The 133624-nt window shown below is 34.0% G+C and overlaps 10 protein-coding genes and 2 pseudogenes across 14 annotated transcripts; 7 read left to right on the top strand and 5 right to left on the bottom strand.

Annotated features, from left to right (window-relative positions):
* Positions 1-18990: 18990 nt before the first annotated feature.
* LOC145628717 (T-complex protein 1 subunit gamma-like) lies at positions 18991-27508 on the bottom strand. Its single transcript, XM_081681095.1, has 13 exons — positions 27324-27508; positions 26260-26321; positions 25699-25771; positions 25003-25070; positions 24672-24741; positions 24227-24295; positions 24062-24133; positions 23874-23947; positions 20673-21335; positions 20464-20589; positions 20185-20289; positions 20025-20099; positions 18991-19582 (listed from the first exon to the last, which is right to left on the bottom strand). The coding sequence occupies exons 1-13, from the start codon at positions 27346-27348 to the stop codon at positions 19394-19396; spliced, it is 1671 nt and encodes a 556-aa protein (XP_081537221.1). The 5' UTR covers positions 27349-27508; the 3' UTR covers positions 18991-19393.
* Positions 27509-31257: 3749 nt separating this feature from the next.
* LOC145627530 (cyclin-dependent kinase G-2 pseudogene) lies at positions 31258-34679 on the top strand (annotated as a pseudogene). Its single transcript, XR_014111402.1, has 3 exons — positions 31258-32470; positions 32652-34057; positions 34338-34679. The product of XR_014111402.1 is annotated as a cyclin-dependent kinase G-2 pseudogene (transcript).
* A 4913-nt stretch (positions 34680-39592) lies between these two features.
* Positions 39593-42518, top strand: LOC145628716 (putative eukaryotic translation initiation factor 5-2). 2 transcript variants are annotated; one of them, XM_081681093.1, is made up of 2 exons: positions 39593-39719; positions 40615-42518. In XM_081681093.1, the coding sequence occupies exon 2, from the start codon at positions 40911-40913 to the stop codon at positions 42234-42236; it is 1326 nt and encodes a 441-aa protein (XP_081537219.1). In that variant the 5' UTR covers positions 39593-39719; positions 40615-40910; the 3' UTR covers positions 42237-42518. The 2 variants fall into 2 exon arrangements, with proteins under 2 accessions (XP_081537219.1, XP_081537220.1); XM_081681094.1 differs by having other exon boundaries at positions 39607-39719; positions 40600-42518.
* A 1960-nt stretch (positions 42519-44478) lies between these two features.
* LOC145628715 (uncharacterized protein At5g08430-like) lies at positions 44479-53214 on the bottom strand. Of its 2 annotated transcripts, none has more exons than XM_081681091.1 (8): positions 53073-53214; positions 51573-52243; positions 51337-51449; positions 50828-50887; positions 50639-50689; positions 48016-48086; positions 47546-47778; positions 44479-45518 (listed from the first exon to the last, which is right to left on the bottom strand). In XM_081681091.1, the coding sequence occupies exons 2-8, from the start codon at positions 52228-52230 to the stop codon at positions 44713-44715; spliced, it is 1992 nt and encodes a 663-aa protein (XP_081537217.1). In that variant the 5' UTR covers positions 52231-52243; positions 53073-53214; the 3' UTR covers positions 44479-44712. The 2 variants fall into 2 exon arrangements, with proteins under 2 accessions (XP_081537217.1, XP_081537218.1); XM_081681092.1 differs by having other exon boundaries at positions 44479-45515.
* Positions 53215-56108: 2894 nt separating this feature from the next.
* Positions 56109-63578, top strand: LOC145626459 (uncharacterized). Its single transcript, XM_081678895.1, has 11 exons — positions 56109-56302; positions 57942-58106; positions 58193-58311; positions 59188-59262; positions 61470-61563; positions 61642-61701; positions 62123-62188; positions 62271-62369; positions 62747-62791; positions 62936-63038; positions 63132-63578. Exons 1-11 carry the CDS (start codon positions 56186-56188, stop codon positions 63221-63223), a joined length of 1035 nt encoding a protein of 344 aa, XP_081535021.1. The 5' UTR covers positions 56109-56185; the 3' UTR covers positions 63224-63578.
* Positions 63579-63783: 205 nt separating this feature from the next.
* Positions 63784-67020, bottom strand: LOC145628714 (uncharacterized). Its single transcript, XM_081681090.1, has 2 exons — positions 66837-67020; positions 63784-65513 (listed from the first exon to the last, which is right to left on the bottom strand). Exon 2 carries the CDS (start codon positions 65212-65214, stop codon positions 63994-63996), a length of 1221 nt encoding a protein of 406 aa, XP_081537216.1. The 5' UTR covers positions 65215-65513; positions 66837-67020; the 3' UTR covers positions 63784-63993.
* A 1858-nt stretch (positions 67021-68878) lies between these two features.
* LOC145626458 (uncharacterized) lies at positions 68879-72597 on the bottom strand. Of its 2 annotated transcripts, none has more exons than XM_081678893.1 (4): positions 72442-72597; positions 71011-71222; positions 70406-70505; positions 68879-69305 (listed from the first exon to the last, which is right to left on the bottom strand). In XM_081678893.1, the coding sequence occupies exons 2-4, from the start codon at positions 71188-71190 to the stop codon at positions 69049-69051; spliced, it is 537 nt and encodes a 178-aa protein (XP_081535019.1). In that variant the 5' UTR covers positions 71191-71222; positions 72442-72597; the 3' UTR covers positions 68879-69048. The 2 variants fall into 2 exon arrangements, with proteins under 2 accessions (XP_081535019.1, XP_081535020.1); XM_081678894.1 differs by having other exon boundaries at positions 72456-72594.
* A 6090-nt stretch (positions 72598-78687) lies between these two features.
* LOC145628713 (uncharacterized) lies at positions 78688-83335 on the top strand. Its single transcript, XM_081681089.1, has 4 exons — positions 78688-78977; positions 80671-80886; positions 81796-82015; positions 82920-83335. The coding sequence occupies exons 1-4, from the start codon at positions 78850-78852 to the stop codon at positions 83178-83180; spliced, it is 825 nt and encodes a 274-aa protein (XP_081537215.1). The 5' UTR covers positions 78688-78849; the 3' UTR covers positions 83181-83335.
* Positions 83336-84622: 1287 nt separating this feature from the next.
* On the top strand, positions 84623-86534 carry LOC145626457 (aspartic proteinase nepenthesin-1 pseudogene; annotated as a pseudogene).
* Positions 86535-94019: 7485 nt separating this feature from the next.
* LOC145627529 (uncharacterized) lies at positions 94020-95809 on the top strand. The gene is made up of 3 exons (XM_081679912.1): positions 94020-94548; positions 94649-94858; positions 95594-95809. The coding sequence occupies exons 1-3, from the start codon at positions 94351-94353 to the stop codon at positions 95807-95809; spliced, it is 624 nt and encodes a 207-aa protein (XP_081536038.1). The 5' UTR covers positions 94020-94350.
* A 1170-nt stretch (positions 95810-96979) lies between these two features.
* Positions 96980-100204, bottom strand: LOC145626456 (protein FAR1-RELATED SEQUENCE 5-like). Its single transcript, XM_081678892.1, has 4 exons — positions 99582-100204; positions 98963-99276; positions 97184-98492; positions 96980-97138 (listed from the first exon to the last, which is right to left on the bottom strand). Exons 1-4 carry the CDS (start codon positions 100170-100172, stop codon positions 96980-96982), a joined length of 2373 nt encoding a protein of 790 aa, XP_081535018.1. The 5' UTR covers positions 100173-100204.
* A 3478-nt stretch (positions 100205-103682) lies between these two features.
* Positions 103683-107491, top strand: LOC145626455 (fructose-bisphosphate aldolase 3, chloroplastic-like). Its single transcript, XM_081678890.1, has 6 exons — positions 103683-104022; positions 105016-105285; positions 105397-105506; positions 105604-105694; positions 106667-106936; positions 107088-107491. The coding sequence occupies exons 1-6, from the start codon at positions 103855-103857 to the stop codon at positions 107364-107366; spliced, it is 1188 nt and encodes a 395-aa protein (XP_081535016.1). The 5' UTR covers positions 103683-103854; the 3' UTR covers positions 107367-107491.
* Positions 107492-133624: the final 26133 nt, after the last annotated feature.

Genomic DNA, 133624 nt, shown 5'->3' with positions numbered 1-133624 from the left:
TTACTGATTTTTTTTTCTATTTTTTTCTTTTTCCTCTTAAAACATTACAATAATTCCACAAAATTAATTTTCTTCCTAATAAAACATATTCTCATTATCATGCATTGATGCTACATATTGGTTGGTGGGCGTCTATACTTTATTGTTGTTCTTCTACCTTATTAGCTTAATTATGATTTTTATTTTATTTTTTTTATTTTCAACGAATGAAGTATATTATAAATATGTACATATATTAATTTTTTGTATGATATTTGGACTTTTGGATGAATAAGTTTAATACTTTGATACTAATTTATTCTTTTAGTAAATTGATCGTTTCATATCCAAGATGGGGCAAGTCAAAAATATATTTAAAACTAGAAATTTAAAACCATGGATATATATATGAAAAAAAAAACTTAATATGCGTACAAAGAAAGCAATTTCACGTAGGGCAAAGCTAAGAATATACGTATTTGAGATAAAGATGGTCTAAACTTATTTATTCAACAAAAATTGTAGAAATTAGCTAATATTATTAATTTTTCAAAAAAAAAAAAATTAGAGCTTAAATTTTCAATGACTAAAAACAAATTAAGTGCTCGCATTATGTTAAAAATCAACTCAACCAAAAGGTTAACTTAATAGTTAAGACCTAGGAATATGTTTTATACTCTATCGTATCCTCTCATGCGAAAAACCCGTTGGGCTTAAAGTGTGGATGCACTTAATATTCTACTTAAAGGTGGAAGGTGGATGTATGAGATCGAACCCGTGAACTCTGTTGGCTCTGATACCATATTAAATGACCAACTTAACCAAAAGCTTAAGCTGATGGTTAAAACTCATGAATATGTTTTATACTCTATCTTATTGTAATATAATGTAAGTTGCATATTTAATTTAAAAGATTGAAGGGAAAATTGAAAATTTAATTTTAAAGATTAAGAGAAATTGAAAATTGATTACAATAATATGACAAGATTGAAGGGAAAATTGAAAATTTAATTTTAAAGATTAAGAGAAATTGAAAATTGAAAATTTAACTTTAAAGATTAAGAGAAATTGAAAATTGATTAATGGACTATAAAAATTAAAGAAAATAAATAAATAAAGTAGAATATTTACAAAAGGTATGTAATAAAGTAAAAGCTTTGGTTGGAAGTCTTGGAACAAGGTTTGGTCCCAAATGTTGATATCTGTAGCAAAGTTTAGCAATGTAATCATGTATACTATCGAAGCAGAAAAGTGAGGAAAAATTATTTTGCAATATACATACTCCATAGTAGTAACTAGGGTGGTTAATTGTTTAATTTTCCGGTTCATGTTCACCTTTCACTTAGGGTCTATTTTGATGAATTGAAATAAACCGAATTGAATTGTTTATGAGAGAAAAAAATTAACAACTGAATTGAACTGAACTGAAATTAAGCTAAAGAGAACAAGTCTTAGTTTAGAAAAATAATTTCAAACAATTTTTGATTAATTTGAATAAGATTATACGTTGGTAAACTTGTAAAGTAAAATGCCACATCTAGAAAAAAAAAATGTAGAAATAATTTAATTTCGTCCAAAGATAAAGTTATCCATAAAATTATGGAGTAAAAATTTGATATTGGAAAAGTACAAATTGAAATAGGTCTTACAAAATCATAAATGTGTTAAATTTAATGAAATAATCACTAAAAACAATGTAAGTATAATTTATAAATTTCAAAATGTTTGATCTTACTCGTGTATGTGGAGTGTTTGAATAATGTGAAAAAAGGTTTAGGCTTTTGGAAAAAGGGAAGGGGTGCATGCCGTGGAGACAGGAGAGCCCCTTGCAAATCGTTATCCATGTGTTCATCACCTTCATCTTCATGTGTTTCATTTTGGAAGATTGAATATTCTAATTATTTTTTTATAACTACCTAATTAACATAAAGTAGACTAAACTTACCGCCCTGAAAAAATAATAAGTATTGAACTTATTAGCCGGTGATCTTAGTTATTGCCGGAATTCATTACCTTATCTTATCTAAATTCATTAACTCTTATTCTATTAGAAATTACATCAATTATAAATTGAATTTGAGCATCCGACCGGCCGGTCCCTATTAAATAAGTAAATATAAGGTGAACAAAACACAACCTAAATACGAGTATAATAAAGTCTAAATAAAATAAAAAATTGCTTACTTGATCTTAGCCTCACACGTTACAGGTGATTTAGTTGTAACCTAACTTGAATGCAAATGGTATTAGATTCTTTATTTTTTTGACGTAAAATGATCGACATTATCTAGTTTGATTAAATTTTATACTCGTATACTTTTTCCAGCATGTAGATTACGTTAATTAATCTGATCTAAATAGAAGACCTGAAGTTTTGGCTGTACCATAAAATTTAAAAATAAAGAATGTAATAATTGCATTAATATTATAGTTTGTAGGAACTAAGCTGGCAGCCTATGTCTTATTTGTGGATGATATCTCACGAACATGAGTTCATGTGCCTTATTGTTTTGTGTTTGTTTCAAGAAACTGCCCTCACCATTTTGGCTGTCCCTTTCCTTTCGAGGTGTAAGTCAATGTATAAATTTACCCGAGTTTTAATTAATTATGTGGGTTTTAATAAGGTGCGTTTTATTCACTCGTGTTTCATTTATGTAAAAACTTAAAGATAATCAAATTTAATTGCACTTATCTAAATTTATTTGAATTTGAACTTGATATACTTGATTAACCGTCTGATCAACTCTTTTTCTCTACCTGAAATAATCCGCAACTATAAGAAATACTCCGTATAAGGTCCCGCTCACTTTGACTTTTTTTTGGTGAATTGAAATTATTTTTTTATTGATTTTCTTTTATATTATTTCTTTTTTAAAGTTACTGATTTTTATTGAACTGAAATTATTTCTACTGAATAGGATTTGTTTTTACTGAAGTGAAACTATTTTTACTGAATATTATTATTTTAAAGTGAAATGGACGGAGTCATCTATTTAATTTGCACATTAGACTGAAAAAAATATAAATTAAAAGCATTTATGGAGAAACTTTGGAAATTATGGAAGGAAAAAGATTGATAGGGTGGAGGGACACTCTATAGTACTCATAATAAGATAGATTGGGACGCAACCTTCAGCTTCACATGAGATGGTTATCATTAAACCAACTTTAATTTCATTTATGTTGACTAAATGATGTTTTTATTTTATACATTTTTTTGTTTTTTTGGAAGGGGATTACGTATAAGATGTCTATTTTTCAATTGGAAATATCAAATATGTCTCCAAAAATTAGGGTCATTTTTTGGACTCTAATGTAAAATAGCAATATGTCATACTAATAATTGCATCATCTAAGAATCTAGTTACTTAATTAAACCAATCTTTTAACGATAAGTGTATACTTATATCATTTCAAAGTATGTAGTAATAACTTCTCTTTTACACGCATCTTTTATACTACGTAGTACTCAATTGTGTGATTCTTCCTATTTAGTCGTCTATTTTCATGAAATAATCAAGCAACATTTCATTATTTTATTTGTTTATAGTATACGGTTGAAATCTATATACACACAAATAATAAACTGTTGTGACATAATCCCGCATTGAATATTAATATTAATTGAGATTTCGAAGAGCTTTAGTTATACTTCAAATGACGCGACAATAGATATTTGAAATATAATGAATACATACATACGATTGTATGTTAAAATGGAGAAACTATTATTATTACTATCTTGCTACAAATGATGATTATTGTTCTGCGAATAATTGCTGAGTTGCTTTAGGTAGGCCATTGGCCTTTCTTTCAAAAAGAACGTAGGCCACTAGATTCAAGCTAAGTTAGAGATATCCTTCACAAAATAAAAATAAAATTCTAAGTTAAAGATACGTATACATAGATGCAACACTAATTAACAAATACAAATAATTAAAACTATATGTTAATGGCAACAAAAGAGAGAAAATATGCGAAGAGAAAATATCAAGAAAAATGTGTTTCTATTTCTGAATAATTGGGAATATTACAGATGAGGCCTATTTATAACTCAACTACCAACTAACATGTAATAATACAAAATGGGAGCTGACTCAGCATTCCCAATAACTGAATTCTGTTACAACAGAAATAAAAATACTAATGCCTAGCTGTCATGTGGGTCCGTATAACCAACACCCCCCCGCAAGCTAGGAAGGGGTGAAACCATTCCAAGCTTGGAAAGTAGATAATTGAACTGGTGAGAAGGCAAGATCTTAATCAGTAAATCAGCCAACTGCTCTGTAGTAGGCAAATATGTGAGCTCCAACAAACCTTCAAGAACCTTGTCACGAGTGAAGTGACAGTCTATTTCTATATGTTTAGTCCTGGCATGTAGAACTGGATTCTTGGCCAAATGAAGAGCACTCTGGTTATCACAACTCAAGGTAACAAGTTTGAGACCTGAAACACCCAATTCCTCTAGTAAGCGAAGCATCCAAGAAACCTCTGAAGAGGCAGAGGCCATTGCTCTATATTCAGCTTCTGAGCTTGACTTTGAAACTATGCTTTGCTTTTTTACTCTTCCAGCTAATAGGAGATTTTCCTAACATCAGAATATAACCTGATACAGACCTTCTAGAATCCAAACAAGAACCCCAATCACTATCAGAATAGGCTTGAAGGGTAATGTGATCAGTTCCTTGTAACAATATCCCCTGCCCAGCTGTACCAGCAATATATCTGAGAGTGTGAACCAAGGCTTGAAAACGAGGATCTCTGGGGCCTGCATGTATTGACTTAGAACTTGAACAGTGTAGGATATGTCAGGCCTAGTATGGGATAAAAAATTCAACTTCCTTACCAAAGATCTATAGAGCTCAGGATCCCTAAACAAAGCACCATCTGTAGCAGTCAGTTTTAAATGCATTGGCAAAGGAGTTACAGCAGGCTTCAAATCAGGAAGTCCTGCAGACTGTAAGAGCTCTTTGGTGAACTTATGCTGACACAATGTGATACCATCAGATGTATAACCAACCTCCAAGCCAAGAAAATAGCTCAACCTGCCAATCCTTGATCCCAAACTTAAGATCCAAATGCTGCTTGAGAGAAAGGATACTAGCATTATCTGTGCCAGTTAGAATCATATCATCAACATACACTGCATCTAGAGTGATATGACCATGTCCTTTCTTTATGAAGAGGGAGTAATCATTTTTGCTCTGGTTGAAACCCTGAGAAAGAAGCTCTGTGGTCAATTTGGCAAACCATTGCCTTGAAGCTTGCTTCAAGCCATAAAGAGATTTTTTTAGTCTACAAACCAACTTTTCTGGATTGTGCAAGCCTGCTGGTGCTGTCATAAACACTTCCTCATCTAAATCACCATGTAGAAAAGCGTTGTTCACATCAAGTTGAGAGATATTCCAACCCATACAAGCTGCCAGAGCCAGGATACACCTTATGGTTTCCATTTTTACCACTGGAGAGAAAGTTTCTGAGTAATCTATCCCATATTTTTGTGAATACCCCTTTGCAACCAAACGAGCCTTGTACCTTTCTATTGAGCCATCAGCATTCCTCTTAATCTTATAAACCCACTTATAGCCTATAGGCTTTTTACCAGGTGGAAGTGGAACCAGTTCCCAAGTGTTATTTACCTTTAGAGCCTGCAGTTCTCTGTCCATGGCAGCAACCCAATGAGGGTTCTGAGAAGCTTCTTTGTAAGAAGTTGGCTCTTGAATATCAGAGGAGGAAGCAATAAAGGCTTTCTGTCTTGCAGGCAAATTACCATAGTGAACAAGATTGCACCAATGTTTGCTGACATTAGCAGACTTGTGAGCAATAGCTTTGGTATTTGGAAGAGTAAGATAAAAGTCTGAGAATTTCTTAGGAATTCTCACTGGTCTGTCTGACACTCTAGTAACAAGAGGAGTATGAGAACCAGAATCAGGAATATTGGAATGAGAAGAAACAGAAGTAGTTGGAGAAGGAGAAGAATGAGAAGAAGGATGAGGAGAAGATGGAGATGGAGATGAAGGAGGGGAAGAAGTATGATTGGAATGAGAAGGAATAATGTTTTCTGGTGTGAAAATGTCAGGAAAATCATTAAAAGAAATGTCATCCAGAGGAGTAGAAGAAGGAACAAATATTGAAAAAGAAGGTGATGAGTAAGAATGTGGATCAGAAGGTATGGAATGATGGAAAGGAAAGAATTTTTCATGGAAGATGACATCTCTGGTGACTGAGATTTTGTGTGTTTTCAAATTTAGAACTTTGTAACCTTTCTGATTTGGTGAATACCCAATAAAAACAGAAGGATCTGCCCTAGAACCAAATTTGCTTCTGTTTTGTTTCAATGTAGAAACAAAACATAAACAACCAAAAACCTTCAAGTCATCAATAACAGGAGGATGCCCAAATAACTTCTCATAAGGAGAAACAAAATCTAGAACCTTAAGGGGTGTTCTATTAATGATGTGAACTGCACACAAGACACACTCTCCCCAATAATGAACAGGAATATTGGATTGAAAATACAAACTCCTAGCCACCTCTAAAATGTGCTTATGCTTCCTCTCCACCACCCCATTTTGTTGGGGTGTATCTACACAACTCTTTTGTACAAGAATGCCTTTAAAGTTATAAAACTGTAACAAATCCCCCTCTGTTAGCTCTCTTGCATTATCACTCCTAACAGTCATGACAGAAGTTTTGAATTGTGTCTCAACATAAGCAACAAAGTTGTGTATAACACTAACAGCATCAGACTTAAACTTCAGTAAATGAATCCAAGTGGTTCTTGTAAAATCATCCACTATTGTAAGGAACATTTTACAACCTTTATGATTAGGAGTAGACAAAGGTCCCCATATGTCTAAATGCACAAGCTGAAAAGGAAACAAAGACTTAGAATGACTGACAGAAAATGGTAACCTAGGCTGCCTAGCAGCAGGACACACTTGACAAATATAATTGTCAAGTGATTTTACATCAACATTATTCCTAATAACCTTCAAATTATCTATAGGAGTATGTCCTAATCTTAAATGCCACAATTTGGCCTCATCCACCTTAGACAAAGCTGCAGTAGCAGTGCAGGACACAAATGTCACTTGCTTATTGACACTAAAAGAATTTGAACTTGAAGCTTCCTTGTGCTTTGCTACCTCTAAGCAATACAAACCATGTCTTAGATCACCAAGATGCAACTGTTGGGTCATGTGAAGTCCCTGAATGACACAAGAGTCATGAGAGAAGGACACAGAACAATTTAAGTCTTCACAAAGTTTATGAACTGATATCAGATTAAACTGAAAATCAGGAACATAAAGGACATTCTTCAAGACAATTTTATCAGATAATCAAACTTCTCCAACATGTGTAACTGTAACAGTACTCCCATCAGGGATAGTGATTGTGTTATCTAGATCATTCACCTATCTAAAAGTGTCAAAAACATCTAAGTTATGACAGATATGGTCAGTTGCACCACTGTCTATAACCCAAAATGCTGGAAGTAAAGACATGAGGCAGAATTTACCTGCAAAAAATGCATTGCCACCATCTCTGGAACATTCTCCTTTGTCTGAGTTATCTTGCATCTGTTGTTGCTTAGCAAGCATATTCATGATTTTGTTGCACTGTTCCATAGCCATCTGAGGAGTCATGACTTCAACATTAGAAGGAACATTCTGTTGAGACTGATCAAACTCAGTATCTCCTGTTTGAGCAAGATGAGCAGCCTTCTTGTTAGGGTTCTGATTGTTGTTATTATTGTTATTATTGCTCCAGACATTCCAACCAGGAGGATAGCCCTTCAGCTTAAAACATCTATCAATCCCATGGCCAGACATTTTACAATGATCACAAAACCATTGCCTCTTGGTACCAGTAATCATGGTGTTCTGAGGTCTGTTTATAGCATAATTTCCACTAGAATTCTGCCTGTATGACCTATCAAGAGGTCTATCATTATATTTTCTTCCAGCCACAAAAGCCATAGGCTCAAGAACAGCAGACCCTACACTCATTTCTTTATGCTTCTCCTCTTGCATGCACAGTCTATAAGCAATGCTTATAGTAGGTAATGGTTGCATCATCAGTATGTTTGTCCTAACCATAGCATACTTCTCATTTAACTTCATCAAGAACATCATAAGTCTCTGATCATGTTGAATATTAAGCATCTTCTTAGTAATTAGACATGTGCAATTAGCACAAGAGCAAATTGGTAAAGGTTCATTACTATCCATTTCATCCCACAGAGATTTGATTTTAGTGAAAAACACTGAGATAGACTCATTAGGACCTTGATGTAATTCAGATAACTGTTGAACTAAACTGTACTGTTGAGTAGCAGAAGTTTGACCAAAACGATCCTCAAGATCCTCCCAAAGATCTTTAGCAGTCTTGCAATACCAAACACTCTTAGCAATTCTCTTCTCCAAAGCAAACAACAGCCAACCAAGAACTAAATCATTACATCTACACCACGCCTTAAAATCTGGATCTGTAGGTAGAGGTTGACTAACACTTCCATCAATGAAACCAAGCTTATTTCTAGAGGACAGACTCAAAAGAATTGACCTCTTCCAATTTCCAAATCCATTACCATCAAATACATCAGAAACCAGAGATTTATTTGAAGCATCAGATGGATGAATATAAAAAACACTTCCAGGAACAGCAGTAGGATCAACATTAGGATGTGTGTTTTCAGACATGATTGATTCAAGAACTCAAGCAATCACAGGAACAAATCAACAATTCTCAGAAAAATGACCTCACCAAAAACGAGATCAATCAAAACCTCAAGAAGATCAATAAACTCTTCTTCAAACAAGAAATCCTCAACAAAATCCAAAAAATCCTCAAAAAATATCACTTGGAAAAATCAGCAAATCAAACAATCAAGGATCAATTCCAGAAATCAAGCACAAAACTCATCAATTCACAACAACAATCACAATCAGAACACAAAACGCAACTCAACAATCAACAATTTGCGACGAAAAATTAGCGAACAAAATCATACCCTCGAAGTCCATAAACTCAACCAGGATCCAGGAAACGAACCTCAGATTATCAACAAGAAGATCGAGAAGTTGCAGAGGAACAGCGCAAGAACATCAAACGCAAGAAAATCAACAAAAAATTGCGGAAAAACGAGCTGAAATCTGCTCTGATACCATGTTAATGGCAACAAAAGAGAGAAAATATGCGAAGAGAAAATATGAAGAAAAATGTGTTTCTATTTCTGAATAATTGGGAATATTACAGATGAGGCCTATTTATAACTCAACTACCAACTAACATGTAATAATACAAAATGGGAGCTGACTCAGCATTCCCAATAACTGAATTCTGTTACAACAGAAATAAAAATACTAATGCCTAGCTGTCATGTGGGTCCGTATAACCAACACTATATAATTACACCCGAATTAATTAGTGTTGATTGTGTAAAATTATAATCTCTTGTATTCTTCTTGATACTAGCTAGCTAATTGATACGTCAGTCAGTTGACCTTGTAAAACAAAATTGGGACAAATTAATTAAAGAAAAATGTTATGTATAATTTTTAGGGTTATGTATAAGATGCTAAAAGAGGAAAGTGTTAATGAAATATATTCATTAATTACACTAATTTGTGTGTGATTTTGTCATACATTTCTAAAGTAATACGGGGTATCACATAAAGAAAGATATTTAATATTTATTTAAAGCGCTAAGGGATACATATAACTTTATCCTTAAATAAAATGTGTATGGAAATGAAATAAGTTGTTTGATTAGCATGTAATAAATTGCTAAATAAATCATAACACTTCATATATAACTAACTCAACAACGGATGGAGAATTTACTAGCTTATGTTTTGATCATCATTATCCTAAATAACGCAAGTATAAAGTTAATATTTTGAAATAGTATATTGAGATGAATCTAAGAAGACATCTATCACATGAGTATATCTGTATATATATGTTTTTTGGTCTACTTAAGCGGAGTATGTATTCCATATGAGACGAACAAGAAAAGAGTGAGTATATATATTTATAGATACATGCCAAGTATTGGCACATGTGTGGTGCATTAACATTATTGATTATTCCACTAACAATAAGATCAGATATGCAAGATTCTTACGTTCCAAGATCCCTCCAAACATTATCAAGAGCAAATCGATATATACAGATCATTACAGAAGAAAATGCTTTAAGAACTAAACAAAATAAATTTGTACGAGTGTGTTAAAAAAATGGTGCAAGATAAACTAAATGTTTTTTTAAAATTGGAAAGATTATGTATATCTTTCTTCGTTAATTAAAGTATATATACACGTATACAAATTACTAAACGTTTAATATTGCCTTTTTTCTATATGTCGTGGCTCGTGGAACGTGGATACATCGTTCTGTTTTTTTTTTTTTTTTTCGATTTCTTGTGTACTTATTGATTGATAATAAACAGAAGTATTTATCTTTGATTATGCATTGTATAAACTATATCGAAAGTTAAAATTTTAAATATTGAGTCAGTTCTAGTTAGATATTATGGAGTATTTGATAACATTAGAGCTGTCAATTCGGTTAAACGGGTCAGGTTTGGGTCGGGTAAGAGTGGGTCAAGTCAACTCGGGTCGGGAAAATCAGATTAATTCCATAACCTATGCGGGTCGGGTTTGGGTTGGGTCATGCTTGAGTCGGGTCATACTTCTATCGGGTTTGGGTCGGGTTTAGGTCGGGTTAATAATAGGTCGGATTACATTCGGGTCGGGTGAATAATAGGTCGGGTTTGATTCGGGTTTTCACGGGTTATTAGGGTAATTCTCGGGTTCGAGTCGGGTTCGATTCAAGTCAAAAATTTGCGGGTTAGAATCAGGTCGGGTCATTCTCGGGTTCAAGTCGGGTTCGGTTCAAGTCAATAATTTGCGGGTTATAATCAGGTTGGGTCATTTTCAAGTCGAGTCATTCTCGGATTCAAGTCGGGTTATGTTCAAATCAATAATTTGCAGGTTACAATCAGGTCGGGTCATTTCCAAATCTAGTCATATTCGGATTCAACTAACTATAAATAGATAATTATCATTTTTATCAAGCTAATTATTTTCTTTGACTATAATATATATGTTAATATTCTAAGGAACTATAGTCTATAATTTAGGAAGATAATTATCTTTTTTTTACCATACAGCAAATATATATTATATTTAACTCTTTAAATTTGAGGATGATGCTCCTTTCTTTTGTTGGCCTGGACCAACTTGGTCTCCCTAGACAAAATGCTTTGATCAACAATAATAAGGTGGTCTAAATTGCATTTAAAGTGATTTGAAATCGAGTCAGGAACAATTTGGGTTGAATTTAAGTCGGGTCAATAACAAGTCATGTTAATTTCGAGTCGGGTTAGTAACAGATCGGGTTGAATTTTTGGGTTGGGTAAGTAATAGGTATGGTAAAATTCAGGTCAAGTCAATAACAAGTCGGGTTGAATTTGGGTCAGATCAGGTCAATAACAAGTCGGGTTGATTTCGGATCGGGTTTGTAACAGGTTAGGTTAAATTCGTGTCGGGTTAGGAACGGGTCGGGTTGAATTCAGGTCAGGTTAGTAACAAGTCGGGTTAAATTCTGATGGGTTAAAACGAGTTTGGGTCGAATTCGGTTCAAGTTGGGTTCGGTGCAAGTTAATTAAATTGACCGTTGTAAATCGGTAAATCAGTGCAAGTTGTAAACCGATAAATTGACCGTTTAAAAGAAAATTGAATGGTTCCACACACCCAATTGGACTCCCGGAGGGTATTAGGGACCACAGTATACATTTCGGCAAGTTTTATTTTCGGGCGAAAAAAGTCAAAAATTCCAAAATTAAAGGCTAATATCCACGCTTTTTGAGAAATTTTGGAGGTTTTAGGGCCCAGTGTCGAAAAGTTTTGAAATTCTATGGGACACATCTTGTGGTCATATAATGCCATTTGAACCATATATGATTATTATTTGATGTCATATATGTTTGTGGTAGGCTTGAATTAATGAAATCGGTGCAAGTTGTAAACCGGTAAATTAGTCGTTTAAAGGAAACTTAGATGGTTCCACCCACCCAATTGGACTCCCGGAGAGTATTAAGGACCATGGTAAACATTTTGACAATTTTTATTTTCTGGCCAAAAACAGTAAAAAATTTCCAAAATTGAAGGCTAATGTATGTCCACGCTTTTTCAGAAATTTTGGAGGTTTCAGGGGCCGATGTCGTAAAGTCTTGAGAAATTAGGGAATACAATTGGGGGTCATATAATGCCGTTTGGAACCATATATGATTATTATATGTTGTCATGGATGTTAGTGGTAGGCTTGAGTTAAAGAAATCGGTGCAAGTTGTAAACCGGTAAATTGGTCGTTTAAAGGCAAATTGGATGGTTCAACCCACAGAATTGGACTCCCGGAGGGTATTAGGGAACATGGTAAACATTTCGGCAATTATATTTATGGGCGAAAAAAAAGTCAAAAAATTAACAATTTGAAGGCTAATATCCACGCTTTTTGAGAAATTTTGGAGTTTTTGGGGTCTGGTGTCTAAAAGTCTCGAAATTCGAGGGAATACATCTTGGGGTCATATAATATCGTTTGGAACCTTATGTGATCATCATTTGTTGTCATAAATGTTTGTTGTAGGCTTGAGTTAATGAAATCGATGCAAGTTGTAAGCCGGTAAATTGGTCGTTTAAAGGCAAATAGGATGGTTCCACTCACCCAATTGGACCCCCGTAGGGTATTAGGGAACATGGTAAATATTTCGACAATTTTTATTTTCGGGCGAAAAAAAAAGTCAAAAAATTCCTAAATTGAAAGCTAATGTCCACGCTTTTTGAGAATTTTTTGAGGTTTCGGGGCCCGGTGTCGAAAAGAAATGAGATTTTATTAGATGTATCTCGAGATCATATAATGACGTTTGAAACCATAATTGACCATTATATGTTTTCATCAATGTTCGTGGTAGGCTTGAGTTAATGAAATAAGTGCAAGTTGTATACCGGTAAATTGGTCGTTTAAATGCAAATTGGATAGTTCCACCCACCTAATTGGACTACTGGAAGGTATTAGGAACCATGGTGAACATTTCGGTGATTTTTATTTATGAGCAAAAAAAGTCAAAAAAATTCCAAAATTGAATGCTAATATCCACGCTTTTTGAGAAATTTTTGAGGTTTCGGGGCCCGATGTCGAAAAGTCTTGAAATTATATGGGATACATCTTGTGGTCATATAATGCCATTTGGAACCATATATGATCATTATATGTTATCATAAATGTTTGTGGTTTGCTTGAATTAATAACATTGGTGTAAGTTGTAAATTGGTAAATTGGCCGTTTAAAGACAAATTGGATGGTTCCACCCAACTAATTGGACTCCCAGAGGGTATTAGGGACCCTGGTAAAAATTTCGGCAATTTTTATTTTCGGGCAAAAAAAGTCAAAAAATTCCAAAATTGAAGGCTAATATCCACATTTTTTGAGAAATTTTGGAGGTTTCACGGCCAGGTATCAAAAAGTTTTGAAAATTAAGGGGATATATCTCGGGGTCATATAATGCCGTTTGGAACCATATATGATCATTATTTGTTTTTATAAATGTTCGTTGTAGGCTTGAGTTAATAAAATCGGTGCAAGTTGTAAACTGGTTCATTGATCGTTTAAAGGCAAATTGGATGGTTTCACCCACCCAATTGGACTCCCGGAGGGTATTAGGGACCATGGTAAACATTTCGGCAATTTTTATTTCCAATAGAAAAAATGTAAAAAAAAAAATTCTAAATTCGAAATCCACGCTTTTTGAGAAATTTTAGATGTTTCGAGGCCTGGTGTCGAAAAGATTTGAGATTTTACGGGATACATCTCGGGGTCATATAATTCCCTTTGGAACCATATATATATGATCATTATAAGTTGTCATAAATGTTCGTAGTAGGTTTAAGTTAATTAAATCGGTGAAAGTTGTAAACTGGTAAATTGGCCGTTTAAAGGCAAGTAGGATGGTTCCACCCACTCAATTGGTCTCCCAGTGAGTATTAAGGACCATTGTAAACATTTCGGCAATTTTTATTTTCGGGAGAAAAAAAAGTAAAAAGATACCAAAATTAAAGGCTAATATCCATGCTTTTTTGAGAAATTTTGAAGGATTTGGGGCTGGTGTCCAAATGAAATGAGATTTTATGGGATACATCTCGGGATCATATAATGCCGTTTGAAACCATAAATGATCATTTTATGTTGTCATAAATGTTCGTGGTAGGTTTGAGTTAATGAAATCGTTGCAAGTTGTAAACCGGTAAATTGGTTGTTTAAAGGTAAATTGGATGGTTCCACCCACCCAATTGTACTCCCGGAGGATATTAGGGACCATGGTAAACATTTCGGCAATTTTTCTTTTGGGGTAAAAAAAGTCAAAAAATTCCAAAATTGAAATCCACGCTTTTTGAGAAATTTAGGATGTTTCAAGGCCTGGTGTCGAAAAGTTTTGTGATTTAGGGGGATACATCTCGGGGTCATATAATATCGTTTGGATCCATATATGATCATTATATGTTGTCATAAAAGTTCGTAGTAGGTTTGAGTTAATTTAATAGTGCAAGTTGTAAACCGGTAAATTGGCCATTTAAAGGCAAATAGGATGGTTCCACCCGCCCAATTGGACTCTCGGAGGATATTAGGGACCATGGTAAATGATTCAGCAATTTTTATTTCCGGGCGAAGAAAAGTAAAAAAAATTCCAAAATTGAAGGCTAATATCCACTTTTTTTAAGAAATTTTGGTGGTTTCGGGGCCGGGTGTCGAAAAGCCTTAAGATTTTAGGGGATACATCTCGGGGTCATATAATGTCATTTGGAACCATATATGATCATTATATGTGTCGTAAATGTTCGTGGTAGGCTTGAGTTAATGAAATCGGCGCAGGTTATAAACCGGTAAATTGGTTGTTTAAAGGCAAATTGGATGGTTCCACCCACCCAATTGGACTCCCAGAATGTATTAGAGACCATGTTAAATATTTCAGCAATTTTTATTTCCGGGCGAAAAAAAGTAAAAAAATTCAAAAAATTGAAGGCTATATCCACGCTTTTTTAGAATTTTTGTAGTTATCGGGGCCCGGTGTCGAAAAGTCTTGTAATTCTAGCTAGGCAATACAACTAGGGGTCATATAATGTCGTTTGGAACCATATGTGATCACTATTTGTTGTCATAAATGTTTGTGGTAGGCTTGAATTTATGAAATCGATGTAAGTTATAAACCGGTTTATTGGTCTTTTAAAGGAAAATTAAATGATCCCACCCACCCAATTGGACTCCCGGAGGCTATTTGGGTCCATGGTAAACATTTCTGCAATTTTCATATCTGGGCGAAAAAATGTCAAAAAATTCCAAAATTGAAGACTAATATCCACGTTTTTTGAGAAGTTTCAAATGTTTCGAGGCCTGGTGTCGAAAAGCATTGAGATTTTAGGGGATACATCTTGGGGTCATATAATGCCGTTTGGATCCATATATGATCGTTATATGTTGTCATAAATGTTCGTGGTAAGCTTGAGTTAATGAAATCGGTGCAAGTTATAAACCATATATGATCCATATATCGTTATAAAAGAAGGAAATTAGGAGCTAAACTGAACTGAACTTATTAGAGCTGAACTGAACTGAACTGAGAATAATCGTATGAGAGGGCCTGTTCACAATTACTTAATTTCAGTTCAGCTTCAATCAGTTCAGTTCAGTTCAGCTCCTAATTCCTTTTCTCACAAAATATGCAGTTGAGCTCTAATCAGTTTAGTTCAGTTCAGCAAATGTGAACAGACCCTTAATCTCCTATTAATTTTCATCCATTGTTTCTCTTATTCATTACGGTGTAAGAAAATAAGCCCATAAAATAGTGCCTTTTTAAAGTGCTTTTACATACATTGTTTTATTTTTCGAGTTCCTGTTTCCCATAATTTGAAATTTCCCCTTTTCAAAGGAAGCTAAGACAAATTGAGTTGTTTAGGTGACGTGATTTGCTCATATAAGCCAACATTTTTACAATTTGGTGAAACAATAACTTTGAAATTGTACACACTGATTAGCTAACTATAATTCTATGAGCACATTTGACAATTCCGCAAACTATAGCTAGGGTTGGCGTATCAAACTCATTCAAAACACTTTAAATGACCCAAATAAAGATTAGCTAAAAATTATACATTGAAATATTGGGATGTCCTTTTAAAGTAATGAATCCATTCCTAATTGTATACATATTCAAATCTAACCAATACTACCCTTTTATAGTTTTATATAGCCTATTTGAACACCTAAAGTCACAAACAATAATGTATCGAAATTTTAATGTGATAATTAATACGCGTATAAAATAGAAATTGTCTAGCTAAGAAGAACATTTATTTATTTCTAAAACGAGCATCATGTTTTTAATATGCATGTACTCATGGTATTTATATTTCTCTCAACATCAATGTACTCATCTAAGATTAGGAGTGATTTCAACAAATAATATTAAAAAAATAAACTAATTTATATGTTTGGTTTAAAATCTAATTCCGTTTTTTAATTTTTGAAAAGAACCTCTACCGGTATTAACGGTTCTATGTATAAAATTTCTAACGGTTAATGCCAAATCATAAAGTATAAGGGGTTAGTGTACAGGAAAACCACTCAAGAGTCAAGATTTAGCTAAATTTTAAAGTATACCGTAAAATTAATATGCATCATTTTCTCATTATGTATTTGTTGAAGAGTCCGCAAACATCGCATTGCAATTAGAGGTGTCAATTCGGATAACCAGATGGAGTTTAGGTCGGGTCTATTTGGGTCGGGTCTGTTCGGGTCGGATATGTTCGGATCAAAATTATCCTTTTAACTCGGATCGGGTCAAATTCGGGTCATGGTCTATCGAGTCCGAGTCGGATACGGGTTGGGTCAACTTCAGATCGATTCACTTTCGGTTCGGATATATTTGGATCGGGTTTAAAACGGGTTTAGCCGGGTAACTTCGGGTCGGATGAATTTGGGTTGGGTTGATTTCGGTTCGGATGATTTCAGTTCGGTCAATTTCGGTTCAATTCCTTTTTGTGTTTGGATGGATTTTGGTCGAGTTGACCAAATTCATATCCAAATAAGGTTATTTTTAAACTAGAGAAATTGTTTAGTTTTTACCTTATTATTGGGTCAATATGATTATTAGTTACGAAGCACGAAGTTTTAGTTTTCTCATTTGATCAAGTTATGTGTAATTTTTATCTTTGAGGAAAATTGAGATTGAATAATTATCGATGACTTATCATACCTATATAAGTGAGAAGTGAGACCGAGCTAGTGATATATTGACGAATAATAGTTACATATGGTGATATGTACAAAAAAGTATGTCATTTTTTTTAGGTTATTACAAGTTTACAACTTTTCATCAATTGTACAATCATATGAGGCTATGAGTTCTGTACTATTAGTTTAGTTTATTACTGATTCAATTTTTTAAAGATATTTGTTAGAGTTGTTAGAATTACTTTATTACTAATTCAATTTGTATATTAAAAACTTGACATTATACATATTGATAGTTAATTGTTACTATGTAAATTCTTTTTATTTAATCATAAATTATTGCATATGTATGTAGTGAGTATATAACTGTGCGATGTATAACGCCTATAATTCTACAATAATGCACAATTGTACTCCGCACTTTTAACCGATAACTTCAGTTTTATCAATATAACATATTTCCAACAAGTTTAAAGTAATATTAATTAGTATATTACGAATCATATGAGTTATCAAACTAAACATTTAATGATCTATAATATACAATAATTAAGTCTATAAGGGTGTGTTCTATTCATCTTATTTTCACTAACCTGACTTATCTTAACTTACCTGAACTTATATGAACTTACTAGACCTTATTAAAACTTATTATTTTAGTCTTAATTTGTACTTGGGTAACCTTATTAGAATTTATTAAATATGAAGTGAACTTATCTGAACTTATCACACCTGAAATCGCAAGTGAAAATAAGGTGAACAGAATAGACCCTAAGTTATGACAATATATATACAAAATATGTAGTATATGAAATGAAACTTTATCACGAGTTCAGTTGGCACGAAAGTAAAGCACAAATATACAATCTATGTTGATAGTTTTCTCATTTAATATGTACATGAAGTAAACTTAAGACTCCGGATTATTTCTTTGTAGTAAAAAAGTTAACTTATTAATAATTAGTAAATATATAGTATAAGAACTTGAATAAAAAGTAAATAATTAATTATGATCGGGTTAAATTCGGATCGGGTAAAAATCAAATCGAGTTAAAATCGGATCGGGTTAATATCAGTTCGGGTCAAAACAGATCAGATTAGATCAGTTATTTTTCGGGTCAATTTCGGATCGGGTTGAGCTCGGGTCGGGTCAAATCGGTTCGATTTGAGTTCAGGTCGGGTCAAATCGGATTCGGGTTGAGTTCAGGTCAGATCAAATCGGTGCCGGGTTAAGTTCAGATCGGGTTAAGTTCGAATTCGGGTTGAGTTTAGTTCGGTTACAGATCGGGTTTGGGTCTTGAATTTCTCGGATCAAATCAGAAGTACAAAATGGAATCACTTGGCTGTTATCTAAAGTGTAACGAAGTACAAAAATAGAGTTACTCAAATTACATGATATGGATCAATATTATTTCCATAAAAAATAAGATACGGTTGAGATTTGTTGCTTGATGACTTTTTGAATGGAATTCAAAGAGGTGGGGATATCATGCAATGATAGATACCTTTCAAGTTTCAATACATTTCCTTAGTTAATTGTTCTAATCGAAACGTATTCCTTTTAGTAAAGTTGCAAATTAATTGCAAGTTTGCAACAATGGAGACGCCTGGATTAAAGAAACTGTACAACGGTAAATAAAATTTCCAACCCGGATAAATAAGAAGTGAGGACATTAGTTATGGACTACAAACAGAAATCATCTCTTAAAAACATCTGACTAATTCAAAACCTTTGCCTCATAAGCTGCATATATGCAATATTGGGCATCCGTATGAGAAAGCTCTTGCAAATTTAATGAAAAGATTTGCAGAGAGACTGATTCTGAAAACAGTTCCGCTACAAAAAATACAGTAGTTAAAAGAAGATGGGCTACCTATCCATGGCTAAGTTACACAAAAAAAAAAAAAAAAAAAAAAAAAAAAAAAAAAAAAAAACTCAAAACAAAAATAAATGAAAAACCAAAAGACATACAAAGAGGGATCAGTTTACACCCACTAGGTTCGAAGAACCTTCCACCGAGCATCATATGAAATATTATCACTCTGGTTAGAAAGTCCATACTCAGGTGACATGATCCCAGGGGCAAAAGTGATATTAAAGTAGCGCTTCATCCTAAAATTATCACTCTGGAATCATTTGTTCATTGTCTGCATCATCAGCCTGCTCAACAGTTGGTTTAGACGGAGCTTGTGCTCCAGGAGCCTGCTGCTTCTTGATGCCACTAACAATATCATCTATCCTTAGAAGCATGCAGGCTGCTTCTATGGCGGTCTTGAAAGTCTGAGCCTTTACTGAGTATGAATCCCATATCTGACAAAATAAATACATTTGAAATAGCATGAATAAACTACTGTAAAAAAATTTCCTATTCAGCCGTAAGTTGAATAATGTCTGGTTCTAAAGCAAGCTTCTGACTAGGTGAAAAAAAAAAGACCAAGATATTCAGTTCTAATTTATTTTTTTTATTTTTTTTTTTTTACAGAAATAATAACTAAACCCAACTTCAGAGTTGACAATCATATTTTCCCGTGGCTTCAAAAAATAAAAAAAAAAATAAAAAACACATTTTCCTGCAACTGATAAATGGTAAAAAGAACCATTGACATGATTTTTAATATAAAATCAATGGCACAACAACAATTAACACAATCAATACCACAACAAAATAGCTCAATCATAAAATAAATAACAAGATAGTAAACACAGATAATAAAATACACAAAATGTTACACCACAACGTACACAAACATACCTTCTTTTCTTTCATATCTGCAATTTCGCCAGTGTTTCCATCTATGCCAATCCAAGCATTTTCACCATTTGCATGCTGCCCAATTAAAGATCAAATCAATCAACATTCACTAATATCTCTTATAATCCAGACAAATTTTTAAAAATTATTGAATCCTGACCTTTCCGCGCAAAGCAGTCATAGTCCTTATAACATTTACACCACAATTCTGGGCCAGTGTTCGGGGTATAGCCTCAAAGGCTAAAGCAGCTGCTTCATATGGCCACTGTTGCAATAAAAAAGAGAAAGAAAGATTACAACTATAGCAAAACTATGCCACCAGGTTAATGTCATAAATTTCTTTAACACATAGTAAGGAGGCTGTAGAATACAATTTTAGACTTTTATGTTTATTGTTCAAGTAAAAGAGGGAGGAGTAGAGTCGGGAAGAGAGGGTCACCTTTTCTATGCCTTCGATGGATGCACTCTTTTGCTTCAGGGCTGCTGATACAGTCAACTCTGTACCACCACCTCCAGGAACAAGTTTTGGGTTTTTTATGATATTTCTTGCCACACACATTGCATCCTGTAACAAGGGAATGTTTCAGTTATTATTATACCTTAATTAATGCAAACTTAAGCCTTTAAAAGAATAGTCTATTGCGTTACCTGGAGATTTCTTTCCACTTCGTTTAGCAGATCTTTGCTAGCACCTCTCAATAGCACAGTACAAGCTTTTGGATCTTTGCAGTCGACAATAAATGTAAAGAACTCATCACCAATTTTCTTGACCTCAAAAAGCCCAGCACCAGTACCTACATCCAACTCCTGCAATTCATCTGGCCTGTTAACAATGACAGCCCCACATGCCTTAGCAATTCTATTATTATCCGTCTTTCTCACTCTCCTAATTGCGGTAACACCAGCCTTGCTTAAGTAATGGCATGCCAAGTCACTTAGCCCTTTTTCAGTGATCACTACATCTGGTTTATGCAATAGTATCTGTCCACACAAATTCTGAATGTACTCTTCTTCCATTTTTAGCAAGACTTCCCAGTCTTCATCTTTCATTATCTCGGCATTTGTTTGATTTTCACCTTTCTTGTATTCAAGAGGACTATCAAGAAGAATGACACGTGGGTTGAGGATCTTCCGCCTCATTTTTCCAGGAGCAACCACATCCTTATTGAACATCACCCCTTTAAGCACCTGGGAATCTTCCAATTGACCTCCAGGCACTTTCTCAACTTTAATATACTTCTTAATGTCCACCTCTCGCAGACCTTGGCCAAGGTCCACACCAACTATTGTTGTGGCCTCAATTGCTAAATCCTACAACACATGTAAGGAACAGTTAAAATTATTAAAAGCCTAAAGTATCAAGAGGTTTGTCCTTATTCCTTCAAGGATAGAAACAAAAACATATGTAAAATTAAATAATGACAAGATCACGCCAAGCCATAACATCAATAAAGAAAAAACTTGTTATGATTGTGTAAGTTAAAGGGTGATTGGATGAGATCTCTATGAGAGTATGAATTCCTATGGATATGGTAGATCCAAACTTATCAAAAAAAAAAAAAGTGAAATTTCTTTAAATAAAAAATCCAGACAAAATAAACAAATTTTACTTTTATACTTGCAAAATTGTTTACCACCAGCTAATAATAGTTGTATAGTGTTAACTTCTTCACCGGTTCAACCAATCTCCAAAGTCCAAACATTCTTATAAATTACTACAAACTACTCTCTACGTTCCACAAATATTGCAACATTTGAACTTTTATTTACACTATTAACACTCCAAAATTTAGTTAGAATCCCTCCTATAATACCGATTTTTGCCAACTTTATGAACAATATTTTAAAAAGAAAATAATAAGATAAAAATAAAAGTTCATAGCCATGCTACATGATCTACATCTCCAATTTATAAAGTTATTGTTCTTCCAAAAAAAATAAAAAAAAATAAATAAATAAATTATAAGGTTATTGTTGCAAAAACTAGGTAAAGGCCCTGTTGGGTGACTAGCTAGCTGGTTTGACTATCTGGTTTAGTAATAATTAGATGATTGTGTAAAAGTGTTTAGTAAATAGCTATTAATTGTTAGCTGTTTTAGCGAATTTAATAGATAAAAAGCTAATTGTTCAATAAGATAATTTTAAAAAGCTCTTACAATGAGCTTTTTCTAAAAGAGCATTTTGAGCCCAAAAAGCTCTTTTGATAAGCTATTTACCAAACACCCAAATCAGCTTTTCTAATTGGTCAATCATCTAATTGGACAAAATAAGCTAAAACCTCTTTAAAAAGCTCTTAAACAAACAAGGCCAAATTCTCTAATTAAGCCAAAAGTTTATGAACCCTTGGGCTTCTAATACTAAAGATAAAGATTCAAGACCCTAGCTGGAATACTTACGAAAAGCAAGAAAGTATGTTTATGGGAAGTATCTATTATTTTAAACAATTAAGTCCTAAAATATGACCAACTATAGGGAATAAGAGATAGAAAGAAGACAAAGTCTTAGATTACTCGGACGAAGAGGAGACAATTACCAGACAAAGTCTTGGATTACTAGAAAGAAGAGGAAACAATTTCCAGACGAAGGCTCAGATTGCTAAGAAGAAGAGGAGACAACTTTCAGATAGCAAGGTAAAAGGGGGAAGCTTTGAGAGAGTAGCTTATACTTCCTCTTTGTTTGCAAATAGGTTAGATCATACAAATTTAAGTTTAGTCCTTAACTTACATAAGTTACATTTCAGTAGGGGTTCTCACAGAGTAAGCCAGCATATCTGAAATCAAATGTCCAGTAAGAGTGGAGATCAAGGAGATATAATGTGTGTCAACCCTCTCATCTAAGCACCCCAATTGTCATTAAAAGTAGCCAGGTACTATCATTAAATAGGAAGTATAAAATACTCCGGGTCCTCAACCATCCCATAATTAGAAAAAACTAATGCAACTGGATAAACAGCTTCTCTGCATACACACAAACTTTCCTAAATAAGGATTGTCCTCGCACCATCCCAAAACAAAGGATATCATCCAATGTTGGAGGCTAACTCCTCCAAGACAAACAGGTATACAATGAAATTACTAGAAAATACAGTGTACTAATATTCAATTCAAGGATGACAAAAGGAAGATATCTTACAGTAACAAAGAAAAACAGAACGAATACATAAATCAGATAATGAGCACAATTGCCAATAACAGCTATAAAAGCTACAAACACCCCCCCCCCTCTCTCTCCTTAAAAAAGGCATAATTGACCATCTATCAGTGTATCTCACGGCAGACTATTAGCACTCAGAGACAATATAATACTACCTCTGATCCCAAAAATTCTTCATGGTTATTATGTGCACACAAATAAATGTGATCGGTGAGAGAGTGCTGATGTGGTTAGTGAGAGTTAGAAAATGGTGTATAAAGTAGTAGAGAGAACATTAAATGGTGGGTGACAGCAAGAAAATGTTAGAAAAAGTATAAAAGAATCAGTGGAAAGATGTTTTCCAAAATTGGAATAAAGTAAAGTGTAAGCAACTTTTAGGAACTGCTAAACCGGAAGCAAATAAACTTTCAGGAATGAAGGTAGTATGATTGAAATGCAAAATTGGCCCCATTAAAACCTCTACACACAAGTACAAGAAGCTAGGTGTCTCATGTCCATGCACAGGCACAGGCACAGGCACAGGCACAGGCACAGGCACAGGCCCCCTAATGATAGTTGAGACATGAGTTACAAGGAAAGTTGTAATGTCGTGTGCAACAGCTAAGACAACCAGCTGTTTTTGCCTCAATCCAGGAAACAAAAGAAACGAACATTATAAAGAGAACAAAGGTATAAAACAAAAGGAAGATAACTCACCGCAATCAGATCACCAAACTGACTGGTGAACTTTGTGCCAATACAGCTTTTGACCAATCCCAACATAGTAGCACCTGCATCAATCCAAGCTTTTAGATAGCATAAAAGCACCATAACCAATTGAAAAGGTAAAAGAACATATAGATGATATGTAAAATGAGACAAAATCACGAGTTACAGGAACATACGATCCTTCACATCAATGGTCATTGCGACCTTGTCAATAACTGCAATTGCATCTTCCAGAGCTTTGGTGTAGGCTAAGAAACATCAAATTCAGAGTTAATTTTAATGCTCCACAACATAATCGTGCATCAGAAAATGCATATATGAGAGTACCAGCAAATTAATACCTCGGCAAATAACAGTAGGATGAAAATTCTTATCAATAAAATCTTCAGCTACATGAAGCATCTCTCCAGCTGTAACACAAATTTCAACCAAGAATTGAATTTTCAATGATTATAGGGAATGCATGGAATACCAGGGGAGGGGGCGGAGGCAAAAGTACATCCAAATTGTTTCCAAATCATCAAAAAAACATGGATCAATTCGAGCGAATCAGGTAGAGACAATTCAAAGTTTATAGGGAAGCACAGGGTAGTATGCAAGCTCAGATCTTTCAAGCTTCTACTTGCTATATAACAAGTACAATTAAAGTAATAATAAATATTCTTCAATCGCTGCTTATAATTCTTGGACCCACAAGCAGAAAATAAGAACCACTGCTTTCATTGGTTTGCCTATAGTACCCCAAACCCAAATTCAGCGATGAAGTGAGGAGTAATCTTTACTTACCAAGAACAATAACAGAAGTTGTTCCGTCTCCTACCTCTTCATCTTGCGTTCGGCTAAGTTCAATCATTGACTATTATTACAATGGAAAACACATATTAGTGGAGAGGAACTAATAAAGCGTCCTGAGAAAATTCATAAATTTCACAAGATGCCAGATTTTAGAATAAACCAAACTGACAAAGGAAACAAATGGTGGACTAAGGATATTCATCATATGGCTATCCCTAGACTCAACCAGCACACAATGAGAATCATGTGTGTCCTTTGGAATGTACGTAACAGTTTCTACTTTTATTTAATGGGGTGAAGAGATGAAAGACAGAGCACATGCCTTGGCAGCTGGGTGAGCAAGATCTAATTCACGTAAAATAGCATTCCCATCGTTTGTCACGACTATGCCTGCAATCACCAACATAGCATGAAGAGCAAATTAAATGCAAAGGCCAAAATGAGTCAATCAACTACACAGGTCATCGCCATCTGCACTTTGCAGAAGGAAAAAAAAAAAGGTGTTACCGACTCATGCAAGGACCTATAAACTACTATCTTTGGTCTGAAACCCTTTACCACCAACATGAAGGTGCAACAACAAAAGCATACCAAACAAATGATTCAACTTCTTTCCAACCTTTCTTCCAACATAATATAGGACAGATGACCTAATTGCTGATCTCTCTATAAAGATACAAGAAATGAATATGACCTAATTATATGAAGAATGCAGAGCCTTACACCAAGCAATACTCACCCTTCCCTTAATTCCCTCCTCCCCAAGAATAAAAAAAATATGTTTCTTTTGGTTAATGAATAAAAGATGTTTACTGAAACAAATTCTTAATATTTGAAGTAAATAACATTTCACAACCTTCAATCCCTGTCAAAATTATGCTTTCATCTTAAAGATACAAAGCTGGCAATGGTAATATACAGAAACAACATTTTGAAACAAATAACTATGACGGCAATCTAAATGATAAAAAAAAACATCAACTTTTCTACCCATACTAAAGCAGAAAAGATATATCACCTCCAGCAGCATCAAGGAGCATTTTTAACATTGAACGTGGACCCAATGTCGTTCGAATCACTTCAGCAACAGCCTGTCACAATAAACATATCACATGTTTTGAAAAGTCAGGAAACATACTTTTACAGTCAGAACATCAGATAATAATGACTGAAACCCTTCAAACAAAACCATCAAGAACCTTAAGAAGCAAAAAAGTGATCCTATGGAAACTTGATAGCACAAAGTTTGAACATTCGAAAGAAATTATTTTATACCTGACACAAGACTAAGAGGAGCTACACTATTGATTACTACAGAGATTACCCAAATTGGCCACATATATCACATAGGGTTTCTTATTATGAGTTCAAAGCTCGCATAAATTAACAGGGCATTTGGCATGTATTTCACTTTGACACACATAATCATAGGATTAATGAAGTGTGATAAAAATTCAAACAACTGAGGATATTTAAAAAGCTAGGGACAAGTACTAACATAGCAAGACAAAACGGAAATCCTTGTGGTGAAGGATCAAGGAAACAAAGCAATAACCATAAAAAAGAATCTGATTGTTACCTTTGCTGCTCGAATATTAGCATGATGGACCTTGGTACCACTTTCACGTTTTGTGGAATCCTCTGCAATTTAAGGGCAAATGAAAATAAATCAACAGAAGGAAAATAAAGAAGACTAAAACATAACGCTCAAACCTAACAATCAAGTCTCTTTATCCAATGTTCTTTAATATATCTATTGGGTAGTGGTTTTAGGTATTATCTGACTTGTTTATCTTCCTTTTTCAGAGTGATATGACCTGTTTTACTAATTACTACAGCTTTAGCTCTAGCATCGTCAAGACTAACAACACCATCCCTAGTAGCTAATATAGCAAGCAAACGTCTAAATGCACAGGCTTGAGTACTTCCATGCAATATTATCAGTCCAAAACAATCTTATCAACTACATTTAACCTTGGAAGAGCAATTATCAATGAAATCAAAAGCAATTTCAATACACACCATATTATGACAGTAGAATAGAGAAATCCATTGCCAAATTCAATTCCCAACAAAACCCGCATAACAAAAACCAAAATCCAAATTCACATTGCACCGTAAATTATAAACCACATACAAGATCTCGAAACAAATTTTAAAACTAAAAAATACCAAAACCTCCCATCTTTCATCAACTAACTCAAGCAAAATCACACCAATTAAACTCTTATAATCAATTATGAATTAATAAGTAGCATAGCCTTATTGTAAAAGTATATAAACCGCCTCCCTTCCCACGAACCATGAAATCAACCAAAATAAACTACTATACTACAAAATAACAACATTCACAGTAACAATCATATTCAATCCATTGAATGATTAAACAAACGAGATCAGATCTTGTAACAATCCAACAAAACCGCTTCTTTTACAAAATTACAAAAACCCTAAACAAAACCCTAATTCAAAACAAACTCAAATCTCACATTTTCAGCAACATTCACTGCAACAACGAACTAATTTAAACATAAAAAAAATCACAAAAACTAATAAAAATCTGGTCATGAAATTAGGTTTAACGGACATTGTAAAGTGAAAAACGAAGAAATCAATCGGAAGAGAGAGAAAGAGAATGCTTACTGAGAACGACAACTGGTGCGTGCATGATTTCTGATTAGAGAGAGAAAGCTTCAGAAATTTGGGAGGAGAAACAGAGGATTTGGTTTAAAGAGAGAGTGTGAAGAGTGTTGAGTTGTGTTCTTCAATGTTGTGTTGCCCTCCCTCTCTCTATATGAATTATGAAATGGAAAACCCTCGAAGTTTTTCGTTTAAACTTTTTACGAGTCTTTAGGTCATGTTGGATCTCCCATCACGGTCTTTAGCCACTTCATTCATTTAGGGTAAAATCGTAAATGTCTTTTGAATATCGCAACGTGTTCTTTGAATCTAAGAAAAATAGGGCAAAATCATAAATGTCTTTTGAATATCGCTACGTGTCCTTTGAATCTTAGAACTTTACCTTATAAAAGAAAAATAGGTTCAAACAAGATGAATCTAATAAGGGAATAAAAATAGGGAACTATCTTAGTCCATGCCTGATTTATACTATGAAATACGCATAGACCATAATGCAGCAATTGTTATTGTAAAACATTCTCATTTTGAATAAGTTAAAATGAAATAGTGAAATGGCAATGTTTGATACAGCCTTGATGCAGTTGTCCTTTAAACCTTGAGCACACTTCAAATAGACTGCCCGAGCTATGTAATGACAATCAACCTCACGTCCCTCTTTCCCATAGGTTACTTATACAATGTTGATGCTGTTAGTTCACCTCATAAAAACTGGATTATGTTTGTATTGGCAGCAGGTTCTTTTGTTTGTGTTTGCTGCTAATGTCTGATAGCTTTTGGTGTGCTTCTTGATCTTTCATTTCGGGTTCCTGACGACATAATTTTTATATTTTGCTGTTTTTTTAACACGGTTGTATGTTTTGGCTTGTAGCGCATTTCGATGCCCAAACATTTATGGGCGTGTGCAGCAGGGTGAGTTATACTCTTGTATGTTACCTAGTTGTTTGAAGATATGCATGTTATGTTAAAGCTTGCTTATTGCTGTGTGTGATTTTTTAATTTGCAGTTCTTCTTCTCCGGCTCCAGTTGCTCCGGTCATCTCGTCTGCTGTGTGAGTGTCTGTGTACCCTCTTGTTTTTTCTATTCCAGCTTCGAAGGCATTTTTATCATTGACTTGCATCATGTGAAATTCTGGTAAGTACTGAACTAGGGTTGGATTGGTGGAATTTTGTTATTGTGCAGGCCAAAACCGCCAAAATTAAATGCTAGGAAGGCTGATTTGAATTTCGTTGCAAGAACTAGTCTTTCTATGTGCAAGGACCCAAGACTTGGCATTAAAGTATAAAATCGGAAGAAGAATTTGAATGGGAGGCTTGTGAATACGGAATCCATTGTCAAGTAAAGAGATTGTTTGTTTTAGGTGAATATGCTGGTTTTTGGTTATGATCTTGCTTATAGGACAGCCGAGTTACGTGGATTGGGTTGGCAACTCTGTATGTGGATGCTGAGCTTTTTGTAAATGAATGTTGTATAGACTTGGTTTTTTGCTTGGCCTAAGTCATTTTGGGTACTGATTACTGAAGACGATTAAGTTTGCGCTCTTACTATTTTCTCTATTTGGGAAGCTTATCTTGGTCACTCACTCTAGGACTGGTAATTTTGGAGAATCACTGATGTATATTTACAACTTGTATGCTGTCAAAAATGAAAAATCTACTTCGTGCTCCTGTTGATTTACTTGTACATTTTATATACTTCATTCATGACATAATAATATTGTACTACATATATGCTTTTACAACACCTTCTTTTTAATGACCAGCCACCCTTGAATAATTTGTCCAAAAAAAAAAAAAAAAATATTTGAAACAGAATCACATTAGCTTTATACCTTTTTTTTTGCGAATACCAGGGGCAAGCCCCAAAAGACAAGAACAAAACAAACAAAGAAAAGCAAAAAGAAAGACAAAAGCAGGAAACCAACAAACTACCAACTACTAGACCTTAACACCATTCATCTAACACACGCCTAAGGTTCTCCAATAAAATGGCATGAAGATCATTTGGGATCGCCACGAACATCACCAACTTTTGACTAGGCGTCACCCCAAAATTAGCCAACTAATCGGCAACTTGGTTGACCTCTCTGAAGCTATGTCCAATCGTAATCTCCCAATCACGTCGAGTAATCAAGAGTTTACATTTGCGAATCAAGTGAATAAAAGGAGAGGTGGTTGGGATTAGATCACCAGCATCCAGAGAATGACTTCCGAATCAGTAGTAAGCTGCACTTTATGGTGCCCTCCATTATTCCACTTTATGGCAAGGCCACGAAGAACAGCAAGAATCTCGGCTTTGGTGCAAGAACATACATCACAATTCATAGCAAACACTTCATATAGCTCACCCAGATGGCCACGAATCAAAACCACCTCCACCAGCTAGCCCCGGGTTGCCTTTCGACACACCATCCGGGTTGAGACGAACCCAACCTTCCTTAGGGAGCTCACATCTAATTAGAGCTTCAGTCCTCTTTCTCTTTGCTAGAAGAGTTCCCATAATTTTGTTTTCATAAGCTCAACGAATGTCCCCAACTCGAGCCATTATGTAGCTCAGTTGGTCCATGGGAATATCAACCTCTCTTCGAAAGCTACGCTCATTTCTACACCGCCAAAGCCACCAACATGTAATTGCAAAAATACAAGGCCAATCATCACAGTCTACCCTGATCCTGCCCTTCAGATTTAACATAACCCAATATTGCATACTTGATGTAAGCCATTTATCATACCTTTTAAGTACTCCTTTTTTTTTTTTTTTTTTTTTTTTATTTTTTATATATATATTTTTATGAAAATTCAAATTCGCACAAAAACTCTCTAGACCTAAGCTCATTCCCTACTAAATTACATTGTTGAAGGGTATAATTCAAAAATTAATGATAATTTGTTACCATGTACTTTGGGTGGATCGAAGAAGAGCATGTTTCTCATACTATTTTCACATGCATATAATATTCAAGCAAAAGTTGATTAGGAGTTTGACAATCAATAACTCACCTTTTAGACTATAAAAAGGACTTTGACATAAAAATGCCGGATGGATGTCCCTTGAGACCCACTCCAAACTCACCCCTCATACTCACGATAATCTTACGGTCTATAGTCTTACTCCAAGGTCACTCAAGTTTAATTTAAAACACTAAAACCTTTTTTATTATTTTTTTTAATTTTTTATTTTATAAATTGAAATTAAATGAATAAGCACACCCTTAAATAGATAATACAAAGTACTCCTTCCACATTTTTATAAGTGCTTCATTAATACTTTTAGTACGGATCATTTTATCTACTTTGACCAATGGTTCTTATCTATACATAAAAAGAAAAAAAAAAAAAATCGGTTAGTATTTGTTGAAATCTTCTCAATACGTAGATTATTAATTTTCTTACTATAATTTATACTTATTGATAATTATAAATATTACTCCATATTGATCAAATTAACCCTGTTCACTTCCCCTTAAAAGATAATATTCAAGAAAAATAATTTCAGTTCAGTAAAAATAATTTCTATTTAAAAATCAATAACTTAAAAAAATCAGTAAAAATAATTTCATTGCAGTAAAAAATAAATAAAAATAAAAATAATTTTAATTCGCAAAAAAATAAGATGAAGTTAGAGGGGCCTAAGTTAAAATCAATTTGACTTGATCACCAAGGCATTCCCTTTAATTTCACCGACCCATGTTTTTTTGGGGGGCAAAAACATATAAATACGGCTTCTGCGTTCTCCTCAATCAATCTCTGCTGAACTCACGAACGCCTTCTGGTAAGAATTCCAGGAATTCCAAATATTGCAAATTTCTAAGGGTTTTATGCCTTATTTTTTCTGTATTATTTTCCAAATTTGTGACTTTTGTTGATCAATTTCATTGTATAAGCAAATTATTATCATACAATTCACAATTTCATAATTAAGAGTTTTTTTGCTTGTAATCATGTCGGCAAGAAAAGCTAGTAGTTTGAGGAAAGTTTCTAATTGTTGTCAAGGTTTTGGTTATGGGGGTAACATTAGTTCTCAGAATAATGGGGTTCATTATAAGTATGGCCGAAAAAGGGGTAGCTTTGAAACCGATTATAGTGAGGAAATTGATAATGGAGTTGTGCTTTCTTCGCTTCGAAAGAGGAGGAGGCTCGCTCCTCGAAGGCCGAAATTATGTAATGATCTTGATGAAGAGGGTATTATTATTAGTCGTGTACCGAAATTATCGAAGTCTCGGTGGGTGTTTGATCATGATTTTGATGAGTGTGGTTGGGTACAGAAGGGTGGAGTTGTTATTAAAGCGGAGGGAGTGAAGGGGAGGAGGTGGAGTCGTGCGAGCGGGGTGATTCAAAAGGAGGAGTTAACTGTTGAGTGTGTGATGAGAGTAAATGGTGATGATTGTATGAAATTTGATGTAAGTGATCATGTTAAGGAATGTGTTACATTGGATTTGGATGATTTCGATGAGGGTGGAGTGTCTAGGGGAGGGAGGGGGATTGTGCCTCGAGGTTGTAGAAGTGTGGTTGAGTATGAGAATCTTGGTAAGATTAATGAGGGAAGTTATGGGGTTGTGTATAAAGCAAGGGATAAGAAGAGTGGAGAGATAGTTGTTTTAAAGAAGATGAAGTTGGGGAAGGGAAATGAGGGATTTCCTGTTTGTTATTTGAGGGAGATTAAAATACACATGTTATTGAACCATCCATCCATTGTGAATGTTCGAGAAGTTGTGGTTGATGATGGCGTTGATGGGTTTGATAATGTTTATTTGGTGATGGACTATGTGGAACATGATCTTAGGGCATTGGTTAAGGCAAGGAGGCGGCCTTTTAGTCAGAGTGAAGTGAAGTGCTTGATGCTTCAACTTTTGGAGGGTGTTGAATATCTTCATGATAATTGGGTGTTTCATAGAGATTTAAAGACAGCAAATATCTTGTTTAATAATATGGGAGAGGTGAAAATTTGTGATTTTGGATTGTCATGCCAGTATGGTAGTCCATTGAAACCGTATACTTCTATGGTGGTAACGCTTTGGTACAGGGCTCCCGAGCTTCTGCTGGGAGCCAAAGAATACTCAACAGCTGTGGATATGTGGTCAGTGGGTTGCATAATGGCTGAACTACTGACTGGCAAACCATTATTTGAGGGAAAAACTGAGTTTGAGCAGATTGGTAAGATATTCAATTTGTTGGGCACACCTAATGACAATATTTGGGAAGGCTACTCAAAGTTGCCTGGGGTTAAGCTCAACTTTGTTCACCAACCATACAATCTATTGCATAAAAAGTTTCCCTGTGCATCTTTTATTGGCTCTCCAACATTGTCTAACTCAGGGCTTGACTTGTTGAGCAGGCTATTAACATATGACCCTGAGAAGAGGATAACAGCGAAAGAGGCTCTTAATCATTGCTGGTTTCAGGATGTTCCTCTTCCCAATTCCAAGGAGTTCATGCCTACTTTCCCACCGGTATTGTAGGCTTCTACACAAGTAGTAATCAGATTATGTCGGGCAGAGCTTCATCAAAGGGACTGCAGCAGTACTCTTATCTTATCTAATTTGCTGTTACATTTTTGTGGAACCTGTTGATGTATGTGATTAATTTTTGAGTTTGGATATAATATTTTTCCTCCTTGTAGGGTTATATGACTTTTGTGAAGCAATTCATGAAGTAAAGTTGAGTTGCATTGCTGAATTAATAACAAAGGTGTGACGTAACAATTCTTTTTTTGATCATATTTTTGTTTTCCTTCATTTTTTCATTGGCTTGTGATTTGGAGAAACTTTTGTATCTATTTTATTATGTCCATGTACATTATCATGAAGATTGTCATTTTACGGGTGATTATTTTCTTAAGCCATCTTGCTTATTTTTATTGTCTAGTGCACTTATTTTAACAAGGAGTTACTGCAATCAAATCAACTATACTGGAAACAATTTTCTTCATGCCTCAGTTGGTGGAGAAACATCTTTTTTAAGTTTTCAGGTTTTATTGTGGAGTTGGGGTATATTGTTTCTCTTCTACTTTTTTTGTGTATTGTGGTCCTGTCTTACAATCATAACTGGCTGTCCTTGTATCTGTTTGAAGTTTGATCATATCTCTGCTGCTGTATTGGAGCTTTACGAGACATTGAAAAACTATAGAATGAGTTAATACTCGGTACTTCATTTATGGTCGTTGGTGAGGGAGTATTTTATGTACTTCATCTCTTTCCTTTGCTTTTTAAGTACTTCATGTAGCTTTGGTGGTTGATAAATAAATATTTTGCATTTGTGAGAAGATTATACTTTTTCTGGGGTACAGATGTCCTAGCAACGGTGTGCCATTTTACATAGTGTATTGCAGTTGGCTTCATGCTCAATCTTACAGGTGGTCAAGGTTGAACTTTTATCTGATTTATTGGTTGTGAAACTTGATTTTTAGATGCAAGATGTTAGTATTGATGCTCAATATAAAAAAGAGCATAATTTAGATTGTTGTAACATGTCATATGTAATCTGTTACTAGTACATGATCATCTGAGCAGAGATAATGTCCTTAAGGATGTGATCTTTAACCACGCTTTAGACGTGTGTACGATGTATTAACTTTGGTATGATGATTTCTTCTTTTGAGTGGTAACTTCTGTTGTATCAGATGTTTAGGGGTCTGAAGTCACTGGCAGTTCTGAATGTGCAAGTAAGACTGAAGGAACTGTGTTAGAGTGAGCCTGAAAGACTGAGGAAACTGTTAGCATGAGCCGGAAAGACCGAAGAATTGTGAGTATTAAAAACATGCAGTATAATACTCTGTATTCACATTGCCTTAACCTTTAATAATGCAAGGATTTTACTAATTCTAAAGTACATGATTATTATTTTCGGATGTAGGTAGTATACTAGTATTTGTTTCTAGTTGCTAAATAAGTTCACATGTCCATGGTGACAGATGAATACAACATTGTTTGCTATCCTTGCCTGCTCCAATTTTCAAGTTTCAACTTGACCTAAATATTTTGGAATTCAACTTATTTTATCTCTGAGATCAACTATCTTGTAGGTGCTTAAGCATACGATGCTGGTCCGTTTTTGACACCACTCAATCGAATCATCTTCACCAAATTTATCTTTGCTGCGGCAACCTGATGATCAATTTCGTGTTAAATCAACAATGTTTTTTAATCAATTTCATGTGCCGGTGTAGTGTTATCGAGTGATCATGTGTTGTATGAATCTTCTATAAGAACATGGAAAGCATGATTTGATCTGAGATTTAGATTAATAATCATCCATTTATTTGTTTAGTGAAAATTGTCAGAAGATGTATCAACACAACAGCATGACAATTAGGGTACACTTGCATTTTGTTGAAATCTATCCATCTATATTATTACTCGTATAAAGCAATAACCTACATTATATTTTTTCCTCTTAAACTTTTAGTAGCCCGCATTCCTGCCTAAACTATTTCCTTTTTTATTCGTTTTATAGATAATTTAACAAACCAAATTAATTTAACGCATGTATAAAATGCCTTCATTTGTCGTAGTGATAATTGTTTACTACGGAGTAATGCTCTAAAAAATCTCAATCAAATGCAACATAAGGCAATGACTTAAAATTTCAAGAAAAAAATTGGAGATATCATACGTTATGTTATGTGGATTAAATAAGTACATCGAAAAGTGCTTAAAATTCTGAAAATTTTAGGCAAAAGGAAATTGGATTGATAGAAAACAAAGAACTGAAGAAATTTCAAAAGAAGAACATTAAATGAGTGTTCAATACATTTTACATTTTATTTTATGCAAGTGAGAATAATTTCAAGAATATTCCCAGGCCAAAGAAGAGTTGCTTAATCTTTATGCCTCTTTATGTGAGAGAGCAAGAATGTACAGGGGCAATGAAGGACAAATCTAAACCAACCAAATGTTAAGATGAGGCGTGATGGACCACTACCAGGTATGGACTCCTTTGGTATGTCCATACCTAGGGGCAAAAATGTACTTTCAAGTAAATATTTAGACAGTAATTATTTTGTTACTAGCTGTAAAAAAATACTCTATCTCCTCTTTTCCCTTCTTTCTCCTCTTTCCCCCTTTCTCTCCTCTTTCTCCACCGGAAACCTTTTTTTTAAAAAAAAAATTCTCACCTCTTTTCCTTTGTAATTCGAAGACCTCAAGGCTAGTTTGTATCTCGACCAGAATTTTCACCGGAAAATCAATTTGAAAACCTTTAAGTGAGAGGAGAGAGAAATCACCATCACCATCATCATCTTCGTCTTCATCAACAACAATGTCGGTGGGTTACTACATCGTCCTCACCACCACCGCTATCGAATATGTAATAATAATATCCAGAGCTACAATAACAGTATAAAATCATATGATAACAGTATATAAATCAACCATAGTAGTATAAAAATCAATAACAACAGCATAGTCAAACCTACAATAATCATATACCCAAAAAGTATACAAAACAATTCAACAATAACGGTATACAAATAAGAATTAATAGTATACAAAATAAAATAACAGTATACACGTTAATGATAACAAAGCACCGACAAACAATTAATGTCGTCATCTTCAACTCCTTCACATCCAAATTGTTTCGAACTTCGACAATACCAAACAAAGAACTCACCGTTTTTCATGGAGAAAGTCGTAAATTTGCACACCGGTGGTGAATTCATCGTCTCTCATGACCAAAAATAAGATGTTTAAAGAGCTTGAAAATCCTTCTCCGCCCTCCAATTATACTACCTTTTATCAACCACAAAATTTGCTGCTCCGGTCCGGCGCCGGTCATTTTTTCACAGGAAACAACAACAAAGAGGGGAAAGTAATTTCTCTCTCCTCCTTTTTCTTTTTTACCCACCCCTCGTTCTCATTTTACCCCCTATTTTATTTTGCCTTTTTTTAATTCATAAATATTATTTGTTTATTCAGGTATTGGACAGGGGGTCCATACCGGGTAACGGGCTATAGTTTATCTGTTAAGATTGATTTTCCTTTGTCACTTTGTACGCTTTTACTCATGTCAATGAGAGACATATCAATGAAACTTAATTTGTTGGTCTAGTCTTATTTCTTTGAATGCCCTTTAAAATCCTATTTGATAGATTTTTATTTTTTTTAACAATAAAGGAATAAACTTACCGGTATATTACATCTATCTAGATAACTGAAAGCACTTGGGAATCTAGGATAAATGGATACCTCATACATTCTCCAATAAGTGTATGCAACATGTAGATCAAAATTTCTTATCAAAAAAAAAAAAAAAAAAAAAACCCATGTAGAACAAAATTGATTAACATAGACATAAGTTTGTTACAAAAAAATATGCGGTTTTAAAAAATATGTTTAATCCTTATTAAAGTTGTTTTTACTTGATAAGCCTTTAGAATAATATAAATAACTCTTATGTTTTATACTTCTATTCTTGAAATATTCTCCTTTATCTCTAGTTTTCCACAATAAACTAGTTAGTATCATATTGTGTACAACGACACAATATAGAATTTCCCTGTTTACCAATGACATGTCAATTGATTCTCACAGAGGTTTCCACAATAAATCTAAACTTCATCACCACCTAGAAACTCATATGTTATAATACTGGTTCAATAGTCAAGGCCTATTCTCTTCAGCTTATTTTTCAGTTCAGTTTATTTTATCTCAATTCAATTCAGTTCAATTCCTAATTTCATTCTCTCATAAAACATTCAGTTCAGCTCAATTCAATAAATCAGAACAGGCCCACACTACCATCAATAATCCACATAAAATTTTTTAAGGGATGAAAAATATATCAATCAAGTTACATGAAATCCAAATTCAATCGTATTAGTTGGTAAAGAGAGCTATATTATTTTGCAAAAAAAAAAACGTTGATTAGTTGGGAGAAGAAATGACGATCAAGTCGACCCAAGCCGAGTTTATTTGAGTGATAGTCAAGTTATGTCTTGATGTGTCTATTTTATACAGTATTTTACCCCCGTCCCTCGGTCATAATTAATAGTGTTTTTGGCTCTTCAGAGCCACTTTTATTACTAATTGGTGTTTTCTAGTGTTTTCGTAGATTTGGTTGACTTTTGCAGGGATTTACACTTTTGAAGTATTTTCCCGAGATATTTTGGAGCAATCACGAGCATTGGAGAAGCACGACCAGATTTTATAGCCCAGGGCCGGTTATAGCCATCGAACCGGTGATTAAGGGCTTGGTATGTGTGATATCGGGGCATTTGGACCGAGTATTCAAGACCCAAAGAGGAAACCCAGATTGGCCCGAAGAATTGGAGCCCTATCGTAGTCCAAATAGTGGCCCAAGAGAGTCGCCCGGCCAAAAAGGTTGGCGCCCGGAGGCGCGCCCGGCCGGGCGGGAGAAGCAAAGGTCGGCGCCCGGAGGCGCGCCCGGCCGGGCGAGGGAAGCAAAGGCTGGCGCCCGAAGGCGCGCTCGATCGGGCGGTGCCTCGCCCGATCGGGCGCGTGTATTTATTAGTGGACGCTTAACGTCGTTTTAATTTGTTTTAGTTTAGGATTTTTGTACGGAGTATAAATACTCCTCCGTAATACGATTTTAGAATCATCTTCTTCTCTTTACTCTTTCTTTACTCTCTTAATTGTTCTCTTAGATTTCCTTTCTCTAAAACCTTTGTTCTTAATCCACTCTTAATTCCAGATTATTTTGGTAACGATTTCTCCTCCCTTAATCTTAGTTGTTTATTTTATTCCTTTCATCATGATTTATTTTATTGCTTTGATTAGTTTAGTTCTTAATATGTGCGAATAGTTTTATTTATAGGGTTATGGGGATCCATAAATAATATGAAAGTGTAATTTATTGTTGTTGATTATCAATGCTAGATTAATTTCCTATTGATTGATTCAATGCTTTGTGACTAGATTTGCGCAGATCCTTTATGCATGAGTTTAACAATATTGATTCGAGATTCGAAAGATGAGAATTGATGTTTAGGTCTAGTTTCAATAGGCAGATTAATTTATAAATGGTTAAGTCGAGATTCGAGAGATGAGATTTAATACCGGTAGATTAATTCTGTGATTGTAATACGTAGCGAAAGCCCTTTGCAATCTAGTTAATTGATGCATTGATGATTGACTATTATTGATTATTGGTATTGCATGATAATTTCTTATTAAATTGTTTTAATGTTTTACAATTGCGGCTTGTAAAAGTATAGCAATATTGAATTGATGAATCGAGCAGATGTTAATTTGATATTAAAGGCTATTTTCAATAAGAACTTAGATCTAGTAAATTGCGAGAGCCTGTTAGATCTATGTTGATTAATAAATTGCGAGAGCCTGTTAATCGTGTTATTTATGCAATGTCAATGATTGATTACTATGTTTTACCCTGGAGTATTATTTATTGGTGACCCTATACCCTAGATCCTTTTATATATTATTTTCTCCCTATTCTCAATCTTAGTAGTTTAGTTTCATATTTAAATATAAATATTGGTTACTTCATAATCTAGATTATAATAGTTAATTAGGAATAGAAAGACTTGTTTCCCTGTGGAGATCGACCCTACTCCCCTATCTGCTTTAGTTAGAGGACTTAGGTAATTACTTTTGATTAGGGGATACGACTTTACCTTGTTTTGTCTATACAGGATGATCGAAAAAACAAATTAAGCTGTGTAGTGGATTGCAAGACACACTAGAAGGAAAAAAGCATCAGGCACTAATTTTAGGAATGTTTAGTTCAAGGTTCGCATGGATTCACTTTTGGAGTAAGTGAAGTTGTTATATACATCCGAGTGTACCGTACACCCACGAGTATTTGTTCTCATTGTGATGATTGGTTTTCATTTTATCATCAAATGAAAAGCAAAAACTAATTTTAAGTTAGTTGGGTGTACAGTACACCCAGGTGTACATAACAAATTTTATTGGACTAAAAGCCCGCATTCTATAAGGTTTGATCTTAAGTTTTTCAAAAACAAGTTTAAGGCGGTTCCTTAGTTATGACATATTTGACTTAATTTTAGGGCAAATGTTCGAATTACAACCTACCCATCTCAAAAGTCGAGCTATAATATAAGCCCACTATAAACCCATCACCAATTTTCTAATTATTTATAACAATTTTAAAACAAGTGGATGGGATAAAACTTTACAAAACTCTACAAAGGTCTAGATAAAGCCAACTAGGGTTAGAATTCTAAAAATCACAATATTTTTCCTTTGTCTACTTCCTAAAATTAACAATAATAATCAGAATATTAGTAGGATTAAAATTGTGTGATTTGTGGATATAAATATGACCAAACATGTTGCCCTTCTAATGTACCGCCGCTACGTTACTGCCGACTCAATCTCTCTCTTCATTCTCTCTCTTCATTCTCTCTCTTCTCTCTTGCCTGCTCCTTTCTCTCTCTCCTCACCTTTTCCTCGATTACCAGGTATTCTTCATCCTCTCTCTCAATCATACAGTAATTTCTTCAATTATTATTGCAATTTATCTGCTTATTCAATGAATTTTATCTTAGATCTGTTTATATGTTTGATTTTCGTCGATTTCTTGCTTTTTATTATTGGTTTTGTTGTTTGATTTTCGATTAATTGATTCCGATGAAAGATTCTTTGACCTAAATTTGTTGACGCATTGATTTATGATGTTTTTGTTGGATTAATTGATGATTTTTTTGATGTATGTGTTCGTCGTGTTTGGATTTGTTGATAGGAGTATGAATTAGGGTTGACCTTTTTGTTATGTTTACGGAGGATTATTGTTTTTGTTATTGGTTGTGTTGATTAATTTATAACGTTAGATTTTTTGAGGTTTTCATGAAAATTGATGTTAGGTTATTTTTGGTGTTTTGAGCATCTATTGATTTTTTCTAAGATCTGCAATGAAATTTGGTTGCGGCTGAATGATTATTTCACCTTTTTAAGATTCTTTTTGCTAAGTTGATGTTGTTCCATAATAGGTGGTTGTCAATAGTTTTTTTAGCTTTACTTTTTACCCTAATGTGTTCGATAACAATATAAAAATGGAAACAAACTATTTGTTTGCTATTTTGAATGTTCCTTGTTGAATGATTTGCTGGTTTCGTGTGAACAAGTTGCCGAACCTACTGCGTTTGATTAGGGTTTATGAACAATTTTTATTGTTTAAGGAATTAATTTGTTATTTTTCTATGGCCAATATTGATTCTACTGTCAATGTGCCTTAACTCCTATCGTATTGTATTTGAGCCTGCAGGGTTTCATGTCTACTTGTCTACATGATGTTTTTGCTATGACTGAGTTCCTTTTTTGTTCATGACTTATTTATTTTAGTGTTCTTGGCTGTAGGATTGGCAATAGCCGTGCTGTAGCCGCAGTTCGTAAAAGTGGAGTTCGAAGCTTTTTTTATGTCTGAACGAGCCTCTCTCTTTTTGTCATCAATCGGCTTGCTTGGAGAATATTGCCCTACGTCTAGAAAAAAGGATAGTCATACCTCCGGAAAATTGAGTTGTATGCATATTGGGAATATTGACGGTTATTCTCTTAATCATCGGGGTTGCACTTATATGCAGCCTTCTTTCCTTCAGATATCAGCGCTTCCTCTCATTGCCTCCTAACAAACTCCAATTCCTTCACAAGGCAATATGGCACTTCAGAACATTGGTGCTGGAAACCGTGATGATGCCTTCTACAGGTATAAGATGCCTAGGATGGTCACAAAGATTGAAGGTCGTGGTAATGGCATCAAAACCAACATTGTCAACATGGTTGACATAGCGAAAGCCTTGGCTCGGCCTGCTGCCTACACAACGAAGTACTTTGGTTGTGAGCTTGGAGCTCAATCCAAATTTGACGAAAAGACAGGGGTTTCCCTTGTTAATGGAGCTCATGATACAGCAAAACTTGCTGGACTTCTGGAGAATTTTATCAAGAAATATGTTCAGTGCTATGGGTGTGGCAACCCTGAGACTGAGATTCTGATAACCAAGACTCAGATGTTGCAGCTTAAATGTGCTGCTTGTGGGTTTGTGTCTGATGTGGATATGAGAGACAAGCTCACTACCTTTATTCTTAAGAACCCTCCTGAAGTGAAGAAATCATCCAAGGACAAGAAGGCCTTGAGGAGGGCTGAGAAGGAACGCCTCAAGAATGGTGAAGCTGCCGATAAGGCAGCGAAGCAGAAGAAGTCCTCAAAAGAAGGTGCATCTAAATCAACCAAGAAGAAGACCCAGGGTTCTGATGAAGACCATTCTCCTACTGGAAGCCAGGCTGGTGATAATGAACCTTTCGTTGATGTTGATGATGAAGATGATGACGATGGGGACGATGTTCAATGGCTAACTGACACATCTATGGAGGCTGCTAAGAAGAGGATAACAGAGCAGCTTAGTGCTGTGACAGCTGACATGGTGATGCTCTCAACTGAAGAGAAATCTCCTCCTCGGAAGAAGTCCCCACCTCGCAAACCAGAACCTGAGGTTAAAGAACAAAACGGCACTCTCTCTGCTGACCCACAAGAGACTCTTGTCAGAGACTTGAAGGAATACCTGAAGCAAGGTCCAACTGCAAATCAGTTGAAAACTCACTTAACCTCGTGCTCAGGTACACCCCAAGAGGTTGTGGATGCTGTGTTTGAGGCTCTCTTTGACGGCTTGCAGAAGGGATTTGCTAAGGAGGTCAATAAGAAAAAGAACTACATTGTTGCTGCCCTAGCTTATGCTGAAGGTTCACAGCCAATCCTGTTGCATGCCATCGAGTCCTTCTGTGGAAAAGCTAGTCCTGATGCTGTCAAGGATGTAGCAGTGGCTCTGAAGTTTCTTTATGATGCCGATTTGCTGGAGGAAGAAACCATTGTCGAGTGGTACGAGAAGGGATCAACTGGCAACAACAAGAGCTCATCTATTTGGAAGTTTGTCAAACCTTTTGTGGAGTGGCTCCAGAGTGCTGAGTCCGAGTCGGAAGAAGAGTGATATCTAATATACAGTTTAACTCAATATCATACTAAGTACTCGTATTATGATGCAAGGTTTATTTCAGTTGCTAGTATTTTCTATATTCTGGAATAAGTGATTGGCTGGAAGCGAGTCCAGCAACCAGCTGGATCATCGTGGTGGTTGGTTTTTCATTTTTGTTTTTCGTGTGTCAAACTATGTCAATTGTAATGTCGTTATGGTATTATTTTTATGAACAATCTGTTGCATTATCTTTCTAATTATATAGTTAATGTCATATTGGTATTATTGTTATGAACACGATCTGTCACATAATCACTATAATTACATCTTTTAAAGTTGAGAAGTAATCTGTAATGTTGGCGGTATTCCTTGCTTGAGGCCGAATTAAGTTGGCCAATTATAATTCCAAGTACAATAATATGTTTTGTAGAATTTTCTTGTCAAATCTCCTTTTCGTGAGGGAAACCTCTTGTGATATTCCAACTGTATAGTTAAAGTCATAATGAAGATGTCATCCCTAAAATTCAAATGTTTTGAATTGAAGGGTCTTATTCAAAAGGGGTAAACAAGAATGATTAGTAGTAGCTTTTTATTTACGCGGCTAACAGGACTTCTGCTTGTTTGGCATAAAAGGGATTTTTGATTCAAATTCTTGAATTTGAAAAGCAAAATGAGCATGGATTACAAGGGGAAGCTTTATCCAGTTAGCCCCTCTACAACATTCCGTTTCTATAGTACTCACATTACTTGTAATAATACTCCCTCCGTTTTTCTGTTATGACCCTTTAATTTGATGATACTTTGTTTTTGTATGGGGGATTTGTGAAACGGGCTGACATCTTTAATAAATATGGATATGAACCCAATATAGCTGATAAATAAGCTGATATGTTTTATAAAGTAGACAAATTGGCTTGTCGGTATTCGGCACGTGGCAACAATAGCTTGACACTTGGCAGGAAAAACTTTGCATGCTTTGAAGCCACCTGTCTTGGAATTTATTATAAATAGTAGGTTAAACCTCATTAATGGTAAGCATTTATTACACATACACTCTCTCTCTCTCTCTCTCTTAATCTCTCTCTCTCTAATTTCTCTTTCTTAAACACCTTCAGACTTTGTCATCGGAGTGGTTATCCCCGGATCACCCCGAGGTTAGCTAATCCTTTCTCTTTGTGTGTAGGTTCTCTTCTGGCCGATAGGAGCTTAACGGGTTGCATACTCGGGCTTTGGACTTTTGAACCGGGTTGTTGGATCCTTGCAGGAACATTTTTTTTTCTTTAATTTTTTTTTCTTTCATTTTGTACAACTTAATACAAATGAGTATTTATTTGATACTCGTATTTTTTTGTTCTTCAAATTCAATTTCTTTCATTTTCTCCATACTTAATACAATGAGAATATTTATTACTCCGTACGAGCTTAGGATTACAAGCAGTGATGGAGTTGGGAACAAAGGGTATATGTCCCCCCAATTCCAAATAAAGCTGTAGTAGAATTTAGTAATGCTTAGTATATGAATTAGAAAAATTTGTCAATTGCATCTATTTAAAATATATATTTTGGCAGTTACTACCATTTTTTAAAAATTGCAAATTATAGCCCTAAAGTACTAATAACTTTTTTTTTTTTTTAAACGTAAATACTATTAACTTGTCAATTGCCACCGAATCTTATTTTTTTTCCTCGATTTGCATCCCAAAAAGTCCCGTTAAGATTTTAGGGGGGTTATTTTAGTCCCTAAGGTTTCAAATCGAATTCGGAATTAGCAAAAAAAAAAAAAAAAAAAAAAACCATTTGATAAGCTTTGATGTTTTAGAACAAAATGAAAGGTTAACATTTGACGTTCTAGAACAAAATTATACAATACAACCAAATAGCAAGTATAAATAACCTTTGTTTTAGGTTTGTAAGCTGATATATCAGCCTTGGGCTGAAATTTTATTAAAAGGAATATGATATACTTCCTTGTTAAATATTAATTGCAACAAAATGAATATTTTATGTCACACATATAATACCCATTTGTTGCAATTAATAGTTAATGGAGGAAGTATAACATATGATGAGCCTAAAATATCTGATAGTAGTACAAGGCATTGTTATTAAACTTTGTAACTATAAAACCTCAATTCACCAACTTATTTGGCTACAAAGTACCTCTTTCAAGTATCGCCCTTTTTCGATTCACCAGTTCATAGGAGGATTCACAAATTATGTAACACTGGAACAAGGTAAGCTGTGAGCCTGTGACCTGTGAGAGAAAAAAGAACCAACCATTTATTTCATATCAAGAGTTGATAGTCTGGTACTATGAGATGTAACATGAACTGAATAAGACACATCAGCCCAAAAATTGTTCATCTCAAAAAACTATAACTGAGGTTCGTTCATACAGAAAGGCCTAGACCTAAAAACTTGTGCAATCTTTACATAAAGTTACAGTTGGAAAAAATTGCTCTGGACAGCATTGTATGTACACAATCCTTAATCAATTTGGGAAAATATGCCGAAGAACAAGGGTCAATGGAACTGCTTGCTGAGGGCCCTGTCCATTTGCCCAAACTTTAAAATCAGGTCGGAAATAGTTTGCATCACTCCACCGCTTTAAGGATATTAAGGAGAATGGTCCCTGGACTCTTCCTAGAGGATCCAAGTAATGCCACAATGACTGCTCCGCATGAGGTTTTGGAATTTCGGTCCCAACACCAGGGTTTTCTTGAGGTCTTGGAATTTGGGTACCGATACCAGGATTTTCTTGTGGCCTTAGAATTCGGGCACCAACACCAGGATTTTCTTGTGGTCTAGGAATTCGGGCACCAACACCAGGATTTTCTTGTGGTCTTGGAATTCGGGTACCAACACCAGGATTTTCTTGTGTTCTTGGAATTCGGGCACCAACACCAGGATTTTCTCGTTGTCTTGGAATTTGGGTCCCAACACTAGGATTTTCTTGCTCTTCGTCACTATCACTCAAATCAATTACCACTGGTTGAATCGTTTTCAATTCTTTTGAGTTCAGGAGCTGTATATGGCCATTGCTTTCTTGCTTTGTCCCATTGGGGATGCCTAGGTGATTTAAGTTTGAGAACTCTATGTAACCATTGCCATTGCCATTGCCTTTGACATTAACTGCTTCTACTTTAGGAGCTTCTCTTTCCTTCGGTTCTAAGGATTGAGCAGATAAGTTTATTACTGATGCCAAAGAGCCAGTTCCAAGCTGGCCTCTTTCTTCAGGGCTATAAGTATGTGCATCACCATTGCTTCTTGTGCTGACTTCAGCTGCCACAGCCGCTGCTGCAAAAAGTTGTGGAACTTTGTTAACAACCATAAAGAAATAACTGGTAATAAAGGAAACATGCTACCTGTACTGATGATTGCTTCAAAAGCAATTAAGTAAAGTAGTTTTAATGAACAAGGAGTAACTAGGAAAGATTTCATCACTACATAACATGACATACAGGATTCAAATAATAAAGCAGGGACCCGGTATATTTAGCAAATGCTTCAACATTGGAATTTACAAGCATAACTCATAATAGATGGAAAACAAAAAAATGATAGAAAGCAAAGTGTTAATTATATACACTTGGACCTATTTCAGAACAATCTAGCTACGCAGTTAATGAGACGAGGGATACATAATAGAGTTGATTGGTGTACTGGATAATTTCATCAAGATCGTGTCTCAAGCTGAGTTGACTACCTCAAGGAAAATGTAGGTCTTGATATAGTTAAGTGTAATTGACAAATATGTTTTGAAATATTCAAAACAAATGAAAAAAATAAATTAAATTGGCAATTAATATATTGAATGAAACTTGGCCCTCCTAATAAAGGAGATTGGCTAGAATAAAGGGTCAATTTTCCATGTATTGCTAGGGCATGCTAGCCAATGATGGCTGCACTGAATATTATACATTATATTGGTCATCATGGTGTGCGTGAAGTTCAGCCATTGAGCTTGAGAGAGAAAAACTATAATGAAGAGGAGTAGAAAACACGAGCTAACCTAGTCAATTTTTTAACTTCATCAAACTGAAAGAAATAATTTGAAGCTCAATGGGAAATACTGTCATAAATCAGTTTAGTTGTTACTAAAAAGGGAGGAGGAAATAGCATAGACAATAGCGAGATAGGTGTAGCACTGAAGTACTCTGTATCTATTAACAATTATAAAAACGAAATGGAATAGGGAACATGTTCCAGTATAGAGTTAACACCAAGTATTTGAACAGTTGAAATGGCAAGCTTCAAAACCAAGGAATCACAAAGAAATTGCCTTGCCTTTACAGACTAGCTTCAACAAGTAATCCAGGGACTAAACTATAGCATAGAGTCAATTGATTTATAATGGTCCCACATAAAAGCACACCCAATCCTTTTTTTTTTTCTTCTCTAATACCAGTGCTTATAAATATGATGCAAGACATCACCATATGAATTACCAAGTAATGAACATATTAATCACCTTAATAATTATTTTCCTCGATCATACACCAAAAATATACAGAGTACTCTGTATTTGACATGCTGATTAAATTTGCAAAATTTACCCACGACAAGAATTGAGTGTGCTAAATTAAGAACATAACACCCTCTAGGCTCTAGCCCACCTAGAGTAGGCAACAACTCAAATTACAGTACCAGGATGCTGCTTTATGTGTTATTTCGTGACTATTCCAATTTTCTCCTGTCAGTCTTTAGTCTTATAATCTTTGAGTACATTGAATCAACTTCAAAACCGTAAGGGTAGTCTGACAGAATTTGATGCAAGAAATATATATATAACAATAATTAAACTACAATAATCAATGGCCACTATTTACCAAATGACCAAAACCCTCAAAGCACACTTGCCACTGCAATTAATGCACAGTAACAAACCCCAACAGTAAGAACAAAGATATACATGGAAAGATCATGTAAGAAGGTTTTAAAACTTCAATTTCTACACTTTAGATGATATCAAGCTATCAATTTTTCACCACTACCCAAAAAAAGTTAATACGAGATTCAACTAACAATTTAATTTCAGATATCCTTTTATTAATAGCCCCAAAAACCAGATTACGAATTCTTGGGGCTAGCAATAAGCAGGGTAGAAAATTTAAAACCCATGTAACCAAAATTCAAAATTGTATTGACTATTTATTACTAAAGCTTTAAAAGTTTCAGAATGATCATTGCAGAAGCCATACCAAGTTAATGAGTTATTAATGATCTCAAATGCACAGCAAGTGCAGGTAAGGGTGCTCCAAATGAGAGAACCCGAGACATACCCTATTCTGAACAGACACAAAAGTTAAAGTAAAAGTGCAGACCTGGACCATTCTGATTAATTAAGACTTCTGGCTTTGTCACATCTTTTTTAGTTGATGAGAAATTAAAAGGTTCCCAGTCCCAGTCAGCAGCTTTTGGCGAATCATCAGGAGCAGGTTCAGAAACTAATTCTGGTTTAACTTCTTCTGCCATCACCTTTGGAATCTCATTGAGCAGGCGTGATTGTTCATCAGGTGACTGAAGCAGCTTCCTTCTGTCCAAGTACTCTCTCACTGTAAAACTAGTAAAGGATAAGCAGGAGCATCATATAATTATTCAAATGTGAGCACATTAGACAACAGAGGAGCACATATTTGTTATGCCATGCACCGAATTTAATCCTGCTTGTGGAAAACCAATAGAAATGGTATCCCAAGACAAAGATTCAAAACCAATACATCAGGTCTAGCATCCTCGTTACTTTTAAATAATAACCAATAGTGAAAGTTAGCGAAATAGTAGTAAAGGATATCTGTGACGCCATCCCTTCTCATTTGCACGATCTATAAGATTCTTGAGAAGTACAAGTTCTTTTGCAAGCCACTGTGATCAAGAAAAGACTCAAATATATCATGTTAAATACTTTATTGCCAAATTTTTACATATCACAATAAGATTTAGAAAGAAATTAACCAACCACATTGTCCCTACTATTTAAATCTTAAAAAAAGGAAAGTAAAAAAAGAAACTTTATATTCCTAACAGGTTCACACTCGAGTACTCGACATGATAAGAAAAAGGCACCTCACAAACACTACAGAACCTTCTGAGACAATGATACAAAAACTTCAAGTTCTTACTCTCCATTTGACTACTATAGTATTCGTTCAGCATGTTAAGTATCAAACTCATGACAAGTCACCACATACTAACCTAAGGATATGGATGCTGAAACTGTGATTTTAGGGAGCAATTTAAAGTTATAAACAATACGTAGAATAGCTAGATAGGAATTTACAGTGCTTGACTTATCAAATATGAAGAAATCAACAAACAAAGCTTTGCAATATCATGGCAGATCCAAATTTTCCCAGAGCTCAAATTATAATGAGTTAGTAAAAAAAACTTCAGATCAAGGTGTGTGTGATTCAATCAAGTTAACAGCATAATAACTAGGAAAAGCACTTCAAGAGAGTAGATAGCAGCAACTAAGTAATGACTATGGTACATGAAGGAGCAAAAATTAATATAACTACATTTACCAAATTCTCTTATCTCTTTACATCAAATAGAATGTCATCACTTTTAAGTCGCAAGAATGTCATAAATTTGACTAGTAAGAATACACGTATCTAGAAAATAATGTCCCTATCTCCTACTTGGAGAATGTCATAAATCTAAAAAGTTGGAGTCTGAGAATACACTTAAAATTTCTCTCACGCCCTAAACTCATTTCCAATCCATTCAAATTATAATTATCATTCAAAAAAAGAGGAAAAAAAAAAAAAAAAAAAAAAAAAAAGGCATTTTCGGTGAATCTTCTTAAAATCCAAAGACAAATTGTTTGAAGTAACAAAACATAAAGGATTCTCAAATAAGAACATTGGCAAGAAAGATTATTGGTAAACTGGGTTCTCTTCAGGGCATAAAGCCTTACACATTCTTCTATAATATCCTGCTGAAACTATGCATTTTGGGCTCTCACAAAATAATTTAGAGGAACATATATATGAAATTTGTAACTATCCTGATGGTAGTACACATTTTGATAAATATTAATGTAAGAGAGTTTGGATGGGAGGAAACATTATCCAGGAAAGTTATTTTCCCATTTTTCAAAAAAAAATTCCCAAAGAGTGAAGAAAAAACTACCAAGTGCAGAAAACAATTACCTTTGTTGAGGAAGGGAAGCTTGACTTCCCTCTCTATACCTTACCCCCCTTTTTATCTCCACCCATCTCTCCTCTCCCTTCCATTTCCATTTTTCTCTAAATTTTCTTGTAAGGAACAAATCAAAAAAGAGCCAATTTTACAATTGTATATTGCTCTGAAAAAATGATTTCCGTAAAAACCTTTCCTATTGAAAATGTTTTCTGTCAAACCAAACAGAGTCTGCATCATTTAGTTTTAACTAGACCTCTCAAATGTGTCAGCAAGTTATGAAACTATCAAGCAGCTGTGTCATCAAACGATTGACTTAAATACGTGCAAGCTTTGAATGGAATAATATCAGATTAGGACTAACAGGTTAAAACAAGTTAAATAATAATATATAAAAAAAAAGAACGAAATAAAAAGAAAAAGGAATATTGAGAGCAGATAAGGGGGCCAAAAGAGAGAGAGAGAGAGAGAGAGGAGTAACTTAGTAATACCTTATATCTACTCTGAATATTACTGTATAATTAATAATCGGGAAAAAGACAAAATTCTAAAAATTCAGTACATACCAAAATTGGTGTTTGGAATTAGGTCTCATTATCATATCCCACACCAGTTTCTTTACATATATATTACTGTATAATTAATAATTCTCATTCATATTAGTCGTGAATAACTAACAAATAATTATCGCTCTAAGCACGTCTGGTGTTTTTTGGAAAACAGGAAGGTCGCCAATCATTCATATTAGTCATGAATATCTGCAGTTTTAACATGTTAAAACAAATTTTATCAAAAGGTTAAAGCTGAAAGTCTTAACAAGTACGAGCTAAAAAAAACTCCAGTAAACTTTAACCAGCGACAGGCAGTCTGTGCCTTTGATGCATTTCTCTCTCCTCTGTTTCTGGGACATGTCTTTCTTAATCAAGGAAAGTTTTCAAATTCAAAAGCACCACCAGATAAGTGATAGACTCCTTGCATGATTATGTCCCATCTTGGGATGAGATCAAAAGAAGTTAGAAGATATGAAAAATTAAAAATGGCATCAGACAAGTAAAATAACTAAGATTGAGAAGACATAAAGTAGCTTGCGAATATATGCACAATTACTTCTTGGAAAAAAAAAATGCAAACGGACCAACAGACAGCTTGCCAACAAAATTTTAAATTACATGATTACAAGCCTACATAGTCAACATAGACAATACATCCCAGCTAACAGTCAAGCAGCTAAGTTATAGATAATATCAAATGCAATGAGAGAACAGTATACATACATGTTTAGTTATGTCCTCGTGCAGAACAACTACTTTTTGTTCAAGTTCACCCTGTTCATGTTCAAAAAATCGTGAAAGTAAAGATGAATGAAAATCCTACTACAGCAAAGCCATGAAAAGTTGGAAACTTATAAGAAGACAATGGGAAATGAAATACAATCAAGAACAAACAAAATCTCAACAACTTACAATGGTAGGCTGCTTCAGTAAACCGTCTTTAACTCTACTACGCAATTCCTCAATTTCTTCCTACAGTACAGAAAGTATCAGCTGAGTAGACAATACAGGGGTTTTATATCAGCTTTGTTCCAGGTAGCGAACATCTAAAGCTGCCTGTATAAGAATTAATCTAAGACATGAGATCGTTACACAAAAGGAAACATGCAAGCAGTAACAAGATAGGTTAAGACAATTTCCAACATTACACTCAATAATTTAGAGAATTCTTTTGCAGTGACAATCAATGATACTTAGAGTTTCTTGTCACCTGATACTCACCTCACGTGTGCAGAATCAAGTAAATGCATTAATCCTTAACACCAGACTAGTGATTTGCACAGGGCAGGACAAGTAAAAGTGGAAAAAGTATTTCAAGTGCATAAACTTACAATATACAGCGTAAATTACCAACTGGCAAAAAATATATATATAAATGGATAAAAGTCCTAATCAGTTTATATACTGAAGAACAAATTTACCTCTGAAAAAATGTCATCTGAAAGTTCAGATATGCTTATGACATCTGTCATGCCTAAAATTTGCAGAAGCATAGAGGGCTTTGTTTCACCAGCTGGAGTATCTTCCTTGACACCTTTAAATTAATAAGTGAATCTTTCTAATATAGTAAAATTTAGGCAGGAGTTATAATAATCAGCAAAACAGAGGTGCAAATTGTATGAATCTTAATACTAAATGCATGTTCAAAGACCGATACCTGTGACAAGTTGAAGCTGATGAGAGTTTTTTTGGAAAATATCATGTGGGTCAGATTTTACCCGAACAAAACTCCCAACTACTTTAGTTTCAAATGTTTCTGGGTTGTTGAGCAGCTCTTGAACCAAACTCTTTCTCAGATACAAGAGCTTGATATTATCAGAATTGATAGCTGCTAAGCAGCTTTTCGAGACTTCTGGAGCCTTTTTCTTAGACTGAGTTGTCAAAATTTTCAGCTTTTTAGGGACAGAATAACCATTTTCATCAATTTCATCAGAGCTGCCAAGATTATCGTCATCTGAATCTTCTTGATTCTCGGCGAAGTGTGACTCCAATAAATCATGTATCTTATTCCGGAAGATGGTCTTCTTTTCAAAGAGAGGAAACAGCTTTTCATCACACACAACTCTCCTTTTATTTTCTGGGTGAACAAGCTTTTTATCATTAATATAAAGATTAATTATATTGGTGACATCATATTGGGAAAGCGCTTTGGCGCAATCCTTGCCCATTGATTCAAGAAATGCAATCAACTCCCTTGAACCCCAACCCACGTATTCCTTCTTCCTTTTTACCTTCTTTCTTGGTCTTGGAGTAGAAGCTTGCCCCTTACTTTCTTCAACCCAGAGAAATGACGTTGGTTCACAGTAGGCGTCCATTTCTCCCTAGCGTCTTTACAATTTAACAAATTGGTCCGTCAGAAAGCTTACTTATACGACAAACCATTAATTTGAATACAATTACAGGGACTTTAATGTTTCATACAGCTAACCAAACACCCCAAAAATTCTCCCACTGATATTCCTACTACATATAATCATAAACGAAATTAACAGTTAAATATAGCCTTTCAATGTGCCAAAAATTGAATACAAACAGTAAAATAACATTTAGTATAAATAAATCAAAATTTAACAACTACATAACACCAATAACACTAGTAAGAAAAACAGCCAAGTGTGAGAGGATGCGGAGAAGTACATGCTTAACACTCCGGCCTAGCAAGAACGAGCAACAAAGAAATTAAAATTAAAATTAAGACTTTCCAACCCGACCATTTAAGGAATTAGATAGACAGAACTCATTGAAGCTCTTGCATGGGTTCAGTCAGGCCCGACCCTGAGCCAATGGCGAAAAGGTCCAAGTTTATAGTTCCATGACTTCCATCCTAACATTAAAAGGTTCTGCAACACATTATCAACCAAATTCGATTCAATAATCAAATTTGGCTCAAAAAATCACATAATTTCATGGAAAAATGCTCCAATTTCACAGTTCAACCTAACATTAAACGCAAATTTGATTCAATTATCAAATTAGACACAAAAAATCACATGATATTCATCTCTAGCAACAAAATGATCTTCCATAACATTAGTAATTATAACCAAAAATTCAATAATCGAGTTTAGAATAACCACTATACTGAGAATTATGTCAACGGTAAACCCTAGATTGTGAAATTGATATTCGATAATTACGAAGAGAAACAACAAATTACCTCGAAAAATGCTTCAATGGAGGAAAGAAATGCCAGGAGTCGCTTCAATGGAGAACGTGGAGTGCGCGCTTCAATGGTAGACTGAGAGAGTGGGAGAGAGAAAGAGAGAGAGGGAAGATGTTTTCTGATTATTCCGTATAATTATGTTTATGTATTTTTCCGTTTCTAAATAATTGCAATACTTGTCCTATTCATCGGTTTTTGATTCTTTGAATTATTCCTCGGCATACATAATGCATGTATCTACTTACTTTTTATTAATGAATTGATTTATTTCAAAAAAATAAAAAATAAATTAATTGATACGGTCAAATTTGAAACATTTGTTAATGTTTTGATTTGATTCCTAATATAAAATTATACTACCTTCGATTACCTTTATACGCAACGTTAGAGCATTATTTATGAGATATAAAATATTCCAAAGTTGCATATGAATGTAATTGGAGGTAGTATGTTAATAAAAGTTACTCAATATGAAAATAATTGATTTATAAAAAAAATTATTTTATTACCTATCTAACAATATTTTACTCATTTTTGTCAAAGAAACAAAAAATATTTTACTTGATACAGAATAACATTTACTTTTCGGTATATGAGCAATAGAAAATCAAAATGTCTATAAAAAAAGAGTGTGTCATTTATCATAGAACGGAGGAAGGAGTTTGCAACTTTGAATTTGTCGTAATTCGTACCAACATATTACTGTTACACGCGTTCATTCGTTGAGGGTTTGATTAATTTCTTATTCCATTTGTTCTTTTAAGTTCGACCTTTATAGCCAAATTTTAATCTTTAAATGATCATCCCATTTGTACTCTATAATATTTGTGCAAAATACTCTATAATATTTGTGCAAAATTATATTCTCCATATAAATTTTCCTTTCCTATGTACTTCTCTTTCTACTTTTTTTGCAAACAAATGTGATTTTCACTTTTCAATATACTTTTACTATTTCTTCTTTCACTTTCTTTAATCACCGTGAAAATTGCTCAAAATGATCGAATTTAAAGGGGCGGATGGTGTATAATAGAATGAATAAATATCAAAAGACACACTAGCTATAACATGTGTTAACAACTACGTAGTATAATTCAAGAATGGTTGAGCAAAACTACCTGAAAATCGAAAACCCGCTCCGAAAATTAGGGTACTCATCCAATAACCATAACGGTACTCGCTCCGGCAATTTGTTATCGGGTATGGTTATTGAGTATAATTTTAAAATCAATGGTTATCCGATCCGATAAACAATTTTTTGCTTTTTCTCCTACTTAAATCTATTTTCCCAAAATCTAAAATCTTACTTTACATAATAATTACTTTGTAATATCAATGATTAGTAATATTATTAATAATTTGGTCAAGATCATTTGACATTATTATTAATTAGTGTTAAATGATATCATAATAACTATATTATACCTCCGTTACAGGTTATGTGCAACGATTTGACATAAAGCAGGGGGGGAAAATGTTTAATCGTTGCACATAACCTGTAACGAAGGTAGTATTAAGTTTAATCATTATTACTAGTATTTGATATCTTATTGGGTACTCGATAACCGATCTGAAATTTCGAGTACCCAAAGTCCGGTACGAGTACCCGGCTCATGCTTACCCCTAATTAGTATAACCTATAAAAGCTTATTACAAATTCCGATTTCCTAATGATTATTTTTCTTACTTTATTTAAACAAAAAAATTATATATCAAAAAAAAAAAAAACAAAAAAAAAACATGTAATCATTACTTAGCAAATCACTAAGAAACGCAACAAAAGATAAATTTGATTTGTCACGTCTCTCCTAGTCCCACATTTGACAATTCCCCTGAAATAAAAATAACGGCTATTTCACTAAATGCCACTGAGCACTTTAAAAATTCACCAAATGCCATCGGACTTTTCAAAATTCACCAAATGCCACCGAGTTTTTAAAAAATTCACCGAGTGCCATTAATGACTAACGGTAGTTAACTCCGTTAGTCATTAAGGCTAATTATGCCACGTGGTGGCTTATTATTGGTTGCTTATTAAATTAGTATATTAATTACTTAATAAAAAACTAAAAAAAAATAATAATAACCACCCACCCACCATGACTTAACCCGACCACCGTCTATCACTGCCACCACCATATCCCCACCTCCAACCAATCCCCACCGCGGCGGCGACCCACCCCTGAACAACCGAGCCGGCGACCCAGCCTTGAACAACCGCACCGCCGGCGACCCAGCGTAGCCAGCCCGCATCGACAACGCACCCAGCCGATTCGCAAACTCTCCTTCTCCCTCGAAAATCCCTCCCCTCACCACCGCCGACGACCAAAGCCCCCCTCCCCACGCCGGAGAACCCAAATCAGTTCAGCCCCTCCGAGCTCCACCCTTTCAACCACCACGCCGGAACCCTAAATTAAAATCCCCAAAAATCGAAATCTAGGGTTTCGACACCTTAAACCCCAATATCGATTTCCCTAAATTCGTAACCCCCTCCACTCCATCCCTCCTGCTCCGACGAACCCAAACCACCTCTTTCCCTCCCATCTCCACCCCCTGAACCACCTTGCTTAAAATCGAAAACCAAATTTGGTTTTCGATTTTGGAGATTTTGTTTTTGGGGTTTTATTAGGGTGTCGAGGATGGGTGTTTAGGGGGGGAGTGGATGCAGATGGTAGGGGGCATAGGGTCAGGGGGAAGGGTGGCCGCCGACGATGTTGGTCGCCGGTGGGGGTGGAGGCAAGGGGTTGGGCTATCGTAGGGGCGGTGGTGCGGTGGGAAGATTTGACGGGGTTCATTTTTTTTTTATAATTTTTTTGATAAATAAAATAATAATAATAAAATGAACCAATTAGAATATTCCACGTGGCATAATTAGCCTTAATTACTAACGGAGTTAATTACCGTTAGTCATTAATGGCACTCGGTAAATTTTTCAAAAACTCGGTGGCATTTGGTGAATTCTGAAAAGTCCGATGACATTTGGTGAATTTTTAAATTACTCAATGGCATTTGGTGAAATAGCCGTAAAAATAACTGTTGAACTCTCACAGCCGGCGATTCACACAGAGGAGAGAGAAAACTGTCACATTTTAACAACAACAAAAAAAATGTCGTTTTTCTTCAAACCTCGCTCTAAAACACCGCAAGAGGTTCTCAGGTCTACCAAAGACAGCCTCTTGGCCCTTGACACTCCCACCGTTGTCGAAGTTAAAGCTCTTGAAAAGGTTATTTTTTTTACTATTTTGATCCTTTATCTCTTATGGGTTAATCTTAATTTTTCAAAATATATGATTTTGTTGCTCCAATTTTGGTTTTTAATTTAGTTTGATGTTTGTTTTGGATGTTTATTGTGATTTATTTACATGTGGGTATGTTGATTTTGATGCATTGTTGGAATATTTCTTGTTGGATTTTGAGATTTAATTGATTTCATGGTGTTTTAATTTTGTGGGTTGAATTAATTTCAATTTGTTATTAGTGTATGGAATGTAATGTGGGTAAGATAGTTGATGTTGGGAATTTATCTTAATTCATGATTATTTGCAAGGTGGGAGTCTTAATTTTTAGATCTCTGGTTGAATGCTCAATGTAGTGGCTTCTGTTTTAAGTCAATTTTTAGTTGCAGCTGAGATTGTTTACGGGTTTGATAATATACTTCGTATTCGTTTACCTAGAGCTGTCAATAAGTGACCCGACCTGAGATCACACGAGTCTCATGACATGAAAAATTAGCTAATTCACTCAACATGACTCAAAATCACTCAAACCCATCCCATATTGAACACCTGATTTGACAACTTTATGTAGCTTAATGCAAGTGGGGAAAGCAACTTTCTGCTTGCCTATGACGATTATATCATGATTTGTGTAAATGTTGTAGGCAATTGTATCTGGGGTTAGGGATGGTTTTATTGCCCGCTTGTAGCTTGACTGGACTTCGGTTGTTATTTCATCTTAATACAAGACAATGTGGGACTTATTTGTTTGCTCCTCTTGCCTGGATTTTTCCACATCAACGCTGTCGTGTTGGGACTGTAGTTGAGCATTCTGTGCAACCTTTCATTCATTTGAAGAAGACTTTGGAATGTGAGGAAATTCTAGATGTGTGATTAAGAGATTCTAGAAGACATAGAAAAGGACTAAGAAATCCAAGTAGAGTTCTTTAATTGTTGGTTGACAATTGCCATAATCTTTTAGGAGCATGTTTAATGTATTAGGAGTTTAGGACACATGATACTTTTTTTTTCTTCTTCTTTTTTTTTTTTTTTTTTTTTTTTTTTGTGTTTTGTTTTGGGGGGGGGGGGGGGGGAGGTGGGTTGTGGAACCCTAGCTGTCTGATCGTTCAAAATATTCTTTGGCCCTCCATTCGTTTTGCTTTTCAATATTGTGTACAATCTCACATTTTTGGGTTCAGCAATGTTTAAAAGTGAATCAGGCCCTTTAAGCGGAGGGAATATTGTAGAGAGGGTTGAAGCCCATGCTTGGAGTACATTTTAAATATAATCTCAGAATAGCATTGACATGTGAGCCTTCATCATCAATGTTAAGTCTGGTGTACACTATATATATGAGATCATTATAGGATGGTGCAACTAGACTAGTAAGTGTCACACTTGTTTAGTTTTTACTCTATCACTTTGTGATTCACATGCCTTGATCTTACTTATGATTTCCTTTGCTCATGCTTACTTTTCTCAAGTACATACTTGTGTTCTCTACAATCGTCATATGGAATTTTGAGAAAGATATTTTTTTTTTTTTTGGTGACAATGCATACCCCTCCACTTCTTCTCTCTCTCTCTCTCTCTCTCTTCTTGCTTTCTTTCACCACTCTTACCAAAGTTTATATTTATTATAATACAGGCTTTAGAAGAAGTAGGAAGAAACTTGTCAACGATGAGGCTGATGCTTTGTGGAGATAGCGAATCTGAGCCAAACACAGATCAGATTCTGCAGCTTACTGTTGAAATATGTAACGAAGATGTTATCCCTCTTCTAGTTCACAAGTTACATGTGTTTGGTTGGCAAGTAAGTCATAGATAACTTTTTTTTTTTTTTTTTTATCAACGTACATCCTCACTTGGTTTCTCATTTACCATTTTAATTGCGGGCAGGCGAGAAAAGATTTAGTCTCATGTTGGTCTGTACTGTTAAAGCAACAAGTGGACGACACATATTGCTGTATCGAATACATTGAAAATCATTTAGAGTTGCTTGACTTCCTTGTTGTCTGGTAAGCTTAGTTGGGGCTTCATTTATTTTACTTATATCCCCTTATGTGCTAAATTGAGTTTTTCTGCTTCCATTTTTCTCTTACTTTAAAAAAAGTTTCTTGTTTATATCCCCCATTGTATATGCTTGATTAGTTAGGCGCCTAGGCTTCTTTTTTGACTTATTGCTCACATTTGCACTCTTTACCTTAGTCATTTATGAGGAAAAACAGAATCATTCTTCAGTAGTTCTAATAGATTTATCCATAGATTGTTATGATATTCTGAACACTTAAAAGCTAGAAAGCTGCCCGTGACAAACTTGGCTGTAATCCTCTTTGTTCTGTTTTTCTGTATGATCATAGTTTTTACGGGGTACGATTTAAAGTCCAGTCCTTTAAGATAAGATTTTTTGTATGTGCTTGCTTTTACCTTTTGTGGCCGAAAAGAGGATCAATTATTTTTTTTGAGTTTATATACGAAGTATATTTTTTTGAAGTGCATCGATAGTGTGCATTTTTTTTTGTTTGCTTCTTTCCATTTTTTTTGGTTTAATTTTTTTTTATTATTCCTTATTGTTTTTATTTGAGACTGCTGGGATGTCTTGCTACTATCCTCTCCCCGTCTCTGGTTGATGAATAATTAGGTTTGATACAAGTGGAAATCTTGCATATGTTTTGGCTTACTTGAAAGTGAAAGATCAATTTGGCAAACCAATGCATTAACAATCTATGTGTTTTTTGACTAGTGCTTATCTGCCATGGGTTTGATGTGGATTGCATGTGGTACATTCAATATTTTAACACCTTTGTGGTTATTTCTAAAGTGTTTTATTTTTATTATTTATTTTAACATTCTTTGTCTTATATAGATGAATTTGTGCATCCTTTCTTGAGCAGCTATGATAACAAAGATGCTGCCTTGACTTGTGGGACTATGTTGAGGGAATGCATCAAATTTCAAACACTTGCAAAGTAAGACGTTCATGTTGTTTGGCTTTTAAATAGCTCATTGATTAGTTTGCATATCTTACTTAAAGCTTTTCCAGAGTTTTTGTTGAGTGCACCATTTTATTTTATTTTTGGTCTTTTACATGTAATCTTCTGAATTGATGGAGCTAATTTTGGTCAAAGCAACCTCTCTACTATTTCCCTCTCAAGATCTCAGTAGCTAGTGCTTATAAGGCTTAGAAGGATTTGGGATTGGTGTGTTGTTGGAATGCAGAGGTAGGAAATATGAATTGGGATTCAAGAGGTTATGGTGCTTTCCTGATGAATCTTAGTCTCTGGCTTCATTTTGTTGAGAACAAATATGGGTTATGTGAAGAGGTGGTTAGCATTTTGTGTTCATTTCCCATGATGATTCCGAATCTATGAGACAGTATCATGCAATTTCAATTCTCAAGAAATGTTTCTCTCTATTAGGTTAGGGGATGTTCATTCTTCATTGATTTTGGAGGCAATCAAGTTAAAAGGCCCTTGTGAAGAAAGAATAGCAGTATGCAGTAGAATTCCAGAGACTCACGGAACTATACATAAACTCTAGTTGAATTAAGTTAAGGTTTTAAGGTTAGTAATTGATTTTATGAGACTATATCATGTTGGTTGCTGTACATATGTGGACTAACATTAATAAGAATTCCATTTGGCCTTAAGTAAAATAAAATTGAGAAGGGCATGACTCAAGAGAGGCTTGCATTTAGTATCTATAGAGTAGCAAAGCGGGCGACATTTAGGAGGAAGGACTGTCAGCTTTTGCTGATGCCTTAAACAATAGTGGCCAGTGGTCATGAGTGACTGCCGGAATAGGCAACAGTGTGTATTTGTGTAATTCTTTATTCCCAAGAAAGTAAAGCCTTGAAAAAAATAGGGATTACAGACTTATTAGCATCACTGTTGCAGGGATAGGCAACATGTGTATGTCTCTCGATTCCCAAGAAAGGCTCTTTCTACTTGTTAAGGGTTGTTCTTTCTTCAATGTTATTGGAGGCCTAGAGAACGTTTGTGGAACATCACATATTCATGAGTAATGTGGTTGATGACAATAGAATAAGGGGATTAGAACAATGTTTTGAATTTTGACTTCAGAAAGTGTATGATGGATTGTGGAATTAAAAGGCCTAATCTAGGTGAACGAAGTGGATTAAGGGTTGCATTTCATTGGTTGATTAATCAATGTATTGTCTTGGAGGTGGTTTGGGGTTTTTGGAGGTGTTTGAGATATGGAGATACCCTTTCTCCTTTACTTTTTAATCCATTTCTTGGTCCTTTGAGACATAAGCAATTTCTTTCTCGAGGAAGGCTTAGGACCTTGGATTGTGTTGAGTCACTAAGAGTTGTTTGGGGAATTCATATGGTTAATTTTTTCATGCTCATATGTATTTTGAAGCGTTGAGCATTTGACATAACATTGGGGTATCATAAAAAGTGATGTAACAATGTTTTTGGGAGATAATGTTGTGACATTATCTATATATATATTTCTGTGCGTTTCTCTTTATCATTTCTCTGTCTCTTTTGAATTTCCATGGTGCTGCTTTGTGCTTCGGAAGACTTGTGTGTAATATCCTTGTTGGGTGGGGTAAGAAAAGAGGGCCTATTACTAGGGTGGGAGGTTGGGAGTTAGCCTGCAGACCTAACAAAAAGGATTGTTTGGCTCTTAGGTGATTATGGTCTTTAGCAAAATGAATGACCGGATGAGATGTGTTTTTTAGGACTTGCGCTTCTTGTTTGGACCATGAATGTTTGTATTCTAATTTTCTTCTTTATCCTTCCCCATGGTCAGATAATAATGTCAAGATGAGTAAGAGTCAAACCTTGGAAAGATTCTTCTGCTATAAATTATTCTTTTCTATCCCTTCTTCTCATCTACATCATATGTCCGTGAATCATATTGCTCTTATTCAGGTGCTTTAATCAAGTGAGGGTACCATTAGTTCTTGGAAATGGAGTTAAATTTTGGCGAACCCTCCAAATTACTGATCATAGTAGAGAACCTTGATAGATAGGTGACTGCAAATGTGAATATGTGATGTGAGTTTCTGAGAGGATGATGTGCAATTTTTTTCTCATGCTACTACTCTTGTTATTCTAGTTTTTTCGCATTTCGAAATTTATTACATGCACTGTATGTTTCAAAGGTTTTTTTTTTCTAAAATATCTTTTTTATAGTATTCTTTCAGATACATATTGGAGTCTACCAGCTTTGAGTTGTTCTTCAAGTATATAGAACTCCCCAACTTTGATGTTGCTTCAGATGCATTTGCCACATTCAAGGTCAGTGTTTCAATGGCATCTGTTTGCATATGTTGTTAGAATGTATATGTTTTTGTAACCCTGCAATTTTTTTTACAGGATCTGCTTACGAAACACAGTAAAGAAGTTGCTGAATATCTGACATCTCATTATAATGAGGTACAATCATGCTCTTATTACTCCCAGGCCTAGATGACATACTTTGACATTTTATTACAAGTGCTAGAATCCAATTCCTTAGTAAGAGTTTGTCTAGCAAAATGCAAAAGCTTGCATGTTTCAAACAAGTTTTGTTGCATTTTTATGTAAAAGATTAGTAAACTATCTTATTACCCTTTTTGGTTTTCCATGTGTGTTGTGTCAGGCATTTTTGTTTCTCAAAATTAATTTGGGGCATATTGGATTTGTTAAAGCTTTAGTTTGTAATCTTTTCTCAATGTGTTCAACTCCGTATAAACTTTTTTTTATACAATAGTAGAGCTTTTAAAACAAAACAACCTTTCATCGACCCCTCGCACATACGTGTACAAAGGATTGTTGCCTGGATTATTTTGGTTCTAATCAATGTCTATTGTTTCAGTTCTTTGAAATGTATGAAAAGCTTTTGACATCCACAAACTATGTGACTAGAAGACAATCACTAAAGGTTTGTTGACGTAATTTACTAAACATGTTCATTTTATGCTTTTGATTTACACCACTAATAGTTTGCTGTTGATGGGTAGTAGCTCCTTTCAGATTTTCTTTTAGAGCCGCCAAATTCGCACATAATGAAGCAGTATATTCTAGAAATACGTTACCTGAAAGTTATCATGACTTTATTGAAGGTATCAATTTACTTACGGTGCCTTGTTTGATTTCATCCGTTTTTGCTGGTTTTGAATTTCTCCCTCGGGGATTGTCTTTTATTTCCATCTACTACAGCATTAGTTTAAGGTTCCTTTTTTTTTTCCTTAACATACTTGGACTATTTTTAATGAATCTTGCGATAATAATGATAAAAATATAAATTCTGTCTAGAACTATCTTTGAATAATAGAACCTACCTTTGTCAGAAATCTATTTTTTTTTTTTGGTAAATTAATGCTTGTAGTGGAGCTGTAGAATGTATACAACTTCTCAAAGCATACTTTATTAAGTTGCTGAATATAGCTCAAAATCTCTTTTCTGATTCTGCTTTCCTTTTTATGTTGGTTTTGGACAGGATTCGAGCAAAAATATCCAGCTTTCTGCTTTTCACATTTTCAAGGTAACTTTCTTTGAAAATTCTATTTGCTTTCTGTCTTGAGAATTTAGAGCTCTGTTTTTGAGCATTTAGGGAGTTATAATTCACAGATCTAACTGTCTATATGTGAAGATTTAGCCCTTGGTAAGCTCATTTATCTATCTGCAGGTATTTGTCGCAAACCCTAACAAGACGCACGATATCAAAATCATCTTGGCGAAAAATTGTGAGAAGTTGTTGGATCTTTTACGCAGTCTTTCTGTTGGAAAAGGTTAGAAGTATTACTGTGTTATAGGCCAAAAACTTTATTGACATGATTTATGGGCTCTTTTTTAAGTACCAACTTTTAATGTCTTTTGTTTAGGTTCAGAGGACGAACAATTTGAAGAGGAAAAGGAGATGATCATGAAGGAAATTGAGAGAGTATCACGTTTCATTAATCGTGAGCGTTGTTAGTTGGTTATGAACTTTGATTGTGTCTTCCCCAAATTCCCATACCTACTCGCCTGAAAGGCTAGTACTTGTTCAGCGTCAATCCAATCCAATGTGCTGTGCTATGAGAATGCCGAGTGATTAGCTAAAAGAAAATAAGTGATTAATGAAAAGAAAATCTTCATAAGTAGAGGGTATTTAATTTGAAAAGCTGTTCATAGCTGTTGTATTAGAAAAAAAAATTACAGTACATGTAATTTTTGGTGATCTCTAAGTTTTGAGTTATTTACTCTTTATCTATGTCAGAAATAAACAAATTTGTACTGGTTAACTGCGTGAAGCAAAGGATTTATGATTATAAATGCTTCTGATTATCTTACTTACATTTTATTTCGTATTATTATTAATTATTAAATTGCGTATTATTAACAATTAAATTGCAATAATGATTGATGATAACTAAACTGCCATGAACGTCCAACCTGTACACTAAAATTAAATTTTGGGGTAAAAATACTCTTCACACTGATTAACTATTACTGTAAGAAAATAAAATCTTGCTTATCGATGACAAAATTAAAGAATGCTGAAAACAATGCCAAAACTTTACTCAGGACTTTCACGCTGAAGTGGGTAGCATTTCCTTGGTTCTATGAACAGATACAGTCTTATTAATTGTCAGAAATTGCCCTTACAGATGCACCCTCTTTTAAACATCATCATCAAGACAAGAGAACTAAGAAAAAAAAGCTTCTCTTCTGCCTGTCGTTTCCCCCGATGAAGTTTGCCTCAAACTATGTAGATGGAAGTTTCATCTGTAGGGAAGCTGGGGAACCAGGAGATGAAGTTAACGGACGAAAACCTGGGGAAAATGAGCTCATTTCTTCCTCATATGCGCCACTTGTAGAAGAAGCTTCATCTTTGATCATAGTCCGGAATGAAATGGAACCCCGTTTAGTTGAGACATCGGAGTTTCTTCCCAGGCTTGTAGCCGTACTCGTTTCAATTTGGCTCTGGTTGGCAGCAACAAGAGAGAGAGAATCAGCATAGTCCTCGGAGGTGTAGCACCGTCCTCCCTCTGTGCCAGGAAACCCCACACCCCTATTAAGGGCTAAAGAATCCGCAACAGGTAAGTACACAAGCATAAAAATACCCACTACAACAAAAGAAAAAAGCACAAGAAAACTAGAAAAGGCAAGAGCTTCAAAGAGAAAATGCTCACGCCTCGCCAAAACTGAAAAACCAAGCAAAATAACCCTCAAAGGGAGGAAACTTGAAACAAGAAATATAAGTATGTAAACTCTCTTCTGCAACCCTTTGTTGATGACCGACACAACCATCCGCCTCCCAAGCAATAACAGGTAAGTGGTTAGGACGGTGGCAAACAGCCCATGGAGTATTGTACACAACAAGGGGTAAGTGCAAGCAATGGCAGGGTTGCCTGATACAGTCAGCTTCCAATATACCGTAATGAATTGTTCTGGCAATTTACTCAGCACTTTAATCTTTCCATGTCGGAATTTGGGGGCAACCATGACAACAAAGAGATCCAAGACGAATACTGGAAGGCAATAAAGCAAAACATAACCAATGATCTTGAAGTTCCATTTCCGGTCTAGTATACCAGACCCCCTCCAATCTAGGGATGCCCTTAGGAGAAAACTCATAGTGAGGAAGAGGCACGGTTCTGTGAACCCTAGATTTGATAGGATGTATAGTTTGCATATGTCTTCCTGCCATCTTAGGCTTAGCGAATGAAAGACTTTACCCTCCTGCCTAAAGAAACTTAATCGGACGACTTCACCAATCCCCCAGCATATTCCAAACAAAATAAAAACGATACGAACTATCCAAGGTCCGTTAAAGTAATCGAGTCGACGTAGCTCTGATCTCTGAATACGAGCACGGAAGTACAATGTGTAGATTATGCACAACACGCCAAAAAGTACCAAAAGAACCACTAGAGAAATTGTCACCACACCGAGTGCATCGACGGCTCGACTGGTCAGGGGCATTACCCGAAGCACAAATTCCACGCATGCTCTCCGCCAGCATGGAGACAGTAAGTGGGCCTATTATAAAGCCAAAGCTCCCTTCTCAATATGAGATTGAGCAACCCTAGCAGCATCAAGTGACATAAACCCTTCAGCACCAGTAACCACAAAAAAATTTGATCAATATCCCTTTAGCAGCTGGGCTTTAAGTGTGTGATGCACTATGAGGTCAAAATAGCCTTATGACAAAAAGTTGCACCCAATCTCTATTATTTTGTTGATATATCAATCAGGCCGTACGACTAATCAAATCAATACACCTGAAAACAAAAGGCAGATTGAGATTTATGAATCCTTTCCTGACACTTGAATGAATAAAAGAGTAAAGTTCACACAAATGTTAGGTAGGAGAGCACCAATAGTGGCAAGTGCATATACACATATATGATATATCATGGTGCATCCAAATAACCCAAACAAGTTTCACTAACAAAGGAAAACAACAATGCAGTTAACATACTTCTAACTCACATCTTATTTAGAGTCGCACAAATCGACATGTATCCAACTAAGCATGCAGGGCATAAATATGCCACTTCCATCACTTACAATGAAGTCTCAGTCATAGCCATTACTACCTACAATGATTACGAAATACCTTCTTGAACATTACCCAAGTAATACTTCGTACTTCACACGCTGTGACACACGAACATGTTCATGATAAACACACACTGTTAATTGAGAATTGATAACTATCACAACAGATGATTTACTAGTCTTCAGTCACAACATATTCCTATGATATACTACTATCAACCTCGAACAATTTACTTAGTCTTCAGTCACAACAGATTCCTATGATATACTATCAACCTCGAACAATTTACTTAGTCTTCAGTCACAACAGATTCCTATGATATACTATCAACCTCGAACAATTTACTCTGTCTTCAGTCCCCGAAAAACCTCCTCTCTTCTTAGTAACCTAAAAGTCATACACTACAATGCTAAATCCAACATCTTCCGCTGTTTGTATTCCATATAATTATTCAGTCGAAATCGTTCTTCATTCTCGAAACAAATAAGCAAACTAATCATCAAATAAACTTACTTTCATTCCTTTTTAGTTCAAGTTTTATTCTCAACTTCCTTCAATCCTACTTGAAATTCCTTCACAACTCAACCACAAATTACTCTCACAATAACCAATACCGCGCTATTATCTTCTTCGCATATACTGTAATTCTTCACCAGTAAACTCAAACGCAACACTCAAGAATTCGCTCACTTATACAACCAAATTCTTCATCAATGTATAAAATAACTGCTCAAAACTCTCACAAATTCACTCACCAATCCACTAAAAACACTTCAAATTTCACAAAATTCGCCTAATTTCAACTTAATCTCGTCTTTTAATTCCAACTATTATTCACTCACACAATCAAATTAAAATTATACATCAATTCCACAAAACACAAACAAACATAAACAACAACACACAAATTACAACAACACAGATCAGAAATTAAACATTACAGAAACCCTAACATCAGACATTGCACAAAAAGAAAACCTAATTTTCCAGAAATTAAAAAAACAAAAACAAAAACATAATCAGATCGAACATCCAAAAATACCTGAGTTTCTTCTCCTCAAACTCGGATCCACCAAACCACGCTCTGTCCTCCTCCTTCCGCCTCCTTTAGAGAGAGAAACACACACAGTAGAGAGAGAAAGTATAGAGAGAGTAAACAGAGAAGTTGGTTGAAGAGAGAGAAAGAGAGTGAGAAAACCCAAAACTGGAGGACGAGAAAAAAGGGGTAGAAGGGAGCAGGGACTTGTTGCTGACAGCCTGTAACTAGCTGTAATCGAATAGGATCCGAACCTATTTGGTTCGGGTTTTATTGGGTCCGAATCTTGCTGATTCGATTTGGTGAGGGTATTTTCGTCATTTTTGAAGGGGTTTCTGGGTGCTGAAGCTAGTTGTTTTGGTTTGGTGAGGGGTGGTTTCGTAATTTTGAGTGGTTTTAACAGCTTGTGTTACGGTGTCTCGTGACCAATTATGAGTTGACATGTCATTTTGTTGGGCCTTCCCTGTTTCCCTTGCTTCCTTCACAAATCCTCTTATTGGTTGGCTATATTTTTATTTGTTGGATTTTTTTAAATAAAAAAATTTCCTTCTTTTGTTGACATTTACTTCAACAAAAATATTTATGCATTTTTAGGTCTCTTTAAAAAAAGGTTATGTTAAATAATTATAATCAAAATATTACAATATATATATAAAAAATGAACTGGTTGATCAGGTATTAAAATGCGTGAAATACTGAAATGTATTAAAACAATAAAAACATGTGAGTGAAAATATTTAAATATGTAATAGTTATAATATGCAATTGATATTTTAGAAAGTTTACTTTAGATTTTATATAAAATAAAAATTATAATCTAAACGTAATGTTATTTTAATATAATAATGATTTTTTTTCAAAAGTAATTTGGCGGGAATTTTTTCAATAATACATTGTCAAGTGTCCTTTTAGATTCACTTTTCGAAATCGTAACCTCTTACCTAGGTTCTAGTTCTAAAACATGCTTTCATAATAGTTTCTAGTTTCGCCTTACCACACCCTAATATTTTTTCACCCCTAGTTAAATGTGTTAAAATTACTATTATGAAAACACTAACTAACGATTTATTACCAATTTAATAGTAAAAGAAATGGAGGATCATACAGGTTAAGAGAAAAAAAGGGTAAAAATAAAAGGGTAAAAATTATTGGGATTTTTTGTTGATTTATTTATGAAAATGTCATTAGATTTGTTTATCATCGAGATAAACTTGTATTTTCTCAGGAAACACGGAGTACAATTATTCCTATATTTTAGTTCGTATTTGCTTATCATGTTGATTTTCTTGGAAAACTAGCTTGGAAATACACTTCTCGTTGCTTAAATCATTCAAAGTTCATCATGGATTGAGGTTTTAACAAGGCATGACTTTGACCATAAATGAATACATAATTATTTATGTTCCCTTGATTGGATGGTGGCGTGGCGTGTGCTATGGGAATTCAGCATAGGTAAAATTTACTAGCTGATTCAATATACGATAGAAGTAATTTTATTCTCATTGAAAAGGTTTACTTCATACATGGTGACGAGGGTTTTCTGGACTTGGTGAGTACTTACGATTTATTGAAGAGGATCACCCAAACAATAAAGTAAGTTTGAGAGAGGGGATGAAGTTCAAAGAATTGGGGCTAGAGGATGAAGAACACTTTGAATCACACGTAATAATGTGGTCAGCTCAGGATTGTTGACAAGCTCAATATTTGGCCGGCATATGGTGGAAGACGCCACGAAAAAAAAAAAAAAAAAAAAAAAAAAAAAAAAAATCCCTCTGAAGGGAAATCATCCCAAAGTTTAATTCTAATACATTTATGGGGCAAGCTTGAAACCTTGAACATATTGAGTACATCCTTAGGGGTAGGGCTGCTTTCTTAACCTTTCCTCTAAGGAAAACGTCTATAGTTGAATTCCGTATGGTGCTGACTCTTGTTGCTGCATCTAGTTCTGTTTGAAGTTCTGCATTAGTGTTTCAGAGATGAAGTCAATCAACTTCATGCTGCATTTTTCCATTCACAAAGATATATTCTTCACTTCACTTGTGACAGTCACGACTAAACGGTAATCATCAACCATCTTTGATTGGATTACTCGACAAAAATCAATATCAGAAGTATGAGAAGCAAGCAATACATGTGCTATTAAAAGAATCAAGAGATTTCAGTCTGATTAAGCACTGACACATTTTAAATTGTTGGAGGATCAAGTAATGTGTTTTTGTTAATCTTCTGGGAAACCTAAAAACTTGTTTATAAGCTTTGCAACCGGTTTAGCGTCACCAGCAGGATATGGAAGAAGAGAATCTAAATCCATACTTGTAATAGTCTGATAAAGGGTTTGAGGGTGTGCACAGAACAAGTGTTTCCTCTCTGCTAATTCTTCTGCCAGTTCTTCTTGATGATTATCCATCAAGTCCTCATTCACCACGACAATTAAAGGCTTATGCTGCCGCAATGACTCAAAAATGCTGCCTGATCCTGTAAGACAACCAGTAATATTTGCATTAGCTTGGACAAATTGTGTCCTAGTAGATCATACTATGGTAAACAAAGCATACACCAACTCTCAGTGGCTTTTGTTGATTTGACAGTGATAATAGCTAAGGTGTCTTTCACCTACGGAATTAATCTCATTAAATTTCACTACTTTGTTCCAGCACATATTTTCTCAAAGAAATTCAACAATCAATCTCTTTACAAGTTTAGACCAGCTTGGAGCAATGTGGCATACATCTAAGTTCCCACATCATGCTGAGGCCTAAGACAGAAATATAGTGTGGGTGTTTATCGATAGATACAGTTACTCTAGTAACAAGAGCATCAGCAGACCAAGCAACTACTATTCAAGTGAAGATACCGCGGCCACAGAAAGGTTCAAAGTGAGCAGGGTGAATAATGCAGTAAACATGATTGAGGAGGCACCTTAAGCATAATTCAGTCATCATAAGATGAATAGAAATCAAAGCCAAACCTTAACTTTCTCTCCCCAACACAATTTATCAAATAGTCATTAGGAGAAGTACACACTCAATCATCTAAACTCTAATTCAATCACGTAATTGGCCCATCATAAGGCAGGGATTAGTAAAGAACATTGATCAGATATTGTATAATAGCAAGATTCACAAAATTATGACCAACACCAGATACCTAAAGGCCATCAAAAGGGATACAATAATTGCTGGGAGAACCATGAGACCTTTAGTGTCTTTGAAGGCTTAAAGCTATACTTGTCAAAAATGAGATGACCCAAAAACACAATCCTAAATATAGGCTTTTGACAACATTTGTTTCACCAGAAACCCGAAAGGATCTGCTAAAGACTTAAACGAAATGGTGAGCTGAGATTCACTCAACTGGAACCTGAAATTTCCCAAGCTGAAACTAATAACTCATCGGACAAGTCACTGAGAGTCTCCTAAAATATACTTGCAGAAAACCAAAAACCTTTCAAGTTTTGATAGTAATTATGCTCAGGAATTTCATACTCTATTTCTGGCCTAGAATTTAATGACTATCAAAGAAAACAATTTAGCACCCAATTTTCAAAAAAAAAAAAAAAAAAAAATTACAGATACCTGCATGACTTATGACAAGAGAAGCTGATGAAAGGCTCTCTGCAATGCTAGACGAAAACGTGAAGTATTCAACGGCTAGGGACCCATTGTCACCAGTTGACTACATGTGAATCAGAGAAAGAAAAAAAAAAAGTCAGACCCTACATCAAGTAAAGAGTTCAAGCAGTAGTATGACTGATGCCATTGTAACTTTTATAATTAATTTAGTTACAATTTTGAAATGCACTACTGCAAACCGGACCTAGACCCAAAATAAGATTCTATCCTTATTTTAGTCAACATGAATTCTCAGGTATCTTAAGGTTACATTTACTAGTGTATCCTTATCTACAATAAAAAGCCTAGCATGCAATGACAAAACCCCAGTATGGAATCAAATATGATGTGCAACAGGCAATTACTTCATTTTAACGCCTCACTTGCTATTGATGGAAATCATGTTTGATGATCAACAGGCAGTTTATTAATGCAAGATCAAATGAGAAACCAGCTAAAGCATTATTTTCTCTTTCATTATCACCAATTTTAACGCCATAAGGAATAATGCCATGCTCTAGAACATCACACACAAGTTCAGGAAGCAACAAGGCCAACATTCAAAATACCCTGGCAGGGATGTAAGACCCACGACCGATTTGAATCAGGAGGTGTGTATACCCTTTTGCATATAATTCTTGCTTGACTTCAGGAGTGTCCACTGCTTTGACAAGAGCATCAAATAGGGTAGTTCCAACGGTGACAAAAACTGTTCTCTTAGAAATCTTACTACCATCTGCACTTTCCATTTCCACAGCGTATACACGTCCAAACTTCACAGCTGTTCACATACAGGTTCACTTATCAAACTTAAGAAGAAAAAAACATGAATATGAGGCTATATAGCTCAAGAACGACCAATGAATCCACCAGTCCACATTTATGGCTACAATGCACATCCTTTCACAACACTTAAAACAGATAATTAAGTAAAGTTCACATAGATATTTGGTAGAAGAGCACCAACAATGGCAATTCCATATACAAATATATCACTGTGCATCTTGATAACCCAAACTAGTTTCACACTTTCACTAACAAAAGAAACATCAATACAGTTAACAAACTTCTAACTCACATTTTATCCAGAGTCACAAAAATCGGCATGTAACCAACTATGCTTGCAGGCCATAAATATGCCACTTACAATGAAGTCCCAATCTAAGCCATTATTACCTACAATGAGTCAATAATTACAAAACACGAAGTACCTTTTTTAACATTACCTAAATAATACTTTGTACTTCACACGTGGCGTCACACAAACATGTTCATGATATAAGTAAATTCAACCCAAACACATTGTTAATTGAGAATTGATAACATCACCCTCATACTAAAATCACAACAGATTCTTATAATATACTGTAGACCTCAGATAATTTACTCTATCTTCAATCCTCAAGAATCCTCTTCTCTTCCTAGTAACCTTAAACTCATACACTAAATGACTACATTGCTAAATCCAACATCTTCCACTGCTTGTATAATTTCCTCAATTTTAAATGTTCTTCATTCTCGAAACAAGTAAACAAACTAATCATCAAATTTTCGTTCCTTTTAAATCAAAAGTTTCATTCTCGACTTCTATCCTACTTAAAATTCCTTCACAACTCAACACCTGCAATCGTCTTCTTCGCGACTGTAATTCATCACCATTACACTAAAACGCAACACTCAAAGAAGCCTCACTTGGAAAACAAAATTCTTCATCAATGTGTAATATATCAACTCAAAACTCTCATCAATTCACTCACCAATCCACTAAAAACACTTCAAATTTCACAAAAATTCGCCTAATTTCAAACTGATCTCATTTTTCAATTCACTAAATCAATCAAATTAAAATTCCATCAATTCCACAAAACACAAACAAACATCACCAACAACACACAAATTACAACACCAGAAATTAATCATTACATAAATCCTAACATCAGACATTGACAGAAAATATTTCCAGAAATTAAAAAAAAAAAAAATCGAACATCCAAAAATACCTGAGTTTCTTCACCTGATAATTGGATCCACCAAACCTCGGTCCGTCTTCCTCCTTCCGCCTATTCTAGAGAGAGAAACACACACAGTAGAGAGAGAAAGAGCCAAAGCGGTTGAGGAGACGCAGGGTAGGGACTTGTTGCTGACAGCCTGTAAGTCTGTAATCAACTGTTTTAATTTCGGATCCGAACATATTTGGTTCGGGTTATATTGGGTCCGAATCTTGCTGATTCGGTTTGGTGAGGGTATTTTCGTCATTTGAGGAGGGGTTTCTGGGTGCTGAAGCTAGTTGTTTTGATTTGGTGAGGGGTGGTTTCGTAATTTTAAGTGATTTAACAGCTTGTGCTATGGTGTCTTGCGTCCAATTATGAGTTGACACGTCATTTTTGTTGGGCCTTCCTGTTTCCCTTGCTTCCTTCACAAATCCTCTCATTGACTGGCAATATTTATTGATTTTCCTTCACTTTTGTTGACATTTACATCAACAAAAATACAGGTTCTTATCCCCTCTCAAAAAAAAAAAATTGTCAAAAACTACGGAACGTGTTTTTTAAAACAACTACCTAAAGGCTTGTTTGACATCAGTTTTGGTTTTCAGTTTTTTTGAAAATCAAAAACAGGAAACAAGAAAAAGGTGTTTCCACTTTTCAGTTGTCAGTTTTTAAAATTATCATGATTTTAATAAGTTTAAATAATTTTTGATTCATTATGGGGCTTATATCATATACTTTTAAAAAACAAAAAACCAAAAAACAGAAAACCACGGTAATGCTAAACGAACCCTAAAGTATTAATTTTTTTTAAAAAGAACTACTATTATTTCATACTCCTTTGGTATGATGAAGGGATTTTGGAGAATTCATTGTCTATAAAAAAGATTTGTTGTAGAATAGCGATTGTAATTGGAAATGGAATAGACACTCTTATGAGGCCCCTTATTAAGTTATTAGCATAGTGTCCGTGTGATGTACGAATCGTAAACTTAATTACTAATCCGTAGAGAGAAAATATATATATATATATATATATATATATATATATATATATATATATATATATATATATATATATATATATATATATATATATATATATAATTCAATTAGTTTTAGCGGGAATTTACTAATAATAAAGGAACGTGATTTGAATAGTATGTTAAGTTACTATATTAGACCTGTGTGATGCACATATTTATTGAAATTAAATAGCTTATTCCTATTATTATTTTTCTACATATATATACTTATAAAGTTGATCATAAAAGCATATCTATCATCATAAGTTACATGAACTGTAACAAAATATAAAAATGAATGTCAATCTGATCTAATCAAACCATATGCATATGAATTTATATACTCATCTAAGAATTTGAAATACAAAATAAAAATACTTGTAATATAACGATCCTTGTTGAAGGACAAACTAAACCAAAAGATTAAGCTTGTTGTTGAGGCATGGGATTCTATTTTTATACTCTATCAATCTTAATTTAAATAAATAGAGGTACCTTTGAAATACAAATTAAACAATGATAACACTAACCGACAATATTAGTTCATTTTTGTATAACAAACATCCATATATATTAGTACATGACTTCATAGCTAGGTACATAGGTTGCTTGCACAATCCTTAGTAAAAAGGAAAAATTAGAAAATAACACCTAAAAATTGTAACAATTTTGATAATAACACCACCAAAAAAAAAAATTTATTATAACACCACAAAAAAAACCCAAAAATTTGCTTTCACCACCACTTAACTTTTCCATCCAAAAAAACCGTTAAGTGGGCCCCACACAATACACGTGTCAATCAACTATTGGATAAAAAATTCAAAAAAAAAATCAAAAAAAAAAAGAAAAACCCTATAATCCTAACCCAGCCACCACCACCACCACCACCGGCGCCCATGGCCGGCACCCCAACCCAGCCCCTAACTTAACCCTACCATGGTCGGCACCCCAACCCAACCCCTATCACTGTCTCCCAGACGTCGCCGAACCACCCAGACCCCAAACCAGCCATCCCTCGTCATCGTCTCACCGTCGTCGCCTAACCACCCAGATCCCAACCCAAACCAGCCCAGGCCCCATCATTGTCTCCGATCCCCGCCGTCTCCGAACCACCCAGACCCCAACCCAAACCAGCCCAGGCCCCAGCCGAACCACCCAGACCCCAACCCAAACCAGCCCAGCCCCCATTTTCGTCTCCCCGACCCGAATCCATCTCCAAACCACCCAAATCCAACCCTAACCAGCCCAGCCACCGTACTCCTCTACCAAACCCAACCAAAAGTCGTCGCCAAACTGCCGAAACCCCGACCCACCCATACCCAAACCCACTAACCGCCCTACTCCTCTCACCTTCACCTTGAACCAAATCGGGGTTCGGGTTCTTTCGTGGGTACGTTTGGGCTGATTTTGGCAGTCAAGGGGTGGTCGGCTGGCTGGTTTTGTGGGTCGAGGGTGGTCGGTTGGGATTGGGTGACGGCGGTGGAGGCTGAGTTGGAGAACGGCGGTAGGAATAGCGGCGCCAATGGAGGCTGGGTATTTTAAGGGTTTTCCTTTTTTTTAATTTCCTTTTTTTTTGTTTTTTATTTATTTTAATCCAGTGCACAATTGACACGTGTACAATGTGGGACCCACTAACGGTTTTTTGGATGAAAAAGTTAAGTGGTGTTGAAATCAGAATTTTTGGTTTTTTGGTGGTGTTATAATCTAAGTTTTTTTTTTTTTTTTTTTTTTTGTGGTGTTATTATCAAAATCGTGACAATTTTTGGGTGTTATTTTCTAATTTTTCCTAGTAAAAAATACACACACACAAATAACATTAAAACCTTTTTTTTTTTAAAAAAAAAAGAAAAAAAATGTAGTTACCGGTTCATCAGAGGTAACTAGAGCAGCCATGACACTCAAATAGCTATTAGATGAGTCCCTTCATCATTTGGATGGGATTCAATTTGATGCAAGCTGTGGGGGGGGGGGTGGGACTCAATGCATCATAGAAAGGGGACTCATGAACAAAATCATCCTACCAGTCAACCAACACACAATCACAACTCCACAAGTCCACCAACAGACCAGTTCATAATCCATAAACAATTACATAAGCACAAAACCAACATCTCAAACCCAAACATAATAGCCAAACATAACAAGGGACTCATCAATTTATATCCAAATCAACAATTCATATCCAAACAACCAACAACTCATACCCTAACATCATATCCTAACATAACAGGGGACTCAACAATTCATTTAAAAAACAACAATTCATACCCAAACAACCAACAACTCATACACAAACAACATATCCAAACATAAAAGGAAACACATCAAATCATACCCAATCAACCAACAATATCAGACTAGGCATAACAAAGAACATGGGACTCATTAATAGCATAATTAACCATAAATTGGAACAGAAGAAGAAGATCAGGGTTTTAGAAATTACGCTGCCCAATTAGTATGGGGGAAGGGACTACTGGGGGTAGTAGATCTGGAGGTAAGCCTCAAGTACGTCATCTGGATCCTGCCCCCCTGGAGGTAAGCCTCTCAAGCGCTTAGTACCAACGCCAGTTCCAGAAGTACTCCAACCATCATAGGATGAGAAGCAAGTGGTTGAAGGACTTCTCCGGCAGTTAGCTCCTGGAACAAAGAAGACCCAATTTCAGAATTGGCGTCTGGTGGTGGTGAAGCAGTTGGAACAACCATCACAGCAGCAGATCCACCTTCTTTGGTGGAAACAACCTTCGGATCTGGGCTATGAGGTGGCGGAACCGGCCTTTTGGACCCAGAAACCTTTGTCGGCTTCTCATCCTCGTCGCTTGAGATATATTCAGCAAGCTTCGCCCCAACAATCTTCCTTCTTGCAATTACAGAAGCACGACGGAGCAGCTTCATCACCCCCAAAACCACGACGAGGTATGTACGTGGTTGCCTCAGGTTTAGGTGGGGATCGAGTGGATCCAGAAGAAAGGGACTCATGGCTTACAAGATCAATTATTTTTTGTTGAGAAAAAGAAATTTCAAGAGTGAAATGGGGTGAATCGGTGTGAAAAACCCAGAAGATGAAGAGAGAGAAAGGGGAAAGATCCCAGTTTTTTTGAGGAGAAAGAGGAGGCGAAGAGGAGAGAGAATAAGAAAGGACGAGAGAGAGAGATTTAAAGAGGTAGGGTTTGAGAGGGGGGTGTGTTTTCTGGAAAAAATTTCCAGAATTGAATTCTCCTAACCATTTTCCAGAATTGAATGCAGATTCAATGAAGGTGGTTGGGAGATGAAGGAATTTAAAGGGGAAGGGGGTAAATTTGGTGGGAGTAGTTAATTTAATTAATTAAATCATCAAACTAAGCAAATAAAATTAGGAGTGTTAATAAAATAGATTAGGAAAAAAGTAAGGGCATATATGTAATTTTACAGGCCAAAAGTTACCAAATAAGGAAAAAAATTTTTGTTGCAAGTAATATGAACCACCCCAAAATGAAAATTGTTGCAACTAAAATGAACCAGAGATAATATATATATATATATATAGTCAAAAGACTGAAATAAAAAAGAATTAAAAAAAAAACAATTCCTAAAAAAAAAACCCAAACAATACATGACATCATAAGTGCATTTCCGCGGGAATTTTTTTTTTTATGAAAGAGCGACACATATACATTTTGGGGAGAGGATGAAGTCGGCAATTTTTGTTTTACTCATAGTTAATATAATAGTCCTTGAGATTTTACCAACAAAAGTAATTACACTGTATTTGCTATGTTTTATTCACCTGATTTTCAGGTTATCTGAACTAATCAGAATTTATTTTAACTCAAGTCCTATTCTCATCAGATTATTTTCAGTTTAATTCAGTTTAACTCCTAATTTCATTATCTCATAAAATATTCAGTTCAGTTCAGATCAGATCATAACTTCATTTAGCTCATTTCTGTTCAGCTCATTTAAGTCAATGAGAACAGACTCTTATTAAATTTCATCAGAAATTAGTGATAAATTGACTTTGGATGACCCGTAACCTGTTAGTTGAATTGGCTATCCTTGTCTTAAATTATTGAAAATAAGCTGAGTTAAAACAATACCTTATACGCATATTAAAAAAATTTAAATGGGCCATATTGGTCTATCGTTATTGCTTACAAAAAATAGAATCTAATAGTCATAATTATGCTTCGCATTCAAACAAACATTTTCATTAATTTTTTTAAGCATAATCTTAACTTTGAGAAGATCTTCTGAAAACACTCATTAAGGAGTAATGATTTATCACCAATTCAATAGGTAAAAAATAAAAAGAAGGTGGATCATAAAGGTTAAAAAGGGGGAATAAAAAGGGTAAAATAATAATAATAATAAAATAAATACAAGTTATTATTTTCACAAACTTTTAAATAAGACGGATGTTCAGTAAATTACTGAACATCCATTATAAAGTGACAATAAAATGTGCAAAAATTACACTTAAATGCACAAAAGTTACCTTGACATATATAAGTGTTATTTATGCTTCATTGATAAATTTGACAAAAGTGACACTAAATTTGACAAAAGTGACACTAAAGCTGACAAAAGTATACCCGATATACAGTAAATTACTGAAAACCGGGTGTATACAAAAGTTTTTCTATTATTTTATATTTGTTTATCATGTTTATTACTCCGTATCTTGTAAAACTAGCTTAAAAATACGCTTTCCATTGCTTAAATCATTCAAAGTTGATATTGGCTTGTAGTTTAGAGATTCTACAAATAAAGATTTAGCATAATTGATTTTTTTTTTTATGTTTAAAACGTTACTATAAATAACAAACGAACAATTTTTTTTATTTTTTTTTTTTTATTTTTTTTTAAGGACAAACAAACTACTCCATATTTCCTATCAATTTTTTTTTTTTTTTTTAGGAAATATTTCCTATCAATTTGGCGTGATAAGTCAATTAAATACAAATTTTTGTTTCCGTTTATATATCAGATTATTTTTTTCCTAAGATTGTCTGTTTAATCTTATCTAATTTATTGTCACCAGCTCACCACTTCGAATATATTCCCATTACAAGTCCACAAATTAAAACAATCAACATTTCCCAAAAAATTCAACAAATCCATTGTACTTGTACTTGAATTGGTCGTCTTATGCTTTTCCCACTGGGCCGGTTTCTTAGACCCGAGATATGACCCGGGTTTCCGAGATGTGACCCGGGTTTGATAAAAATACCCGATTAGACAAAATCAATCTATTCGGGCCTAAAAACAAAACCCCTAAATTCACCCCTTCATCTTTTTTTCTCTCTGCATTCCAATTTAGGTTTTTTTTTCAGCTAATTTAGTGTCAAATTGATCGATTATAACTTCAATTTGTGTACCCAGAAGTTTAATTCTAGGGTTTATGAATTGAATTATGGCTCGAAGCGTTTCGCGGTCGCCGTCGCCGTCGTCGTCGCATAGGCGGCGTTATTCTCCGTCACCTGTTAGCCACCGTCATAGCCGCCGTAGCAGGAGGGATCGCAGCCGTTCGCCTGTTAATCGGTGATTTTATTATGGCCCTTTATTTATTTATTTATTTTTATTGTTTTATCACCTGTTAATTGTGTATATAATTCTGTTGATTTTGATGGTATCAAGTTTTAGTGATTTTTGTTTTTATTGGTGTGAATTATTACAAATTAGAAATTTTTGGTGCAATTTTGAGTCAATTATTGTGGGTAATTGCTTTATGCAACAATGTGGGAAAAAAGTTTGTTTATTTATATGATCCAAAATTTGGGAAACTACATTACAATTTTCAGGATTATACTGAATTACTTTGGGTCCAATTTGTTGGGTTGAAAGCTTGAACCCTCCATTTTTTTGGCGTCCGAGTGGCTAGCTCTTTGATAAGGGTACTTAGGTACTTGGGTATGATAACTAGCATTACAGGACTTGGCTTTAGCTCATACAAACTGATTAAGTGTGATGTTATGATTTTGTTCTATTGATGCTTACGAGTTCTTGTCATCGTGGATTTTTGATGAGTGAAGTGCATGCTGGTAGGGATGAGTGAATTGGTGTGTATTCTATGCTTAATGGAGATCATGGATAGACTCTAAGGACAAGCTCTGGAGATTCTAGTTGATAATTTATACAAAGTGTTTCAGAGGGTGTTGATGGTTTTAGATTGAGGGGTATTGTGATTACTTATTCCAATATTTGAAACTGGAAGTGGATATTGTCCCGATGCAATATGCACTTGGGTTATTGGTAGAGAAGGGGGGTGGGGTGGGGGGAGATCAAAAGTCACCTTTTTTACTGGAGTTTTAGGAGCATTAGTTTTAGGTTATATTTGTACTTGTATGGATGCATAATTATTATGCTCCTTTGATGTTGATTGGATGGTGGCCTGGTGTGTGCTATGGAGATTCGTCATTGATAAAATTTGCTATCTGCTTCAATATATGGTAGTTTCATTTTTTTTTTTAACAGCATTATCTCTAATAGTGGTACTTCAGTTATTTGCTTAAAGGTTGTGTTATAAGATTCATAGTGTTTACATTGTAATAGGCTGTCGAAGTCCATGACGAGTTCTTTCATGGCATTTCCATGTAATAAATTGTGTTATGATGCTAGAAATTTGTCTTATATCTTAGGCTAGAAGATATAAGCTAAAAGTAATTTAATTATCATTGAAAAGGTATATGGAGATGAGAGTTTTCTGAACTTGGTGTGTTCATAAGATTTATTGAAGAAGATCCCACCCAAACTACAAAGTTTGAGAGAGGGGAAGAAAATCAAAAGAATTGGGGCTAAAGGATGAAGAGCAATACCAGAATTGAATCACATAAAAACTGTGGTCAGCTTTGGATTGTTGACATATTTGGCCGCAACCTGTGGTCTGGTGGAAGATGCTATATTACCACCAAGCCCAAAAAAAAAAGATGCTTTCAAGCATTTTTGTAAGGTGCTTCTTTAACCATAAAGTTACATCAGAACGGTGCAAATGACAATTTTTCTTTTTTAAAATGACCTTTTACATTTCCCAGAACAAATGATGGACCAGGCATAAATTTTGTGGCAAAGACAAGATATGGGCCATGAAAACCTGTACTGATGGGAAATCAATCTCTTTTATTTTCATCCCAAAGTTTAATTTCTTATACATTGGGGCAAGCTTGAAACCTTGCATGTATTGAGTTCATCCTTAAAAGCTCGGGTTGTATATTGAGCTGACTGTTATCTTGTGCAGGCGAAGAAGCCGGTCAAGCTCCCCACGTCGTCGCAGAAGCCGTTCTCCTGTAAGGCGTCGCAAGAGCCGTTCTCCAACGGCACGACATTATAGGAGGAGAAGAAGTAGGAGTTCATCTGCGTCTCCTCCACGCAAGTCCCGTAGTCCAAGTGTGGCATCAGCTGATCGCAAGGAGGCCATAAAGAAACAAAAGAAAGAAGAAGAAGAAAAGAAAAGGTTGTTTCATTGATGTGCCATCTTAAGCTCTGACTAACCTCTCATGATGTCTATTTGCTTTTCTATGTTTAAATCTGGACTAAAGCTCAACTAGCTAGGGTAGAGCTGCTTCCTTCTTACTTACCTTTCCTCTAATTAAAACGTTAATAGTGGGACTCCAATATTCCATGTGGTGTTGACTCTTGTTGCTTCATCTAGTTCTGTTTGATGTTCTGCATTAGTGTTTCATAGATGAAGTCAATCAACTTTGTGCTGCATTTTTTGTAATAATTCTCTAAAATTCCATCCATTTGATTGGACATCCCTGCATGTTAGCTTTTCTCCTTCATTAGTTGTGAAGTATCAACCTTGTTTCTCTTTTGCCTTGTGCCTTTGTCTGCTTCTTTGGCCGACCTGGACCTTTCCTTGCAGCTACCTCTGATACGTAGTCTCTTTCATATCTTTTAAAGCTGATTCTGACGCGTGCTTCTGTTGGATTTATAATTAGATCTAAATATGCTACAGGTTGCCTGAACTTCTTTACCGGGTTTTCTGAAGGAAGCTACTGCTATATTTCAACTTATTATTTTGATGATCTAGTGCTGCGTCGTTTATCTACTGTTCCCAGTGTTAATTATCTCATGTGTTATGGACCAGCCACCTGTTAGAGAGGTATGGCATTGCATAAGCTAGGGTACAACCTGCTAAAGTGTGGAGCATTACGTAAGCCATTTATCTTACTGAAGGCTAAGCTCTCTGCTGACTAGTGAAGATAATCTTAATGAAAGGAAGAATATGCTGTGAGATAATCTTAATGAAAGGAAGAATATGCTGTGAGATCGTTGTTGTTAATCTCACGTATGGTTTGTCAGAATTTTTTTTTGCACCCAGTCTTCAGTTGTACTTGACTTGTGTTATTTTTGCAACCAGGATCCAGCAGGAAATACAACTCAAATTATTAGAAGAAGAGACGGCTAAGAGAATTGAAGAAGCTATACGCAAGAATGTTGAGGAGACGTTGAATTCTGAAGAAGTGAAATTAGATATCGAAAGGCGTGTAGAGGAAGGCCAGAAAAAGATGTTTGATGATGTGGCTGCTCAGCTTAAGAAAGAGAAGGAAACAGCTCTCATGGAGGCAAGGCAGAAAGAAGTAAGTATACTTTTTTTTCCGTGACGTTGGATTTGGTTTCTTTGTCGTGTGAAGGTTGGTTGTGTCCGGTTGGACCATCATTTGCCTATTGGTAATTGAATATTTTGTGTGTTTGATACAGCAAGTCTTTGTTTCCCAAAACTCATTTTTGCTGATCTGTTGCTTGGTTTAGTTTAGTTTAGTAGGATGGTGTTCAGAAAATTGGAGCCTTAGGTCAAGCTTTTAAAAAGTCTTTATATTATTTTTGCTCAAAAAGTTTTTTTTTGACAGCTATATTACTTACTTTTGTTGAGCTAAACTTATATTATCTTAACTTAGCTCAGATAATATAAGTTTAGACAATGAAGTTCAGCAAATTTCTGACAAACAAAGTTCAGCTAAATCAAGTTAAATTGAACAGAGCCCTAAACTTGTTTTTGCTGAAAAAGTTTTTTTTTTTTTTTTTTTTTTTTTTTTTTTTTTACAAGAAATTAAGCCTTTATATTTTTCTAAACATGGTATTCCTTAGGACAACTATGTTTTCTAAAGAAATGTGATCTCACTCTCCTCAGAACCATGATACTGATTGTTTCATATGTTCTTACTATCAATTGTTTCATTTGCGGTGCTAGTATCCATTATATATAATTGTCACCGATAGTGAATAAAAAATCTTCACCTTAAGTTGGACTGTCATGCATCCATTAGCAAGCAAATCAAGTGAGAAAATATCTAAGATCATAGTTGTGGTCTTGTGGAAGTATCCTGATGATATTGTTAGAGGAACATATTTAGCCTTTATTTGTGATTGCTTCCATTATGATTAATTTGATAAATCTTGAGAAACCCAACCCATTAGAGTTCTTTGTCATTAAGGTGTCTTGAAATTGCTGCCATCTGAACCTATGTATAAAATTCTATTCAGGAACAAGCACGGAGAGAGCGAGAGGAGCTAGATAAGATGCTTGAAGAGAACCGGAGGAGAGTGGAAGAGGCTCAGAGAAAAGAAGCTCTAGAGCTGCAGCGGAAATTGGAGGAACGCCAGCGGGAACTGGAGTTGATTCAGCGACAAAAGGAAGAAGCTGCTAGAAGAAAGAAACTAGAAGAGGAAGAGGAGCGAGCCAATCAGATACTGTTGGCTAAAAATAGATCCCGGTCTAAAGCATCATCTGCTGTTGGCTTATAATAGTCTCTGTCAGTCTGTCCTCTTAATTGTTATTATATGTTTAGTAATATATGTAGTGCTAGCTTCTAAGGCCAAGAAGAGATTTTGGTTGTACTATTAACCATATTGTTGAAAGCTTGATAATGCCAATTCGGGTCTTTCCTGCTGTTTGTTTACGTTTGTTTCAGTTTAACATCCATTTGGCCGTTACATCAGAATTGGTAACCATACTCGATAGCATAGCTAATTGCTTCAATCAAATCAACATAAAATAACATGTTAGAGATGTGTCAAAATTGTTTCAGATGTTAGGGCATTTTCTTGTCAGCAAACACTCTGAATTGTTTTGGAGGTAGACATGTCAAACAATTTGGTCAGGTTTCATTTTTTTCGGTTAATCTTATTGTACAGGGCAACTTACAATAGAAGATGAAATGATTTGTCTTATCATATACACTTATCTTGCATATTGTTACTTGATTTGCAAACAGCATCCGCTTCGCAACTTGCAGGCAAGGCAATCTGCAGCCGCGCAGCCACGTTGGCAAGACAACGGATGTAGTATACTAGTATGTACCAGCTAGTTTGTGGTGGAGAAGATTAGCATATTTGAAGCAACTGCTGTCAAATGATCAAAAGGAAGAAGGCGAAGATGATGATTTCATGCATAATGCTTCAAACCTAACCTAACAAAAGTTCATTGACATAAACAAGACAATGCTTGGAAACCAATTAAATAGACCAAAGTTGCATGAGTATACCTTGTAACTTTTAGAGGAAGTAGTTAGTTTACCAACCTTATGCCTCATTCTTATCCAATCATATTTTTATTAATGATAATAATATCAATTAATGGCTGAAAATTTAGCAAATATCAAAGAGAATTTGAATAGGCTGTTGCCTTGCTGCAAAGCAACCATGATTGATTGCATCTATTTACCTTGTAATAATATTGATGGATGTAGGTCCATGTTCGAGTCTGCTTTACTACAGAATTCTTAATGCTCAACCCTAGTAACATTCTACATCAAGTTCATATACTCGGGCGGTGTATGTCATGTACTTGTCACCTTACTTTTAGGTGTACTCGGGTGTACCATATAATTTACATTAGTGATTGGTGAGACATTCACTTTCATAGTATAATAATATGGAGAATTAATTAATCAAATTTCAACGAATCATATATATGTACATTGAAACTGATTAAGAATTGTCGAGTAAAAGCTAAGATGCCACAATTCAAAATTTTAATTGATGTTTAACAGAATCATTATAATTACAATTTACAAAAGAATAGTGTGAATTACAAGATTAAAAAAGGAAAATTAGAAAAGTTGTTCTAGATGTAGAAGCCATAATTACAAATGGCACTCAAGTAGAAACTTGAGATGATTTAGTGCATATATAGTTGCACAATCTTAGTCTTTATTCTCATTTTTCCTAACCACCAAACCAGCAATACATCCATCAAGTTGTAAAAATCCCACCTTCTACTATTCAACTTAATTAATTAGGCGAATAAAGATTTAATTGTTTGCCTAATTTTCCTTTCTCATTCTTAAGTAGGTTTTGGTACTTCCTTAAATTCTTTCTCCTACATTTTATAAAACACTAGACCATTTCCTAGCTCTCCACTTTATTTAAACACCTCCTCTCTTTTCAAGTAAACCATAGTAATTTGTACATTATATTTGTCCTAGATAGTAGTGAATTCTCTATACACAACAATATGAACCTATATTCCATGCATTCTTTGCTAAATTTTACACTATTTTCATTAGCCTTGTTATACTTTTGTGCTAAACCGGTACATTCTACCTCTAGAAGGGCCCTTGATCAAGTGAAACCGACCCAATTGGGCTTTCGGGTTACCCTAAAACACGTCGATCATGGGTCAAATTATACCAAATTCGAGCGGATCCAACGAGGCATCAACCGGACTAAGTTTAGGGTACAAAGGATGAATGCAATGGTCTTGGCTTCAAATACGGGTACTTATGATGTTGAGTCCAAAGTCCATCCGGGTAATGGTGAATTTTTAATGAATGTTGCAATAGGAACCCCACCTAACCAATTCTATGCTATAATGGATACGGGTAGTGATTTGGTTTGGACTCAATGTAAGCCTTGTGAAGAGTGTTTTGATCAATCCACACCCATTTTTGACCCATCTCAATCATCCACTTTTTCTAAAATGTCTTGTTCTAATGACCTTTGTCAAGCCCTCCCCTCATCAACTTGCCAAGATGGGTGCCAATATATGTACACATATGGGGACTACTCCTCAACCCAAGGGGTCCTAGCCACCGAGACGTTTACATTCGGAGGGTCCGACAAAGTGTCGGTCCCAAACATTGGGTTCGGGTGTGGGGCCGACAATGAGGGAAACGGGTTCAATCAAGGTGCCGGCTTAATTGGGCTAGGTCGAGGCCCATTATCCTTAGTGTCACAACTAGGTGAGCCCAAATTTTCTTATTGTTTAACCTCAATTGATGGGTCCAAAACTAGTACACTATTAATGGGATCCTTAGCTAATGCCAACTCTACATTATCAGCTAGTAACTCTAAATCAAACAATGTTATAACAACCCCACTACTACACAACCCATCACACCCATCATTTTATTACCTTAACCTTGAAGGAATTAGTGTAGGGTCAACTCACTTGCCAATCAAAAAAGACCTTTTTACCCTTGGTGAAGATGGGAGTGGTGGGATGATCATTGACTCAGGAACCACAATCACCTACTTAGAGGAAAGTGCATTTGATCAAGTGAAGAAGGCTTTCACCTCACAAATGAACCTCCCATTGGATGATTCGGGCTCGGCCGGGCTTGACCTATGCTTCAAAATGCCTAAGGATACAAAGAGTATGGACGTCCCAAAATTCGTTTTTCACTTTAAGGAGGCGGATCTAGATTTACCTAGCGAGAATTACATGATTGGAGATTCGGACATGGGAATTTTATGCTTAGCAATGGGAAAATCAAGTGGAATGTCTATACTTGGTAATGTTCAACAACAAAACATGATGGTGGTCCATGATCTTGCAAAGGATACACTTTCTTTTGTTCCTACTCAATGTGATGCATTATGAATTATGTTCATCATGAATGAATGCATGCATGATTATTATAACTTCTTGTAATTATGGGTTAGCTTATAATTTTACATATTATATTGTTGTTTTTAATTTTTTTAGGGGGGCATTTTATGTAGTATTCATCAAATGAATTTGCTTCATAAAATTGTATTCTTGTTTAGTTGTTCTAGAGTTATATTGGCCTCTTCATACTAATTTAATCATACATGTCAATAGTTTTCCTCCAATTTCTTGGTGACTTTCTTTCTTTAAATTCGTCATTTTCGTCAGCTTATTTGGTTAGACTTTTGTTAAAAAAAAAAAAAAAAAAAAAATTCGTCATTTTCGTCAGCTTATTTGGTTAGACTTTTGTTAAAAAAAAAAAAAAAAAAAAAAATGGTTAGGTTCCAGTCCCCTCCCGATTGTCCCTAGTTAATATACAATTAATTTTTGAGACCGATAGTAGGTTTGATAAGTTAAATTAATCATGGGTGCACGTCTCATGTCTCATAAATATGGATAATTGAATCTAACATACTTGCAAAAATTAAGCAAGATAGTCAATGTTAGGAACTTACCACGTTATAGGGATGAAGTAATACGCGAAGCAAAGAAAGGAAATCCAACATGTTTGTTCAAAATCGTTGTACTGTTTGATGGCCTAATTAACATATTATCGTCAATGTAATTAAAATCTTGACCAATTGTAACATTGTATCATACGGTATATCAATATACAGTATATTTGTGAAAGTTTTGTTATCATATCAAACATAACGGTATATTTTGTCAAATTGCTAAAAAGATATTTATTTATGTACCTTTCCATTGTTTAATTAATTATTGTACTAGGGACTTGTTAATATTTAGAAATGAGAGTGAGGGATAGCTCAAGTGATTAGAGTTCCCCTCCCAATTATATATCTTCTTGAAATCAATTCTCTTCACTCGCTTTTATGGCTCTCTTAACACCAAAAAATATACGTAGTAACTAGAAATGCAATGTTTACTTAGCTTGCTCTTAATGGACATGATTTTGAAATGGATTTGGGCCTAGTAATAGTAAATTAGTGACAAAAAACAGCCTTGTTAAATAGTCCGTACGTAAAGCTGTATCCAATGATGTGAAGATGTCATGCTTATTGGCTTGTTATTGCTAAGCTCTGCTCAACAGGTATATTGGTTGTCAATTGTCAAAGTCAAACCACCCGTCTACCAACTAGTATCGTCACTTTTGTTGTTTACGGAGTAGTAGACAAATCTTTATATGAAATATACGAATTGTTCTACTATTAGTTGATGGTATGGTATATTCAAATAGATTAAAGAGTCTGTTCTCTTCAAATTATTTTCAGTTAACTTCTTTATTTCTTCACACATAAAATATTCAATTTAGGTTCAGCTCAGTTCAGTCAATCAGATGAGACCCTTTTGCCATATACAAGAATAGCATTAATAAGGTTATTGCGAATGATAAAGATTAGTACTCGTATTAGAGTTACTAAAATAAATGAGGAGAGGTTAATGTCTTTGCATTAATAGGTATAGTAGTTTTAGTCTTTTAGAGGGATAACTTATGAGTAAACGTAAATTAATGGGGTCATTAATAATAATGTCATCATGAAAACAAGCTAATCCCTCTATAAATGTTTGTTTGGTTAAATTAAACATACAAAGTTATGTTATAATGTAGAGATAATAGGGTAGCTAGAAATCTAGAATCAACTATCAAGGCATGTATGGACGATGACACACATTTAAGCAATTACCAAACTTAATACTACGTAGGTCTTTTTCATATTTATATTTCTACTTCATCAAAAATATTAGATAGATGTTAAAGCATTAACAGCTTCATATAACTAATTATAACTTTAAAACAAGTATTACTACTATTCTACTAACAAACAATAACCAGTTAAAAAATCCTCCTCTCTCTCTCCTCCTTTCTCTCTCCAAAACTCTAGCCTCCATTGTTGAATTTTGAAGGGGCTTCCATCGATTTTAATCGGTGGAAAGCCCCAATCCTTGTTTCTTTATTGTTTTTTTAGGTTTATAATAATATTTCCTTCTCTTGGGAGGAACTTTTCTCCCTCGAAAAAAAGGGTTTCCGATCTCCTTCGAAAGACAAGGGTTTTTCGACCTCCTTCGAAAGACAAGGTTTATCTCCTCTTTTCGAGGGAGAAATTTTTTAGTTTTGAATCCATGGTAGCAGATCTAATGGATTGTCGTGAAATTATTTTATTGGTGAAAAAGTTATCAAGTTTTCGAATACGAACAGATGAATCAGAAGGAAATCATCCTCACGGCTACAAAGGATCGTTAGATTGTCTCTCCAACAAGGCTGTAATTTTCAACGATATAAGCGGGAGATGCTCCACAGTGCAAGATCTACTCGACGATCGTAGTTTTTATGAAGGAAAATTCTATTTGATTCTATATCTTATGTATTTGTTAACGTCGAATCTCTATTGTAGATGTCGTATGACTTTTAATTAATGAAATGAAATATTTTTTCTATTCAAAAAAAAAAAAAAAACCAATTAAGGCATTAACAACTTTATATAACTAATTATAACTTTTAAACAAGTATTATTATCAACAAACAATAACAATAATCAAATTTTGTTATATCTCTATCTTTATTGTATAAGTCAACTCTTAAGGAGTATGATATCAATATGTAGTATATCTAAATATAACTAAATATAACTTTAATTTTTGTACGAGTATTAATGTAATGTTTCTACATTACTCGCACAATTTTATGTTATGACTATAGTATATGTTTAAGAAATTTAAAGCACATGCTTATAAATGTACAATAACTTTTTTTTTTTTTTTTTTTTTTTTTTTTTTTATTTTTTTTTTTTAAATTTTACTAATTGAACTTAAAGAAATTTGTAACTGGAATAATATACTGACAAGTGTGAAATGAAAATTGACTTTCAAGAAAAAAAAAAAAGGCCTTGTTCACTCCACAATAAAATAAATTCAGTTCGATAAAAATAATTTCAGTTCACTAAAAATAATTTCAGTACACTAAAAATAATAATTTCATTTTAGCAAAAACACAATAATAATTCAGTAAGTTCAGTTGTGACGGGGCCTTAGTATTTGACAAATTTGGGTGAAAGAAATAATAGAATGGCGTGATTTATTCATCAATAGTAAAATACTAGATGAAGCCCGTGCGATGCACGGTTTGTTTGAATTTTTTAAAATAATTTATATATATATATATGTGCTAAAATTTGTTATATATTTAGATAAAATTCCTGATATCAAAAGATAATATTTTATATTTAATTAATTTAATCTTTAAAATCTCGTATTTAATTGGCTACCACTAAAATTTATTATCCTACGTGGCGCATTGAAAAAATTAAATCCTACGTGGCTCTCTAAAAACTCGGGGAAAAACTCTCCTTTATATATATATATATATATATATATATATATATATATATATATATATATATATATATATATATAGAAATGGGATCATATGAGACCACATCCCTTATGTGAGAACATTATTATATGTGAGAACTAATTATAACCGTTGGATCAATTACATCCAACGGCCACAATTAAATCCCGGTCAAACAAAACTCCTGCATTTTTTCCCTCTTCTCCTTCTTCTTTCACGCGGTATTTTCTCTCTCCTCACAATTTCTCTATTTTCTACTCTCTTTCTCTCTGCTATTCTCTCTGATTTTTCATCACTACTCCTTCAATCTTCATCAATTCTTTGTCAAGGTGAGTTTATTGTTTATATTTTCGTGTTTTTCAATTAATTTTAGGTCACATTCACTTACATTTGTTGATTTTCGTTTTGATTTTTGTTTGATTTTCGCTGATTTCAGCTCACATTGTTTATCAATTTGTGTCGATAATGTTTTACTTTGTTTTTTCATTGATTTTAGTTTTATTTTCGTTTTTTTGAGTAGTTATCAAGTTGATTTGCTTATTTTCGTTATTGTCCAGTTTTTTCGTTTTTTTGGTAACCTAGAAATCACTGATAATTTGTGCTATTATGTTGATTTTAGCTTGATTTTAGGTGTTTAATTATTTTGTGTATTTTAATTTGATTTTTGTTTACTTTAGTTCTCAATTATGTTTTATTTTCTGGTTTTATCTTATATTTTTGTTTGATTATAGCTTTATTTGAGTATTTATTAGTTGATTTTAGTTTTAATTTTGCTTCATATGAGTAATTATCTTACCTTTTCTTTGTTTTTTTTGGAAACCTAGAAGTAATTGCTATGGATTCTGCAAATGTTCCTCAAGAAAATACAATGTATGTGTTTCTGCTCATTTTATTTTTATTATTTGAGTTATTATTATTTTTGTTGTTGTTGTAGATTAGTTGATGAGTTGTATTACTTGTATGGGAGTTCTTGTAGATTAGTTGATGAGTTGTATTACTTGTATGGGAGTTCTTGTAGATTAGTAGATATCAGTGAGAAAGAATTTGAGTTTAAAAACAAGTTCTCTAACTTCTTCACAACTTTGAAAGTAGTTGATAACTTGTTCATTTTATGTTTTGTTGTTCATTTTAGCACTAAGTATTTGCTCATTTGACAAATGAGCAATTAACTATTTGCTCATTTGAGAAATGAGCAATTAACTATTTGCTCATTTGAGAAATGAGCATTTAAGTTTTTGTTCATTTTGTTAAATTAGTAGCTAAGTATTTGCTCATTTGACATCAAGGATACCTATTTTGTTGAGCAGGACATCTGTTGAGACAGATTTTGCTGTTAATGTTGGTGAGCAAGATGCAGCAGGGGCAGGACAATTAAGAGTTATTGGTGGTGACCAAGATGCAGCAGGGGCAGCACAGTTAAGAGTTGGTGGTGACCAAGATGCAGCAGGGGCATCACAGTTAGGAGTTGTTGGTGGTGACGAAGATGCACCAGGGCCCGCACAATTAGGAGTTGTTGGTCGTTCTACACAGCCACAATATAAAGGAATGAGTTTCAAGACAAGATCTTCTAATGACAAAGGAAAAATGGTTTTAAAGGACACATTAAAGAAAGAAAAACAAATGATTAATGTAGTGGAGATGAAATCCAGCAATGAATTGCAAGGTTTGAAGTCAGGCAATGAAGTGGAAGGTTTGAAGTCTCACATTCATGGGACATTGCATAGTCGGATGTCACCCTCATCCATTGTTCAAGTTATGGAATCAGTTTTAGTTTCACAAAATCAGTTGAAAGCAGTTAGAGATATAGGATTTGGGTCGATGGAGTTTTTGAAGGTGACCCAACTGCCTTTGCGGTTGGGTTTATGGTTGGTGCAGCACTTTGATGCTAAGACGTGCTCATTAAATATTCCTGATTCTGATCCTTTCCGTATTACTGAAGACCATGTGCATGAAGTTCTTGGGTTGCCAATAGGGGGCATAGAGATTGATAAAAATAATTTTTCCAGAAATAAAAAAGTCATTCAGCAATGGAAAAAGCAATTCCAAAGCAACTCACTCTCTATCAAAATAGGGGAGCTTAAAGAGTTTTTGAAGGAGCATAAGTCAGCTGGTGCTATGTTCAAACGGAACTTTGTAGTTCTTTGTGTGTCTACACTGATGGATGGTAGTCTTCTTATTTTTATTATGCTCATTTTACTTTCAATTTGCTCATTTTCAATTTAGTTTGCTCATTTCTATTTTATTTTTCTCACTTAAATTTCTATCTGCTCATTTCTCTTTTGTTTTGCTCATTTTTTTGTCAGGGAAACAAAACATGAATATTAATTCTGATATTCTTACATTTCTTTCTGATGTTGATAAAATCAAGGACTTGAATTGGTCAAAGTATATCCTTGATTCTCTCGTGAAGGGCAAGCTTTTATGGGAAGAACGTCCAACTCGTTCTTTTCCTGGGTCTTTATTGTTTCTTATGGTATTACTTTAATTTTTGTTTATTTTTAATGTGGTATTTCTTACTTATTTTTTATTTTTAATTACTAATTTTTCTTTTCTTACTTGTTTGTAGTTATTATATGTTGATCAATTTGTACTTGAGGAAGTTCGAGCTGCACGTGAAATTCCAATCTTGAAAGGGTGGACAACAGCTATGCTGTCAACACGTGAGAAATTGGAACTCTTTAAAGGGAGGCTTGGAAATATTCGTGCTAAAAAGCTTGATGCTGGTTCTTTTAGCATGATACAGCCTAAAATGGTGTTTAACTATAATTTTCTGTTTTATTCTTTTCCTTTTTATCCTACTTTTTTTAACTTTTTTGTTTTTTATTTAGGAAAAATTCATTCCTTTTGAAGTGGAAACTCAAGTAATTGCCAATAAGGTAACCATATATACTGTAATATTCTATGTTCTTTTTGGAAATGACCAACTAAATTTTTGCTCATTTGTCTAATGAGTAAGCAATTACTTGCTCATATTTGAAATGAGCAAATAATTTTTTGCTCATTTGACAGATGAGCAAATTATGCAATTGGTTATGTGTTATAAGTAAGATTGGTTTATATTTGTTAAGATATTTGCTTTCAAACTTGTTCTAACTTTCTTTTTTTGTTTGTTTGTCTTTAGGAACAATCTGATCCAATTCGTACAAAAAATGAAGAAAGTGAACAAGATCCAAAGAAGGTATTTATATGAGTTTTCTGGAAACCAATATTAATTTTTTGTTCATTTGTCAAATGAGCAAAAACTTCAATGCTCATATAAAGTTCAATTTGCTCATTTTTATATGACTTTGCTCATTCCATATCCACTTTGCTCATTTCATTTCCACTTTGCTCATTTCATATTTACTCTTCTCATTTATATTTATCTTATTTATGTATTTTTTTATTTTTATTTTTTTTTTACAGAAATGCCTTATGGAGCTTGCAACAGCATCTACAAACCTGGTCTTGGCATACATGCATTTCAGTCAAAAACATGAAACTGCCATCAAGTATTTTCCAAACAACGAGAAGATACAAAAGTTGAAGGAAGATGCCATGGGCATTTGTGATGAGTATAAGATGAGCTCCAAAACTTTGACTGAAGATAATACTCTTTCATTTAGCCAAGATGAAGGGTATTGGCAAGATCCAGCAGTAATTGAAGCTTGGGATAGGTTTTCTGAGATTTCAAGCAACAAAAAGCATGCTGAATCTTCAATCAATGCAATGGTTGTTCATCCAAATGAATCGGAACCCATTGATGTTACTAAGATTGCTTCTGAAAGTGTTCAGATAGCAAGTTGTATCCCAGATGTTGGATGTTCAAATAGGGCTGCTGAAAATGTGTTCAAAAAAATTGGAGATTCAAGTTTCAAATCTGCTTCAGGACGTTCACTTGCCAAAGAATCTGGAACTCCTACATTCAGTTTAGGAGTCTTTTCTCAAGAAACTGATTCTCCCCCTAGCAATGCGCCTACTGAACCTGTAGTTGCTTCTGTCAGTGCACAAGTTGGTGCTTCTGTTGCTGATGCTTCTCAAGCTGTTGGTGATGCTCTGATTGCTAATCCTCAAGATCTCATTTCTGATGCTCAAGAAGCTTTAATTGTGCATAAGAGAAAAGGTGATACTGAAAAGAAGAGTTCTATTCCAAAGAAACGCAAACCTCAGCCATCAGTGCTTCTTAGATCACCTTTTAAGTCCCGCATTATGATAATTTACAATCCATTATCACCAGTGCAGATGAGTGTCTTGAAGGCAATGTTTGTTGATGATAAAAATCGTTTGTAAGTATTTTTTTTATATATAGAATTTATTATCTTGTACATTAACTTCCATTTGTTTTAGACATACTAACTTTCTTTATTCTTTTTATGCAGTGAACCAGTATTTAATGGAGAGAATGGTCTTGAAATTTTGAGAGTACATCTTGAGAATCTTTATAATAAATATAAAGTTGATACAGAGATCATTAATGCTTGGTGTAGCATTCTGAATTATAATGAGCAGTTTAGAGATCCAAATTCTCCTGCTCGTTTCTTTTTTGACCTTAGTGCTACCGTAAGTTCAAATTCTTTCATTTATTTTGTTTTATTGAATTATTTTGTTTTTTTGTTGTAATTAATTTTTTTTTCTTTAACATGTAGGACTGTCTTATTCACTATGAGATAGATTCTGTTGCCCATCGGAATAAGATGTTTTTTGAGGTTGCTGAGAATTTGTACATAAAATCACTTGTACCACACAAGGATATTCAACTTTTTTTCTTCCCAGTTTATGAAGAAGATCATTACTATTTGGTATGTTTTAACACTACCACACTAAATGGTAATATCGAGCTTTTTGATTATAACGAAGATGCTGGAGATCATAAACAGCTTTTAAAACATTTGGTATGGCTTAAAAGTTAATCTTTATTCACATTATGTTTGTTTCTTTTACTTGAATGATCAGATTTTATTATGTTTGCTTATTTGATGTTTTAATTTTCAGAGAACTGCTTTTTCAAACTTTATTCAATGTGAAGGAAATGTACAGAGTTCTATTTTGGCAAATGATATCAAGCGGATGGAAATTTCTGTGATTAATGGTTCATGGAAGTCTTCGGATAAAAATCATTTGCATTGTGGAGTTGCAGTGATGAGACTCATGGAAACATACATGGGTTGTGCAAAGTGGGATCCTGGTTTGAAGAAAAATAATGTAAGTTTTTTAGATTAGTCTCATTAATAATAAGATGTTTTGGTCTATTTGCTTACTTTAAAGAAATGTTTGCTCATTTCACAAATGAGCAACTAATTCTTTGCTCATTTGAGAAATGAGCAATTAACTTTTTGATTATTTGCTAAATGAGCAAGAAATTATTTGCTCATTTGACAAATGAGCAAGGATTTACTTGTTCATTTCATAAATGAACAAAGAAATGTTAGCTCATTTCACAAATGAGCAACTAATTCTTTGCTCATTTGAGAAATGAGCAATTAACTTTTTGATTATTTGCTAAATGAGCAAGAAATTATTTGCTCATTTGACAAATGAGCAAGGATTTACTTGTTCATTTCATAAATGAACAAAGAAATGTTTGCTCATTTCACAAATGAGCAACTAATTCTTTGCTCATTTAAGAAATGAGCAATTAACTTTTTGATTATTTGCTAAATGAGCAAGAAATTACTTGCTCATTTATCAAATGAGCAAAGAAATGTTTGCTCATTTGACAAATGAGCAAGGATTTACTTGTTCATTTCATAAATGAGCAAGGATTCCTATCAAATGTTTACTTTAATTTTGAGGTCTATGGTCCATTAATCTAGCAATACCGTAGGCCATTGCCTTACAAGTTACAACTGCAACTTGTGGTGTTACTTTTACATGTTTGCTCATGTTATTGAAATCTCCTTAATTGTATAGGGTTTGATTATGTTATTTGTTTTGCAGCTGATAATCTTGACTAAACTTCGTGAAAAGTACACCCTGGGAATAATTACAAGTGAAGTGAACACTATTCAATCTGTTAAAGAAATTGCTCAGAAGAAGAAAAAACAAAGTAAAGTTTCTGTTGCTGACAAAGAAGAAAATGCTGAAAAAGAAGAGCCTGAAGAAGAAAAAGTTCAAGGAAGAAAGAGCAAAAGACTGAAGAAAGCTGAATGTTAGGGAATTAAATAGTTAGTAGTGATGATTTGTCTTTTTTGGTTTAGGGAATTGGGTAAATTAAGATTTTATCTACTTTTAAGTAGTCTTTGAATGATGTAAAACTGATTTATAAACAGATTTTCTCAATAGAAGCCTACCCTTGTTTACTATAGTGATGATTATATTTGAATTAAAATTCAATTTTTTATTTGTTTTTACTTCATATACCTTGTTATATACATCCAGTGTTCATTTGAAATATTCGTTCATTTGTTAAATGAGCAAACAATGAGCAAACAGATGTTTGCTCATTAAATGATAGATCAATGAATTCTTGCTCATTTGATAAATGTTCAAAGAATTTCTTGCTCATTTGATAAATGAATAAAGAAATGTTTGCTCACTTCACAAATGAGCAACTATTTTTGCTCATTTAAGAAATGAGCTTTTACCTTTTTTGATTATTTGCTAAGTGAGCAAGGAATTACTTGCTCATTTGATGATTAAGAAAAGATATGTTTGCTCATTTGACACAAGGAGAGCTGATTTTGGACTGGGAGATGAAACAAGAGTGCAATTGTTCCAAGTTCATATAATAGCTAATTTGCTCACTTGCCAAATGAGCAAATAATTATTTGCTCATTTGACAAAATGAGTAGTTAACTATTTGCTCATTTGATTAATGAGCAAGGAATTATTGCTCATTTGAGAAATGTTCAAAGAATTTCTTGCTCATTTGATAAATGAATAAAGAAATGTTTGCTCATTTCACAAATGAGCAACTATTTTTTCTCATTTAAGAAATGAGCTTTTACCTTTTTTGATTATTTGCTAAGTGAGCAAGGAATTACTTGCTCATTTGATGATTGAGAAAAGATATGTTTGCTCATTTGACCCAAGGAGAGCTGATTTTGGACTGGGAGATGAAACAAGAGTGTAATTGTTCCAAGTTCATATAATAGCTAATTTGCTCACTTACCAAATGAGCAAATAATTATTTGCTCATTTGATTAATGAGCAAGGAATTATTGCTCATTTGAGAAATGAACAAATATTTAGTCACTCATTTGAATATGTTCTATTTACAATTCAACAATATTGCAAAGCATTAAACTATGATTAGTACAAAATTAATAATATATTATTAAATATAAAAATTCAACAAAATCTTATATGTATATAAAAGTACCATTACACTTTTTTTGGACAATTTCTAATATCATGATGACTCAATTCACCACAACCTCTACATAATCTCTTCTTTTTTTGGTTTTGTTCTACAGCCCTTTCTTTTTCTCCCTTAAGCCTTTTTGCACTTCTACCTCTTGTTTCAACATTTGACACATCAGTCTCAGTCGCTTTCTTTTTTGATTTCTCTTCATTTGATACATGAACTCCAGTCCCTTTATTCTTTGAAACTTTTGGAGGTTTGACAATTATTTCAGTTGGCACACTAGCTCCAATCAATAGCTCAATGTCTTGCTCTTTGTTTTTTGCACTTCCAGCTGTTGTTTCATTATTTCTTGCAATCCTCTTTGCTTCCAAATCCTTTCTTATTCCTTGAAGATTTATCACAAGGTCTTGAATATCTTCATCTTTGCCTTCTGCCAAACTTACACAAGTGTGTATCTCTGACCATAAATCATTTAACAATTTTTTCTTGTCTATTATATTAGCACATTGCTCCAACAGGTTTCCTCCCAAGTCAAAAATAGGTTTCTTTAATGCCATAGTAGTCCACCTGTGTAGCATATACTGCCCGGGAATGGTTTCAAACCTTTTTGCTTTCCAAACCCAAATCATATGTCTACATGGAATTCCTTGCCTATAAAATAGCTTGCAAGAACATGTGGTGTCATAGTTAGTTGGATTAAACACAACATCAAATGTTCTAGTCCGATTTCCTTCACTTACTGTTGCAACTTCCAATTCATTTTCTTTCTTCAATTCATCAACACCACAAGAAAAACAAGCAATTTCAACCTCGTATTGAAATTCATAAAACACAGAGTTAGTATATAAATGTGAGGCATGCTTTTCTATCCCTAGTGGTGTTTTGCACTCAGGATATTTGTGCTTTGAATCATTATCATTCTGACCTTGAGTGTGTCTCTGGGCATCAATTGCAGCTTCATATCTCAAGTAAAACTCAACAAGTGACACATGAGGATTGATAAAGGAGCAGAAAAAGTTGTTTTCACTTTCGGATCTTGATGTTGTACGCATTATTCCTCCAAGGAACACGTCTCTGAAATAGGCCGGAATCCACTTGTCTCTTATCTTGTACATATAACCTAACCATTCATGTTGTTCCAAGTGGTATTCAATCATCACCTTGTTCCACCTTTCTTCAAACTCAGCAGGTTCAATTTCAAGGTGCCAAACGCAAGCACATAATTTTTTTAGGAAACCAGTTTCTTCTTGCATGATTGATTTCTCCACCTTATCTGGTAACTTTTTCATTATGTGCCACATACAGAACCGATGTTCAGTCTTCTTAAACACACTTTTAATAGCAATTTTCATTGCTGGATCCTGATCTGTGATCATACAATTAGGTTCATTCCCACCCATTGCCTTGAGGAATGATCTGAACAGCCATTCAAATGACACGATATCTTCCTTTGCTATGAAACCAGCAGCAAAATTAATGCAATTCTTATGATGGTCAACGCCTGTAAATGGAGTAAACGCCATATTGTACCTGTTTACACATACAAAATATAGTTTAAATGATCAAATAATTTAATACTCATTTGAAATATTATCAAATAATCAATTGCTCATTTGTCAAATGAGCAAATAACTCAATGCTTATTTGTGAAATAAGCAAACAATTCTTTGCTCTTTTGTCAAATGTGCAAATAATTGAATGCTCATTTGTCATATGAGCAAATAACTCAATGCTCATTTGTGAAATGAGCAAACAATTCAATGCTCATTTGTCAAATGAGCAAACAATTCAATGCTCATTTGTCAAATGAGCAAACAATTCAATGCTCATTTGTCAAATGAACATGTAATTCAATGCCCATATACATACTCTTATCAAAGAATATTAGACTTATGGGGATATTCAATTTTCACATAGAAGTAATGAGCAATTAAACTAATTTTATTTAAAACAAAGTCATTAATTTCAGCAAAACTAGTAATAACACATAAATGAATTACCTATTGGTTTGGTATGTGGTATCAAAGGATACCATATCACCAAATAGAGCATAACTCTTTTTACAAAGGGGGTCTGCCCACAATGCTCTACAAAGACAATAATCTTCATCCATCTCAAAATCAAAGAAAAAAGCGCTCCACATTAGCTTTTTGTTGGTAAAGTTATCCACGAACATTTGAGCATCGCTTCCTTGAATGTATGCTTTTAAATCTCTATGAAAATTTTTGAAATCTTCCTTAGATGCACCAATGTTTTCATATCCTCCAACAATTTCCTTCATCATTCGAAAAGTTGTAACGGGACCAATATTCACCTATTTAAAGAACAAAACAGTTTGTCACATGAGCAAATAATTCAATGCTCATTTTTAAAATGAGCAAACAATTCAATGCTCATTTGTCAAATGAGAAAAAAATTATTTGCCCATTTGTCAAATGAGCAAACAGCTTTTATTAGAACATACAGAGAATTCATGAAACATAAGAGAATTCATGAAACAATTCAATGCTCATTTGACAAATGCACAAAAAATTATTTGCTCATTTGTCAAATGAGCTAACAACTTTTATTAGAACATACATATAATTCATGAAACATAAGAGAATTTGAAAGTGTTACCTTAGAATTATTCACAATTATTTTTTTGTGTAAAATGTTCATTTTCCTTCCTTCTTTTTGGAATAGATTGCAGCTAGGTGTATAAAGTGCATGAGTATGTCCCTCATGAAATTTTGTCACTATGAATGTGTTATCATCACAATGCTTTAGGACAATATGTGCCTTGCACCCAACACGAGTAACGAGTCTCTTCCTTTTGATTGAAGATTTTTCTTCATTGTTTTCCCCTTCCTTGTTATTTAAATCTTTTTCTACAGTAGTCTTTCTTTTTTCTTTGTATCCTTCCTTATTGCACAAGATATACTGATATTTTAATTCTTTGCTTCTTCTTTGTCTTTTAGTTGTAGACTTCCTTGTATTGAAACCAGAAGCAAATGCATAGCCTTTATAAAATTCAAGGCCCTCTTCAAGATTATTAAACTTCATCCCTATAGCTGGTTTCAACTCATTGGGGCATATTGGATGCCATTCTTTTGTTCCTCCAGGAGTGATCAAAGGTGCTACTTTAGGAGAAACTACTATTGTAGGAGTAGTTGGCACATTTGTGATGGTACTTGATTCACTCTCAACTTGTTCGTTGTTGCTCATCATTTGTGAATATGCACCTCCTTAAACACACTTAAACACACACATACACTCTTAATAATTAGAACTGAAATCAGATTCTTAAACAAACTTACACACACACAGACATAGATACACACTTACACACACACAAACACACACACACACTCAATAATTTCATAATCTATAATTATAACTGAAATCAGTTTCTGAAATCAGAATTGCAAGCAGAAAGAGGAGGGGGCAGGGGGGGATAGGTTTGCTCATTTGTCAAATGAACATGCAATTCAATGCCCACATATATAAACTCTTACACTCAATCACACTTACACTCACACTCACACTCACACTCACACTCACACTCACACACAGACACACTGTTACACTCACTCACACACACACACACACTCTCTCTCACACACACACACATACATACACAATTCTGTATACTTAGTGTTTTTACAAGCTAATATTTGCAAAACTTATAGATCCTTGAATTACTTATGAATGTCATTAATATTTGCTCATTTTAATTGTAGTTACCTCATTTTAAATGTTCTATTATACATATTTAGGTTTGCTCATTTTAATTTATTTGCTCATTTTGAATTTGATTGAAAATAAGAACATAATAACAACAAAGTTCAATTTGCTCATTTTTATATGACTTTGCTCATTCCATATCCACTTTGCTCATTTCATATCCACTTTGTTCTATTATACATATTTAGGTTTGCTCATTTTAATTTATTTGCTCATTTTGAATTTGATTGAAAATAAGAACATAAATAATTGATTCAATCACTATAAAGTTTAATCTGATATTATTAAAATCTCTATCAAATTAATCAAACCTAAATAATTGATTCAATTCAATCAAATAATTGATGCAATTAAACATTCAATTCGATTAATGTAATTCGAAAATTAACATGTAATTCAATTCGAAAATTAACATGCAATTCCAAATTTTTCAGAGATGTAAAATCAAAATATATTGAATATTCAGATTAACATGCAATTCAAAATTAAAATTACGAACAAACCTCAATGGTGGATGAAATTGCGACCGTTGAAATTTGCAAAAAGAAACCGTTGAAAATTGCAGAAAGAAACCGCTGAAATTTGCCGAAAGAAGAGCATACTCAGTGAATCGCCATTGATAAGTAAATCGCCATTGATGAGCTTTGAATTGCAGACATAATAGAGGGGAGAGATAAATTAGATGCTGAAAGTTAGCTTGTAGGCATGCTTATAATCTCAGCAGTTGGATTTCATCTAATCTAGCGGCTGAGATTTGTTCTCACATAAGGTGTGGGTTCTCACATAAAGGGTGGTTCTCACCGGATCCCGACCCTATATATATATATATATATATTAGATTTATACAAAACCAAATATCATAAAATAGAAAACAATCTTCCTAAAAGATATACCACCATAACTATAAATCCTAAAGATATATTAGTAAATAATATTTTAACATTAATAAACCTATATATATTATTCTCATCAATACGGAAAATATATCACGATATTTTCTGATATCTCATATTTGAATTTAAAAAAAAAAAACAAATTCTTTGGAAAAAAAAAAAAGCAACACTAAGGGCTAATCTGTTCAGCTTAATTTCAATTCAACTCTAATCAGTTCGGTTCCTAGTTTATTTCTCTCATAAACAATTCATTTTAGTTCTTTTTTTTTTTTTTTTTTTTTTGAAGTAATTCATTTTAGTTCTATTAACTTGAGTTCAGTTCATTTATTTTCAGTAAATCGGAACAAGACTTTAAGGAAAGGAGGATATAGCCGAAATAATTGATCAGAGGGAAAGTCAATCACCAAAATATGCAACAAGTAAAAATACTTGAAAATTTTCTAATTTTGGCTAAACATGAAATAAATTTCTGTTTTCTCTCAAAAAAAAGGAAAAAAAAAAAAATCTGTTTTATCAAAAAAAAAAAAAAAAACAAAAAAAAAACCTCTGTTAAAAATTCTCAAGATGTACCTTATACGTGTACTTTTATAGTTTTATACTCCGTAGTACATCAAACAGGACCTTTTCTGGGTTGGTGAAGGTCAATTTTCATTTATGTGATTTTAACACCCAAACTAATTTAGAGAATTTTTTTTTTCCCATTATTTTATCGAAAAAATATACTACTTCGTAAAAAAAAATTTGGAGCTCTCTTCTTCTGTAATTCGCCTCCGTTTACTGTAAGCCAATTTCTGCTCATTTTCTTTCCTTTAATTTAATTCTGAATTTATTGATTAATTCAGTTATTATTAGACATTAATTTTCATACTTTTAATTGTATAATAAATACTCATTATTTTCGGATTGACAAACTTTTAAATAAGTTATAAAGTGACAATAAAATGTGCAAAAGTTACACTAAAACGCACAAAAGTTACCTGACATATATAAAAGTTATTTATGCTTCATTGATAAATTTGACAAAAGTGACGCTAAATTTGACAAAAGTGACACTAAATCTGACAAAAGTGTACCCGATATTCAGTAAATTACTGAAAACCGGGTGTATATAAAAGTTTTCTTTCGGATTTCTGTTTTATAATAATTGTGTTGGTATTATTGGAGAATAAAGATTGATTCTGCTGTAGACAAAAAAATTAAACTTTATTAAATGGAGATGCCTTTTTCACTGTTGTTGGTTTTAGTGGGTGCTTGTGTAATGGTATGCTTGTCCTTTTTGGTCTCTTTTTATTAGGTGGGTGTTACGACTTAGGCCCTGTTTGGTGGTAGCGTTTGAGGTAGCGGGTAGCGTTTTGACCAGTCAAAACACTATTAGAAAAAACTTGAGAGTGTTTGGAAAGGTAGCGATTTTAGTAGCGGTTAGCGATAGAGGTAGCGTTCAGGTAGCTTTTCTCAAACGTTAAAAATAGTAGCGTTTAGAAGTAGCGGGTAGCGTTTAGCAAATATTTATTAATTTTAAAACAATATATATATGAATTTTGATATATTTTGGTATTGCAACCGCTACTTTTGCCAAACACTCATACTATCAACCGTTACTTTGACCGCTAACCTCTACCCACTACTACTCGATCGCTACTCGCTACCTTAAAAGCTACCCGCTACTCGACCGCTAAAAGCTACCCGCTATCGCTACTTTTGCCAAACAGGACCTTAGGTGGTTCTAAACTTTTAATACTAATACAATCGTATTCTCATAGATCCTGGGATCGATTCTCACCCCCGCCCTTGTGGCTCTCTAAACACCAAAAAAAACAATGGTATTCTCATATTTAAAATTTTAATTTCGTGATAATTCATTTCGTACCTAAAAGGGTACATAATTTTAATTCATTTCGTGATAATTCATTTTGTACCTAAGAGGGTACACATGATAATTCATGTGATAAAGACGGGTTTTGAATAAGATGGTTCTACCCGAAAGACTTTACCAACTTAGTTGTCGAATTTTAGTGGGTTGAGTTTTTACATTAATCCTCTAATTTTGGCACCTTATGGTACCAACCAGTGTAGATTTGTATTGGACCTTATGGTTGTTGAGTTGATGAATTATGATTAACTACTTTTCTTGTTGTCACACATGCTTCATGATTGATATATATATATATATCATAGTCAAAATTTGGCACCTAAATTCTAACTTTGTTCTCAAAGACTTTTTTGGCATTATTTCTAGCAAAAGTTGACTAAGAGAGGTGGTAGAGGGATCAACCATGGCATCTACAGGTCTAGTAAAGCTTAATGGAGCATCATCACAATGGCTGGGACAACAGTCCTTCAATTCCCATGTCGGATCATCGACACTCTTTACAACTCGCCGAGTTTCCATGCCAATCCGTGCCACTTCAAGCTCTTATACTGATGAGCTTGTAAAGACTGCTGTATGTTTTTCATCTCATTTGTAGTTTTTTGTATTTTTTTGCCTAGCATGATCTTCATTTTAATTATTACATGTACTGAATACTGATGTACTGAATACTGATCACTTGATATTGGATTGCTAAAGTTAAAACATATGTATAGTTGCTGCGAAAATTTTGTGAATTTGGTTCTGAAAATGGGTCCATAATTCTTACTGTTGATGATATCTAGGGGTCTTCTGTAGATCTGTCCCCCTAAATTCAGGGTTTGTTGCTGTGGCAGCAGCTTGCTGCCTCGCTCTGTCAGTTATGTATCATATTATTCCGATTTTCAATTTTCGTGGAAGGACAATCTGATCATAGACATAAGCTCATAACTGTTTGACAGATTAAGTTTCAGGAAATTCTAAATTGTATAATGATTAAGGACTATTAATTCGGAATAAAGGGTTTATGGAACAATGAACATATGGACTGAAATTATAATGTATGGATAGTCCATGGGTGAGTCTTTGTTATTTTCTGAACAATTTGTGATTTTTTGGCCTAATTGCAAGTGTTCAGATGTATGTCCTGTGTCTGCTGGACTGATAGTTAAGTATCCAACAGCAGAAAGTCGAATACTCGAATTGAATTGGAATTGCATAATTTCATCCCCACTCCTTTTCTTTGCAATCTTTTGCCTTTTGTGGTGATACATTGACAGTTTAATTACCTGATGAACCTGATTGTTTACATATTTCGATTGATGCACGTTGTTGGTATGATTGCTCCCTTGATCTTACATCTTGAGGACACCTTTTGTTTGGGGTTATCCTGTGGGATGCTTGTAATCTTAACATATGTTTACTCTTTCTATAGAAATATATTTCGTGGTAATTGTTTTCACCTGAATCAACAATTTGATGTATATGCGAGTCTCATGCTGCTTTTCTTGGCCTAACGAGTTATGACACTAGTAGATAGCTCTGGTTTTTATTCAAACTGCTATTGATTTCTAAGTTGACTGTGCAGAAAACTATTGCCTCTCCTGGACGTGGCATCCTTGCCATCGATGAATCAAATGCAACTTGTGGGAAGAGATTGGCATCAATTGGCTTAGATAACACAGAAGAGAATCGTCAGATTTATAGGCAGCTTCTACTGACAACCCCTGGCCTTGGTGAATATATTTCTGGTGCTATTATGTTCGAGGAAACACTTTACCAGTCTACAACAGATGGGAAGAAATTTGTCGATTGCTTACGTGATGAAAATATTGTTCCTGGCATCAAAGTCGACAAGGTATGTCATTATTATACATCTTCCACATTTTGACAGTTAATAGGTGTTGGTGAATAATGCTCAATGAAAGATAACCTTCTAAAATCGTGTTTGTCACTCTTTCATTTCCAGGGTTTGTCTCCTCTGCCAGGTTCGTACAATGAATCTTGGTGCCAAGGTTTAGATGGGTTGGCGTCAAGATCTGCTGAGTACTATAAACAGGGTGCTCGTTTTGCAAAATGGTAAGCCAATTTTAGATGCATTTGACCAGTGAGATTTTCTTTCCTTTGTTTTCCTCCGTTAGATTACTAAGGCATGAAACTCCTATCACAAATGTAGGCGTACAGTTGTTAGTATTCCATGTGGACCTTCTGCTTTGGCGGTCAAGGAAGCTGCTTGGGGACTTGCTCGTTATGCTGCTATCTCTCAGGTACAAATTTAAGCTTCAAATAAAGTAGGTGGTGCTGGTGTTTGTTTCTGTTCAAGCCTTCAAGGCCTTTGATGTTTATAGGATCAAGACTTAACAATATGCACACCCTAATTTTTCATAATGTTTGATGAATTATAGGATCAGTTGGATTCATTCTGCGACACATGAGTTCTATAAGCACTGACATCTTAAGTCATATAAGCATATGATGATGCCTCTGATTCTGTTAGTTCTTAGGCACAAGCTTGCTCAATGTGTTGAAATGAAATGAACACTTTTTAGACTTTTAGTACACCGGAAAGTAGGTATGAAAAGTTTGCTAGTTGGTTCCTTGCTGCATTGCACTGAACTTGAATTTCCAATGTGCTGCATCTTAAGTGAATGCTGAATCAATGAACCAATTTGATTTTCTTTGTCCTGACTTAGGAAAATAGGATTACTATGACAGTCTCCCTATTTTTATTTTGAAGAATACAAACACAGATCATTACAGTAGTATAGCGTGACAGCTTTTTTTCAGACATTTTGAAGTAGTATGTGTGGCCGTAACTATAGGAAATAGTTATGGACCAGTGTTCTGTATACCATGAGGATAAACACTTTCCATTTTGGTGTCCTTTCCATATTCCACACTATCCTTATGGTTGTCGGTAGTCAGTATCCTAATCTGAACTATCCTGCACTTTAGTGAAGGGATGTACAATGCTATCTAGTTGAGTAGTTGTGGACTGTCTTCAAATATGCCGTAGGTAAATTATGAGTTCTATAAACACGAGCTCTGAGTGAACCATAAGCCAAGTGACCTAAGTGTCTGAAAATTGTCTTTGATGATTATAACTGCTTCCCAAGTAACTTTGAAGCTAGATTTCGTCTATCTGTAAACACACAATGATACACTAGAAAATCAGTGTTTAGTTCTTAACCTGACATTCTTATAATGTGTACATGTCGTGTATGTTATAATTCTCTCAGGACAGTGGTCTTGTCCCCATAGTGGAACCGGAGATCCTTCTTGATGGTGATCATCCAATTGAGAGGACACTTGATGTGGCAGAACGAGTATGGTCTGAAGTCTTTTACTACTTGGCTCAAAACAATGTTATGTTTGAAGGAATACTTCTCAAGCCTAGCATGGTAACGCCTGGAGCTGAATACAAAGAGAAGGCTTCTCCTGAGACCATTGCTAAATTTACCCTTCAAATGCTTAGGAGAAGAGTGCCTCCTGCTGTTGCTGGAATCATGGTATGTTTGAGTATACTCTTATCGTGTTTTAAAACATAACCTAGGTTACTCAATTGATTAATTTTGAATGTTCAACGCTGTTTGTTAAAATCCGGGTTCAAGAAAATAGTATGTTCTAAGAGTAACAAAATCCTGTTCTGTCTGTTCTTAGTTTTTGTCAGGAGGACAGTCTGAAGTGGAAGCCACCCTAAACCTCAACGCGATGAATCAGAGCCCAAACCCATGGCATGTCTCTTTCTCTTATGCTCGTGCTTTACAAAACAGCGTGCTTAAGACATGGAAAGGACGTCCTTGGAATGTAGAAGCAGCTCAGAAAGCTCTTTTGGCTCGCGCCAAGGCTAACTCCCTTGCCCAACTTGGGAGATACTCTGACGAGGGTGAGAGTGATGAAGCACAGACGGGAATGTTCGTCAAGGGCTACACCTACTAAATCGAAGTTTAAAGCTAAATGTATACATCTTTGATACTATCACACAAATTAATTATTAGATTGTTCTCTCATTTGTTAGGCTAGCTATGATGTTTGAATCTCGGCCTTCTGGTACGGACTTATGATTGTTTGTTCAACGAAGAATGTGATAAATTTCACTAAATTATGTCTTTTTTGATGAGAAATATATCTCATTTATATATTATGCTGTTTGGAAATATGGGAAATGTTTTGTGTAACTGTGTTAAACAATTGCAAAGCTAAGGGGAAAGTGCTCTTGTTTGTGGCAGTCTCATTTCATGATGTAGTCTTAGATCAGATAGACTAATATGGCTCCATTAGTTCGAGGTCGAGCTTTCTCTTTTTGGACTCATGGCCTGACTAGATGCATCAGGGCTCAGGCGGAGATGATGGGCTCGAGCTGCATTTGCAATGTATGAGCCTGTGAAAACAAGGCAAAATATTGAAGGCAAGGTGCTCATATTTATCTAATGATTTTATATAAAGATGATTAGGCCTAGATCCATTAAAAAACCTGAGATTATTACTTTGCGTCCGATTAATTTAGCCTAGCAATATAATATTATACTCCCTTTTAAAGTTTAGGGAGAACTAAGACTGATAATATAAAATCAAGGTGTCCATGCTACACCCGAGTGTAAAATTATATCTTCTCACATTTTTAATCTCAATGTGCACTACTCGTTAGAGGATGAACAATTCAATGTATGGAAAAAAAATACTTCGTATATAATAGCGTGTTAAACTACACACGGTTGACACGGGTTAAGGATGGAAAATGCGTATTCACGTAAAGCAAAGATGTAGCTATCCAAGCTTGCATCATGCTAGACTGCTAGTGTTTGGCCTTAACACAGGTGTTTAGGAAAGGCTAGTAGGTGAATTGGCTCTTTTCGTTATGTTTGAGTAGTCAAAAACAACTGCCAACTTTGGAGGCGAATGTATTCCTACTATCCCTATCTATCTGATAGGCACAACACTCAATTAACCCATCTGAGAAATATGTGGATTTAAAATTGAACAATTCGAAGCTTCTGTTTTAAATTGGACCACCTTTTTTAATTTCCCCCCTTAAATTCCTCAATTAGCACATTTTTCAAATAAACTGACAAAAAATAATATCAAAATCTTACCTATGTACTCTTTCGTCAAAATTTAGTTGTCGCATTATTCCAATAATCCCTTTATACTCTGTAATGAATATAGTTTTTCTAGTTTTTTCACTCACGGATTATTTTTACTATTTTATAAAATGTGACAATTTTTTTACAGGCACCGTAAAACATCGTTCAGATTAGTCGTTTAGATAAACATGGGATGTTTGTTACCAATATAAGGCAAAGTTTATCCAAAAAGTTTGCAGAGGAGTGAATGAGCTAGTAGTAAGTGATCTCATGCACATAAATGTGAATTCTTAGAAGCTTTTATTCTACCACTTATAAATTGAGGCTTATCCAAAAATGGATTTGATCATGATCCAAGAACTGATCCACCAAATGCAGGTAACTGGATCAGATCTATTGACCTCTATTATGGTTTATTTTAATCTAAAATGTAACAATGCAACCGCATTAACATAAATATTTTTTTTATTTTTTTGAAAAATAACCGCATTAACATTATTATTTCTGTACATTTACTACAATAAATACAAGCATGCAGCATCTAAATTGAATTGCTAATAATATAAGGTGGTCATGCATATATTATCTAAGGGATATATGTGATCCATATATTATATATCTTGTAGTCCGACTTTGAATTTAATTTTTATGGTATGTTTGTAAGTTGTAACAAATATTTCTTGATAATGGTAACCACATAGGATTCAAGCCTTATCGATTAGAAAGGTTACATGGATAGCTTATTCTTTTAGACATGCAGGAAGATAGTAATGTTAGGCGGTTCAAATAAATGTACTTCTTCCAATCTTTCTTTGGGCGGATGAGATTCGAACCCGTGATCTTTGTATCACGCTGGCTCTGATACCATGTTAGAGGACTAACTCAACCAAAAGCTTAAGCTGATGGTTGAGGCCCATGAATATGTTTAATACTCTATCAATAACATTAGAGGAATTGTGGTGTCAATTTATGTATGACGCTGTACATATAATGAGATTATACCATTTCATATCATACTATATTTTATTGAGTATCAATCTAAACCTAAGATTCTAGTTGAGTTATTCACTATCTTTCTTACACGAAGTAGAAAAATAAGTAAAACTTAAATTCCTTTCAATGATTTTGAACTAGCTACCCACCTTTAACGAGTTACGGATTCCATGAAAAGCAAAGAAAAAAAAAAAAAAAGTGAATTACGGAGTATTATTTTCATAAGAATAATGGCATATTAAAAAATTTTGAGATTTAAAGGCTATTATTTGCCTATTAATTTATTCAACGGGGCCACCAAAGACCAATTACACATAATATTTATGTATACCATATACGTAGCACTGTCAAAACGGTTTGACAGTTCGGTTTCGGTTCGGTTTGAAATCGGTTCGGTAGTTAATCGGGTCGGTTTGGAATCGGTTTAATTGTCTCGCGGGTCGGTTTTGGTTCGGTTTAAATAGTTATCGGTTCGATTCGGTTTCGGTTTATTCTTAAGCGGTTTTAATTCGGTTCGGGTTGTAAACAGTTCGGGTAGTAAACGGTTCGGTGCAGGCGGGTTGCGGTTTGTTAACGGTGCGGTGTAAGCGGTTTTTATCCCGGTTCAAACAGTTTCGGGTTGGAAACGGTTTCGGGTTAGAAACAGTTCGGTTCTTTTTTGGTTCGGTTTGTAACTGGTTCGGATCTTTTTCGGTTCGGTTTTTTACTGGTTCGGTTCTTTTTCGGTTCAATTTATAATTGGTTCGGTTCTTCGATGGTTTAACCACTTTAACGTTATTCATATCGGTTCCATTTCAAGTTTACTAAATTACGGTTCGGGTCGGTTTTCGGTTTGAAAAAATAAATTGTTTATCGAGTTGTTTGGATTCGGGCACTTAAATGGCTTTGGTTTGAAATTTGATAGTACTTGCTAACCTTTTGCGTTCACAAGTTTTAAATAAAGTCGGCAAGTCGCAAATCATTTCATATTTAGGCAACATATTATAAACAAATTCTCATTTATTTTATAAATACATATTATGCTCTGTTTCAAGTTTAGTCATACTGATCTTACTAGTTTATTACGAAGTAGATTATAAGAATTAGTGTATTAATGTATTATTGTTATACAATTAGGTTATTATATGCTTCTTATTTAATCATTTATATACTACGCATACAATCATAATCATGACTTGATGAGTTCTTGACTTCTTGTGAAATGAAAATTTGCAATTTGGTAATTCGATACTTGATTAGTCAACAAGACTGATAATTATGAATCGTTTATCATTATATATTTTCATGAAATTATGAAGATATTACAAAGTGCTTTTATTTGTATAATGAAAGAAAACACTAATGAGTAATGACTAATTAACAAGGTCATATTGATCAGTTCAATCGATCATATGTACTACACATTATTAACACGTGGTATCTAACCATGTCAATATCTCATAGATAAATATTCGTATCATCGTTATTCGTATGTATTAGTACAAACTACAAAGTTATACGAAGTAGCTCATTAGTGATCTTTTTAAATTAATCTATTTATACATTTTATTAATATAACGTTTTTATAATTTTTACGTGTATGAAAATAAAGATATACTAGTAGATGTTTTAATACGTGTCTTGGGCACTGATCCCGATCAAATGCGTGTATGAAAATACAGATATACTAGTAGATGAATGTACAACACACAAACACACACGGATCACCACTCTCAACCATAGATTAAAAAAATCAATGGTTAGATTCTTTCTCCTATAACACACATGGATCACCATTCTCAACCATAGATTAAAAAAAATCAATGGTTAGATTCTTTCTCCCACAACACACATGGATCACCAATCTGAACCATAGATTAAAAAAATCAACGGTTAGATTTCCATGAAACCACTTTCACCCTTTTGAAACCCTTTCACTCTCACTCTCACCTTACCACTCTCACCTTACCACTCATGCTCATGGCGCCTCTTCTTCTCACGGCTAAGCGCCACTCATCCTCACCTTACCACTCACTCTCACTCTCACTCACGGCGCCTCTCTCTCTCTAGATTGCTGCCCTAATTGCTCCAAATTCACGGTGTCATTGGTGTTTGCTGCCCTAATTGCTCCAAATTCACGGTATGAATTGGTGTTGTTTTTTTTTAATTGTTACTGTATGTAGTTTAAAGAATTAGTTTTTAGGGTTATAATGATATTTTAATGATATTTGTTGTTGATGGTTGTGTTATTTCATTGATTTAGATGTATTTAGCTGGTCGATTTTAGTTATGTAACATCGTTTAATGAATTACTTTCAGATTGCAACACTGCTAGAAATGAAATTGTTAATGGGAATATTCCAAAAAAGAAACTGAATTGGATGCAATTTTAAATTTTTAATGCATTTTACCATATCTCACCTCTAATTAGTTGTATAAATGATATATTTTTTGTTGAATTTACTTCAAGAACTGTTGATTAGTTGTAGATTTGATACATTTGTTAAATGCACTGCAAGAAATCGGATATGTGCTACACTGCTACTTGTTCTGATTTGGGCTGGTTTAAGTCGAGTAATTTGGACCAGCAGCGGATGGTACAAAGATTCGAGGCCATACTGTAGGGTGCATGTGTCCTGGTTCCGAAACACTATTACAGCAAGTTTTAGCATAGCCTAGACTTATTTTCCATCCCGGTCCACGACTTCCAGTCTAAATCCTAACCCAAAGGCTCATGCTGTTTATAGAGGGCATAGCACAATCTGTGTTCAAGGTTTTAAGATGATGGTTGTGTTTAGAATTGGTTGTGTTTTTTTTAATATGTTAGTGCTGCATTTTAACTCTAACATGTGCTTCATTTTCATCAAGATAGATTGCTAAATATGTTGTACATTTGTAATTCTTGTTAAGATTACTGAATATGTGGCCTAGTATTGATTTTGTTTCAAATATGGTTTTGTTTCTATTTTTTTAGTAATGGAGCAAGAGTTTGGAAATTATGATGAGTTCACTATAGATTCTCAAGACACTGTTCAGAATCAAGATTCTTCTCAACAACAAGTCACTAACACTAGTGGTAGTAAGCGTCAACGAACATCAGATGTGTGGAGGCATTACACCTTTTTTGATAAGTTGGTTGGTGTTGCTCTGATAAGATATGCCCGATGCAATGTTTGCGGTAATGAATATAAAGCACCAGGTACGGCTGGTACCTCCACTTGTAAAGCTCATACTACCTCATGCATGAAAAAACACCCACATCATCCTGGACATAAAGAAAGTGGTGTTCAGCCTTTGTTTAATCAAACTCGTCATTTACAATTGCTTGCTAAAGCTATAATTTTGCATTCCTATCCTTTAAGTATTGTGGAGCATCATGGCCTTAGGGAAGTTTTTACGAATTTGAACCCTAATGTGAAGCATGTGTGTAGAAACACTATTTTGAAATATTGTATTGTTGAGCATGATAAGTTTAAGTCCTTGTTGTTGCAAAATTTTTCTGGAATTGAAGGTAGAGTTAGCTTCACTTGTGACTTGTGGACAGCATGCACTAATCGAGGTTATCTCACTTTAACTGCACATTATGTTGACAAAAATTGGTGTCTAAGGTCTAAAATTCTGAATTTTAGGTATTGTGGTCCTCCTCATACTGGTGTTGAGATAGAAAAATTCGTGTTTAAACTTATTGGGGAGTGGAAGCTTCAGGGTAAAGCTTTTGCAATTACTGTTGATAATGCTCGATCCATGGATCTTATGGTTGATCTTTTGAAGAAAGATTTAATGTTGACTTCTCCTCTTCCTTGTAATGGCAAATTTTTTCATATTCGATGTTCAGCTCATGTGTTGAACATTATTGTTCAAAGAGGTTTGAAAGAAGTCGATAGTAGTGTTCAAAAATTGCGTGAAGTTTGTAAATATATTGATTCTTCGGACTCTAGGCTTACTCAATTTGAGCATGCTCTTTCTGAGGTTAATTGTGTGTTTAATGGTAAGTTACGTCTTGATGTTGTGACTCGTTGGAATGCCACCTATACGATGCTCCGAAAAGCTTTAGAAGCAAAGGAAGCCTTGAAAGTGGTTATCGATAAGTTTATGGGTTATGAATTCAAACTTTCGGATGATGAATGGGATACAATTGCAAAAATATGTAATTTCCTAAAGCCATTTTATGAAATCACTGTGTTATTTTCTGGTTCAGAATATCCTACTGCAAATTTGTATTTTGCTAGTGTCTTGAAAATTGAGCACACGATAACTAAAGCTCATATAGATCCTAAACTTGCACCCATGGCAAAACTGATGCTTGAAAAGTTTGAGAGCTATTGGGATGATTATAGTTTGATCCTTTCAATTGCTGTCGTTCTTGATCCTCGCTGTAAGCTTATTAGAGTGAGAAAGATGTTGAAAGTGCTTTATGTTGAGGAGGCATGTGATGAAAAGGCAAAGGTGATTAAAGATGCTCTTTTGGAGTTGTATAACTTTTATTCATCTATGGCTTCCGGTTTTAACTCAAGTACATTTGTTTCCCCCTCCATCCCAATTGTGACCAATAAATCAAATGGTGACGATGATGACATATTCAAGGTAATTAATTTCTTTTTTAAAAAAATTACATAATAATAATTGTATGTTTTAATTTTATTATTTAATAAAAGCATTTTGTTTGAACTTTTCTAGAATATTGATGATGATGATGATGATGGCCCATTAAACCGACCATCGATGGAGATTGATAATTATTTGACTACTACTCGTGTCCCATATATTGAAGGGGAGAATTATGATGTTCTCAAGTATTGGGAATCTCAAGTTAGGGTGTACCCTATATTAGCTGCTATGGCTAGGGATGTTTTGGCCACTCCTATAACATCGGTAGCCTCTGAGTCTTCTTTTAGCATGGGTGGTCGTATTTTAAACAAGTATAGGAGTGCGCTTTTGCCTAAGAATGTTGAGGCGTTGGTTACCACACAAAATTGGTTACGTGGTTATGATTGTGATATTGAAGAAGACGTCCTTGAAATTGGTAAAGAAGTGATAGATGAAAGTTTTGGATCTAATTCGGAAGGTATTGACGTTCTTTAATCTTTTTTTTTTTTTTTTTTTTTTTAAGTAGCTTATTTTCCTCCTGCCTCCCTCCTGAATTCTGCTGACATATAGCTTTTCTTTTTCCTCAAGCCTAGGAGATGCTTTGCGGTGAATTCTGCCATGTCTGCTGCTATTCTGTTATGCTGCTGCTGTTCTGCTTGTCTGCTGTTCTGCTGTTCTGCTTGTCTGCTAATCTGCTGCTGCTGTTTTGATGTTCTGCTGTTGCTGTTCTGATGTTCTGCTTGTCTCTGCTGTTCTGCTGCTGCTGTTCTGCTGTTGCTGTTGTCTCTGCTGTTCTCATGCTGTTCTGCTGTTCTGCTGTTCCTGCTGCCTCTGCTGGTCTGCTGCTGCTGTTCTGCTGTTGCTGCTGTCTCTGCTGACTGTTTTAGTTACTTGACATCCGCGGGTTTTAAGCCTTTAAGGGTGTAGGTAAATGCTGTGGCTTTTGTTGAGTAATTTCAAGAAACTTTTTTGCTAAATGCATTTAAAAAATTTATTATGTAAACTGGCAGTTTGGCTGCTTTTGGTTATTTCTGTTGATAGTGATGATGATGATGGTGATGAGTGGCATTGTTGGTCAATGCACTTTGTGATTGTATTATTTGCTTGGGGTAAATTTGAGTACATTGTTACTGTGTTTCATGTAGATGAAAACTTGATGAATTTAGAATATATGCTAAATATTGTGTGTGGCTCTTTAGAAAAATTGATAAATTTGGAATATATGCTAAATATATTTTAAGATTTCTAATATTCAATCCATTTAATTATATAAAAAAGTTTGTACTATTCAAAATAAAAAAAATAAATAAGTTTGTAAACGGTTCGATTTATAAGCGGTTTGGTTCATAGACGGTTCGGTTTATAACCAGTTCGGTTTACAATCAGTTCGGTTTTTAAATGGTTCGGTGCAAACGGGTAGCAGTTTGCTAACGGTTCGGTGTAAACGGTTTTTATGCCAGTTTAAACGGTTTCGGGTTGGAAACGGTTTCGGTTTAGATACGGTTCGGTTCTCTTTCGGTTCGGTTTTCATTCAGTTCGGTTTATATTCGGATCGGTTTGTTAACGGGTTCGGTTCTTAAACAGTTTACCATTACTCGGGTCGATTCGGTTTCGGGTTTACTAAAATACGGTTCGGGTCGGTTTTCGGTTCCAAAACATTCGGTTTTTAATCGGTTCGGTTCTCATTTGGGTCGGTCGGTTTCGGACAGTTAAACGGTTTCGGTTTGAAATTTGACAGCACTACATATACGATATCCGAAATACAAAAAAAAAAAAAAATACTAAATAGAAATAATAAACCCGTACACGAGTAATATTAAGCACACATCATAAGTAGCTAGTGCAACCCTTACTTATATTAACATCATGCTTATTAACATAATAAGGGCTTGTACTGTTCTAATAGACTGAAATCAGCTGAAATGAACTGAACTGAGCTAAACTAAACTAAACTGAAATGAAATGAATATTTTATAAGAGAAGGAAATTAGGAGCTGAACTAAACTAAACTGAACTGAAATGAATATTTTATAAGAGAAGGAAATTAGGAGCTGAACTGAACTAAACTGGACTGAAATAAATATTTTATAAGAGAAAAAAATTAAGAGCTGAACTGAACTAAACTGAAAATAAACGTATGAGAACATGCCAGCGTCCATTTCTCATACATAAATGGTAAACATAAAAAGTATGTGCAAACTAAACAAAAATGGCCGTTAAAGCATATCCTAGTTTTTGCTCACATGATAGTTGTTGCTAATCAAGGCGGTTAAAGCTAATTCCACAAATCAAGCTAAACGAGAAGCTCTCCTTTACGTTTGCACCAAATCTTATTACAAGTAATATAAAATAACTTCACATGTATAATTTTTAAACTTATAAGCAATATCATTTATCGTGAAATATAACTAACAAGGTATAAATAACTGTCGGTCTTAATGCTTTAAGCTATATTCTAAATTAAAGCTCCTAGCACATACGGTAAGTTAAGTTTTTTTTATGGATAACCATTTGGTTGTTGATGTAGCGGTGATTGGAACTACACTTGGTATGGAGGATCCTTGTTTAATCCCCCACAACAACAATTGAATGGGGACTGGAACCTAACCACCCATAACTGATCTCCGAATTCGGATTAGCTCATAGGGTGAACCAGATTGAACACAAAAATAAAAAGGTTTTTTCTATGAATCGGAATTCTTAACTTAGTTAGTTGGTTGCTTATTATACAAATGGAAATTAGAAATTTAGAACGAAAAGTTGACGTTCTACATCAAGTAGAGAAGAATGATGTTACAACAATCAATTAAGTACAGATTAAGGGCCTGTTTTCTTATGTTGAAATTCAGTTTAGTTCAATTCAGTTCAGTTCAGTTGAGTTCATCTCAGTTCAGTTCAGTTCAGCTCACTTCAATTCAGTTCAGTTCAGTTCAGTTCAATTCAGCTCCTAATTTCCTTCTCTTATAAAATATTCAGTTCAGTTCAGCTCAGTTCAGTTCAGTTGAGTTCAGTCAATGAGAACAGGCCCTAACCACTACAAGAAAAAGGTCTAATTCCGACGGAACGGTTCCGACGGACATGTAAATCCGTCGGAAAACACTTAATTTCCGACGGATTTATTTTTCGTAGGAAATTTGCGACGACTTTGGAATTTCCGTCGAAAATCCGTCGGAAATTTACGACGGAAATAATATTCCGTTGTAAATTAAGTGATTTCCGACGGATTTTACTCCGTAGGAAATTTCCAACGGAATATTCGGTCGGAAATCACTTAATTTACGACGGAATATTATAAGTTTCCGACGGATTTTTTTTTTTAAAAAAAAAAAAGAAACAAACCCCCCAAACCCTAATTAAAAACGGCGCCCCTCTCTTCTCTCTTCTCTCTTCTCACTCCTCTCCTCTCCTCTTTCTCACTCCGCCTCTCTCCTCTCTTTTAAAACAGATTCTAATTTCTCTTTCTCTCTCCTCTCTTCTCACTCCGCCTCTCTTCTATTTCTCCTCTCCTCTCCTCTTTTCCTCTCATCTTCTCTGAGTTTCTGCTCCTCTTCCTCACTTCTCACGGTCTCCTCTCTCCCTTTTTTCTTTTCTTTTGTTTTTTTTTTTTTATTTTCTCCTCATCTTCTTTCCTCCTCCTCTTTCTGAATTCGACCATATTTCTTGTTATTTCATATTAATGGTTCTCTTGCTATTTCATATTAATGGTTTATACGGTCAAATTCGACCATGAAATCTCTAGATCTAGAGGTTTCAGGGTCGAATTTAGCCGTATTAAACCAAATTCGGGTTGAAATTGGAAGCTTCGGTTGTTAAAGTATGTTTTCTGGTTTTAATTTTTTTTTTTTTGGTTGTTGGACGAAATTCGTGCTTTTTTTTGTTTTTTTGGTTGAAATCTGTGGGTTTTTTTTTTATTGGTTGAATTTTGTGGGTTTTTTTTTTTGGTTGAATTTCGTGGGTTTTTTTTTTTTTTTTGGTTGAAATTCGTGGATTTTGGCGGTGGTGGTGGCTTTTTGTGGTGGTGGTATGGCCAGATTTGTTGTAGATCTAGGTTTGTTTTGGTGGTAGATATTGATTTGGGTGGGTTAGGGTGGTGGAAATGGTCGTTTAAGGTTAGGGTCGGGGTGGGTCTGGATCGGGTTAGGGGGTGGGTCTGGTTTGGGTTAGGGTGAGTGGTGGTGTGGTTCAGGTAAGGGTGAGGATAGTGGTGGTGTTGTTAGGGTAAGGCTGATATGGGGGTAGTGGTGTTGGTGATCTGCAGTTGGGGATAGGGTGGTGACATGCCGTGCCCTGGTGGTGTGGCGTTTTTTTTTTTTTTATTGTAATTGAAGTATTTTCCGATGGAAATTCCGTCGCAACTTTCCGACGGACACAATTCGGTCGGAAGTTGCGACGGACTTTTTCGGAGCCAGAAAATCTGTTCCGACACCGGAATTCCGTCGGAAAGTTCGTCGGAGAAAGGTTTCCGTCGGAAGATGCCGTTTTTCCTACAAAGGCTTTTCCGACAGCCGGTTCCGACGAAATTCCGTCGGAAATGACATTTCCGACGGATTTTGGGGTGTTTCCAACAGAATTTTTCCGTCGGAAACGAGCTATTTTCTAGTAGTGAACTTCCATAAAAATTGAAATTTTGAGCGTTATATTGAGATATATGTTATGTTATATATAGATTTATACATTCAAAATTCAGTCCAAATAGAAAAATTAGACTAAATTTTTTTTCGATCAAGTCTTATAGATGTTTTAAACCCCTTATCATTAAAATAAAGAATAATTTTTTTTTTTAAATAAAACTTCATACCTACTAATGAGATCTTGACCTAATTGCAAACACGTACTAAATGCCTACAGCTACATATGATGTATGTAAGGCCATGCCACACGTTTGAATTGAATTTTCCTTCCTCATTTGTATGTAAATGCCCTTGTGAATTTGTGATTCATAACATTCAGATTAGGCCAAAAAAATCTCATACCTTAGTTAGAATATATCGAAATGATTAATAAATATTTCAAGCCAACTAAGAAAATTAAACAAGGTTCATGATATTAGCTAGGTACGTACACCTCATTAAGCCATTTTTCCTTTTTAAGGAAAGGAGACACCTCAAAAATAACTTAAAAGTGTGTTAGTTCCTAATAGGTTGCAAATATAATCAAACATAAACTTGTCACTAATAATTCAAAATTATCATCATGAAATTCTTGAAAATTAATGTATACTAAAAACTTGATTAGGTATCATGCAAAGTATTATTACTTTATCCTAGGCAAAATTCCTTGAACATAGATTATAAGTGCACGTCACAGAAAAGAATTGAATTAATTAGCGTAAGATAATTAAGTGACCTATCTAGTCTTCATGCATCTAGACATCATTAATTTGAAATTGGCTTAATATAGTTTGACTCAAAATAACGTAACACCACGTAGCATTTTCCACTAAAACTAAAAACATGAGTAATTGTTGGACCAAAAAGATATGTGATGAAGCTTTAAAGATGTGATATATATGGAGTATATTGTAGATTCTCTTGAAAGCACCTTTCATACAAGTATTTCTTTAGCCACCAACTCTTTTTTTTTTTTTTAAACATATTCTAGAATTTTGATATTTGGGGAAAGTTTATTAAATTGAAATTGCTTATTGAATAATTTTTCGAATTGAAATTCCTTATTTAATAATTTAAAAATGGAAATTTCTTACTTATTGAAACTAATTTTTGTCGATTAAAATTAATCAATATTGTTATAATTTTTTTCAATTAAAAATTTGAAAGTGTGTTATGTAAATTTACTTATTGAAATCATCGTTACTAATTAACTATTCCCTCTGCTTTTTAAATACTTGCTCCACTTTCTAATTCCAGCCATTTTGTTCTATTTCCTTATTTGGAAATCTTTTACGAGTATAATATTTAATTTATTTTTCTCAATTAGTGGACCCAACATAAATCATATTTTATTAATTTCATATTTTTCCTCCTCCAATTCAATCAACTTATTACTTTTGCTTTTTACAGTGTAATTTTTTTTTATTACTTTTTCTAATTTCTCCTAAAACTCCGAGCATGAAGAATTGAAGAAATGAAACAAGTATTTAAAAACGGAGGGAGTACTTCATTGACTCAAAAAGTATATCAAAGTAATTAACATGATTTTAATAAGTTTTATGTATCCAAGTCTTTTCATGCTACTAGAAATCCATGAAAAAAAAACCCAATAGTTGTCACAACCCAATAGTTGTTAAAAACAAGAGTAATAATGTTTTTCCATGAGAATATATTGCAAATCTAATTAAATATAAGGAAAATAATTGTCACAACCCAATAGTTGTTTTTTTTTTCTTTGTTTACAACATATATTATTGTGGAAGAGAGAATATATGTCAATTATGGGATCTTTAAAGTATCATGCAAACGTTAAAACGATGGATAACAAATATTCCGTAGTAATATATGACATACAAATACATCTTAATCTTGTAACATGAAAGGAAATGTCGTATAAGTGCTTTTTGGTAATGACACATGTACCACTTGCATATTTTTCACTTTAAAATTAAAATTGGAAAATTCAACGAACACCTTTGGAAAATGTTGAATTAAGTGAAAGATTTGCATGTACCTTTGTTTAAAAATTTTAACCAAGTGGAGTAAGTACTACTTTGGTGTCCAAGGATGTCACGTACCATTGATTAGCACGGATATTAGGTAGCCGTACTGTACTGGATTTCACGATATTCTATCCTACTTTTGACTTGTATTTTTATACTTTTTTATATTTAGTATTCCGTACTAGGAGGTAGAAGTTGTGTAGACTTGTTTCACTTCTACTTCTAGATACACATTAATTGATTAAATTAGGTAAACTTTCTACAATACAACAAGTGGATGTCAAGATTTATTATAAGACCCTAGTTGTGTACTTACTACTTAGATCGATCGGAGATTATAGAGGTGTTCAAAGTTTAGTTTACATCAGAAAAAATGAACCGAATTGGATTAGACTAAAAAATCAATGCGATCTAACTAGTCTTTGCATCTTGCATTTCGAATTAGGTTGCCTATGATTCGATCTTATCAGATACAATTTTGGACTTATAAACAACCCCATGTGATTATTTAAAATTTCAATTTCAATTAGACATATTACCGTTGTTCCTAAATGACTTTTTACTATCCCTTAAAAAAAAAAAGACTTACAAATTTGATCGAATAATACTAGAGAGAGAGAGTTATATCTTATATAGGGGTGTCTTGAAAAATTGGAGCACAAATTACGGGTTATTATTTTTATTTGTTTTATTAAAGATGATATGTTGGATGTTGAATTATTGACTAAAAGAATTGAGGATTGGATTGGCCATTCATGCTCGATAAGATAACGCCGTGCTAAAATAGTCCACTTATCAACGACTTTTTCAGGGAAAAACAAATGGAAGCGTGCACATTTTTCCTGGCTATGATTTCAAATATTTCAATTAATGTGACAAAGATTAGCTAGTCCCATTATTGTTTTTGCTTAGTTAAAAAACTATTATCAATTTGAAATTATCAATAATCATCTTACTCTTCTAAGCCAACTAACCCTTATTTCGATTGTATTACCGGTATATACAGAAAGAGTTACAAAATCAGTGATACAGTCTTACAAGCCATGATTCTCTTACTAATAATTGTCTAATGCTATGTAGTCATATGGCCAATTCATTGGCCGGTCTTAGAAATTCTTGCCAAAAGCTAGCCTTTGGTTTGAAATAAATCAATTCATCAATAAAAATTCTTGCCTTTGGTTGAATAAGGTTAGATTGCTTAACTTTTGATAAACCATCAATATAAGTTTTCCCAAAATCCTTAACAAGAAGAGTACCAAGATTATTAAGTAAAAGTTTAATTAAATAATTAATCATCCTTAAATCAATATACTCTGACAAACTCCGTAAAATAGTTTCAACTCCCTTGTTGATTTTCTGTTATGGCCAATTGGATCTTGTTAACGGTTTAATGTACTTTTTTAGATTATACGAACTTAATTCTTATGGGATATTTTTTGAACAAATGGCATGAATGACAATATTCATTAAATCTTGTGGTTTTACTTATAAATTTAGTGGCATAGATATACTAGGAAAATTTGATGACAATATTGGTAGTGGCGTAGAAATAATGCTTAGTTTGATGACAATAAGTTATGGAGCATCCGTGGATGGAGATGATGTTGGATATACATACTTTATGCACTCTAACAAATGGTAGAGTAGTGCTGGTTTGAGCCTTTAAGGTGTGCATGAGGTTATAATTCATTGTTGGTGGGCAATTCACAAATTATGAAATTTACGTTGGAAGTCACACGAATATCCAAGGCTTGTGCGACTTTATTTTAGGCCCGATTCTTTTTAACTAATTTAGTATATGCCGTTAGACTATTTCAACTTTTGCTACCTCTATTCCCTTTGATGTTTTTTAAGTTTTTTCCTTTCTGTTTGCTATTTTGTGTTTTCTACTGTTGTTAAAAAAAAAAAAAAAAAAAAAAAAAAGCGCTAATACATATAATAAGTTTTTTTTTCTTATTTCATATATGCAAATACTACTTGTCATATTTACTATTTTTTTCATCAATTCATAAAAACAAATGTTTGTTGATTAAAAATAGAGACATACTACAAATAAAAAAAAAATATTTTTGCAAATTTTATGAGTTTTGAAAGTTGAAGAATAAGATGCCTAATTCCATTTCTAAAAAGTGGATAATCCACACAATAGTTTTAAGCTTTTGTTATAGAGGTAAGGAGACATATACCTTAGCCCTACTCCTTAATGATTAATTAACTCATAAATGATATATTCTACAAGGATGCAATCAATAAACATCTACTCTCTATATATCATCATCACACACTAGTACAAAAAACTATAAATAAAGTTAAGAAAAGAGAGATAGAAGAGGACTCCACAATTTTAACAAGATATTATCATAATTTATGATGAGCCAAGGAATAGTTAAAAATAATATAGCTAATACTTAGCTTCTGGATTAATGGCACGTGCCTTATTTTTTTCACGCCTGATATTTATATGTTTTTTTTTTTGTTTGCTTATTAAATATAATTATTATTTTTATTGAATCTAATTGACAAACATAACTAATAGTTTATGTAATATAAGAACGAAAATACCATACTTTGTATCTTGATTTTTCATAGATAGATACTCTGAAGTAATGAGTTATTTTATAAGCTAAGCCTAATTGGATGATAAAATTAGGTTAAGTCACTAAGTTACGAATGTTGCAAGGAAAATTTTCTATGTATGGTAATTAATTAATGCTAAGAACTAGAAACTTTTCAATGTATGGTAATTATTTAAGTTAAGAACTCACTTCATATTAGATAAGCGGAAGTACAAATATTTCACGTTCCCCTTTTGTCAATTCCTATACCACCAAAGTATACGTGCAGCCATATAAATTTACTTAATCGCTTAATTTACTTAATCGCTTATTCAGAACTTGTTTCACAAGACTAATTAGTCATTTAGAAATAAAAATGGTCTTGATTGGATTTAATATTGTTACTGATCTATCCAGTTACACAGTAATAAAAGAAATAATTAGCGCTTTATTAATTGCTTTTATTTTTCACAATTGGATTATAAAGGGAAGGATAACATAAAATAGTAACTATACAAAATCATACACAAACAAGATATGAATGATTTGTTTAATATAGCAAGTAGCAAGTAAAATAATACAAGTAAGCATGAATTGAAGTTGGAGGACATAAAAAGAGCACAAACAAGTACAACCAGTACTACCGTGATGCATGTCCACGAAAAAGGCACCACCACACCACTTATAAAAAGTTTTAGCCAATAAAACTGCCCACATTTACAAGTTTTTAGTTATTATGGAATCATATGCACCAATAGACAAACCAAATGACAACAACCCTACTACATTCTAGAAAATGTTTTTAAATCTTTGATTTCTTTAATCTTGCTAAAGTGACAATTTTATTAATTACTATATTTGATTCTTCTAAGGTCCAAAGCTTAACTAATGTGGAGTCAAAATTGATTAAGAAGCTAATTAAACACTTTGAGGATTCGAAGAGGGACTTTTCACAAATGAGAAGTGGCGCACGATAAACCCTATCTTTCATTATTTTAATATTCCCGGTAGAATTTATATAAGATAATTATAAGGTTTTGTGACAAAGGTGAAATTTTTCTCAAGGTATCGAGTTTAGGTCAATGAATGGTAAATCTAAATTAAACATAAGATAACATGTAAAATATGAATGTAAATTCCGAAATACTAAATTATGCGTTTCAATATGAATTTAATTTACTGATTTGAGAAATTTTTACAAAATAATAATCACAATCAAGATGACTTCTTAAAAAAGCAATATCGATCTACCTATGTAATCAACTCAACTTTGACTCATATTATCAAGGAAAACTTTTGTATTTGACTCAATTGGCGATAATTGTGCATGCACACAATTGATCTTGCCCATCTTGGTAGATGAAGTTAGTACGCATACTACATCTAGAATATGGAGATTGACTCTATTCATAATGGGCCAAAATGTTGACTATCAAGTACAATTATTATACTTTCACATAATTGACTTTATAGAAATGGAAGGATCATATCATATATAGTAGAATATCATCCTACTTGATAAGCTTCAATTAGGCCACAATACTATTCATATACATGCACAAGGGTCTACAAAAAATAAAATATAAAATTCTAACTTTTCTCCGTAATCTTCTAAAATCCCTTCTTATATTGTATTAATCCGTACTTTTAGAACAGTAGACACGCTTTCTTAAATAACTTCTCATATATTTATATTACGCGGAAACAAAATAGTTCTCATTTATATTCCGTACATAAAATCGGGTTGCATTCAAGTAATCAATCAATGAATCAACTAACCAAATACGGAGTAATTGTTATTGTATGTCAAATTGGAGAGAAAAGGGAGCGTTATAGTTATGTATAAGGCTGTACAAGTAGGGCCAAAGAAACCGCACCAAAAGGTATCCCATTACATGTTTACATACTGTATTACACCTCAAAACATGGGACACCGTCCCAAGTGTCCTAACTATTATTCCGTATGCCGTACCAACTGACACCCACTCAACAACCAAAAATATAACTCAATTCCTTGTCAAATACCCCTATACTGTTTCACCCTGCAGTACTTCATCCGTTTCTTAAAGATTGCTTTTTTTTAAGGAACAAAGTAAACACGAGTAACAAACTATTGTAACAGTTAAGTTTCGGTACGAGCAATTATATTGTGAGATCATGTTGTAATAACTAACTCTACTTAATCTATAGAGATTAGAGTGTTGCAAGTATTAATTAGGTAAACCGTAACATAAATAAACTCATTTTAAAATAGTTTAACATGATTTGTCGTTAATTTTAAAAGGTACCGGTGGTTAATTAGAGAGGTTTGCATGCAATGATTACAATCACTTATACTCGTTTATTACCGGTAAGCTTATAAAATTACGTGCTTAAAAGAGATGAAAATAAAGACGAATGTAACTAAAAAAATAGACACCGAGAGTATATGATATTTTCGAAATGTACGAAGTATAACAATATGACATGTACGTTGTACTTGATGACTAAGGCGTGTAATCTTGGGTTTATAATTAGCCCAAAATATATACAATAATAATTAATATAATTGCGCCAACCTTCCTTAAGAAACACCTCCCTTCTTTATATATATATAACCACCTCCCTCACCATGAAAATCACACTCACTCACTAGTCACAACTTTGTACCACCACCACCAACTTTAAAACACACAAATACACTTTCTCTCTCCTCAAAACGACCTCATTCATCATGCTAAACGACGATAAGAAAAGCAACAACATCAAGGTGAAGAAGGGATTTTTGGCGGTCCAAGTTGGTTTAGAAGATGATGAAATAAATCATAGTACTAATAAAATTTATCAAGATTATGATAAAAATTGTCAATTACAAAAATTTGTTATTCCTATATGGTACTTGTACCACCCTTTATTCATTGGTGTTTTAGACCATGCTAGAGAAGTTTACGGGTATCATTTCGACGGTCCTTTGCGACTCCCTATTTCCGTCGATGATTTTATTCATCTCCGGTGGATGATTGAGAAGGAGAACCACCCTAGTGGTGGCTCTCGTTGCGACGACCACGGCCAACACCACCAACAATATTCTTATCATCCACCCTCCTTTCGGTCTTGCTAGGAGGAATTTTTTTATTTTTTTTTATTTTGGGACGGAGAGAGTAAATAATAGAAAAGTAAGGATTATTTAGCGTGGTTCAGGACCATTATGTTAAATGTGGTGCTAAACAATAGTAAGTTGTCAACGTAAATCTTTATTACGTGACAACTTATTATTGTTGGTATTTATCTATAATAATGGGGTACGGTTATAAGACTGAACCACGTAATAATCTCTAGAAGATAAAGTAAAATGCCTTCTACAAAGCAATTAGAAAAGATTATAATACTCACTTCTTCCCAAGTAGTTTAGTAAGTTTTATTTAAACATGATATAGAACTTTAATTAGAAGGGAGATTAGATAGTGAAAGAGAGAGACTTTCCTCTAATTTTATATTTTGGAAAGTTATGCCTCTATTATTACATTATATTAGTATGTAATCAATATGATACCATAGTTATATTTTCTCTTTTAAACAAATGTAATGATGATTTGAATTCTCCAAAATGAAATAACATATTCGATTTATGGTGGAGTTATTAGTTCATCAATCATCGTCCCTCTTTTTTCTTTTCTTTTTTTTTTTTATAAAAAAATTATTATTTGATCTCTGTGTATGACAAAATTAGACAACTCACAACATAAGTTAGCGTGACAAATAATACGGAGTAACTAATTTCAACGCTTTATAAATTACACACCAAGTAAATCCTTTTGTGCTCCTTACTTTAAAATTTGAAATAACAATATTACTATCTGTTAATATATTTTATTATTATCTGTTTTCCTACATTCCAGTCACTTGCATTTTACTCCTTCTATTTCTAAATACATCCCTACTTTTCTCTGTTATACGAGGAATATATAAATGTTAGAAATAAAAATGTAATTTAGGGAATGAGGGAGTATGCAATTTCTAACAAACATTTGACCTTATTTATATGTTCAAGTACGTAAGTGAAATTCATAAATAAATATATTTTGTAAATGTATAACTATACTTAACAAATTCAACTTCTTGTGATAATTTTTTGTCTTATACATAAATTAAGAGACATGGTTGAAACTTTTTTTTTAAATCTTTGACTTTAATCAATGAAATATATAGTAAGAGCTTGTTTCGATTTACTGAAAACAACTTAACTAATTGGGGCTGACAAGATTAAACTGTTGAATAGAGCTGAAATGAATTGTTTATAAGAAAAGGAAATTAGGAACTGATTAGAGCTTATTTGAACTGATTGAAGCTGAATTAAACTGAAATGAAATCAAGCTAAATAGAATAGGCCCTGAGTAGAACTTTATCAGAAAAAATAAAAATAAATAATAAGTACTTACTTATTTATGCGGAAGAAGGGAAAAACTTGATATGAGTCAATTCATGACAAGTGACTCAACAAGCGCCGCAAAAGAAAGGCAAAAATGTTTAAAAAATGTTTTTTTTTTAAAAAAAAGATTGAAATAAGTGTTCTTTTCAGTTCTTTTTATTTGTGCTTTTCTTCAAAATACAATGTATGCAGTATTTTAATTTGGCGTTCCTCACTAGTATTATGTTTGTATATTTTTTTTCAACTTTTATCATTACTCGGTATTTTATCTTTACACCAATTTCATAAAAGTATGTGCCCGTTATCAATTTATTATTGTGATCTCTATGTCACGTTGGCTCTGATACCATGTTAATGGACCAACTCAACCAAAAGCTTAAATTAATAGTTGAGTCCCAGGAATATGTTTTATACTCTATCAATAATTAAAACTAATTATACTTATTTAATATATATATATATATATATATATATATATATATATATATATATATATATATTTTAAACGGACAACTTTGGATAGCAACTTTTATTATTCGTTAGATTACATACATAGTACACCAAAATGTAAGAAAATAGAAAGAACGAAGGGAGTAGAAGTGTAAAGATAAAAACGGACAACCTGGTAATAATTGCTATCATTATTACTTCGAATTATTTACTGATACTATATTCAATAGGAGTTAAAACTACAACTAACTTGATTTGGAATATTTTCCAAAAAATTTGACAATTATTTTCTGATTAGAGTCAAAATATATATCCTTAAGAAGTATTTGTTGCACATGAAAAATTAATCATGTTATACCCTATGCATTTGGATAGCAATGCCACTCTAGAATAAAATCGTTGGAAATCTCTAATAAGTTGTTCTACGTACTTGACTACTTGTACATGAACTGTTATCAATCATTAGTGTATATAATTATGTAGCGGTACACTCTCATTCCATTATTGGCTTTTGTACATAATGTGACAAAAATCGAATCAAACCTTATTCTATTCACCTTATTTTCTCTTTTCTAAAGAATAAATTTAGTTCGGAAAATTTAAATATCATGTGAGAGTGAAGGATAGCTCTAGTGGTTAGAGTTTCCCTCTCAATTTCAGAAGATCATGTTATCGATTTTCACCCCCCGCCCTTGTGGGTCTCTATACTATTGAAGTTTATTCTATAATTAAAAAGTTTTATTATTGTTTAAATAAGTCTTGATAATATGAATGAATCAAAGGCTAATACGTTAGACATGTAAAAATCATATAAATAGCATGCATCCTAAATCACTAATATATCAATTATCATAGCATGATTCACTACTTGTATACAGTAAAAATTTTAAGGTACAAGCAAAAAACGCGAAAAGAACATGTAGCAGTTTTTTAAAGAACATAAAGCTGTTTTGTAAAGAACATCCAATTTTATGTTTTTTTATACATCTAAAGAACATCCCTAATATTTATAAAGAACATGAAAATATTATGTAATGAACATGATTTATGTATATTCACCATAATTTAAAAAAAAAAAAAATCAAAGAACATTTCACAATAAGTAATTAACATTATATCACAAATAAAAGTACATTATGCTGACAATTAAAGAACATAAACATATGTTCTTTTCACTCTTTTTTAATATAAATATGTTCTTTTTACGTTAGATATGTGTTCATTACTTTTTAATAGTATGTTCTTTTCATTACAACAGTATGTTCTTTACATGTGTGTAATATGTATGTTTTTTTGGCGAAACGGCTTTACGATGCAAGGTACCAACGCCTGTAGGAACCACACATTGGTATACATGAGTATACGTAAACACATGACCAATACGTACTAACGTATTGTATGTACTCTTAAATATAAATAAAAACCAAGCATTATGATATTAGAAATTTTGAGAACATTTCCTAATTACTCGTAGCAATTTAAACTCAGTAAAAGATTACAAGTGTCATTTTATTTCGACCCCACTAAATATTATTTCTGAATCCATCATATGTCATCATTATTACTCCAAGCTAAGGCCACTCAATTTTTTATTATTTTTATTATTATTATTTTGTTACAAGTAATTACTCCTTTTAGTTAGGTAAAAAATCATTTAATACAATGATTGAAATGGTATAGAAAAATTCTCCATTAACTCTCTTTCACTTTTTGAGAATTAGACGACTTTGCCAAGGACCTCTCATTGTGCACTCAAAAAAAATTGAATAAGACTTGTATATATTGAGAGTCGGGCCATAAAAGAATAAAGTTCCCGTATTTTATTTGATAAAAACCATATCATATATCTCAATGCATTTATCTTGTTGCTTTCAAGTGGTGACTAGTCCGATCGATGGGCCAGAAGTACAACGCAAAATAGCTACTCATCTTCTTAATCATGCACCTGGCTACTAAAATTGGAAAGATTTGTGGTAGGTAATTTGCACTTAAAGTGTAGATTAGACTGCATACTTAGCTTATTTGGTCGGTTTTATGAGATTGCTTGATTGATTTAGTTCTCTTCTAAAGAAAGTGAACTTTTTGGCTAGAGATTAGGCACACAAATCGATAAAGAATGTAACATTAGCATGTGAAGATGTCAAGATGATCCTTGATCTATTAACATCCATGTAAGGCTGTAAGAGATGAGATATATCACTATATGGGGAAATATCAAAGCTAAAATCGATTTCCTATAAAATAATTACAGTATTATTTTCTCTAACCCTTTATATTTAAAATTTGAAATCGATCGAGTTTTATTAAAATTGTTAGAATATATGTTTTAGCTTAAAGTACCGATTTTTCCTTTGAACAATCTTTATAAGGGTCTCATTGCCTAGTGCAACAAATCTGAGTCCATGGCATCACGCCCTGGTTCGGGACGCTTGGTCGGTTCCCATTGGGGTTTGGGAGCAACACCCCCAAAACTTACATTATCCAAAACTTACATTATATGTTATAGACTTATAGTGTTATGTATGTGGACTCAGATATACATTTTTTGTTTCCGGACCTAATTTGTTTTTTGTATTAGAAGTTTTACAAATTCCATAGTATTTCCATCCTAACGCATGCATGATTAGAGCCATATCTTGATATCTAATAAATCACCTTTAATGAACCACATAAAATTTTATTTGTGCCTAAATTATTTGTTGAATTTGTTAATCTTTCTTACGTTTGTAACAAGACTATTAAAACAATAAAATAAAATAACTCTGAATCACCAAGGGACTGAGAAAACTTTAGGATATATTGTTTCTAACCATTGAACAAACACTACCCTACACAATGATTATTTAACACATACGCTCCACATGCTTTGATTTCAAAATCCAAATTCTATGACACGGTCTACACACACATTCAATCGAAATAATAGAACACAAAAAATGACATCTAAATTAGGATTGTACTCCATGATCGAGCTAGGGACATGAAATGGGAACCACATAACAAGTGTAGTAAAATGGGGCGGTCACCACCAAAACTAAGAAGGCAAAGATATACTAGTAGTGACTAGTGACTAGTGACAGACATATACATAAGTCAAACCATATATAACCAATATATACAGTTATACACGTAGTACTCTCTTTATTTATTGCAGTGGCCTACTATATAATATACATTGCATGCATATACTTCCTCCGTTTCTATTTAGTTGACGCGTTTGATTTAGGCACATATATTAAGGAGTGGAGGAGAGAGAAAGAGAGAGTAAGAGAGAATGAAAAAGCAAGTGGGGTATCTTGTAAATACAAGGTAAAAAAATTTACCCTAAAAGAAACGTGTCAACTAAAAAAAAAACTTTCTAAGAAGAAATACGTGTCAACTAAGGGCCTGTTCTCATACGTTGAAATTCAGTTTAGTTCAGCTCCTAATTTCCTTCTCTTATAAAATATTCAGTTCAGTTCAGTTCAGTTCGGCTGAGTTCAGTCAATGAGAATAGGCCCTAAAAAAACGGAGGTAGTATATTATATAATGGAGAATATTATTAAAGTAATTATATACATATATATACAACTGTTTTTTTTTTTTTTTGTTTTTTTTTTTAAAAAAAAAAACATTATTTTCCCATCTTTGGGGAATAAAAATGTGCAAAATTATATGGAATGAAAAGTTGGAGATTCCTACTTGGTTTTTATGAAGATCTGAAAATGACATACCCCCCACCGGCCACAGCCAGATTTTTGTCACTGTTCGTGGTATCAATCAAACCAAACCTTATCATAAATCAAAAGTGCTACATATATAGTGCTAAATAGGTGTAATTTGTAAAAAATTAGTGATTTAAATTCTTGTATCCATCTTGGACATAAATTTGTGTTTTATGTAGGGATGTAGGGATTAATTTCAAGATTATTAGACTGACAATATTAATTATAGATTGATGGTCCATTTTGTGTAACCTAGCTAGATATGACAATATAATTATTGGTTATTTTTTGGTTGTTCGGTGAAATTAAATAATACAGCTACACATTGTTATACACTTGTGCAATTTGTATCATAAAATATGATATACGAGTACTAATTAAGCTTACAATATGATGTATATTGAGTAGGCCAGATGATACAACGTATACAAGAAAAGATATTTTCTTTTTTTCATATTGTCCTTATTAGGTACAAACTTGGAAAATGACTTTTGCTATATTTTTCTACTGTTGAAATAAATTCATGCTTTATATAACCAAGCATATGTATTTGATTTGGTAAATCACTTTTAACGGATTAACAAGCCAACTTTCGGGCAAAAAAAAAAAATTAAATAAAAAATAAAATCTAATTGAGGTACCTTCTTAATCACATTGACTTTTGATTTTTATACCCAAAAGTTAGTTACAAAAATACATGATATTACCAACATTCAAGCACTGCACATATTTTACCAAATTATTTTGTAATCAGATGATAAAAGATAGTCGAGTCAAGCTACTAGCATAAACATTACTTCACAAGCAATTAGCACCAAACCTAGTCAAAAAGCTAATTAAGCAAATCAGTTTACAACTAACCCGATTTCCACATTGATTGAGGTAATATTTTATCAAAATTTTATCTTTAGGTTGTTTATATATATATATATATATATATATATATATATATATATATATATATATATAGGGGAGGGATCCGGTAAGAACCCCTCTTTATATAAGAACCTTAGTTATATAGGAATCAATCTCAGCCGTAAGATTATGTTACTTTGGACGGTCAAGATTAAAACATATATCCTCCCTCAAACCCCTAACCCACCGTCCAAAATTTCCTCTCTCCCCAAACTTTCAAACCTCTTTACTTTCTCTCTCCTCAAATCCCAAAATTGGACACGAATTGCTGCAAGTTGATGAATTTTTTGTTCAAATTTTGCATAAACAACCTAAATTGCTCTAATTAGGTACGTTTTATTTCCATTTTGTTCAAATTTTCATGAAAAACACATGATGTTCAAGTAGATTTTGCTATTTTTCGATTTACTTTTTTTCGATTTTTTTATTTGATTTTTTGCGATTTGATTTATGCGATTTTCTAATTTGATTTTCATGAACTTCTCATGAGTTAAAGTCGATTTTTGATTATTCTGATTTGATTTTCATAAATTTTTGGCAATTTTAGGGTTCAAACTTCGGCTATTATAGGGTTCAAACTTCAGTAATTATAGGGTTCAAACTTCAGTAATTTTAGGGCTGAAATTTCAGCGATTTTAAGGCTGAAATTTCAGCGATTTTAATGTTCGAATTTAGCAATTTTAGCGTTCGAGTTTCAGCGATATTAGGTAATTTCAGCCATTTTTTATGCAATTTATGTGCGGTTTTGTTGGGCGATTTTTGTGCCATTTTTTTTTTTTATTGTTGGTGTCGTTGGTGTTGTTGTTGTGCCATTTTTGTGGTTGTTGGTGGTTGTTGTTAGGTGTGATTATTGGTGGCAGAGGAATGAGAAGGTTGGTGATGTTGGCAGATGCTGAGAGTTTTGCGTGA

Source organism: Chenopodium album, chromosome 4 (assembly GCF_948465745.1).
Source record: "Chenopodium album chromosome 4, dcCheAlbu1.1, whole genome shotgun sequence".
NCBI lineage: Eukaryota > Viridiplantae > Streptophyta > Magnoliopsida > Caryophyllales > Amaranthaceae > Chenopodium > Chenopodium album.
This window is presented reverse-complemented; position numbering and strand designations above follow the sequence as displayed.

Coding starts and splice junctions, on each gene's coding strand:
- LOC145628717 (XM_081681095.1), bottom strand. CDS start 27,348: ATGCACGCACCAGTTGTCGTTCTCA. Junction 20,590..20,672: donor AAGTGGAAAGAAATCTCCAG/GTAACGCAATAG, acceptor CCCTTGTTACAG/GATGCAATGTGTGTGGCAAG. Junction 20,290..20,463: donor CCATCGAAGGCATAGAAAAG/GTGACCCTCTCT, acceptor TTATTGCAACAG/TGGCCATATGAAGCAGCTGC.
- LOC145628716 (XM_081681093.1), top strand. CDS start 40,911: ATGGCACTTCAGAACATTGGTGCTGGAAACCGTGATGATGCCTTCTAC.
- LOC145628715 (XM_081681091.1), bottom strand. CDS start 52,230: ATGGACGCCTACTGTGAACCAACGTCATTTCTCTGGGTTGAAGAAAGT. Junction 51,450..51,572: donor TCAGCTTCAACTTGTCACAG/GTATCGGTCTTT, acceptor ATTAATTTAAAG/GTGTCAAGGAAGATACTCCA. Junction 47,779..48,015: donor GAGAAGGGATGGCGTCACAG/ATATCCTTTACT, acceptor TACTAGTTTTAC/AGTGAGAGAGTACTTGGACA.
- LOC145626459 (XM_081678895.1), top strand. CDS start 56,186: ATGTCGTTTTTCTTCAAACCTCGCTCTAAAACACCGCAAGAGGTTCTC. Junction 56,303..57,941: donor AAGTTAAAGCTCTTGAAAAG/GTTATTTTTTTT, acceptor ATTATAATACAG/GCTTTAGAAGAAGTAGGAAG. Junction 61,564..61,641: donor ATGCATTTGCCACATTCAAG/GTCAGTGTTTCA, acceptor TTTTTTTTACAG/GATCTGCTTACGAAACACAG.
- LOC145628714 (XM_081681090.1), bottom strand. CDS start 65,214: ATGCCCCTGACCAGTCGAGCCGTCGATGCACTCGGTGTGGTGACAATT.
- LOC145626458 (XM_081678893.1), bottom strand. CDS start 71,190: ATGGAAAGTGCAGATGGTAGTAAGATTTCTAAGAGAACAGTTTTTGTC. Junction 70,506..71,010: donor GGTCTTACATCCCTGCCAGG/GTATTTTGAATG, acceptor ATTCACATGTAG/TCAACTGGTGACAATGGGTC. Junction 69,306..70,405: donor TCTTGTCATAAGTCATGCAG/GTATCTGTAATT, acceptor GTTGTCTTACAG/GATCAGGCAGCATTTTTGAG.
- LOC145628713 (XM_081681089.1), top strand. CDS start 78,850: ATGGCTCGAAGCGTTTCGCGGTCGCCGTCGCCGTCGTCGTCGCATAGG. Junction 78,978..80,670: donor AGCCGTTCGCCTGTTAATCG/GTGATTTTATTA, acceptor TATCTTGTGCAG/GCGAAGAAGCCGGTCAAGCT. Junction 82,016..82,919: donor TGGAGGCAAGGCAGAAAGAA/GTAAGTATACTT, acceptor AATTCTATTCAG/GAACAAGCACGGAGAGAGCG.
- LOC145627529 (XM_081679912.1), top strand. CDS start 94,351: ATGTTTTTTGAGGTTGCTGAGAATTTGTACATAAAATCACTTGTACCA. Junction 94,549..94,648: donor AACAGCTTTTAAAACATTTG/GTATGGCTTAAA, acceptor TTTAATTTTCAG/AGAACTGCTTTTTCAAACTT. Junction 94,859..95,593: donor CTGGTTTGAAGAAAAATAAT/GTAAGTTTTTTA, acceptor TTTGTTTTGCAG/CTGATAATCTTGACTAAACT.
- LOC145626456 (XM_081678892.1), bottom strand. CDS start 100,172: ATGATGAGCAACAACGAACAAGTTGAGAGTGAATCAAGTACCATCACA. Junction 98,493..98,962: donor ACCACATACCAAACCAATAG/GTAATTCATTTA, acceptor ATGTGTAAACAG/GTACAATATGGCGTTTACTC. Junction 97,139..97,183: donor CAAAGAATAAAGGGACTGGA/GTTCATGTATCA, acceptor AAAGCGACTGAG/ACTGATGTGTCAAATGTTGA.
- LOC145626455 (XM_081678890.1), top strand. CDS start 103,855: ATGGCATCTACAGGTCTAGTAAAGCTTAATGGAGCATCATCACAATGG. Junction 105,286..105,396: donor CTGGCATCAAAGTCGACAAG/GTATGTCATTAT, acceptor TTTCATTTCCAG/GGTTTGTCTCCTCTGCCAGG. Junction 105,507..105,603: donor GGTGCTCGTTTTGCAAAATG/GTAAGCCAATTT, acceptor TCACAAATGTAG/GCGTACAGTTGTTAGTATTC.